Source organism: Atractosteus spatula, chromosome 7 (assembly GCF_055471065.1).
Source record: "Atractosteus spatula isolate fAtrSpa1 chromosome 7, fAtrSpa1.hap1, whole genome shotgun sequence".
Classification (NCBI taxonomy): Eukaryota; Metazoa; Chordata; class Actinopteri; order Semionotiformes; family Lepisosteidae; genus Atractosteus; species Atractosteus spatula.
In genome coordinates, this window is record NC_142712.1 from 11,309,925 (window position 1) to 11,454,103 (window position 144,179).

Here is a 144,179-nt window from a genome sequence, read left to right on the forward strand (position 1 = left end):
CATATTGTAAGACAATTCCCAAGTTTCCTTTTGTGTAAATTCTAAAGTGTGTTGACATAACTAATTTGATTAAGGGCTAAACTGGGTCAGTTGACAAAGATATACTATACTATTGTACTGTATATATTATAGCTATTCTATCCTTTTAGCTTACTGAATGTACTGTATTTAGAGGCAGAGGGATGCAGGAAGAAAATATTATTTGTTCCCTTGAGAAGGGAACTTCTCTCCAATTATTCTTGTAAATACTGTTATACCCGGTCTTCAGGTCATGATTATAAATGTAGATTAATTGATGTGTCTTAAGGGATTACGTTTGCAGTTTTAAATACTGTACTCAGTAACATACTAAATTTATTTTTGTACTAATTCAGGATTGTATTTAATTCCAATTTCTTTGAGAAACTTTAAAAAACTTAAATATTTTCTCTGAAAATTTAGGTTGCTCCGTCTAAGAGGAGCAATTATTACAAAATGATTCGAGTGGAAATGAATACTTTTCGTATTTTTTTCAAAAGCAATGAAAAAGGGGGCGTTTACATGCTGTACATTACAACGTTTTAATTGGATGAACTGACGTGTGCATGAGATATGAGAAGAAAATGTGATAGTACTCATATAAAAAAGACTTGCAATATTTCATTTGTTTGTGTTTTTATTTTATTTTACTACAAAGAATAAAGTAAGACATGGTTCTGTTTATTGGAACAGATTAGCCTGCTCAGACCTAACAGTTTATGAAACAATTCGTGCTAAGCTTCAGTTCCAAATTAATGCCTTGTTTTCGCAGATCGTTCGTGTTCCTCCTGCAACCTTCTCTTTTGTTGGGTATTCCCTTAGAAGATGCGGTGTTCTCAAGCATCATTGGATTATACGGAGGGGCTGGGACCACAGCATCGTACGATGCAGCACACTTGGCGGTCTGTGGCTGTGCGAGATCTTCCTATACCAGCGTGTCCTGTAGTAACCCCGGCTGCGACCTTTTCCCTGCTTTCCGCTCTCAGCAAAGCACAGCGCTGGTCCCGTGATCACTCCTCTGCTGTTTGACGATAGAAAGCAAGATGGCTGCCTTCAGCAAGTCTATTCCGCACAATTGCTACGAAATAGGGCATACCTGGAGTGCTTCTTGTACGCTTTCAACGCTTCAGGTCACGGCCGGAGCCCTTGAGGCGTCCTTTAAAATATATGCACCCTTATATCTCGTAAGTTAAAAGCTTTTTATCTGTCTAAACTGCTGCAGTGTACAGTGCAAGGGTATCCTTCAACACTGCACTAACTACTGTACTATGTACTTGCAAGGCCTGCATGAGCACGATTGTGCAATATAATCAATTAAAAATACCGAAGTTAGGACGACGTTTTATTTGCGGGCCTACCGAGAAATGTATTTATAAAACTTTGGATTGAACAGTTTCTTTTCACGTTTTGCCTTGAAATTTGTTTTGTACAAAAGTTTAACTTTCACTGTTAACTTTTCACTGTAGGTTGCTAATTAAAACCTGCATTTTCTGTGCAGTTTAAATAGCTAAACATGCCTTAGTAATACTAGGATAGGAAATTGTCATTATTGTATAGTACTTGAACAGTGCAACCTTATTACACTTTTCTGTTTACGTCACTGTACAGTACTTGTCACTTTAGTGCTTCATTAATGTGTACAGTAGCTTAATGCTAGAATCAAAGGAAAACCACAAAACATGGACTTCTGCTTTACAGATAAACAATTGCATATTTATGTTGAACTTAACATTTAATTCCTGAAAATTCTTTTAACTAAACGTGCCTTCATTTTGAATGAAATGTGTACAAAAGAAAATTAAGCAAATAAAAGCCTTGAGTTCACTAGTAGTTTATTAAAAGTCTTAGACCTTTTGTATTTAACCTTACTACCTTTAGTTTATTTCCTCAACAAATTGTGTGTTTTTAAAAAAAAAACATCAGGAGAGATATATTTACATTTGAAAACAAATGATCAGAATTGTTATCTAGTTAAATGTGTTCTCAGACAAACTAGACTTTGTTTAGACATTTACACTCTAACACTAAAATTGCTTCTAGGATGTCACAGATGGCAGATTAGGTAAATAAGCTTATTACTGAGGGCTGTATAATCTGTCTGTCAGTTAGGTATCGGATGTAGCCAGTGCTGAATAGTAAAGCAGATCATTGTTCTTCATCTCAAAGTCTCACTTAATTCCTTGGTTTTGGTGAGGGGAAAACAATACTTTTGTTCTGAAAATTTATTCCTTATCTGCTTTGTTTGAGCCACTGTGATATGTTATCAACTTCAGTGGCCAGTTAAAGTAAAATATGATATCGGTAAACAGCACCGTTGTTTCTGCAATATCTTCTTAAATTTGTGGGTGATTGCTAAATGAGCTCAGTACAAGGTGCTGGCCTTCTTTGGTATTCTTCTTAGCTGCTTTAATCCATATGCTTACAGTATACACCAGTACCCCTAAAGCTCTTTGTTAAAAAAAGATGCATTGAACACTGCATCAAGGAGACGATGAAATTATATTATTAAAATTAGTATTATTTCTACTTTAGTATTTTTTGTGAGCCTGTACCAGCCTTTAATGGAATATGGCCTGTTAGACATACTATTACAGTTTAAAGGTAATTTTGACCAGTGATTGAATAACACAAATCAGAAATGTCCTTCATTAGATGAGCATGCTCTAAATAGTCCTATTTTAAATGCTGTGACAATTGTAGATTAAAACAGGGTTCAGGATTTGTTGTAGTAGGGTCATTGAGAATGACAAAGGTTTCCTTCATTCGCGTTTTTCATTTCAAACTAATTGAATTAGTACAAAATGGGGTTCTAAGAAAATAGATACATTTACAGTTGTTTCACTGTTTCTTTTAACCGTATATTGTTGTTAGTGAACATGATCCTTTCATGTTTTTTTATGTTAATTCTGAATTGTTTTCTAAGTAGAAATTCTTTGTGTTCTAGATAGCTGCCATACTTAGAAGAAGGAAAAAGGACTATTACTTGAAAAAACTTCTACCTGAAATCCTGCAGTCAACCTCATTCCTGACTGCAAATGGAGGACTTTACATAGCTTTCTTCTGCATCTTGAGGTATGGGCTTATCAATATGAGGCTGATATTCAATGTTTGCAACTTTCATAGTGTTACAGAGTCATAGGCATCTATTGCACACATACTGTTGCATGACCAAATCAGCTAGAACTGCCTTTGTACCTTAAATGTTTCTTATCTCCTGAAGGTAGTGAACTTAGATGGATAGAACAGCGCGTAGACCATCTTCTACGCTGTTGTGTGCTGGGGCAGCAGCATCATGACAAGAGATGTAAATAGGCTCAATAAACTCATCAGGAAGGCTGGTTCTGTTTTGGGGCTGAGCCTTGACCCCCTGGAGGTGGTGGTGGAGAGGAGAACGCTGACCAAGCTCACAGCCATCATGAACAACGCCTCTCATCCGCTACATGGGACTGTTATTAGATAGCGGAGCACTTTTAGCAACAGACTGCTCCAGCTACGGTGTTCAAGGGAACATTTCCGCAGGTCCTTCCTCCTGACGGCTGTCAGGGTGTATAACACTGCCCTAGGCTAGAACTGTTAGCCATTCATCTGCTCATCTATGGACAGCATGTTGCACTCATGTATTTTTTGGACACTGCATTAATATACTGTTTATACTGTGACACTTTCAATCAGTATAAACCTGTGCGCATTTTGCACATATTTTATTGCTTTGCAGTGACTATTAGCATATTTTGCACACACCTAACTCTATATATTTATTTTGTATTGCTGTACTTATTTTAAGTTTTCGTCTATTCTGATGTCTGTCTTGCTTGTCTTGGGCTTGGCTGCTGTAATGCCTCAATTTCCCTTCAGGATCAATAAAGTCTTATCTATCTAACACACGCAGACATTTATTTTTTAGATTTTGTTCATCCTCAAGCAATAGATTTTATATGAAATTGTTATTTAAATACTAAATATTAAAATAAACTAATTATAATCTCTGATAATTGATCTTTCCATTTGCCTTATTTTTTGGTTTGATTTCAAAGTGGATCTGTTTATCCTCTTTTAAGGAGGAATTTACTTATGTGCTCTGCTTTGTAAAAAAACAAAATGATTGCTAGTGTAGGAGGTACTTTTAGGTTAAGTGCCTTTCCATTTTATAATAATAGTTGCTTACACCACTTTAATAATAGTTGCTTATAGCACTTTTCGCTTTTCCACTCAAAACACTTTACAGGTAATGGGGACTCCCCTCCACCACCACCAATGTGCAATCTCACCTGGATGATGCAACAACAGCCTTACTTCAACAGAACACTCACCACATATCAGCTGTCAGTGGGGAGGAGAACAGAGTGATGAAGCCAATTCATAGATGGGGATGATTAGGAGGCCATGATTGGTAAAGGCCAATGGAAAATTTGTCTAGGACACTGGGGTTACACCCCTACTCTTTTCAAGAAACACCCTGGGATTTTTACTGACCACAGACAATCAGGACCTCGGTTTAACATCTCATCCAAAGAGCAGCGCCTTTTTACAGTATAGTGTCCCCGTCACTATACTAAGGCATTAGGACCCACATAGACCACAGGGTGAGCACCCCCTGCTGGCCCCACTAACACCTCTTCCAGCAGCAACCTTAGTTTTTCCCAAGAGGTCTCCCATCCAGGTACTGACCAGGCTCACACCTGCTGAGCTATAGTGGGTTATCAAGTTGTGAGTTTCAGGGTGATATGGCTGCTGGCATTTTGCCCTTGTGAGGTTGAAAGTTAGCAGTTGTTTTTCTCAAACTGCATATAGAATGTTTTGTTTATTATTTCTTCAGGAGAATTCTGGGGAAGTTCTACTCATGGTCTGCAGGCTTTGGAGCTGCACTACCTGCCTCATATTTAGCCATTCTCATTGAGAGGAAAAGCAGGTAAGAGATTTTGCTCATTTATAATAGTGGTTAGAGTGGGTAGTGGCATCACAGGTTAGAGATGTGAGCTGGAGAGGGGCAAGAAGAGGCTAATTCCACACTGAAAAGTAACAAGAAAGGAGAAGAAGGTTCCTATGGAGCCTCTACAGTTTGGTATAGTTGACTTGGTGACAGCATCAAACTGATAATGTAGGTTTTTTTCTTTTGTTTTACTTCTCAGCATGGTATTGCCCTCAACTTTTCTTCAAGCATTATAATCCCCCTACGAATGATACTGTGCAATTCATGTTGACAGGCGAGATATCTGTAATTATGATACACATTTATATTTGATGTATCTATGTCCTTGTAAAATGTTGTCTTTCCGCATTGTATTTAACAATCAAGGAGGAAGGATTACATTTACAAATACAAATTGCCCCATTCTGATTTCTGAGAGGGTGTTTTCCCTATCTGCTGACCAGCACAAGGCAAGCTCACTGAGAGGATTGATTATTGAGTTTGGCAGTGATGCATTATAGAGATGTTTTACAGCATACCGTACAATGACATGACACTTTCTGAGTTCCAGTTTGGTTTATGGTTGATTCTTGTTTTGCATCATTTTTCCCGTTAAAGTGAAATCGTGTGTTTGAACTGTCACATGGACCAGTTTGGACACCCCTCCATTTTCCTGAAGTGTAGCAGATTTCTTTGTTGACTGTTTATTCAGGTGCAGTCACCATTCCACCACTAAACACACCCACGGATTACAATATCTTTATAAAGCATCTTTGTTATAGTAATGTCAATAACGATATTCTCCTTTTTGCATGTAAAAATAAAAAAGAGAAGGATTAAATACCTACCATATAAAATATATCCATTTACTGCACCTCTTTCACATCGTCTCTTACAGGAACAGTAGTATATTTACCATTATCATTTTTTCTAAAACGCTGTGGATTTCTTATTGTACAGTACAGTATTGTACAGTATAGGTAATTTGAAGTGCGGTGTTTCTCTGCCTTTTGTTAAATTGTGCACATTGCCTAGAGGATGTTTTTTTTTTTAAATGCGAAGACCTGATTGGACATGAAAATCAGGTGAACCACTAAAATAAACCTATTTAGAAGACAAAAGTTGATAACAAAAGGCTGACTCTAAGTGCTTTTCATATTATGGATTGACCTTCCGATTTACAGAAATGGCTTTCTTTCCATTAACAATAAAGGAGGAAAAGGAGTAACAGAAGTATTTGTATAGGAGAAGAGAAATTAAGTCAAGTGGTGTTTGTAATAATATATTCAGGAAGACTCTTTTCAATGATCTAAATATTTGGTTAGATGGCACAAAGCACCCAGAACTAACCCGATCTGTATTGTTGGGACATGTCTCCAAAGGACCCAAAACGGCTAATGCCAAACTATTTAAAAGATGTTTAAAGAACACATGTAGCTGAAAAGGTACTAATCCTTAAACCAGCACTTATTAGTTTACAGAACTTTGGTAATGATATTTTTAAATGTTTTTTTTTTAGAAAATTAAGTGCTGAGCAATTTGCTTTCTGCACCTTTATAATTTTGTCTCCAGTAAAGACTTAATAATAGTGAATTTGAAACATCTCATTGGGCCTGAACTTGAATTCATCAACACTAGGGAAAGACAGCTGGCTGAACTGTTCTTCACATTGTGAGCACAGCTGGGTGTCAAGATGTCTCCTGTTCTGGGCTGGTGCACAACATTACTCTGCACTATTGGAACACAATTCACCCAGTGCTTCCTCAGGACACTGAAATTACACAACTGGCTGCTCGTCGGGGTTATTTATCATTGTGTTGAACTTGGAAAGTTAGTTTAAGCTCTTAATTTAAGGAATTCTGTCCCCAGGGATATCAGAGAGTCACTTACACTGAGTGAATTTAAATCTAGACTTTTCAGGAAGGCTTTTACTTAATTAATGTCTGTGTCTGCTCCATTTTTAAATGGCTTTGTATCTTGTGTTGCACCTCTAACCACTTGTTTTTCTTATATGTTTATTTTTTAATGTTTTACCCTTGCAATTATTTTAAAATGTATTATTATTTTATATAATTATTATTATAAAGAATTTTGCATCAGTAGAAGTCTTCTGGATACTATAAAGCTCCTACTCTCTAGTGTTATAATTATGACCACAATGATATTGATAATGAGACAATACAATTATCATGGCACCTGGATAATGCTGGTCAAATTTATAGTGAAATGATAGACTTTTGTGTCTTTTTAGCTATTTTACTTCAGCAGAATTTTAAAGCTTATTAATGTCTTAATTTTATTTTTTTTCAATGAATTGTAAATTGCAAATGACTGTTCATAAGAATGGGGTAATAGTGTTGTGTGACTAATAATGTAAAGCTATAGAATAACAGTAACAGAGTCAAATCTCAGTTTATTGTAGCTAAGTAGCCCTTAGTAACATTTAAAAATTAAACATAGCCTTAATAATACTCTAAGATTTACTAAAAGACCAAAAACAATTAAAATAAATCAAGTCATTGTTTTTCCCAGCATGGGATGAATAATTGAGTCTACAAAAATCAGTTTCCACTTTCCTGCATGTATAAAATATTTTGGGATACCTGATCCGTTCCTTTTCTTTTTCCTCTCATTCCTCTGTTGCTTTCAGATCTGTGAGCTCCAGTGCCATTTTTACACACTTTTCAACAGATCAGCATTTGCCAGAACCCTGTGCATTAGTCTGGCTGTCAGTGAGCAACTCCTTGCTACTGGATATAGTTACAGTGTATTCATAATTATAGCTGTTGCTTTGGTGATATTAACCACTTCTTTACTTAGTTTGTGAAACTGCATTAGTATAATAAGTCTTATGTTAATATGCACACAGGGGTGGTTTAAAATATTCTTAGCCAAATGGATACAATTTATTGCTGTCCAGCCCTGTGCAGGAGGTTCATTGCTGATTGGAGATGAGGAGGGGCCCACACCAACAGCACTGCAAACCTGTAAGCGCCTAGGAGGTCACAGAGACCGATGCGTCACCATGGCTGACTAATCCCAACTCTACCGTGGAAGGCATTCAGCCAGTTGTACAGCACTGTCTGGGGAGTCCCAGTCACAGTCGACTGTAACATGACCCTGGCTTCAATCTAGAGCTCATCCTGCTCTCAAACGAGCACCTTTACTGGCTGAGCTGGGGGGAGAACTAGGTGGTTTTATTGTGAATTATCCACATTGGTTGCTTAAGTACATACTTGTTGAATTCCATTACTGTACATGTATCGCTGCGGGCAGACTAGTGCTTTATGGTAAGTCCTGCCTGTTCTTTTTAGCGCCCAAAGGCTTCTGCATTAGAGGCAGTTCTGCATTAAATAAATATCAGGTCTCTAGTTCTGTATCTGTGGTCACGTGTCCCGTGGGGGTGAGAGACATACCTTTTTGCGGGTGTGAAACATGCCAGAATTTTTGTAGAAAGTAAATCATCAAAAACAAAACTTACTTCAATGATTTTTGATAAGGATTGCAAGAACATACTTTGAGAACCAAAGTGGTGCAGGCTGCAGTAAAGGTCAAGAACTACTGCATTAGATGTTTTTACTCAACAGGAGTATATTATGAGCGTCTTTTAACAGTTTTTTTTTAACAGCTGCTTTGAGTGCTGGGATGTAGTTTTTAATTGTCGTTTTGACTGACGATCGCTACTGAGGTGTAAGTAGTATGGCTGTTTACTTAACACCTGCTGTGTTTGCTGGGACCACAATACAGGAAGATTTTTATTTTGTTTTTTATTTTTAATTGTGGGTTGACCTTTTTTTGCCCTGCACATTTGTGAAAATTCCTCTCTGTTGGGAGTCTGGTGGTCCACAGGAAGTCACTGGGTGTGAGAGATTAACTCTAACCTAAACACTGGTGGGGACTCATTTATTTTTCCAAGGGGTTTAATCAGACTTTTGGAACCCTGCTTCCCTGCACTATGTTGCCCAGGTGTGTGATTGGCATGCTCTCTTTAATAACAAAACAACTAGATAATTACAGTAGGAAAGGAGTTATCCTTGATTTATCTGCTTAATCTGTTGCTCCGTTTATATATTGTGTAAAGCACAGCCTTCCTGTTTTTACAGTTCCTAAATCCTGTGAAGATCCTGCAGTATTTAATGTTTTTTTTAGTGCTGTCATTCATAGCTGGTCAATGAATTATCTTCTTTTAGAAAAGGCACAGAAATTCCTGGCACAGTTCAGCATTATGGTAGCAGTATTTCTTAAGTGCATATTATTCATATTTAAAACATATTGGTAATAAAAAACTATGCAAGGAATTAGGGGGAAAAAAGTGAGTATTACCGACACTTTTTCTTCTGAGACAAAAGCAGTTTGGATTCCTGGAAGACTATCATAACTTATTTTTCCAGATATTCTGCAAGGAGTCAACGTAATTTATTTGCTTTGGCATTTTGTAGATTTGACTTAGCCTGTACATTGTTCTTGTCACACAGTATTTTTTCTTTAATTATGTTGCCTTTTTCTGTATTTGTAGTGCTGTAATCTGTGAACTGTGATAAGTCAGGTGCTGTGATATAGCGTGGCATGATGCAGGCCAACGTTTGTGTTTGCCAATTTGTGAATACTTTCTAATACAAATCAGTTATTTATATTTTGTGCTGTTGTACATTTGTTCATAGCAGCCGATCAGTCTTCTTAAAAAGATTTTAATATTCTTGCATGTGTCTTAAATCTACGTTGGTTTGTCAGTCATGCAGTTCTTTGACAAATGACATGGAAAATTGGCTTCTGTAATAGTGTCTGTGAAAACATTGCGGTACTTGTGATATGGTCTTTCTGCACTGCCAAGTTTCAGCGTTTTAGGATGTACGTACTAGAATCTGAAAGTTTTTAAGGTGTCAATGAGGGATATCATATCTTTTTCTGTCTTGCAGCACCTATAGACATAAAATCACTGTTGTTTTACTGGGGGAAAAAAGAAGGCTAGTGGACTATGATTCTTGAAATGAAGCATGGTACTTTACAGTATAGGGATGTGCACTTAGAATAAAGAATGTGCTCTTCTTCCAGCTGGAAACTGAATTCCTCTTGAATTTGAGGTCTTTTCCACTTCCTTTTGTATCTTAACGGTAACTTATGGGAATAGGCAGGAAGAATGTACATAATTCAGCATATAAATTTAAGATACACTTTAGGATTTCTGTCTAGTATGCCTGATCTTTTAAAGTGCAGTCTTTTGTTAAAGAAAAATACAAATGCAATGCACATTTCTTTACTATGAAATGCATAATTGTTTGCATAATTAAACTCAAAATGATAAGTTACTTTTTGTGTTCTTTAACTCAGAAAGTTAGATGTCTGATTTTCATACATCATACAGATATGAAGATATAGATTTTAATTCCACATTTATTACAACCTTGTTTTAATGCAACTTTTAAATGTCTGAAATTATTTTATGTCTTCAGCTGTGTATTAGATATTTTTAGCTTGCATTCAAAATGTAAACTGGACTTCTCGGGAGAGAATGGATTAAATGACTGAATGTGAGTAATAATCAAAATGCTAACTATAATAATGAACATATTCTAGTGTTTTCAAGGAAAGAGTTGTGATTTTGGCTGTCTCTACAAATATATCTCAATTGAACTTTGGGACATGAGTATATTGTTTTGCTGCGCACAGACTATTATATAATCTTTCTCCTGTGACCTTCCTTTGTTTGCTGGTTAGGAAATCATTTGATTAATTGATTTTTCTCCCTTTCTGAGCGGAAAAAGGCTTTCTCTCTTAAATCTAAGTTAAAGAACTCTTTCTATAGACATTGTAAATGACTTGCAGGCCAGGATGTTTTGGCTGGAAATGTAAAAACCATTCTTGTTGTTGCTAGGCTCCCTGCCCCAGTGAACTGCATATTCTGTTTTTTGTCTTCCAGGCTTTTCTGCTAAGTATCTGGCACACAATTTTATTGCTTTGTTGGGGGTGTGGTTATTTCATTTGTTAGCCCACATTAATTTTGTCAAAAGCTCTTTTGGAATGATTTGTTCACATTTTGTTGGAGTTGTAATGTGAAATTTACTGACACAAAAATATTTCTGTTACAAAACCATATATAAACAAGTCATAAAAAATAAATTAATGCTAGGGCCGCTGTCGTGTTTTACTGCTTTTGGTAACATTTTATTTAGAAGTGCTACTCTTTACTTTTTTGCAGTTTTTAGTTCATGCATCTAAACCAGAAAATACAGTATACTAGCATTTACACTATTATCCTAATAGTACAAATGAAGAAAATGTTTGTAAAGACATTCCAATGGATAACATATCTCAAGTGTAAAGGAGGGGTGCTTTTTATAGTTTAGATTTTATATATAGAGTTACTTCTTTTTTCCAGAATCTGTTCTCAGCCGTAGTCCAGTGGCATACAAGTATGTCTTGATTAGAGGAAACGCTTAATTTCCTTGGGTGGTACTGTATTGGACTTCTGTTTTCAAATTAAGAAACTTTTTAAGATCGTAATATATTTTTTTTTCAATAAGGCTTACGGTCAGGTCTAATCACATCACTAACAAGGATTAGCAAAGACCTTAATGCTGTTTCCAGAGAGACCTTGAGAGAATTTCACCCTCAATGAGCTCTGGGAGCAAAATGTCAGCAGGAGGGATGTAGAAACATGCACTTTTATCTGAAAAAGAGTTACAGCTTTTCAGCTTTTTTGTGTTGTAATGCGGTGCTTTAAGGAATTGCTCTTTCCCTGCAAACACAAAAAATAAGACCTCTTTTTCTGATTGTGATGTTGTACTGTACTGTACAGTATTTTGAATTTTTGGGTTATTTTACAGTTGTTTTGATTCACATCCTAGGTGCCCGTTAAAGCAGACATTCAGATTAAATCGGTTTACCTCTCTGAAGTTATCTAATGTGTTATAATGTTAATTCAGTTTTAAAAACAAATTTCTATGTTTTTTTCAGTGGTTAAATAAATTGATAGAAATTATACCTTTTCTGGTACTTTTCCACTAGCTCATACATAATTGTTAAACCCTTTCTTAATGTGATTTTGCTTAGATAGTGTTCAGTGAAGGGTAGCTAAATTGGGTCACATTGCCATTTGCTTAAACTTGTTAAAATGAAATAGAGTTGAAGTAGAATGAATTTGGGCACTGTAAAGGTTTATTCTATGTGATTAATGTAATTTTTGTGAAAGATGTATGCATTTGATTTTCACATAACAGAGACATTAAATATTTCCAAATCTGTTTTCTCCTTCATTCAGCTAATATAAAAAAATAAAGTACAGCACTTGAAGAAAGGGTTTGTATTTTTGTATTTTATTAACAATTCATGTTTGTTTTTGTTTGCTTTGTAGGAGAGGATTGCTAACAATATACATGGCGAACTTGGTAAGTTTTAAATGTTGTATTCATTACAACTAAACTAAAAATGCTTTTGTCCTTTTCACTGTTTCCTGCTGATAAAGTGAACAATATCATTTAACTCTTGTGCACTCCAGTAAAACCATTCTCAGCATTCCACATTTAAAATCAAGCTACTGAAATTTAGTGATAAATGCAACAGTAAGTGTTGTAATCCACAGAGGGAATGCTCCGTTATAAATTGTTTTCTTGCATTGTCTTGATACAAATCTTTGCAAATCAGGACTACTGAATACATTAATTCAAGCATTAATATGTACATGTATAAAAATGATCAAGTAACATTGTTAATGACAGTGCCATGAAAACATTTTAGAAATTAGGTTAGTGAGCTTAACTTGTACACTCATTGTATAGTGGAAAAATGTATTAAAATCATCCATTAATGGCATCACGTATTTAAAATACAAGAAATCACGACTGCATGGATTTTGTGAACTTTCTTTGTAGTTGTTGAAAAATATATAGAGTTTAGTTATATAATGTGTTGTGGTGCATCAAAGTTAGGGAAAACAAACATGGAAGACAAGTACAATCACTATCTCAATGAGCCTTTGCAGCTAACGTCATTTTTTCCTACCAGAAAGTTTGATATATAGATATATGTCTAAGCCATTGAACTTCAAATAGCTCTATGGCATATGCTAGATAACTTAATATGCTTTCTTGAGAAGACTGTGAAGAAGTCTCTTGGGAAATGTGCAGCCATATATTGAAAGGGAACATTAGATGCATAGGAAATACCTTCCACATGATTGAAATAAGTTATGACCATTTGTTTTATGTCAGGATTTGAGCAGTCCTCAAGACTTCGTTTGTTTTTCAGCAACTTATAAAAGAAAGCTCTTGAGCTGCTAGGAGTGATGTCATTAATTGTAATTAGTTAAGTTTAAGGATTAAAGGGAGTGTCCCAAGAGAATTCCAAGATATTAGACTGAAGACAGCACTAAAACGTCTGTAGGATCATGTACAGGCTCTTAAATTACAAAAAGGCTTTATTCACTTCTCTGGTGGTTAATAATCAAATAGTGTGCTCACTGTGAAAAACAATTGCTTAATTGTCAGTATATTTTATTTCAAAGGGATATTTAAGGGGTATTTTGACCACTAAGTGGAATTAAAATTCTTAAATTCAGAATTCAGAATTAGACAGAATTAGTCTAATTTTGATTGGTTTAAGTGTTTAAGATTAACATTGTATCAGATTTAATTTTATTTATTATTGTTGGTCGTATAAATATTATTCCTAGTTAATTTACAAAAGCAGTAGTTCTGAAAGTTTTATTTTTTTTACTGATGTGTTGTAAAGAACAGTTCTACTGCAGTGATCACCCATCTCATATTTAAGAAGTATTTCAGTTAAAGAGATATACCACAGCTTCTGAGTAATGTTTAATTTAGGTTAGTTTTATTACTATTTGCCAGTACAGAATAATACCCCAAACTGCCCCGGGGTGCAAGGATCATGCAAGTCTGGTATTTCTGTCATACAACTGGAGCCTGCCAACAGCTGACCTTCAGATCCAAAACACGTCATTATTAAAGACAGAAGTCCATTTTGATGTCTCAGGATTTGGATATTTATGCTCTAGCAGTGTAAACATTGAGTCCAATTAAAAATGAAACACTTTTATAACCTGGTGTTGCACATATACTAATATTGCACATTATTGTGTTGCTCTTATCAGCATAAAGGAATATACAGTATTGTATTTAATATATTGTTGAAACTAGTTGTAACAAGTATTGTAATAAATCCATGCATTTTTATAGAACTTCTTATTCCAAAGGAATCCAGAGATTTTTGAATGTACAAACGGATTTATAAAACGCATCACACCAGCAGGACCTCCATAGACTCGAAGTGAGCAAATTAGAGGAGCCTGTTTGCATATTTGACATTCCAGTTGCCAATTATGACAAATTGGTTGGGTGCTCAATAAAAAGAGCTGGGTTAAATGTTGGTGCTGTGATAGGATTGGGGTTCAAATTGCAATTATGAAAGGTCTTAACTTATTGAGTAAGTTAATATTGAATAAGTTAATTTTAAGAGGGTCTAAATTAAAGTATGGGCTTGTTCTAAGAGTACAGCTAAGGCTCATCTAGATTCAGGATTAGAAACATTTGAAACATTAGATTTGAGCTAGGTTTATGGTTAGAATTAGAGTTTGGTTTGGGGTTAAATGAAGAAAATGAGAACTGGTCTAGGGATAGTGTGATGGTTAACATTAGGAGTTGAAGTTACAGTTTGCTTTAGGGTTTTTGCATGAGATTTAGGTTAGAGGTGAAATTAGGATTTGGGCTCTATTAGTTTCAGGACATAGGATATAGGGTGAGGGCAGCATTGGCTTTGGGCTGGATTTGTTTGGGAATAGAGTTGGTATTTCAGCGAAAGGTAAAGGTTTAGGGTCTTATGTCATAAAGTAACCTCAAATGAAAGTGCCGAAATTTTAGAGAGAGGCGGTGGTCCTGAGCCCCACTTTGAGTTATGGTCAGAAATAGCTCAACCCTGCACAGGTTGGAACATAACTTACACTTCATTAAGCTGTTTTATATGGATGTGAAGTTTATGTATGAGCTGAGCACATCTTTGAAAGTCAGATATTTTTACTGGCCTCTCAACGTGTAAACAAATGTAAATCAAATTTCTTTTCTCAAGATTCAGTAATCCCCAGAACCTTGCTGAACGGAGCAAGATTTTAGAACTGCTCAAGTTATTGAAGTTCGCTCTCTGGTATTAAGTTTGTTCCTGGAAATTCTGAATGTTTTTTTTTATTTTATTGTAACTTAATTTATATTTCAGTGTACGCCAACATTCTGTTCCACTTAGTATGATTCCATGTGGATTGATTACATCATCTCAAAACTTTCCCTCTGTGGTGGTGATGTGAGGACCATACCTGTATTCTAACGCTGGGGACTGGTTGTTGCAAGAAGTAGTTAATAGGTCGAGTTGCCTTTGTCATTTGGCAATGTTTTCTCAAAATATAATTCATTTTAATTGCTCTCCTGGTGGTTGAGCCTTATAGATTTCTTGTTCTCGCAGTCTGAGCCAACTTGGAGGAACATTTTTGCGGTGGCCCCAGAGGCAGTACTCTGTACTGTAGCTCTAAGGTTATAGCTCCCCACTGAAATCCTCCAGCTTATTGGCTCAAGTCCTCCTTATTTTTTCCGCACAGCTGTGATTACAGTAGACCACTAATTTTTTTTCTCCTGTAACGATGCCTGTACAAATGCATGTCATTTTTTTGTAACATTTTATTCTTCTCATAAATGTGAATGCTTGCAAATGCACCACATTATCAGACATTCCTTATTATTATTTAAGTCAAGTACTTGTGTTGTGAAATCTTTTTACAAAAAGTATTGCAATGCAACCATAGGTTAAATGAACAAACGTCAAATCATATTAGACTGCACTGTACATTGTTCAGCACTGACCTTTACAAATATTTTGTACTGTTGCAGTATGGTGTGCCAGTTGTATGAATGTTATGTTAGAAAGGAAATGATGGCAATGATGAAATACATGTTCTTGTAAAGTTTGCTTTTCTTTTAGAAATCATTTCCTTTGTCCTCTTTCTTTGGGTAACGATAATGTGAAGTAATTCAGGTGAGTTTAATGTTGACTGACCACAATGCCTCCATGACATTAAGGGTGATGCGGTTTTGCTCTGTTTGAAGAAAATGAACTAATTTAGTAAATGTTACTCTTGGAGTTGAAATAAAGTAGTTCCATATACTGTCATTGTATTAAAATATAACTGTAAGGAGTATTTTGTCACAAAACACCTAAAATGTAGTTTGTATAATGATTTATATTAATGTGTAAGCAGAACTAATCCTCACCTGGAAGATGCACCTCCTAAATTTGAGATTAATTTAATAACTCACATGTAGAGTGAAGTATGTACATGTGGTTTTAACTCCACAAACTTCTCACCATTGTCTTCAGAGTGTGACTTAAATAGCAAGTCTAAAATGGCATTTCTAAAAGAGGGTGTTAATTCGTTTTTTACACTTCAGTTCAGTACTAAAATTTTGAATTTTGTTCTGAATTTGGAAACAGTTGCAAGAGATATAACATAAAGAATTTTTGAAAATCATTTAGAAGTAATACAGAAGAGACATCTTAAACATATGTTGGCATCTTAAACATTTTTATAGATAAAAAGCTCTGAACGTCATATTATCGAAGTATTTAGCCTACACAGACAGTAGCATGCATTAACCAATTTGAGACCCATTTATTACTCACATAATTTGTCTGTTGGTCTAAGGCATCAATTTACATTCGTATTTTGTCAGAAACGTGCCTACCTACAGTAGTAACTGACATGGTTAGAAATTTGTTGCCACATACTTTTAACAGCAATCCTCATGTAAATTTAGGTTTTGATCATTGAACAAAGTTAATTGTCTCCCTTAAATTCTGTGGAAGAAAAATGCTGCAGCTTTTCCTCTCCCACATTACAATGATTGTTCTAATTCAGAGATTATTTCTTCATCAGACAACAAGAAGTTAACTTTAATTGCTGCTGATGTTACATGGTGTCACAAACATGGCTCTTTGCCTGTAAACACAGCCATTGCCTGGAAAACGTTATTCAAATTGCACCTTATGCATTCAGATGTTGCTAAAAACACTATACTGTTCAGTTTTGGATTAATATATATGTGTATTCATTAGGAAACATTTACTCTGGGATCCCATTCCCGTTGTATGTTCTTTTGCTTTGTTGTACTGTCATTATTATTGTTCAGTGTTTTGGAATGTACTGTGCACCATTTTATTGTGTGAAAGTGTTGTCTGTCATGCTGTGCACATCCTGAGAGAACAACACAAATATGAATCCCAATATACATGTACACATGGCAAGTTAACTCCTCTCTCTCATATTTTGTGCCTGTACACATTCCATAATATAATTCAAGAGGGAACACAGTTTCTGTAGGCTGTTTATATTTGAAAGAATCTACCTTTTGTAGCTGAAGAAAATGGCTGGGGTGTTCTTGTCCATTATAAGATCCCCCCTTCTATCTAGAACAGAAAATATTGGTTTTCTGAAATCATGTTTTCACAGAACATTTTGGATGAGTCGATACCTATTACACATATATTGCTTAATATTCTGTTACTGTTTTATTTATTACATTCTTCTGTATACTGTAATTGACATTGCAGTAGGGCAATGGAGTGCACTGCAGTGATATCCTGTTATGTATTGCTTGTACTGAAGGAGTGTTATATGTTGGGTTGTGTAATTCACTAATAAAAAATGATCCTTAAGTCTTCTGTCACAAAAAAAAAGTAGAGTCATTAAGTTTCAAATTTGAACTGCTACCCTGTGCTCTTTGTGGGTTTAAATCATATAGTAATCAAGAGGGCTGAAGCTGGCAGCTGGTGTTCTTGGAACTGACATGGCTAATTGGCTTTGATGTGTTCTCACCAGGAAACCTCATCCATCACCTTCAAGCTGAAAGTTTAGTACACATTTGAGGGAAAATGTGGATAGTTTTATGCTATCGCTTGCTTCTAAGGCCCTGTTCTGGGCTGGTAGTATCCTTTATTGCACTTACTGACCCCTTCTTCTCTGAAAACAATCCCAGTCCCAAAGTGTCAGCTGTAAAGCTTCTATCTGAACTTGAATTTTGTTAAAAATAAAATGGATCGTTCCTCTAGAATTGAAGACAATCCTTTGACAGACTTATGTTCAGTGAGCTTCCAAATTAAACTTTGCCAAAATAGAGGTGAATGGTTGTTTGTACGTTAAGGCATTTTAAGGATGTGGTGCAAATTACACTATAATATATAATATTTATCTTTGTTTTATGTCTGATTGTTTTAATGTGTAATACTGCAGGGATATGTGGTGAAATGAAAGTTATCAGGTGACTAAAAGAGAAGTGTATTTTTGCCCAAGTTTTACTTTTGAGTTACCTAAGGAAAGTATCAGGATACTCTTTTCTTTTTGAGATAGGAAAGAACCAACCACTTGGTGATTTTTATATTTTCTTATTTTCTTTTAAAAGCCTTTTTAGCCTCTCAGCTATGATTATGTTCAGTCAAGGGCAAGTGCAGCACTTTTTGCATCTTCTCATCTGGTCTTAATTTCTACTGGAGATGCTTTGGCAGCTCCTGTAATGCAGTTAGTGTTGTTTGTGTATACTTGCCATCAGTTTTCAACTTTGCTCTGAGAGTGGATCTCAGTGCCCTTGTAAAGTCTTGGATTAATAAATAAGTTTGTGAATACTTCAGCATGTGTTCTGCTACTTTTAACTCCACTTTTAATGCCTCTCTCCTCTCATGAGTCATCTTTTCATAAAAATATTGCGGGCACATTAAATCTCTCTGATCCATTAACTGGGTTTTGTTTGATTCAGCACAACTGCTGGCAAATGGGTTAAGAGGTAAACTGAAAGCTTATTTTTCTAAATATCTTGCCAGAACAAATTTGTATTTACTTGAGAATCCTGATGTGTCACAGATCTGTGAAACAGTACTTCCCTTTAGTGGAAGGTTCACGTTGGAACCCAATACTGGTTTCCTGTACTTATTCCTGCAGAAGAACGAAACTTGGTGTAACTTTAAGTAACATTGCTACTGTTTCTTTTGTCTCTATTAATCTTTGAAATCCTGAGAGTTGACAGATTTAACTGAAACCTTTAAACCTTTGACAGTGCATATGTCTGATGAACTCTAAATGACAACCAAACAGGGAGGTAATGTACTGTTGGGAAATTTAGACTTAAATAGGGAACGATGCACATGCAAAAGCAAAACAAAAAACAGTGGACTAGTTTTTGGTGACACTTTTCATTTTTTTATTATTCAGTCATTTCCTTTTTGGCACTCTTAGTCTGTTCTCTAAGTTTGCAACACAGAGTTACATGCAGATCATATCTGTGGCCTCTGGATTTTCATCTATCCCCCCAAAACGACTCGACATTTACCATTGCAAAGAATAGTGATCCAGTCCAGACCTCTCTCCTTATTAATCAGTCTGGCATTGAACTAGACAGGGTTTAGCTGTGACAAGTCCAGGTGTACTTCATTAAGCTTGTTGTACAAAAGTCTGTAATAGCTCTGTTTGATATCTCATGGGAATTATATATTTTTGCCTTTGGCTTAGGGTAGCTTTCCATGGAGTTAATTGGTGGGAAATCACATTATTGTGATTTTTTAAGGGGAAAGTAGGGGACTACTTAATTAATAACATACATTATTCAAACTGCTCACTTTAAACTTTACCTACTACAGTGGTATGGTGCTTCTACTGCTGCCCCTTCCCACATTACAATGTAGTATTGTTGGTGCTTCCGATGAAACTATTTTGGTCAGCGTTATTAAAGTGAAAAGGTAGTCTGGATTTCAACACTAAGCCACAAGGGATCCTTCAGTAGGAAGATCAATTGGAAGTACCAGTGTTCTTCCTTGTGCCAAAGTGTACTATAATGCAAAAGTGTGAATGAAAACAAAATTGGCAGCCTTCATTGTTAGATAACTTGTCATAAACTACTATACCAGAGCAACAGGAGGCTTAGCACGGTTGTTTACTCCACTTAATGTATCTCTTAGTATTCAGCTTATTCTTAAGGAATTAAAGAATAAGTTGAGAAGGTCAGCTGAAAAGGACCTTAGAAGGTCGTATTCTCTGGGATTTGGACATGACAGCGTTTTGGCCAGCCATAGCTGCTTCCTCAAAGCTACAGGGTTTTAGATTTGGGTGCTGTTTTTAGCATTTAGCTTTTTGGCTTTGAGCGCTGTTCTGTAAAGAGTTTGCATTTCCCACCTCCCAAAAGCATGCTTCCAGAAACCTAACATGACTGGTTAGGTTAGGTCCACTACTCTAAATTGTCCCTTTCTAAGGTGTGTCTTGTGGCAGCTGAGTTCCAATTCCATCTAGAACTGGTTTACATTACTACAATACTTACAGAATTAATAACAATTTTAGGAATCGTAAAATACACACTTTTTCTTAAATTATTAGTTTGAAAAGGTTTTGAAAATACTAAAATATTAGTATTTTAGCTGTGTTAAAGAATGGTCATGTGGAAAAAAGGATGTTTACTAGTAGAAGAGATTTCAACCCTGTGAAATAATTCTTTGTTATGCGAGAATAGATGTAACTCACATCCGTTCAGTAGTCTTTCTCAGGGTCTCCTAATTACAGGGTCACAGGCTCATCAATCATTGGATCATTAGTGGTGTCTAATGACTGCCATTGCCCTGTGCAAGTGAAGAATATTCCACTGGTAGGGGAACCAAAATAGCCTGGGGCAGTCTGCATTTTTATGACTTCAGTGCGTAATGTCCTTTAAGTCAATGGATCCACAGTTTTAGAAAACCTATAAATCACCTGAGCAAAATGTACCCCATAGTTGTAATCCATTATTTATAGTCCAAGTTCTAATAAAATAATAGTTGTATTCATCAACTTGTGATTGCACTTGAGTTTTCGGACATTTACAGTACAGACATCATTTTTGGATGACCATGTTACCACATGGTACAAGTTGACTATCGTCCTGATTAATACCAATTAATACTGTTCTTTGTAAAATTCACATTTTACTGCATATGTAGGTTAAACAGGAGTCTTTCTTTCCAAGATATTTGGGTCTCTTTTTCAAATGTGCGGGATATGCTTTTCTTATACCTCTGATGCACACTGCTTTGCTTTTGTTGCTCTGAGTAAAATATTACGAGAGATATTACAGTTCATCAGTCTTATCATTTTCTTCAGTTACAGACATTTCTGTGCAGTGTAGTCAGGGGATTGGTATTTGACAGGGCAGGATTTTTGACACTTGTGCAGTCCCATTTGCTGTTCGTGGAGGAGGGCCTTTTACCAAAACTATAGGTCTGTAATACAGGCAGTGCTGCACTTGAATGTTATGTACCTTACTGGACTATAGTGAAATCATGCTCTATAAACTCCACAAATACCAAAGTCACTTCTTTGGCTAGAACTGAGGACAGAAAAGAAGACAAGCTTTGTTCTCGAATTTTTGTAAAATATTAACTTAAGATACTAAATAAAATACAAGCTTTTATCCTCAAATTGTTGGCAAGATTTATAAGCAGTAAGGTTTGAGACTGTAGCATGGTGTAAAAAACTGGTGTTTTATTTTAACAGGGAAGGTAGCTGTTGAGTAAATTATGGGAAATGGAAACCCATGCAATAATTTTGTAGGGAGTGTCTTCATTTTTTCTGGCATCTTCTAGATATTCTTCTTTTTTCGTGTGGGTTTCTTCGTATGTCAATTATCCATGTCTAGAAATAGACATTTTCTCTGAAGATTTTATAAAAAGTAACTTTTACATCAAGAGACCTGTGAGCTGTTAAGTTCTTGTAGTGATTCAGACTTCTGTGTTTGAATCGAGGGCAGGTCTTTAGCAGCTGAAAGACATTCTAGTTGGCAATTTGCTGATGACTTAACCTAATGAGTTCTGTAGTGTTTAGCTAAGATCATAGCCGATAAGGTTCACTACACAAAAACAAACAGTAAACCTTTAACTGGTGTTTAAAGATAGTGAAGGAGGTTTGGTAAGAATGTATGGCACCACAAAGCAAGCAGCTTGAGCAGGGACAGATTCCACTCTTACATCTTGATTACAGCCGCATGCAATTTAAATGCAAGACTTTCTTGTGATTAATCACAATCACAATCTTCTTAAAATGTAATCTAATCCAAAGTTTTACTAGTTGTTACCCTAAAAAACATATCAATGTGTTTGAACCTTTAGTGATTTTGCTATTATTAATATTCCGTCTCTTGTTTAAGCAGGTAATCCAATATCGGTAAGTGCTTACAGAAGGGAACCATGTAAAATCAGTTTGCTCGTAACTCGTGTTCAGCAGAGTCATTTTACACTTGTTGAAAATTTTCAGTTTTGTCAGTTGTCTGAAATTAAATTACATTTTTAGAAAGCTGTTATTAGGTTTTATGTCAAGTGAAAATTCATTTATTTTGAGGTATTTTATAAAGCTTTCCCTTGTGGAAGTGTTTTGTTAAAATCCAGCTTTTCCTTCCAGTAGGAAGGTTTAAAAGCCCTGAGCTGTTGCAGAGTACTGTAAATCAATGTGACATTTAACAACTCCAGAGCTATCACATGACCAAGTAATGTCGATTTATAGAGCTCAAATAATTAAACCATTGTTCCAGTCTTGTGGCTTAAGAAGGGAGATAATTCATTTTGTATGTCAGGACACTGGAATGCATTTCTTGTAGTTAAACTGGCACTTAATTGCCAAATACAGATTTTGCCGAATGAAGCATATCCTTAGTGTGAAAGTACATGGAACCCACATATTTCCCCCCTTTTTAGGAAAATAAGTAATTTGTAGTGATTAAAGAAATATAATTTATTAAAGGGGTTTTCAAGAGTATTTTTCAAGGAACACCTGTTTTACTATATTACTGTCCTCTTTTTATCAAAAGGGATATAGCAGGTACAAAAACAGAATGCCAAAGGTGTTAGAAAATAGTGGTCTTTTCATAGTATTTTAGAGACTGCTTTTTAGATGTGTGCTTAAGATATGTGGTAAATATCAAGTTAAGATTTTTTTTTTGCTGTGTCATATGTTATTGTTACTGTTAACAGTGAGCCTCTGAAAATATTAAAGCTATTTCCTCATATAATTTGTTTTTTCACTTACACTTAAATCTCTATAACATATGGCATGCATTTTCTTGAAAATGTGGAAATTATTAGGGTAGCATCTGAAGTGGCAGCACCAATAAAATATTACCATGATTAGGACAGTTCATACAAATTAGTCTATTTCCCAGGGTAGCAGTTGAACTGAATTAAAGTCACAGCAGATCTGAAGCAGCTGTATACAATAATGCACTGACATGTAATATATAAATGTAATGTTTTTTAAGAGCTCTTTTTACATAAAATATGCATGAATTTCAATTGTACTCTAAGAATGCCCTTATAATAAAATGTTTATAGTTTTTAATTTTGTAGGTCTTTAAAAAAGTAATATTATAATCTCCTTGTGGTATGTGCATTACATGATTAGTGTACAACTGAACTAGCTCTTTTTAAAATAAGTTGGTACTTCTAGGCACACCTAAATTACAGCTCAAGAGAGAACAGGACCAGCTTAGATTAAATCTGATCGTCTTCTAAAGAATTCTCCTGAAGTGTTCTTTTAATTGCACATTTTTACTTTTTCCAAGAGAATGACTTGTCTGGCTTCAGTGGCTATTTTTGACAAATCAGACTGGACAAAGGAAAGCTCTGGAGATCATGGGTAAAATAGATGAAGGTCTTTCAACCTTCACTTTAGAAGTTAAAGATACTTTTTTACATTTTGCATCAGACGAAACTTGTCACTTCATTTTTTATCTGTGTTATTTAGAAAAATAAATTTCATGAAGTTTGGGTATGAATTCAATGTTTTTGGTTTCATTTTGCTTAATTGATCATTCATGACTGTAATACACTTGAGTGCATTTCACCTTTGCATGAACATTTAATCACCTCATTATTGAGAGAGTTGATTAGGCACAGATGATGAGGTTATTTAACCCGTTGAATGTCAAGCCTGGTAAAATTAAAAAACGAAGAAAGAACTTGAATATGGAATACGGAATATGGGATATTTATTGCCAGCATTCTAATCTGGCAAAATGTTGTAGAAAAACAACAGTCCCATCAATGACAGACCACAATCAGGTAGTGTACGAGTCAAGACACCTCACTATGATTGATTGGTACTCCATAAGTGCAGTATGTCAATCATATTTATGACAGTATGGGCAGTAGTGTAAAGCTGCTTTGGAACTACTAGTTGCTGTGTGTTGTCACGTAAAGTGTGGTCGAATTCATACTGCAAATCTTTTGCAACTGGAGCTCAAATACTTTTCAGAGTCTGGGGCATTGATATAACAGTGTTTATAGACCTAATATAATATAAAACTTTTTTGCTCTGTAAGTGCAGTGAAATGTAACCATTTTGTTTATGATGAGCAGTGTAAGCAGTGGTGGTTATCCTTGAAATATAAAGTTGTATTTCATTAGCAGTCTTAAACTATGTACTGCGAAGTTGAGGTCTAGTTCTTGCAGTGTGAGTTCTTGCATATTTTTTTCCTAAACAGGATTTGTTTTCTCTTTAGGCAACAGAGAAAGTACAGTACATAATTGTTGTGCCCAAAAAAGCTGTTTTAATTGAGTTCTGTGTCTAACAAATACTTCCATATATGGTGTTTTTCTTTTCTATTCATGGGAAAAGAGTAAGCATATTTAAAATTGGTGTGCATAGCCAAGAATATACCTTTTGTTTTACTTAGCATAGTAGTCAGTGATTTAAGCACATAATCTAAAGCTTGCTTCTTGGTATCGGTAGAAAATTAATTGAAGAGGGATTAACTTTTACAATTTTGTTTTGGCTAGGTGTATTACATTATATGTGGATTTAGTTGAATGTTTAGTCTTCAGATATTTTTCAGGGTTTGTTTCTGGTCTAGACAAAATTAAATTTCTGCAGAGCATGGTGGATTTTATATAAACACGAGACAGAAAAGTCCCAAATTCTTGCGGGGTATTGATTTAGAGAAGATAATGACTGTATATTTAAGTGGTAAGTTGAGTATTACTATTTATGTTTATCTTAAGTTCTTTTAATCTTATAGAAGGTCTTATAGATCTTATAGCCTAAATGTTGTGTTTTCCCCAAACTTAATATTTTTGTTGAAGAGTCCAGCATGAATTAACCTTCTCTTTTCATTGATGTATCATTTTTATTTCCCCAGTCGGGTAAAAAAATAACTTTGACTGTCACCAACACAGTGGAATGAAGAGGACTAATGAGCTTGGAATTGTTTACCTTGAGAATCTCTCTGGGGAGGATGCAGGAAAAGTTCTTAGATTTCACATGACTCTCTGTCAAAAACATTCGCTTGCTTTTATTTTTACAAATCCCCCTGTGATTTCTCATATGGTACCCAAAGCCCGCAGAGAGGATTGAATGTGGATAAGAGGGGGTGTCATGTCTCACCTTTCACATTCGGTTGCATGTTTTGCTGTATTTTGAGGCAGTTGTGTTTTTAAAGGTACAACTGCTTCTGCCCCGAGCCTCTGCAGAGTGGCTCCTCTGTCAGCACTTTTTACGGTTTCATTCTTCCTGTTTAGATTTCCCAGTTGTTCCTCAGGTCCCCTTTTTCTGCTTCAGCATAACCCTTCACAAGAGGTGATAGCATTAAGGGCCCATTTTGTTTAATAACATATTTAAAGACTACTTTTTGTGAAATTATTAGAGGCTACTTTTTGTGTAATAATAAAATCTTAATAATTTGAATTACTATAAATAAGTATTTCATCAGGCATGCTATTGATAAGAAACTGAAAGCCAGATGCCATTAGGTGAACAATAAAGAGGTTAACAGACTAGCCAGCCTAGTCTGTAGTCTACGCTGCAATTTATAAACTACATTTAACCCAGCCGGCATGTTTTTGGAGAGGGGGAGGAATATACACCACACACAAACGCATAGAGAGCATGCAAACTCCACACGGAAGGTACTCCAGTTTGGAATTGAACCCAGGACCCAGGGGGACCCAAGCATTCCTACTCATCATGGCACAAATAAAATGTTCCCACTACATTTAGTTTAAATCAGGAAGTATCTCGGAACCAGAAAAGCTGTAATTTGAACTTAATTTAACTCCAGTCCTCAAGGTCTTAAATTCTGCTGATCTTGCAAGTGGTGTTATGTCTTGTTCAGTTAAGTGACTAAGATAGACTCTTAGACATAGAGTACATCATTGTGGTGTTCTTAGTCAGAGTGCCTAGGTATGTAGTTAGTAAATAAAATCTGCCTAGGTATATAGTTGACAGAATTTGGGTGGAATTATATACCCTTAGTAATGCAGTCAAAGAGCTTACTTAAAGCTCCACGGCCGAAACGTTTTGTTCTCAGCATGGAATAAACCTATTACTTGTTCCTTTGCAGCCTACGCATGCTGACGCAGCTACCCACCTGAACTACGTTAATCTTAATAGTTACTTTGAAAGAACGTATTTTATCAACTGTACTTAATTGTAGTTTTGGTGTTTAAATGAACAACGTGGTACAATTTCAACATGTATTGCTGAAGCAAAAATTGTTAAAAAGCATTATCTTCAAATTACTGGCAATTTTAGGAATAATTATTAAGTTTTAATACTTCAGCTTAATGCTTAATGTCTCGAATACAGTTGCACTTCCTTCCTCTTTTTACAATTGAAATTCAAATTGTGAACATAATTCGAATTGTGAATTGAAATTATAAGTGAACGTGATCTCAACATGAATTGTGAAATTATTAAGAAATAAATATTAGGGCCTGAATGCCAAGCAGAGTATATGTTTACAGGGTATTTTAATGGAGTTTTTTGAAGAAGATTGAGTGAAAAGTAGTGTTTGACTTGAAAAAGTGACAAGGTGTTGATCTACTTCATATCCCAATTTGGTTTACAAAAGGCAAGAATCAGATTTCATTTCATTTTTAAGTTTCAGCATAGGCATTAATAATATTGAATTAATCTAGGCATTCATTGCTGCTGAATTTGGTCCTTACTCATTCTATTTACAAACTAACGCACAGTGTGTATTTGTTGTAGAACAATTTCCTGTCTGTGGTTTGTTTGATATGACCTTGATACTATTGAATGCAAGAGCACATTATTAGCAGTGGCATTTACTAGCAAATTACCAGTTAATGGGCTGTTTGTAACCACTATAGATAAATGAAAATATCTCTCATTAGGGACCGTATAACTCAAGAGAGACTAAAAGTTAGAAAGTCTAGACACTATGCAGGCAATATAAAAATGAAACCGACTTCAGCAGCTTAAAGAAGGCATCCAGGCATTCTGTTTCTTATTACTTAATCTAAAAAGTCTGATGAAAACTGCCTATGTATACTGTATGCAGTAGCTGGCAAATTTAAACTACTTGTGTCACAGAATTTTGAGGGAATTGTATACCCTTATTAATGCAGTTAAAGAGCCTAATTAAATTAGTGTATATCTTAATAATATGTTACTTTAAAGTATTTTATCAAATGCAGTCAATTTTAATTTTGGTTTCCATTTTTAAACTTGGGTGTTGCCATTGATTTTAATTTTTTGGATCTTCATTTTTTACATACAGTAGACTTGTGTTTTAAGCAGTAGTTAGCACTGCTCCAGGGGCGCCGTACAATGGCAGACCCTGCGCTCTGACCCCAGGCTCTCTCCCTATCTGTGTGTCTGTGTGTCTCATGGAGAACAAGCTGGGGTATGCGAAAAGATAATTCTTAATGCAATAAATTGTAAAGGGTTAATAAAGTGATGTTATATTATTATTCCTGACATAGCATATATACCCCAGATCAGAACATCCCCTTCAGAGGCTCCTATTCCCCTGGCTTAAACAAGCAAAATCAATTGTAACTGTATTAGTATGTGTGGCTGTGTGTTTTAAAGTATTATGAAAGTGGTAATACAGTACTGTACAGTATACAAAATAGATCAAATAAAATGTAACAATAATAAAATGCAGGGAACACAAGAGATGCCTGGCTCTCACGAATAGCCTTCTCTCTATTCTCCGATAGCATGACTTGAAGATTCATTCTTGCTATGCATACAGTACGTGCCAAACTGGTCACCATTATCCGAAGCCTTTAACTTCAAAGTCTTTGCTGAAGTCAGGCTTTTCTCGACATGCCTTTCCCCTTCGTACAGTACATGTATCTTTACCTTTGTACTTATCGGTTTACGAGCCATATTGACCGTGATGCCACAAGATGAACAAACCACCCTAGGTGTGCTATAGGCTCTGAAGCTCGTTCTCAAAGTGTAGCTCAGGTGCGTGCTGCACCAGATTTGAATTTGTGAAAGTTCTTACATTATTTGAATTTGTAATTTATTTTTTCATCTCTTACCGCGTATACACAAATTTGCGTAAAAATATTTTGCATAAAATGAGGGTCTATTGTATATACTTTATAGTAAAGTGGTTTTAAATTTGTTACTCCTGATTTGTATAATCTTGTACTAATTTGTTGTATACCCTTTCCTTCAAAGCATGGGCAGTGAAAATGCAAGTGAATGTTCATGGACTAGCATTCTTACTGTGAATTTAGAAGTGTTTGTAGAAGTTTTCTTTACTTGAATCTGCATTTGCCTTACATGTGAATAAATTTATCATACAAGTGTAAGTATGCAAAATAAGAATTTAGTTTATTTTTAAAACGGTCTGTCTGAGCAAATATCAAACAGACAGCCATCTTGATTAAAGCAGTTCATTTCTGCAAGTTACAATTTTGCTTGCTTTATCATCTTTGACTTTTATTAAACTTCATCCTTCTAGATGCAGAAAGAGGCCAGTTCATATTTAGGTTGGACCACTTGGAAAGAAAACTGGCTAGTTTGCAGCAGGAACTTGGCTCTGCAGCTCCTGAAGCTTGGAGAACAAATGAGAAAGCACTGCTAACATGGAATTGATGGAGTTAATAGAGGTGTCTGCCAGAGAATGGCTTGACATTTTACCCAGAAGTGTACTTAGGTCTGCTGTCTGACTAGTTTCCTCTGTTTAATCACTTTTGGGAAAATCTTAAATCCAGCACTTGCAGTGAAGTGTGTCATTGGGGACATGTCCCTTACTAAATGACTGCTTTCCGGCCTTGTTTTTCACGATACATTGCCTTATTTTATGTGTTACCTCTCCATTGATAACAAACAAGTTTCTGTGCTGTGCAGGCAATAAAACACATGACAGATCATAAATCTAAGAGTGAGGTGGAATATTGCTGCTCCTTTTCTTTGTGCAGTGAATGCTAATACCTCACAGCTACCCCATAGTGGGACTGCTTAGGGAAATGTTTCATTTTATTGTGCATAATGAAGTCTGCTGAACACGCGTAACCTGTTGTATGTAAGTCACAAAATAGTTAATTTAAGTGTTAAAAACTCATTATGCTATACAATTGACCTAAGGGAAAACATCTTTATTGTACACAACACAAGTTCTGACTGGAATTATTTTAACCGACTTTTATTTTTGAGGATCCATGATCTTTCTCAAGTTTGGAGAAATGTTACCAATTATTGTGGATGTGAGTACCTTTATATTAGACTGTTGTTTACTTTTTAACGCAAGCAGATCAATTCCAGACTTGATTCCAGAATTGATCTTAGAAATGGTCTCAGTTCTACAATTAAGAACAAATTACTGTGCTGTTTTTTTATAGTATACACTATTGGTTCCAGATTAACAATTTGAAAGAAAAGGAGATTTCCTGCCCTAATTAGCAAGCTATTTTTGTTCTTCTTTTTTTTTTTTACTCCTTCTTAGGCAGGCCTATTAAAGCTGACGGGGGCCCTTAGCTCTTTTTGTTGTTGTGTTGTCAATGGCTGCAGGTGGCCCCCTAGTTGTCTCTTTAGAAAGGAAGCTGTGCTTGTTGTTACTAATCTTCTTAGTGACACTGAACAAGCAAGAGTGGAGTTCCTATCAAACAGTCCAAGGTACAAGTCCTTTCACAGGCTGTGAATCTGCCTTGTATCTGAATGCCTTTGACATGTGGTAGGGAACATATAAGTGCCAGTGTATTAAAAAGATCTCTTAGCCACTGGAGGAGAAAAGAAAGTTACACACCAGTGCTTCTGAATAGAAAGAAAGGAAGCTTGTACTAACAGAGAGCTTTATTTGGCTGAAACATCCTTAAAATGCTGGTGGGAAGAACGATGAAAGAACTTAATTATAAGGGACACAAAAGGTTGCGTGGTGTTCTTCTTCCCCTTTTTCATCAGATTGTGGAAGAGAAGTGGATCTCAAAGTTGCCATGGTTGTTTCTTGGTTTAGCGTGCTGCATTCTCCAGTTAGACTTCTGTTCACATGATACCAGCTTTGAAGGTTTTACTGTGAAACAAAGGTACTGAGGTACTGTATAGTACAAGTAAACGATAGCCTCTATAAAGCTGTGGGGTACCAGACTTTGAGCTGAGAGGGAAAAAAATTATTTCACAGAAATTAAATACTGACTTAAATATGACTTAATAATACAGAAGAAACAGATATCGTAAGATATACCTAAATATATTTGTATGATTGCAACACTGGAAAATAGTAAAGCACATTTAAGAAATGTACCTGTTCACTGTATGTACACCAACTTCTCAGCCCCACTTCCTCATGAAAATGGCATCTTATTATAGCAGCAATTATTATTTTTCACATCTTTATTACTCAGTGCATGCAATGGTAGGGTTATCTGGTGTTGGTCCAATTTAAAAGTAGAAACAAAATCCCACTTAGTGGAAACAATTTTAGTGCTTCTAAACTCTGTTAGTGTTTTGGCTGCTTAACAAGAACAAATTAATGCTATTTAGAAAGAGCAGTTAGCCTCAGGCCTGTGTGGAACCCTGCAGTTCTCTTATGGCAGAGATTGTATCTCAGTGGGCTTTTTTGGCTGCATTAGTGGCATCTTTTAGCTTTGCTTCAATTTTTTGCCACCTTATATTTCTTGGAAATATAATATTGTTTTATGAAAAGGCTTGAATTTTTTTGGCAGGAATTTGCTGTTACAGGAAATATGATGTTAATATACATGCATATAGTTTCCATAAAGTTCCCACACAAGTACAATCTTATAAATTGTGACATAAGACCAGTATTATGTCACAATATATAAAGTTGTACTTGTGTGGTCCAGTCTCGGTATATTAGAAGATTAATCTGTGTCAGTGCTTGTTTTTATTTGTTCTGCTTTTGGATGCCTGAAGTATGTCTTAACTGAATCTTAAATTATAGACATCCACATAACACACGTACCTGCACACAACAGTATTCACTAGGTAGTGATCATGTGATATTTTATTTTGGAATGTAACATTGATACGTTCAGTACACTTGTTGATTTTATTTATGTACAGTTTTTATAACTGACAGAATAAGAAGAGTTATAGCAAGCACTAAGACCACCTGAATTTCATAAGAAACAAAGGTTTCTAACATGCTCATGTGTGCACTAATTGAATTTTCATCCACGTATTGCAATAACTAGATGGATTATATGTGGAAAGTATTTTAAATTCATCTTTATTCACTCTTGTTTTTAGGCTTGATATCTGCAATCAGTCCTTTCAGATTTCAGATACTGTAGGAACAATTAATTAATTTGTTTCCTGTGGAGCTGATGTTTAGCAAACCTTTTTTATCTCAGCACATTCCTGCACACATTTAATTCAGTCAGACTGGACTGACATGAGTCATTGATGTTTGAACTGTTGGTGGCTACAGAATTAGGAATTCCTCCTCTTTATAGACAGACAGTTCAGCATAAAATGCAGACATATTAAAATATTCCCTTGTCAGCTCTGGAATGGCTTTCAAGGATAATGCAAGAACCATTTAAATCTTGCAGACTGTCACAGCCTATGAAGGAAATAGTGGAATTTAGTTTATTCTGATCAATATTGACATGTTTATGGCTTTATGACAACAGTTGTTGTCAATTGTTACATGTACAATGACAGCCCGTCTTTTCCTGGGGTATAAAACTGGTGTTCCTAATGGGCTGAATAAAGGTAATTTACCATTTTAATACGAGATATGTAGGCATTGTGGTGTTTCACACACGTATTTTGTCTGTACGATGACAAATATGTACAAATATTAAGTTCTAAATTTGCTTTCTGTTACAAGTTGTAGTTATTTTAGATGACTGATTATTGCTTGAAACCAATTAATTATTTGAATTTATAAGGCTGTTATCTACGATTCCAATTGTTACCCACCTTCCAAAATCCTCTCACATTAAAGGCTTGCGGTGATTGAAACATGACTACCTTTGTCATGCTGTGTAATACGAATTAAAAGATTAAGTGAAGTGTCACAAGTAACTGGAAAGACACTAGTTCAAGAAAACCATTGAGTTCACAGAGCTGTGGATTTAAATGTTAATCCTCTCTTTAGCAAATGTGCTTCATCCTCCAAAGTCTCCTTGAAATAAACACTTTTTCAAAAATGTTAATTTACCAAGCTCTGTGGTAATTTACTTTCTTTTTTTCCAGGCTACAGAGACGATATTCAGAATGGGAGTTGCAAGGGGAGTCATTAAACCCATCAGGCATGGAGAGGTAAACTCAGAGCATGATTAACACTTAAACCTTTCCCATAACAAAATGTTTCTGTAAAGAAACAGGGGCTCTTTGTTGCCAGCTGATTGAGAATTTGTTAGCGGTGTGATTGAGTTGATGTTTAGAAAAAAGAACAAAAGAACCAAAAAGAAAAAAAGAAAATCTGATATCGTAGCTTGCACAAGAACATAAAATAGGAACCATTTTTGCCAAATAAGGATTATTTTTCAGCTGTTTCATTTCATGAGTTGCAAGTATTTATAAAGTATTGAATGCAGATTTCACTTAAAACTCATAATTGATGATTATGTGAATTATTGCAGTTTAGATTGATAATTGAATTAATTGGGATCTGTATTTTTGGAAAAAAGCTCATTTCTTTTCCTTTTTTAGTTTTTAATTGTAATGTAAATAGTGATTAGCTAGTATGAAATTAATAATTTTAGAGTAATATCAGTTTTGAACTTTGGATCATTTCTAATATTACATAATAGCATTTCAAAAATTGAAACGCATCACCAATGCATTTGCTACCCACACCTGGCAAAATATCAAAACATCCTTTGTTGTATGGGAGAGGTAATGCACTGTAAATGTAAATGCTTTTGACTGCTAAGCACTTCTTCCAGTGTGAGCACTGTATAGCAAATGACTATTAATGGGTGATTTAATAGCTGAAAATCATTTTCTTTAGTACAGTTTATCTATGCAGCTGTCAAGTTCTTTGTCATAATTATCTGAGGCCTATACAGCGGGTTCTCTTGATATAGTGTTCATGTTTTTTTAATTTAAATTTGTTTTGTTTTCCTCACACCAATCTGGACTAGACAATTGTAGATTTTCAGTTGTAGTTGTATGATTGTGTAATTTTATATTTTCACATCTTGGTTTTCCACTATGAGCCCTGTAACTGCACACAGGGGAGAATGAAGAAGTGTAGGCAGACTCCACCGAGCTACCCACATTCATGCTGTTTGTCTTTTAACACGTAAACATCACCACAGCCTTATACCAGAGGTTGGTTAGCACCAGTCGGAGGAGATTCACGGGAGGCTGCAGGGGTCAGTATCGCTGAGATTGAAGGCCAACCAATCCCATCCTGCCATTGGTGGAGCTCAGCTATTTGTGCATCAACGTTTGGGGAATTCTGAACATCGCAGCTCGAACCCGTGATCACAGAGCTCATCCTATGCTTGGCCAAGTGCCTTTATCAGATGAGCCCCTAAAGCAGCCCCTTACTGTTCATATTTGTATGCAATACTAGTTCCCTTTGATAAAATTGTACCATTTAGTAGAAGCTGATCAAAAGAAACAATGGTGTGCAGTTTGAGGTTTAAAATTATTTTTCAGTTAATAACCATTAACCATTACATGCAGTTTATATTACAATGTTAACTTTCAATGATCCATATTCTTTAATCTAATTTAAAGTTGGATTGGATGGGAGAAAGCTGTTCTATCTCGAGAAACAGTTATTTATATTATGGCAGGAAAAGGGGATCTGTTTTACTTTTAAAAGATGTGCACTTATTTCAAAAGAGAACTACTCTAGGGTGGTTTGTGCTCTGAGAGCTTGTACAGAGAGCTGCTTCTTGTTCTGACTTGAAGTACAGTATATGTGTAGTGGTTGCGTATTAATAACTGGATTTTCATTTAGCGTGAAAATATGAAGAATTACAAGCTTTGTTGTGCATGGTTATTGCAGTTGTCATGCAAATTTCCCTGCAGATATAGCTAACATTTAAATACTTCAAAAAATGTCTGGACAAGAGTTTATAGTTTTCAATACCTATAAGCAGCAAAAATGTTGTTAGTAACCCATAAAATGAAAAACCAAATCTTGATAAAAGGAGCTACATGCCATTTTACCATCAACACGGAGTATCTCTTCTTGGCAGTTGTGATCCTCTTGTTATCCTTTACATTTTCTCTTGTAGAGATGGCCAAGTGACATTTAGGTTTCTGTGCAGTTTTATTTCATGTCCATAATATTTATTTCATTATCATGGGGAAGCTAATTCCTATTTTGAATTAAAGTATGTTTTCAAATCACTGTATAAAAGTTGTAAAGTAATTTCGAAATGATTAAACATGCAGCAAGATTCTGGTTCTTAACTTGAAGCCATTACTGTCCTGTGAAATATCCGATACAGAGAAAGCTGATTGAAAATGATGCTGTAATCTACATTGGTTTTCTGCCATATCTGGAAATCCACAGTTTTTTCTTCGTATGTTGAGATTCAATAAACCAGAAACCACAAATATTTGTGTTGTATAGTGCTGGTACTGACTGAAATCAGGTCACCCCCCCCCCTTAGTATCTTAGAGATTAGATTAGAACCAAGAAGAAAGCTTCTTGGACTTTATTTTCCAACTTTGCAGAGGAGGTAAACTTTGTCAGCTGTAGGTAGCCAGCCTTACTTTTTGTTTAAACAGCTTGGCACCATTTTTCATTCGGTCACGCTCTTGTTTGTTTTTGCGTGACACCCATTTTTTCTTACTTTTCAATCTGTATTGACTCCTTTAGTGAGTTTGATGGCCTGATTGATGAGGTAGTAGGTAAAGGTACTAGTGTAATGTTTTTTTTTAATCTCTATGAGGACCTGTCAGTCAAATTAAACATTGTCTGCCAAGTTCTCACGTTTTTCGTAAATATTTATTGTGATCCCCACAAGTAGAGGAAGATCACTTTGGCTGCTGGTTTCAGACTTTGTACTGATTTTAGAGAAGCAGTCTGATTTATTTTTGCTGTATTCCTTAATATGTTATCTTAATTACTGTTTACCTAAGCCTAGTTTCCGTGTATTTGTAAAAGCCTTGTTAACAGTATGTATGAAGTTTTACAATTGCCAGGTATCATTCCCAATTACAAGTTCATATTTTCATAGTCCATTAGTTGAGTCCTAACAACATTAGTCCTAAGTTGAGGATTAGACATTGAAATTAAATTTGTTCTACAAGTGAAGCCCAGTGTGTATGCACAAAGTTTATATTGTATCACAAGAAAAGATGATGTGTGACAGGTTGAAACATAAAACAGGTGCTGTAACAAAATCCAAATCTTTTTTAGATTGTCTTGAAAATGGATACTTGGACAAAAATTGTTTCTCCTAAAGACTTAAACATGGATCCTCATAAATATTTGAAATTCTTAATATGTTTGTTAAATGATATAAACCATTTTAAAGGGTTAAAAAAACAATTAAATAAAACTAGCTTGCATACTTTCATTTTACCAGGCATACAGAATCTCTGTAAAATTTTTGGTTGTAAAAGGCAAAAAATAGGTTGACTCTCAGCTGGATGAGGGATTTTTTATGTACTCCTAGGATGAAAATCATAAATCTTAATTGAAGAATGTAAATGCTACCCATTGCTGTGTATGGAAAACTGTACTGTTGTCTGGTCACACGGTTAAGAAAGGCATTTTTCCAAATTTAGCTATATCCACGTCAGGAGCTCTGGGGAAATTCTATATTTTTTGTTTCATATTTTTTATTTAGTATCAATGCCATGGAGTTTTTATTTGATTCCTCTCTTTTGTATTCTTGTCAAAGCAGGCAAAATAATAACTACTCTATAAATATAAATAGTTGAAGCCTTGCTATAGTGACTATTGGTATCTTGCAAATAACTTTACACTATAAAGAATTTAAAAGACAGTATGAGTTCCTTGAGAAAGTTTGTCTCAGGCAAAAATAAAGTATTCCCTGAGTAGTTATCTTAAGGTTTCCAAACTAGAAATCAAAATAAAGTCAAAGAAAATCTAAATTAAATCACAGTGGTGCTACCAGGAACCTGACAGGTCTTTGCTTTCTAGATATAATGTATTTGTGTTTTTCTTAATGACTGTGATTCTCTTCCCTTTTGTTTAAATACATGTGTAATTTACAGGGGTACAGTGAAAGGCATTTTCAAGGATTTCTTGTTGAACACTATTTCAAACTTTATTTCTTTTGGAGATAGTTTACTGGCAGGAGCTGGTCACTGGGGTTCCCAAGTATGATTTTGAAGGCAAAAGGAAGATGTGCGTTAATGGAAAATTGTTTTGGGGTTCAAGTTGGGCGTTTGAATGCTCAGCCATGGAAGAATTCTTTTCCTGTCAATCAGACACTACGTTTTGGTAAAAGTATTCAGATCTGATACCAAAATAGCAAGTTAGAAAGATTTCTGAGTAGTATTATTTTAAAGAAATGTTTGTTTGCCATGATAAGACTTAATCACCTTACTCAACAGGCAAATTATGTTTGATTTCCAAAGAAGAAGCAGATATTTTATGACATGTACTGTATGTACAGGAACGTGTGGGATATCCAGAGTCAAAATAAAAACAGATGTGGAGACAACCACTTTCAAATTTATATTAAAGGGTCAAATTGGCTTGGGTGCCAATACACTGCCCGAGGGCTGTACAAATTAATTATAGTTTTTATAAAATTACAATTTTTTTAAATTAAATATTTTCACCTTTAGCTTTGTCTAAACTACCACCATAACAGTCCTGAACATTTTGTTTCTTTGAAAAATAGTTTATTGATTACTGTGGAAGGAAAAGCCAAACCCTTAAAGTGAGATTTTATTCTGAGTGCTGGTTTATACACCTAATACTTGGCTCACTCAGTGACCTCTTATGTTGCGATTGTGGCAGCAATGCTTAGCTGGGTGTGTCTGGAACAATCATTGTCTGCATTCTGTAGACTCTTTGGCCTTGCAGTGAACTGAAAAAAAGAGAATGGTTATCAAGGTCTTGGGCGGCTGTTTTCCATGAAAAAAAACCAACAACAAATAAAGGTCCCGTTCTTTCGCAAAAGTTTAATTGGGAGAATTTTTCTCCAGTATGTGTTTAGCTGCCTATTCTACAGTATATGTGTTCCATCTTTGCAGCTGCGTATTTTAGCCTCGAGATGACCTTTGACTTTTCTACACAGTGTCCCCTCTATATGTCAGCTAGTGCACATTAATACAGACCATTCATGACTCCCAGGGAGCATGAGAAAATGTCAGCTACTATACGGCTCGAAGTACAATTACATGTTTTAGCCTTTTTTTTTCTTTCTCTTGTTTTCGTTAAAGAGGGTGAAAGGGCATCCTGAAAATGCTGCAGTCCCCCAAGTGTAGCTCTGTTTCAATTCCTGGCATTTTGGACAACATTACTTTCCTGTGATTTAAGGTGCTGCCAGACATATTTACTCCAGAGAGGTGGGTTAGAAAGGCAACTGCGATGTGATACCAGGCCTGTCTGCTTTCCCTTGTCGTAGAATTACAAAGAATGGCGTTCTTGGGGGGAAAAAAGGATCAGATAGTCTTATTCAGTTTTGTTGAAGGGGCTTCTACTGTTTCAAACGCTATCAGTGTTCAAGGTTTCTTTTAGGCTATTTCATGGTGTACTTCCCTGATTATACATAATGTCCACTTATTCATATTCATGTATGACACAAAACATGAAAGCACTATCTCCGGTTTAACAACAAAAGGTTAGGTTACTGTTACTTTTAATTCCTTTGAACACATTGAATAGATGCATCTCCTAAAAAAAAGTCTTTTAGGGAATTAGTTATGAAGAAAATCAGGAAACATTGCCTTTTCACAGAAGCCTTTCAAAGAAGCATTTTAAAATTTTTGCTTGTTCGCCTTTTGTTGTTAATTGTGTGGCATGTGTTACAATATACAGCATAACGTATATTTGTTTTTTTTTATTAACAACATTGATAATATGAAGATCTGTAAGGATAAAACCTATTATAATAATTTAATGCATTTGTAAAGTGCTTTTTCATCCCTGACCACTTTAAAATGGACACTAAAGTACAGACACTCTGCGGTGGCTTTCCATTAGGTGCCAGCTGCTACACTAAACAGCTGGAAAGCAACTAATAGATACTTAATGAATTTAATAGCATTTATGAAATTCTAAATGACCCTTTTTCTCTTTTAAAAATGTTGGCAAATGTTTGCAATTTTCTTTCCCACAACGTTTGATTTAGAAAAAACTATTTGTAAAATGAATCTTCATATATTCTGGAGCTTCACTGTTCTGGTGTGGTACAAGACCTTTGCTCTGTGACAAGGTGTATGAAGAAGGTTTTCATATCTTTGCACCACAAATGCTGCAGCATATAGACTATTAATGATGAACTGCATCCTGTCGCGCTGCATGTGATGGATAGAAGGTGTTTCCAATGTACTGTATGTTATACAGACTGCAGAGAGCCTGTATTGTTTCAGGATAGAGAATACAATAAGAGGATGTAAATGTGACACAGAGAGACCTCAGAGGAGACAAACTCTTTTATTCTTAATGATTCTCAGTTTTCCCACTATCAAACTCAGAGAGTTAGATCTTGAGTGTTTTGTATCACAAATATAATACAAAGTGCTTGTAGGAAAATTAGTTCATGTTGATTCACTCTTCAAGAACAAACATAAATGAGTAATAAATATAATTTAAATAGAACTAGCTCTGCAAATGTGTTAATGTTTTACAGTATAGTAGAACTTTGGTTCTACTTGATTAATAAGGTTTTGTGCTAAAACCAGTTTTAACTGCTGAATAAATTTAATAGCTGGACTCTAAATAGTTTCCAGCGTCAGAAGATGAAATTATACTTTCCACTTCCAGCTGTTCTGGCTCCTGCTGACGGCACAACCTGCCAGGTCACATCCAGCCATGTAATGACTGTTGTATGATTTGCAGCACAATTGCCTAATCAAGGTTGGCCAGTTAAGACAGGATGTCATTATATGGCTGTATTTTTAGTTTCCCTCCCTTGAATATGAAGCAAACATTAATTATAGCCGATACCAGAACAGAATGCTTGAAGCTGACCAATTGGTCATTATTGCAGTAGGATTTATCCCTGAAATAGTTTGACCATGGGCTCTGCAGAAGGTTGTGTAAATGTGCTGCAGAGACAGCTGGAGCTCTGGTACTGTCACTTTTCCACTAAAATTAGTAAGACATCAGGTTTAATCCTTTTGCCTTTCAGTTCTGCGCAGCGTTTGTATAGTTTTCACTGTACACCTTGGGCTTCTAGGAAGAGTGCACTGGAACTAATGACTTGTTTCCACAAGCCTCGTCTTACAAGGATAGCTCATAATTGAAGAACAAAACGCTGCCTGTCATTAGGCATCAGCTCACTTGTTGTAGTATGGAGTGCACAGCAGGGGCACCTGCTATGGTATTTAAACTATCACAGGCCATAGATGAAATCCCTTGACACCTCACTTACACTGTCAGAAATTCACATGTAGCTCTTCGAACAAATGTAATTAAGATTTTTTATAACTAATGGTTAAATCTGAAGGAAGAACACTGGCAAAAGAGAATAAAGGAAAACAAGTCAGTTAACTGAATTCAGTATTTGCTAGTCTTATGGTGTAATAATACAGCTAAAATCAAAACCATAAAGCCAAGTAATGAAACCGCCATTAACAGTGCCTGGAAATAGTGTTTACATAGTGTATCATGACTGAGGCTCCTGTTGCAATGTGTTTTATGTGACAGGATACTTGGCACAAGTTCTGAAGGAGATTCACAAGAGTACATTAATCACTTGACAGAAAGTATTGTTGTGTATTCATTGTTCACACTAACATTATGACAGATAACCTAGCCAAAGAATAATCTCAATCCCAATTCTTCAGTCTGTTCCTTTTTTTTTTCCAAACAGCAGAAGCAGGCCTCTGCTTTTATTGTAGTTTTCTGCTCATTTATTATGTAAGTTTTCTGCAATCAGAAGCCCGGATAACAACATTTAAGTATAATTTTTTTGGCCATAACATTTCATTGAAACTGTATGCTTTCTTTTTATGTAGTTTATTAATGCATATTTCAGTCACGACTCTCATCAGGACAAACAGATTGTAAATGTGTGGATAGTTTAGTCTTTCTTCAACCAAAATAAATTTAAGTTGAAATAACTTTAATTTTTTCTAAGCTTCTGAGTGACAGAGTAAACAGTGCATTTTTTGAGCTTTTAATCCCTAACAAATTGTGCCCAGCTGGATCTAATAGCACACTTGAATTATGAGATAAAATCAGACTGTTGCTTTGTGCATCTGATATTAATTAAGCTGGCGGCTCGTTGAATGGCTAATTGTCAGGAGCTTCATATTAACCCCTTGGTAGCCCTCTGATTCCTCTTATACCAGCTTTGATTTATTTCTTATATTTTTAGCAATTTTAAATTATTTCTTAGTAGCTGTTTTGAATAGTTGTATAAGTAACATCTGAATAAAGTGCAATTATGTAAGAATGTGAGTTTCAGTGAGACTGCAAACCCTACATCTAACATTTTAAATTATGTTACACAAGGTATGCTTATACCTAAAGACTAAAAATTCTTTTTGAATACAGTAAATTTGTTTAACTTAGCCAACAAGAAAAAAAATTAGTTTAAGCAATACTGTTGGTCAATTTGATACTGTGGACCTATGATACTTATTATCCAAATGATCACTGAAATACTCAGTTGGGAATTGTGACTTTTACATGCTGTGCCTTGCATATTGCAGTGTTTAATAAAAAAATGAAATGAGCATTTTGTTTTTGGCTTAGCTGTTTTTTTTACAAGGGGCCAATGGTGAAGAGAAGATGTGTGCTCTTTCTGTAGAAGACCACCCCAGTTTCATTGACCTCTGCCCTGAGATCTGTTAAATGGCACTTTTCCCGGCAAAGCAAGTGTTGTGATGTAGTGATGGTTTGGGATTTGTGGAATTCAGGGCAGTGAGACGTATCTTTTTCTTATCAGGGGCAACATTTTTTTAAGGTAAACATCAGAAAAGGCTGGAAACAGCAAGCAGCAGGAAAAGATAGAACTATTCTTGAAAACCCTGCAGAAAGCCATTTGTAGGCAGTTACACTTCATGTCTCTGTTGTGGAATAATAATAATAATTCCTTACACTTACAGTATATAGCTTTTCAGGACACTCCACTCAAAGCGCTTTACAGATAATAGGGACTCCGCTCCACCACCAGCAATGTGCAGCATCCAGCTGGATGATGTGACGGTAGCCATAGTGCGCCAGGACACTCAGCACACATTAGCTGTTAGTGGGGAGGAGAATAGAGTGATGAAGCCGATTCATAGATGGGGATTATTAGGAGGCCATGATTGGCGAGGGCCAGGACACCAGGGTTATACCCCTACTCTTTTGGAGAAACACCCTAGGATTTTTAATGACCACGAAGAGTCAGGACCTTGGTTTTACGTCTCATGTGAAGGACGGCGCCTTTTTACAATATAGTGTCCCCATCACTATACTGGGACATTAGGACCCACACAGACTCCAGGGTGAGCGCCCCTGCTGGCCCCACTAACACCTCTTCCAGCAGCAATTTTTATTTTTTCCCAGGAGGTCTCTCATCCAGGTACTGACCAGGCTCACGCCTGCTTAGCTTCAGTGGGTTGTCAATTGTGAGTTACAGGGTAATATATAGTTGCTGGCATGTAAGTTTCAGTAAGTTTTCTTTCCCAAGTACCCTAGAGATTTTAGTGTCTGTAGTGCATATTGAAATAGTTATGTTCATTCCAAAGTATTAAAAGATCTTTTCTCCCCCGTTTCTGATTCCTTTTGGAAAAGGGGAGAATAAACTGAAAGCACTGTCATCCACTGTAACATCCATCATTGTTTTGTCATAGCTTATCTCAAGTGTCATTTACCCTGCTGTGATTTTGAGTGCTTTATCAGTAACAGATGGGCTGCTGGGAAGGGCTGGTCCTAGCTGGTGGACCCTGAGTTACCTGTGCCATTGTTATTTTGAGTGAAAAGGTGGTATGGGGTTCAAAGGGTCACAGTGAGGCGGTGGAGCCCCAGGCAGGGAGGTAATGAGGGTAAAATGTAACCTTTATGTTAGCCTGCTGTGGAGGTCCCTGTGTTTGTTGACAGAAGCAGGCTAGGTCAGGGGTATTTCAAAGGACACCAGTGTTTCCATTTGGTATTACCTATGTTTAGCACAGCGACAGAAAAAAGAAACACCCATAGCAACCCTCTCTGTCTGTTTCTACTGTAGAATGGTGCCAGACTTTTGTAAGCCTCCATTTTTTTCATAAAACATCACCCTAAGGTATTTCTTGCTTAAAGAATGCTTAGAGATATTTTCAATCACTTATCATTATAAGAAGTATTGAATTGCAGTGGGCCGGAAGGGCTCCAGTCTGGGTTACCCTGGTTAAAACAGTGCAAGGCCTCTTAACAGTTTTTGAAAATGACGAGGGACCATGTCATTACTTTGATTGTTTTTAGTGACAGTTTTGAAATGTGGAATCCCATAGGATTCATTAACCACCCTTAGCTTGTTGTGTTAGTGGCTTCCAGCATCTGGAATAGATGTGGATAGACGACCATACGGTATGTAGCAAAATATAAGCTATAAATACAAAATGGGAAACATTGAGCTTGAAAAGACTACGTAAGAGAGTTAGGTGTTTATGTTGACAGATCATTTATACTTAGACAATGTGGGGAAGCAATAAAAAATGCAAACAAAATGTAAAAGTATAGGATATTTAGTTAAAAAAGGCATAATTTAAATTGAAGAATGTTATGTTAAAATGGTGAAATGCATTATTAAACCCTTATTTAGAAGATGGTGTACAATTTTGGTTACCATGTTATAACAAAGGTATTGCTGCTCTGCAATCACTCCGGAGAGCATACAGGTACATTCCAGGGCAGAAGGGAATGTCCAGCACTGACAGGCTATAGGAACCGTTTTAGTCTGGATCAGGGAAAACTGCTAGAAGACCTGATCCAGATAGCCTTGTTAAAGGCATTGACGAAATCATCGCTGTGGAATTCTTCAAAATAAACCAAAGACCAGAACTGAAAGCTACGTGGAAGTGCATTTAAAACTGAGATCAGAAGGCTCTTCCTTGTGCAAACTGTAGTTGCAGAAAGATTGTGAGAGTGTGGAACGTGCTACCCAGCTGAAGATGATATTCAGCTGTTCTTTTAATTAAAAACAAGGTTGTGATCCTTGGATGAACTACTAAATGGGCTGAATGCTCTGTACCCGTTCTTATGTTCTTAACTCATATCCAACAGAAATCAAGATCAAAACATAATTTTATCTGTCAGATATTAAACTAGTATTTGCCATATTAACAAATTGTAAGTAAAACAGACATGTTTCTTCCACATTTTTGTGTAGTGTTCTCTTTTCTTTGCTTTCAATTTGCGATATCTTTTTCCATTATACTTAACCCACTTGTCTGGTTAAACTATTACTCTGTCTTGTCCTTCATTAAAGCCAGTATGGCCAAAGCTTTTCATATGTAAATCAATATAATTTGTAGCTCTTCCCCTGTTAGTAAGCCATGATCAAAGCTGTGCAAGACAAGAATGGCTATCTGCACAAATGCAATTTTTTTTGTTGGAACACAGGTGTCTAATTATCTTTTCTTGTATTTCACACTTTTTTCTCAACTCAGTATGCGTACCTCAAGGTGCTTTCTAATGATTTAATGAGCACCATTTTATATGTAGAGAGGACGTATTAATATATATTTTGCTGGTTTATCACTTCAGAGTGTATACAATAAAGAGTTGTTGTTTCTTTGTAGGCTATATATGAAGAGAAACATCTGCTCACATGGTTTGTGGTATGTTCTTTCATGTACATTGCAGCTTTTCAGTTTGGGTTTTACTTCTGGTGCACATTGAACCATGAGGACACTCCTGAATGAAAGGCAGTCACAGGATTCAGGATTCAAGACATTCCCAAAGCCTGTTGAGCATTAAAATAAAATATAACAGAGATTCACCTTGGAAACAGTGGCCTTTTATGGATTAAAAAAACTTGTTTATTTGTCAGAAATGTTAAGAACTGCTGTACATAAATGAGAATGTGTAGATTGGAAAGAAGAGATTTACAGTGACCCCCAGTGGTAAGTGGGAAAATTGATAGTCACGTACTTGAATATATATGAAAATATGAAAAAATAAAATTAGGTGGCAATACGATGTATTTGCCATATTTAAAACATTTTTTATGTTTGAAAAATTGGTAGATTGTGCTGCGTTTTTTTTTTGTATTTTCGTTCAACTTCCTCTCTTTGGTCATCGTTCCTTTTGTTTCTTCACTCTCCAGCCAAAGCAAAACAGATTCTTGTCAGTTTTGAGTGTCAAACCCTGGAAATATTGTCTGGGTTTCCTTTTTGGAACTGACTTTGTTTGCTAAAGCTGTTGTGCAGCTCAGATACTGTACAATTATTAATTTATTCTCAGATAAAATCTTCATATCTGAAGAAAAAAAGCAAAAGATGTCATAATTACCTCCACTAGAAAAAAATAAATATTTGAGTAACCTCTGAATAAATGGTTATAATAAAGTCTGATCTATCAGCACCTGAACTTAAGCCCTTAAGCCTTTCTGTTGTTAATGCTGGGATCCTGTCAGCCTGTGACTCCAACATGTTAATTTTTCTGAGCCTGCATTACCCTGAGGGCTCATTCTATTGAATGATGACAGCTCATGTCAGCTGTACATTACAGTGGCTCCTGTCTTGGGAAATGTGAGATCCTACTCGTTTGTTACCCAACTGGCCCTTTTTGTTTCTTTCACATTCTCAGTAAACTGATATTGCATTTCCACAATGTATTTGGGACTTTTTTAACATCCTGTATCATTATTTGCTATTAAGAAGATGGTTCTTTGTAATACAGTAATTAAAGTTAAATTGCATTATTTTTTTTTTATTCATAAGCCATAGCTTTGTGTAAGTTCAAGCAGGAAACTTGATGAGTTTGAGTAATTCTGGATACTTTCTTTGTATCAGGATGTTTCTGATCTATATCCTGTATTGAAGTTTAACCATATTATAATTATTCATAATTATGAATGTATGTAACCAAAACTTTTAACAGATTATAGATTGGTTGTGGTAATAAAGGGTTTTTAGTTCTATAAACAGAGACATTTCGTATTTCTGGTAAAACTAAAGCTGGAATGTTTTATCATTGCCTTGTTGGATTCACCCACATTCATATTTGGACAGACCGCCAGTCTTTACTACAAGGACCTTTTAACATTGTTTTGCCTTATCTAATCTGACAGATAAAATAAACACTGGGGAAAATAGGACATGACTGTTGCTCTCTTGGTATCTCTTTTTTTCTCCTTTTTCTGTAGAAACAATGCAGATTGGAAAGGTCGTGCAACCAGTCATAGAGGAATTTGGTTTCTGTGCAAACTTTTCCTTTTTTTGCAAAGGGGGGGATCTCAGAGATTTGCTTTGTTTGTTGCACTAGCATAACAGCATTGTAGGGTGACTGGTTGCAGAAAAAATCGATCTCATGCTTCAGTCCACCAGCTTTGTCTTTCTGAAAGAGGCATGGCATGACTCATTTGTAGAGTGTTATCCTTGACATTCGTTTTTAATTTTATACGAAGGGAAAAAAAATGCGTTTGTCAGCATTGTAAAGGACACATCATTACAGCGTGTAAAAGCAGAAACGAACTAATGCACCCCTTAATGAAGCTCTTAACAGGAGATGACTTCAAAGGAAGTGTGTATCTGATACTTGGTTTTGGAGTCTGCAATCCATCTGCAGGTTGGAAAGCAGTTTATACAGTGCATAGATTGTTTGTTCGGAGCCTTCATGTCCTAAACATTAAACAAATAAAACTCTTCATTGCTGCATTGATTAGCGACAGTACAGATGGAAATGTCATTCTTATTTTATAAATAATCTCTGACATTTGCGGAAATTAAAAGCCACAAAGAAACAAACAAGAACTGTAATAATGTGTAATGTAATTATAAAGCCTGCTTTCAAACCAGTGAATTTGCTTAAATATTTGACTTCCTGTGTGTTTACCTTTGGCCTCTTTTTTTTTAAAAGTTTGGCCTTCACATTGTTAAAACCTTTTCTCTCAGTTTAGCAACAGAATTGAAACCTCTGCTGGAAACATTCCAAACTCTGTTATTTGTTTACTGTTGACACAGAAGTCAGAGGATTTGATTTCAGTTACAGAGTGGCGATCATAACATGAATTGGCTGCTAATGTCTGAAACAAATACTGCTTTTTTATGTCATTTTGCTATGAAGAACTTAGTGGTCGTGCATAAACAGATCTCCATTTCAACTTGTACTTATTGCAAGAAAATAAGTTAGAATGGATGTAAGCCAAATCTACACCCAGACTCTAGTATGTTCTTTTTTGTACCTTATTTTTTTAAATTGTAAAATGATTCATTCCGTTAATTTCAGAAAACAAATTCTTAATGTACTGTATAATGTTCACAGAAACATTTAGTTTGTGATAGTTAAGTTCTATTTCTATTTACCAAACACTTAAAGCAAAGGTTTTTATATTAATGTTATATACCTGTATTACTGTATATATCAATGTATTTTGTATATAAATCTTTATTTTCAAAGAATACAAGACCAGCTTGATAGACTGCCACAATAAACACTGAAGAATCATTCTTTTTCTCATCTATCTTTTACTCTTATCTACACATGATTTACAATCATGGGGAATATGTATATTGTTTTAAGGTATCAAAAAATGCTTTTGCATGAGTAATGAGTTTCACTTAGTGTGTGAAGAGGTCGAAAGTGGTCAAGCGGCTATAGGACGGCCGCTCTCGGCATGAATCTTGTCCTTCTGGCTGTGTGACTAATTTTTCTTGAAAGGCCTAGTGAGGAAAGGCTGGAGGGAAAGTGTCCAAATTGCTGGGAGTTGAGGGATTGCAGCTGACTGCGTGACTCCACTTCATTTCCAATCACTCTCACAGTGGGAAGTTGTTTGGTTGTTCTGCTAAGCTGAGTTCTGCCTTGTCCTCTTTTTTTTTCACTTGTGAGGGAGGAGACAGCCCTGGTATTTACACAGCAAGTGTGACCTTTCCTTAATGACAGATGCTCGTTCATTTCATTTCTGCTTGGTTCTGTAATTTCCGATTAATGTGCTGACACAAAACACTATTTCAAAATGTCTGTTTTTTATTAAAAAATAATAAAAAAACAATTTCTATGTATAACATAGTCTGCAGATCTTTTTATTTATGCCATTTATAGATTAAGGAATGTGGTGTGATTGTCTATCTCAATTCAACTGAAATGCACAAAGGCATATCTTTAAAATATCAGACTTTTATTAGGCAGAATGGTTTACCAACTTGGATACTGTCTCTTAAAATGAGATAAATATAAATACAAGTTGAAGTGGAAATGATAAAACTGCAAATATTATTGCTAAGGCGACCACTGACTTAAATGACACAGGGTCATCTTCCATAATGATGCCTTATTTACATGATTATACACACAGAGTATACAGATATGTATACAAAGTAACATACAATAATCAGCTGGGACTGCAACCTTCACTGTAGTGACTGGGAATATTATAGTAACAGAATTCTAATTGACCTGCTATTGTGTTACTTAATATAGCAGCTCTTTGTGTCACAGAATGACATTGACACAATTTAAATCTGGGTCATTGTATTACCCATTTGCAAATTCACAAATCATAATTTGATTTTGTAAAATCAAAAAGAATACTGTTTTGCAGCATGACCTGAAATGTATTCATGAAGACAATGTTAATAGAGCATAAAATATAGTACATTCCTTGGTATAAGTAAGCAATTGGTGATTCCACAATACAGTACATTGTTGTTTAAACATATTTGACATATGTCAGATGTAATCACTGTCCTGGTCATTGAAAATTACAAAAATTTGTGTCAGAATAATTGCCTGTTTTCTCCTAACTTGTTTTTTGGAACGATTTTGATCCTGTCTGTTAGTGGTGCCTGTGGGGCTTATTGGCAATGAAGTGTTAATGGTATGTATGGCATTTAACAGCTGTTGAGGTTTAGGTGTGAGCACTATGGCACATGGCCAGGTGATATCTGGAAAAAATATAGCTTTTTTTAGTATGATAACATCACATTTTGTAGAGGAGAAAAATGTATTTATAACAAACTATGATGTTGTGCAATACTAGTATGTAGTTCAATGTAATTTGGGGTATATCTTTACAGCAGTCCACAGTCATTGTGTAAGACCAACACCTTATATATATACTGTATTTGTGTGTATTGTTTGCATGTATAATATTAATGCATTAACATTTTTTGTGTTCCATAACACTGAGGGGGGAAAATATTTCTTATTCTGCCTTTTAATTTAGCTAATTCATAGTGGCTGGAGGTTTTTTAAAACACACCATAAACCTGAAAGATGTTCCTTATATACAGTATTTACATACCTATAATTCCTCCTATCATACAGTTAGAGAATGCCCGTTATAGAGAGCTTGTCTTGATGCTGTCAAAATAGACACATTGGCCAGGTATTATGTTGCCTCAAGCAACATACAGTAGCAGGGGAACATATACTATACCAACTGTCATGACTCTTAGGGGTCCCTGGCATTAGGCATCTGTTGCATAACACAGTACACTGAGAAGACCTGGCTGCACTGTTGTAATCTCTGTGGCTAAATCTTGTGAAGTATTTTGGAGAGTTTGATTTACTATTACTAAACATACCATTGTGTAGTATTTTGCTTGAGCCGTGCACAGTATATACACATTAAATATAATATATATTTAAGTTATTTAAGTGTGTGGGTAAAAACATATTTCCCCAGCTGTGGCAAAACATCAGTTCCCTAATGTACTGTAGGGGAATTTAATGCCGGTCCGGGGGCGTAATGTCCCTTTGAGATTCATTTTTCACCACAGTGAATACACAGTGAATGAAAATCTGATTATTTCAGCAATTGTTGTGAATTATGTGTGACACTATGTATAACATTTCAGCTTTCTTCATGTATGTTTTTTTTTCTTTTTTATGTATGCACAGGTGCTGTTGTTTTGCCTGACTGCCTCTCTGTACATGTTTTTCTTCCGGTAAGTGGAATCATTACCTTTGCATGATGGGAATATTTACATGGCGCAGAGACTCTTTATCTCATTAAACTCCCTCCACATATTTCTAATTAAAAAGGAATCTGGAGTCCAGTGACCTAAACTTCAGTTGTAAAATTAGGGGCTCTTTGACAGGGAAAGAGCTGTTATTGTTAGTAATTCCTAAGTTTTTTTCCTCCAATTTTTTATATTGAACAAAAAATGTTGACGTCATTTGATGTTAATGTTGAACGAAGCCATTTGAAAGGATACTGAGTACACGTATATCTGAAAGCAGTTCACTCAAAGTTTGAGAAGCCTTCTTCCACTTAAAGTGCCCTCTAAATATTTATACAGTTTCAGAGTGATTTACAAATTTACATTGGCTAATATCCCAGTGGTAGTCAAAGCAGTTTTTTTCTTTTCTGTTACTGAAGTGCAGTAATGAACATTAATCTTCTCAGAGGTAAAAAACAAACAAACAAATCAACAAGACAAATAGAAGATCAGATTCTTTTCCTCAAAATGTACATAACTACATGTTTGGAATCTGTTGTCCAGTCAGGAATGAGGATTTGTTTAAATAAAAGTAAATGTCATCGTCTGGTGTTGCTATGCTAAACTTCACAGAATAATCAATAGAAGTAGGCAAGTTCACTTTCTTCACAACTGATAAGCCTAGCCCAGTCATCTGAAACCAAGTTAAAGAAAACATTACTTCCATCCTCCCCTTTTAAAATAGTGATAGTGATCTTGAGAAACACGGACTCAAGAATGAGAATTCATGGCTTACTTTGTTGTACCTTTCAGGTCACTGATTGATTGAGTTTTGAGTATGATTATAGGAAGAGATTTGGGCAGAGCCTTCACAGATTGAATGGCACCCCTGGGTCAGCCAGTTTTTGTATTTTATTTCTCTGTGAACAAAGCCGTCTGCATGAAAGCATTGTGTTGAATGAGACAGACTCCTTTTGAGATACATGTCATGGTTCATTGGGGAATGCAGAGAGCATGTAGCTGAGGAAAGGGGGAGTTGGTGGGGGAGCATGAAGTTTAAATGAAGAACACAAGGTGGGCTGGATCACCTTTGACAGTTCATGAATTAGCCCTCCAATTATTTCTGGGGCAAGCAATTAGGCTGGTATCGTAGCTAAAAGAATTTGCTTACACTTCCTCTTTAAAAGCCAGGGCTCTGGCATCTGTTACTGGACTCTGTCTGAATTTGCTAGCAACTTTCTCACTAAATTATGTCTTTCACTCAGCAATCTGTATCAACAGCTGTGTTAAGAAAAAAACATAGATCCATAGATAGACATTATTGTATAATGTTGTATTAGGATGCTTGTGCGCCACCAAATTCTATTCATAAACTGAAACGTCTTGTTGTGACTGTGCACCTCGTAGTTTGATAGTTACAAAGAAGCAGGTGCACTAAGTTGTAAAAACATAAAACATTCTGTATTTTTATACTTGTTGGTGTTTTGTAATGGTCATTGAGCTCTGTAATAAATGTGGACTCTTTAAAAATAGTTACATGATGAAGAATACATTGCCAGCATTTTTGGCTTAATACTTTGTGACAAGAATGGCATTCATGTGTCAGAATCTTATATACTTAAAGTCCCTTCTTGTTTCTGTACCTAAATACTGTGCATCACATACTAAAAAATAATGGTGAATACATTACCATAAAGTCTGTACTTAATGCTAAAAGGAAAAAGACATTACTTTTGTGATCACAAAGTAATTTCTTGAACAAAAAAAAAAACCTTAGTTCCACGATGATCAAGTGTTCAGTAATTTCTTCAAAAGTAGATATAACAGTATCAGGCTTTTTGTGTATACAGTATGTGCAACATGCAAAGATGTGTGGGGAAAAAAACAACCTATATCTGGTTGTCAAGGCAGTTTGTTCCTTAATCTTTATCACACAAGTTTAAGCTGGACGCCTCTTTGCTGGGCCATCCATTACTGGATTGGCAGGGAAGCTGTACTTTAAAGGGCAGAGCTAGTGTAAACAGAAAGAGCCTTGAGTGCATTGATTCACTTTTTTTTCTGATTTCAGTGTTTTATTTACACACCAAATCACAGCCCTTTGTTTTTCAAAATCACAGAATGCCATTGAATTCTGAACAATACACGAATGGTGCATTTAGTAAATGTTAATTTGGTTAATTTTAATTTTTGATATGTAAGGGAATATTTATGACGAAAGAGAAACTATATAATATTTTTCTTTTATTCTGACTTTTTTTATTATGAGATTTTAAAAATATTTTCTTAAGTTGTAGTCTATTATCTAGTACTTGTTTCGTGTAGAAACAGGTAGGACTTGTATATGTCTTAGTCTATGTTTATAATTACACTGAGAAGATCAGTGTTCCTTGCACCTGTTTTCTACCTGCTATTATTACTGATTGTCATGTTGAGGCAATAAAAGAGCTTAGAATACTGTCAAGGAAGCAGTAAACATGACTCCTCGTGGCTTCATAGATCTATAAAGCCTCACTTGTGATGGACAATATCTATATTAATCGTTTTTGCTACTTTAACGCCTCATATATTGTTGATGTTGTTTTTTCTGTCTCTTTCTTTTTACTTGAGCCTGCCTTTGTATCCTTTTTAACTTAAAAAAATGAAAATAAATAAAAAAAAATCAGTAACAGAGCCACACCGGTATTATATGTGTATAGAACTGTTTAGTTCGCAAAAAAAGAGAAAATTGTCATGTTGTGGAAGTTTGCGTGTTTTCTTTTATTTGTATGAGAGAGAGGTTAAAGAGAAAAAAGTTTTGGTTTACCCTGATGATGTTGATGTTGTTTTTTCTTGATGAACAATGTCATAGTGAAGGATTTAATACCATTCTTTCTGAATTTTAACTGCTGTATTAATAACCAGGGACTTTGACTAGATAGGCATAGTCAGGCCAGTTTTGAAATGGATCTGCAGTGTATAAACCTGTTTTGTAAAAGTAGTAGGTTTTTAATATGAAAGTATTATTAAGTCATGTTTATCAAAATGTTATTTTTTTAACTTTTTTGAAAGGAATGCTTAAAGGTGTGAATTAATAAAACCCTTGTGCTTTCTGGAACAACAGCCTTCTAAATCAGTTCCATTTAACTACACTTGTAATACAGCTACAATGCTGTTGACTGTACATATTTTTATGTTTTGAAGTTCTGGGCTTTAGCTTGGCCCAGTCCAAAACTTTGTGGAATCACTCGAGAATTTTTTGTAATCTTGCAAAAAAAAAAATTTATGATTGCTCTTTCTTAAGCAAGTTTTATTTCAGTAGTATCACAGGATACACAATGACAGCCCTGCCTTGATATTGTCTATTTAATATACGTTTCATTATTCCACAACCAGCAGGTGCTGAGAGTTTTCCCAGCCCTGTTATTCAACCAGTTCAGCTTCTTTGCTCATGTGGGGGAGGGGGTATTTGTATCAAGCTATTTGGTTTCTGTTAATTACGGTTCTCTTTGTGGTGGTGTGCATGAGTTGGGGCTATCAAAAAAATCGAGACGGTGTATGATTTTCTTTCTCCATGCTTCTCACCTTTCTTCCAAAGATCAAAGCTTACTCCCTTTATTCTTGTATTTTTGTGGGCTCCTATTGCAGATGCATAGTGCTGAGTGTTCATCATTCAAATGGAAATTTTGTTACTTAAAATTATGGGGAGGGGGTTCGTTTTCTCAGCACAGAGATGAATCAGCACCAAAGCAAAAAGTAATACATTATTTTCTATACTTTAGAGGGCCTTAATGTGTGAGCATGCATATCCTGTTTTCCTTGGAATAATGTATATTCTCCTTTTCGTAGCTAAAAACTGAAACACAACAGTAAAACACAAACCAGAGAACGTAACTATAACTTGAAACTATAAACGACTGCATTTATTACATGAGAACAGTGGATAGGTTTTTACACAAACAGTTGTGATAGTGTGAAACAACATTCTCTGTCATTTTGTGGAAGCCAATAACCTGGCTTTTTTCAAGAAACAGCTGGATGAAATCTGCACATCAATTAACTTCTAGCAACCAGACAAACTAGATGAGCCCAATGCTCTCTCTTGTTTGTAATCTTCCTTTTGTTCTTACAACAGTTATGAAGAGCATTGTTAGTGCCTTTGGTGTTTTTTACTTTATCTCTACTTTTAAGGCTGATTTAATTTTTGCATTATAATTTGGCTTGCCATAAATTTATATCTGTCTTTATTATAATATCAAGGGTATTTCAAATATGACTTCATTGAATCATGGATGTGCCGCAGGGTTGAATCAAAACTCTCCCGAACAATGAAAGAAGTAAAAGTAGAACTGTGGAAAATGCCTCTTAATGCAGTTAGGAGCTGTCAGTAAATAGAAATACAATCAGTTTAAAGTAACCACATCACAATCACTGCATTTATACTTAGATCAGTGTGATGAAGCAAGAACAGCTTCTTTAAACCCTTTAAAGCTCACAATGAATCATGTTTGTTTGAATTAAGAAACATTTTGTCATGTGGCAATAAGATGATCTCATGAAGTCACACTGAAGATCTGCAGTTTAAAGCTTTGTAATTGTAAGACCATTCTTATCTCAAATATTTTCTTAATTTACAGCTCTTTATTCAGAAAAAAAAATTCTGTGTCATCCTCGGATGCTAATCAGACAAAAACGTTTAATTTACATGTTGAGCTGAAACTACAAACTTAAAAAACCCTTTGTAGCAATTGGCAGCTTCTGAGGGAAATTATAAAATGCAGCATATTGTTTGTTTTGTTTTCAAGATTTAATAAAAATAAGTAGGCAGTTATTTTGTATGTTTTTTATGTAATTTTGTTATGAAAAAAAGCCCCTCACCTCAAACTCCATTTTCCAATTGGACATGAAGACACTGCTAAGACAACAATGACATCTTGCTCTTGGAGATGAAGTTTCAGGGTTGGTTAAATAATGATATGCCTTATTAAAAAAGATCACAAGGCTTGGATTCTACATTTTAAATGCCAGAAATAAGCTAAATGAGCCATGTTTTCTTCCCTCTTTGCAACATGTCTGTGAAATCAAATTTTCATGGTATAACAAGCCAAATCTATGCCCTATCTTGTGACAGAGTAATAAAAAATAATCCAGAAGGCTGAGGTTCATTTAAGTGTGACTCTGGTTTTAGTCATCATGAGAATTAGGGTTATACTGTAATGTCATTTAGGTAGTAAATAAAATTACTTCAAAGTAACTTATAAATATCAGCCATCACTTGTGTTCTATTGTAATAAACTATTCTGTAAAAACGAAGACATCCGAGATCATTCTGCTGTATCAACGCGCCACACAACCAGATACTCACTATAATTGTGACTGATGGGACTTTCCTTTGGTACCCCCTGGTGGTCATATGTTTAATTGACGCTTTTCTAATATCTTTTTGGTGCTTCTAAGAGGTCTGTTTGCAATTGATTTCAGTCTCTTTACTCTTCCAGCTCAAATCAGAAAGATATGGATATAAAAATGTCTGGCACTCGATGAAAGCTCCAGGAAACAGAAAAAAATGTTCAGTAGTCAGTCTGTCTTTACTGAATAATAAAACAAGGGTCGCTGGCTGGCGAATGGAGATGAAGTTTAAACAAATCTGACTGGACTATCCAGTCCCAGACCTGCTCCCACCACATAAATTACATCAGCCCAGCTGAGCTTTATGTGCATTTTCCACTATGATCAGCTTACACTGTGGGTATTAGTTTCAGATCTCTGTATGGCAGCCGAGCAGGAAGGTGTTTACCTGCTAGGTGTTCAGGTCTGTAATGGGAGATGCTTTTAAAGTCTAAGGTTTCATCCCTCTTGTCCAGAGACATCCCAAAGAGGAAGGAAAGGGGGTCTCTTCCCTTTGAGTGGAACCAGCTGTCAATCACAATGCCTCTTTTGTCAGAAACCCATTGAAGTGCTGGAGGTTTGGCTGTTTATCATGTTCCTGTCATCTAGAAACACGATGCAAAAAAGAAAAAAGGAAAAAGAGAAGTGGGGTAAGACAGAAAGTGGCTTCTGGTTCTCAGGCCTGGGAGAATAAGGCACTTGTCCGTTGTTGGGGAAGGAGGCGGGGGCTGTTCATATCCCAGCTGCCATGAAATGCTTTCTGTAAGGGGATTTGATCTCTTCACAATGTACTACATTACTCTTACAGTTTTAGGCTCTTTAGGTAGGGCTTCAGTTGGGGGCTGATATTACAAGTGAGATAATGGGAGAGCAATTGAGCTTCACAGAGCTCTTTTGGCTTTGATCTTCAGGGAGACAAAAAACACAGTTTGAAACGCAGCTTCTCAACTCCCATGCATACTACTGTACTGCTCATTTTTCCAGTAATGCAACCTATTCAGTCAGAAAGTGCCAGAAAGAGGTCACTCAGTAGCATTTTGCTTTTACCCAGTGAGATTGAGTAGTGCTAGACAAGTCGAAGATGGACTTTAATAAGGCTACCATTAACTGGTCTCTTGTATACAAAGCTTTTTTGTCACCTTTTTTATCTAGTTTTCTTAGAGATAGCATTCAACACCAATTTTTTAACCAGCTAATACTGATTTATTATTATATTATATTACATATAGAAAGTTAAGTCTTTAAGTTATACAAATTTAAATAATAGCTGTAGTAATGTTATTTTTTTTTCCACCATAAACAACTAAAATAAAATAAAAAATGCAGCCCTCTGTAGCCACCATGCTACAGAGCAAGACCATCGTAATAGCCCAACAGGAAAATGGGTCAAAATTTAGTGAGACCAGGGTTTTCTACATTTGTTCTTCACAGTGAGTTAAGAACTCCTGCTGTAGTTTTTTTTTAAAGTTTCCTCAGGTCACTATCCCTTCCAATTCTGTGCTTACCATTTCAAAAGTCAAAAAGACGAATGTTGCGGGTTAATTTGCAAATATAAAAGCTTATACCTTTCATCTTAAAGAATATTATATGGAACTTTTCACAAATATCAAAAAGCAATTAATGTTGGTACTGTATGTGAGAAAACTGTCATCTGCAGTTAAAACAGAAACAAAATTGGAAGTTATGTCTATTTTTGTAGAAGACCTGAAGTCCTGGATAAAAATCCAACTAATTGTTTGACCATTGCTGAAAACAGTGTGGAGAAAGTTTGCTTTAAATGAGAAGTATCCAACTCTTCTGTGCTAGAGGCATAATTATATTTGGCAGGTTTCAAACTCCATTGCAAATATAAAGAATGTTCCATCTGCAAACATTCACCAATGAACTCGGTTGCTAGTCTGCTATCTCTGAGATACACGGTAGACATACATTAAAAATAATAACTACTGCGTTTTAAATAGCTTGCTGTTCTTTGTCACTATCTATCCTTGCCATGCATAAACATTCTATCCATCGTTGTTATGAATAAAATGTCAGCATTCATCAGAGCTGTAAAAGTAAGAAGAGTTAAGAACAACAATAAACCATATGCAGGCCCATATGCAGAAATTCTTTCATTGTTTAATTTAATCTAAACAACTTCAGATAATTCAGGATTTTTAATAAGCTTCACAAATGATTAAACATGGACATGTGGTGATGAAGCCAAGTGTTTTAGGAGAAACGTACCTACCTTCCAATGCCAAAAAGTTCATGTTTAAAAAAAGATTGAAGAAAATGACCATAGGCAAAAATACAGCCGTCTTATTTTTCATGTAATTACATGTTGTATTACCCAAACAAGTATGTGGTTCCTAAAATAATCAGAAATGCAACTGATAGCACATAGCTGAAAGGAGTTTTGACTGCATAGGATAACAACTGTATAATGATCCCAGATGTCTGGGGGTATATTAGTCCATCCAATGAAAGTGTGACTCAGCATGGAAACAGGATCACTGCTGTCTCCATTTTGGTTTTAAGTGTTGGAATAAAAAAGTTCTAGTGTCTGGATGGATTCCAGCGACAGCTTAGTCATGGATTCAGATCCATCGTTAATAAAAAAATGTCTTTTCAGAATAAAAAATAATAGGCTCAAGCTGATTTCTTGTACTTCTAAAGGAGATTACTTCAAAAGTCTGACTGAAGATGAGTACTTTACTTCTAAGGAGATGACAGAGTGCTTCTGAGTCTGAGACCAAGTTTGAAATATTACCTGAACTGAAAAAGACAACCATATTAGAATTATATATTATCAGTGCATCTACTGTACTGTATTTATCTCCTAAGAGACATTTTTACACATTTTGTAAGATCTGTCAATGGTAATCTTTTATGCAAAGTATTTTATACTAGTTTAGATACTAGTTTTATTTATAACCTAGCTGGCTGACAGTTTTATGGAAAAAGGAGTTAGCATTTGTATCCATGTGTACAGCAGGGCACTCTGCTAGAGCAATCTTGAGTTAAGTACCTTGCTCAAGGGTACAGCACATTCTCTCAGGATTTAAACCCTCAACCTTTCAGTTATAAATCAAGAGCCTTAGCCTATGGAACTGCAATGCTATTTTTATATTTAGGTGTTAGAAAGCTTCTGCATTGATGAATGCATTTCAAACCTCAATGAAAAATGTACATAGTAACGTGTAAAACCCCCCAATGTACATCACAGAATAGACTAAATTTCCAGGTACTGTATGCACAGTGCCATATTCTGCAATTTAGAACAAGTTAACAAAACTTCGAGAGACATGAATTGGCCTTATTACATTGTAAACAAGCAGGGTTATGAATACTTCTTTTTTAATCCAATAGCAATATTGCTCTTGACTTTGAGACAGTTTTGCAGACAAATACAACTTCTTGGTATCTCTGCATGCAGATCAACATTTATGTGGTGAAACGTCTGCAGCACAATGTGTACTTACTCACTCACAGTGAGCAGGAAGGGATGCTTCACATCACAATTTGTGTGAACTCTTGCTCTTGCCCACGACGAGACCAGAGGTATGCGACCACAACGGCAAGCGTCCAGTACTTTCACAAAGTTCACGATTTTGTGCTTAGTTTAGAATTTGTAAAATTTTGCAATACCGTCATTTAATTTAATTGGTTTCAGAGGTTTAATAACTGCTCTGAGAAATTGGGACTGTAGTTCCACTTTAGCCTGTACTGCAACCCATTCTTATTCAGTGAGAAATTATTTTGGACTGTCAAGTTTTTGACAGCATGTGTACAGCATGTCTATTATCATGTTCTGGTAATATTTCTAGCATGGGTGTAAATACACAAAACTATTTTCCCAGTGTAACAGCGTTCCAGAATGCATATTGGCTGGAAAGATTTTGATTTTATATTCTGGTATGGAACATTTAATTGTTGTCTTGGCAGATTCCAAGGTATGTCCAAATCTGAGGCTATGAGTGATTGTTTCTTTTAAAAAAAACATGGCACATCATCATCAATTATATCTTCAGATATCAGAGCTGACATTAAAGTTTGAAATTTAGTGTATAGCTGTCCAATGCTGCCTGTCTGCATTGGCGATGCTTCAGAGATGATGACAGAAATTAAACTTGTAATTGGTTATATAGTTGGCACTATTTGTCTGTCTTTCAAATGTTCATTTCTGGAATTATTTGTATAATTAGGTTATAATTATTATACCTTTCACTGTGGATGCCCTGAACTGGAAGCAAGCTCTGGAATTTCTGGAGTGTTGCTCCAGAATGTCTTTTCACATTACTGTTAGATATGTTTTATGTTGTGTGTTCTAAACTCATGAACTCTTTTGTAAACAGTTAAGAGGTGTCTTGGTGCACTTTGCATGTACCCGACGTGATTTTACAGTATTAGTATATATTGTAATTGTCTTATATTCATCAAACATTAAATCTGTGTGGCAGAATTTGATGATTTGTTACTATCTGTGTTGCTGTTATTCTTTATTTTTGGATAAATACCCATGTAACCGATTCCTCACTTTGTTGGTGCTGACTGTAGATTGTGAAACAAATTCTGTGTTGGAGAACCAAGCGCAAGAACTCTTTCCAGCTTTAGTAACTCACAGATTACTCAACAGAATGTCTTGTGGCTGAGCCTTAAATTTCAAGAAAATTACAGACCAAAGGAAATATATGTCAGCATAACCAGCTTCTGTTGTGAAAATGGGAATCTGGGCTTTCTCTATTTGGAACAGCAGAGTATCATTTGCGTTCAAGCATTAATTGATTTTCATTTTCCTTTAGGTCATCTGTAACTAAAGATATTGCATTCTAAATCTACTACTACTTGTAAAGCACATGACACATGTAAGGTGTGTGATATGTTTAGATTAAGATAAGGCGGAGCATTGCTCAGATTAAGATTCGAGGTCAAATAAAACCCCAAACCAGGCAATGTAACATGAGAATGAGAAGGTTCGAAATGACCCATCTAGCCTACCTTGATAATTAGTAGTAAATGATCCTCTCAACCCACTGTTACTAAAAAGTGGCCAGAGTATTAACTTCAACAACATGGCTAGGTCTTGCTGGGAATTACCTACTGTGAAGACATTTAGGGTCACTACACTAAAATGTGTTAATTCTAGTTGTCATCAGTTGCAGGAAGCACATTTGTTTGCTGTGTGTTCTGCTAGTTCTCTATTCCAGTAAGCGTTTCAGAATTTTTCAACTATTATTCTTGGCTGTATTCATTCGCTACTTGTGCTGGCAGGTACAATTATTTCAAAACTTTGGATTTTTAACATTGTAATGTTTAGGAGGTTGCATTAACTATGCACATATATAGTGTGTGCTCTTTTTACTTTTAAAATTTTACTTTACCATATGTCACCATTTCTCTATATATGGAAATAAGTAACAGTATAATATGACTTAAGCATGTGAAATATAGAAAAGCAGAAATGTTTTCCAACCTAAGCAGTCACTAAGGGCAAGAAAAGTTTTTCTCTTAATGAATTTTCCACCCATTTGCTAGTTAAAATTAGGTACTTGTAAGACTTTTGCCTCCCCATTACTTAACCGGCACTAATCAACATTGGAAAGATTAACAGTTCCAAGAAAACTGATGGTTCAGTAAGATAAATTAAAATCCTGCTGATCTGGGAAGCATTTGTCCAGCTTTTGTACAATTTTATCAAGTTTTCTTGGAATGTTATAAAATGAAAAAATGAAGTTGGTGAGAACAAACCTATATTTTATTCCTCTCAGAGGAAGCCTATGTGAAGATAAACCTCTGGAAAATGGAAACAAAAAGTTATTTGAGTGTTGAAGCATGAAGCATTCCCAACACAATTCTTGGAATCTTAAGCACAGGCTCCAGCCCTTCTGTTGTTGTTTCATGAAATAGCTTTTGAAACCAGTGACATAAATCAATTTTTTTAGAAATTCAATTGAAGAAGCCCAGTGCAGTGTATGACTTTTTTGGTTTTTAATTTAATATCGATCAGTAAAATGATGCTTTTCTGTAAAGAGGCATTGCAGTTTCATGTACATTTCTAATTGACGTTGCTGTTATAGCACAATAATGTTCGAGTTTAAGGCAGCAATAATATGTGTTGAGTAAGTCTTTGTGCCACAGAGGAGGATGATTAGATCTGGTATTTGATATGGTGTTTGTGTGGAAAAGTAAGCAGTGGGAATGGGTGTACAATAAGGAGATTACAGGGTGGGTCCTAGCAGAGTCTGGATTTAATCCTTGAACATTTTGGCTGGACAAATTTAAACACAATGTCACAATAACTTATTATTGTACTTAAGAGGATAGACATGTCAATTAATCATAGAAATTGCTCTTTCTTTGTGGGGTAGTTTGGCATAGCCTGTAATGATAGTATAATCTTCATTCCAAATTTCAAGAGGGTGGATCTCAAATGTCTGGCTTGTATCCTTTATGAACTGGCATTGATAAAGTCTTATGTTTTGAGTAAATCTATTCCTTTTGTTCTGGATACAGTAGAAGTTAATTATTTTTGTAGTGAAAGTGTTAAGGGTTTTGTTCTTCAAATACATAGACCTATACAAGTGCATATGTGTGGCCAGCAGTGCATAGGCATACATAAAGATTTAAAATTAATTTAATTAATATCAGTTTATTTCACTTTTAAATTAACTACTTTCAAAAGATATTTTTCCCCAAAAAGTCCAACGTCCGACTTCTCAGTGTGTGGCTCTGACTTCCATGGGGCCAAAATGTATCCTTTAGTACAGTACCTTCAGAACTAAAAACAATGAATTGTCCTTATTTCAAAGTTTAGCAAACACTGCAGAAGCAGCAAATGAAATTCTATGTGATGTAATTCAAAACTGAGTAAACACTGGAAAAATGACAAATGTCATTAACGTAGACAAGGTTTTTGCACCTAAGTTGCAAAAACAAAATACACAGTGGAAAGCAGGAAGGGGCTACTTATGAGCAAGACTTCAGTGTTGATGTTCAGTGTTTAGTTCTTCTAGACAACGTGGGGATTGTGGGAGTAAGGAACAAGCTATCCAGCTATGTTGTTAAAGCTGATAACCCTGGACTCTGTCTAGAAATGTTTGGATGAGATCCTTGTATGAATTCACTACTACCAGATGGGCTAGATGAGATGAATGGCCTCCTCTCAGTTTGTAACTTATCATGTTCAGTGCATGTAACATAATACAGTACATGGATATTTATTACACATTGAAAAATGAAGTTGTTAACATGAAAATTCAGTGCATGAATGAATATATATGTAATGAAATAAGTCACATACTGTAATTAGTCTTCCATGTCATGAGCTTTACAGTTACAGTAAACCATAGTTAAATAAGAAATGGAGGATTTAAATATACTGAAACTGCAAAATTCTACAGTATATGTTTGAAATTACACTTAGGGAAATTGGTTATGCATCTTCAGATTAGGCAATATGTCTGATACTGCTGTTAGCAAGCCAACACTTTTCTCTCTTTTAAATCCAGCTGGCTTTTGGGTTTTGCTGATAGTCTAAATATATAATTCATCCTCTCAGTTTATATAGTTCACATACAGCCACTAGGACCCAGAAGTGTACAGGAGCTTTTCCTTTTAGGTATAAGGAATTTTAGGAATAAGGCATTGGGTGAGTGTTTTAGATTTTAACTTTTGGTTTGGGTGACACATGGTTCCCGACACCCAATCCAGAGAGGATGGACTTCCCTATGTTTTCATTTTATTAAATAGCTTTAACTAAGTATCCTAGCATTCAGTGTACCAAAAAGGTACTTATATCAAGAAACATTTGTTTTCCATTACAGCTGCATGTTTTGGCCCCAATATTGAAATAAATGGTCCAGAATAATAATGAAATTGAAGTCTCCCCTGTGTAGGTATTGTTAAATCTTGGAAATGTTTCAGGGCTGTTCACGGCTATTTAAAATAGTTGCCTTTTCTTGTTAACTTCTATATTTTTAACCCCTAATTTACAGCTTTCTTAATATCCCTTGGCTATTTTTTGGTGTATGAAAATTCTGCTTTTTTATATATTACAGCATAATGTGATTTTTTCTTTTCGTAGTATTGGACTGTTTTAAGGCTCAAGCAGTCAGCTTTTATTGTTAGGGAAAATTAAGATTAAGATATGGACATTTTTCCAAGTGTAACAAGAAAATATGTTAATAAAAGACTTGAAAACATCCCACGTTTATCGATTTCCAAACAAGCTACTTGGTTTTTAGTTTTGCGAAGTAGAACTACACCTTGTAGGAGAAAGCACAATAAGGTGGAAGGTAGTTATAATAATAAAAGGAGGTGTGGAACATCTCCATTTTTATGATCAGACACTCTGTAAGTTTTAATGACCGAGTAGTTAGGACCTCTGTTTTATGTCTAATTCTAAAGATGGCACCTCCTACCGTACCTTGTCAGGACATTGGTTTCGGAAACTCTTGTTCAGAGGGAATTATGGCCCACCAGCACCACTTACTGTAGCAACTAGGAGGTCTCCCATTTCACAACTGACTAGATCCAGGTGTTCTACAGTTGCTGCAGGTTCTCACCTCCTCTCAAAGACACAGGGTAGGTTCGATTGGGTGCTCTAAAGTGTCTCTAAAGAGGGGGGTTTCAAGGAAACCTGGAGGGTGTTGTCCCCCCCAGAAACAAATGAGTACGATGGGCCAAAAGGAGTGCTTTAATTTGTGTTCTTGATTTCCTAATGTAACTCTAGCCTACACTTGTTCTCTCAGTGTTTGCCTTGTAACGTGTAAACCCGCAGGCATTTTCTATTAAGTACAGTATCTGCATGGATATGTTTTAATACTCTGTGAAATATAGCCTCGTCGATTTTCCTTGCTTCTGCTGTGGTTATTTTTTTTACCATCACCCTGACAGTTCTGTTAAATATTATAGTAAACGTCAGGAGCTGAAAATCCCTTTCACAGTTCGCTGAACAAGAGAACAGTGCTGTCATGGAGACATCTGCTGCCAGCGCTCATGCAGGTGATCTGCAGATGTTTGTCATCATTGAATCCAGAGGGTTATTTATCCTGACAGGCACTAACTAACACCCTGCCTTCTTCAGACAAATTTCACGTATCACAACTTATTTCGACTGACACCAGTATGAGGGTTATTTGCTTTGTTTTAAAGGTTTTACCAGATTAGTGTGTTTTAGATGCAAACATCAAACAGTTAAAAGCTGTATTCATTTAAGTTGCTGTGGTGAGCTTGCCCTTCCTTTTTTTGAGGCCAAAAAAGTGCTAAAAAGCTTGTAAGACACTGATTTTTATAATCTAAACAGTCAGGGGTTTTCAGAATAAACTTCTTTTACCGAGTAAAATTAAAAGAAAAGGACAAACAATATTTTGACTCCTCTTTGCAATCATTGTTTACAGGTTTTTTGTATAACAGGTATGCTTTATCTTGAGTGTCTATTATGCTTGTTTTTGTTTTAATATTACATGATAACAAATGTAAATACACTGAAGGTATCCTTTTAGCTTTATGGATTTGTAGTGAGGACATTAAATGAAATACTTCTAAGTAACCAACATAATTTTCTTCTTACCCAAACTGAACTGTAGTAATAACATAGTTGACATAATATGTATATCACATAATATACATTTAGTTGTTGGAATATTAATGTGTCTAATTTATCCAAAAACTTTGTATGGAAGTGTATAATGAGGGGAAATTGTGATACTCTGTCAAAGATGATGATGTGGAACAGTTAGTTAAAATGTAAGTAAGGCAATAATAATTAAGGTTTTAAACATAAAACTACTTTTAAATGTGTTTCACAATATTTGTATCTATATATTTTTTTAAATATTGATATATATATTACCTTGTGCTAAATTAAGACTGAGTGCCAATTTCAAATTGGCAAATTAAAAGAAAGTGTTTCTTATTCTTTTTATAAACCTGTGCTGTCTAATAGTCATGGTTCATATAATGTGATGGATTGTGTATGAAGGCAGTCCAAGTCTCTGGCAAAGTATAAACATAATTTTCCCCAGTCATTCCTGTGTGAGGGATCCTGATATTTCCAGAAGATTGTTTTCACCTTATTTGGATGTTGGTTCAAACATGTACAAGAAAAAAATGTTTATTCTGATGTCTTTCCAGAGGAGGAAAGCTAGTTGATTCATATAAATCACTGTCTTTTCCTCTTAAATCATTTAGATGAGTTACTGTCCTTATCCAAAACAAAACAAATTTTTCATTTGCAGTTGGAAATGTGAGTTTATAGTAATTGTGTATTATTTATGAGAGTGCTTCAGCTTACTCAAGACTAAAATGTTCTGGCAGTGTTTTTGAGAATTAATTGCATTGCTCAGGCACAAAAGTGGTTTGTGAGTAGTTCATGTAGAATTAAAACAAAATGAAGTTCTTATATATACAAGCACCTAATTCATTGTATTAGATTTTTCAACCTTTGTGAATGTTTATTTAATAATCCTTTTCTTTTTCCTTTAAAGCGCTCTGAAGAGTAGTGAGCCTTGTGAGTCAGGCGGTGTATGTTTGGGTTCTGCCTGATAGTAAACAATCTGATTTAACCAGAGGCAGGGCAAAGGAACATTCCTGGAGCAAGACAAGCATGACAGATGGGAAGATATCAGATGGCAGGGTTAAAGGTCCCTTGTGGATACTTGCACACCATCAATGTGTGACACAAAAGCCCTAGGTTCTTATCTCCCTTCCTTTTTTATTTCAGGTCTCCCACCTGTTTAAGAACATAGATGTTCAGGGTGTGCATGACACAGATTTTGTTGCAAGTTATAAACCTCATCACCCATTTAATTTTCACTGCACCTGCTATGCATTGGAAGTCTGAAAGCTAAAGGCCTCAGAGTGAGATTAGTTAGGAGTTCGCTCACCCTGTCCACTCATAAACATAAGCATGGGTCTCATAAACCAAAGAAAAAGTTTGGCGACATTAATATCTTCAGAGTACCTGCTAATATGTAAGGGTTCAGGAAGGCTCTGTTGGCTGACTGCAAGAGAACCCTTTTAGTATTCCCACATTTTATCAGCAGCAACATTTTCTAATCAAACATAGCTTAATGCAGACTTATAAAATAACTGTTTCAAATAGTATCATTTACATTTTTTAATTGAGATTGCTGTGTTGAAGCAGATACAGTGGCTGAAAACAGCACAGCATGTATGGCAGGATAACCTAATCATGTATTTAAAGTAGCGAAAGCTTGCCCTATGTTATGTACTCTGCAAAGTAGAACAGGGTATAGTGTGCAGAAAGATCATTAATTGAATTTATGTCCTATCTTTTCTATTTTTGAAGGTGTTGGTAAAATGATCAAAGCTTCCTGATTGGTGTCAGCAATTTCCAAATGATCTGAAGGGTTTCAGGTATCAGTCTTGTTGGCTGGCTTGCATTCATCTGTCAGACCCCTGGTGATAAGTTTCTTCTCGTTAAATGTTGTATACTGTAGCAATTCACAGACGCCCGCTGTATAAGTCTGGTTTGAAGATGAATTGCTGAACTGACTTTATTTTTGTTTGCATAAGTATATACAAATATAGTTCGTATTAATTTCCCAGCAGTCAGGTTTTAAGTTACTGGCCCAAAGAGGCGATGAAAATTAAAGATGAGTGTCACTTACGTAAATCAGAATCCCAGAAGCCTTTCTCTGAGCCTTGAAATTTACTCTCATCTTATGTTTCAAGGTTGTGCTATTTCCTTCTTACCCCACCCCAGTCAGGAAGCTGTAAAAAAGCTGGACAAGGAGCCTGTAAATTGTACTTCATTTTTTAGATGCAGTTGTTTGGGCTGATGTTAGAAAAACCCTACACAAATTATGTGATATTAGCATTCTCTGATTACTCTCTAATACATTTTTCTCTAACACATCTTATTTTTGTGATGTATATTTTTTAACAGAAATTAGTCAACATAAGGAAATAGTCATTTTCCTTTTGGTTTATGTTCATTAAATGTTTTAAGAGCCTGTGCAGTAGCAACAATACATTCAGTCATAATCATGTACCATTTTTAATTGTTAGCGAACTGTTTCTAATGTTGAGTGTAATTAGAAATTGAGTGTAATTGAAAGTTATTTCCTCATTAATTTATTGTATATGGTGGTTTTGCTTAAGAAACAAGGTGGCATAAAAATAAAGAAGAGAGTTCTTTTAACAGACAGAAAAAATACAGTATTAAAATACAGCAAATAATGATCAGTTGGGTTTGGATTATAGCTCAGGCAGTCCTGTGGGATGATTCTTAGCAGATGGTTATTCTGCTTACCTAAAGTACATGTAGGTCTCTTGCTTCCTGGCAGTTGGAATTAAATAATCTGTAATATTGATTGGTATATTAGTCCCCAAAGTGTTTTTCATAATGATTTAAAAGGTTATTTCCATACTTCCATAAACCTTGTTGACTCACGTAGCTACTTTTTTCCTGCTGCAAGCCCTGCTATTCTTATTTGTTTTAGCTTTTTTGTCACTGTTATTCTTTATACTGATTTGAAAAGCACTTCCTGAGCCTCCTTTGGTATTAACTTGAATTACATATTTTTTTCCATTTTATTTAGCAAAAGAATGGCTTCCTTTTGCAGATGTGAGCATGCTCATAAACTTAGTCCACCACTGATACGATTAGTGAGACTGAATTAGCTGTTTGGATTTATTCATACTATACACAGTAATTCTCATCCATCCATTCATTTTTCAGGAGCTGGACTGGGGCTAATGCTAATGTTTGTTATGTATCATTTTCTTTTCTGTATACTTCAGAAAAGTAATGAGAAAGGCAAACAGAATACGAGGACAAATCATTAAAAGCACAGAATTTAAATCAAGGGATGTTATAATAAGAGTGTATACTATACTAAGAAAACCTACTTTATAACATGAAGTTAATTTGATCACCATATTACAAAAATATATCTGCACTGAAGGAAGAGCAATTAGATAACATTCCCAGGCTTAAAGGAATGTCTTCCACTAAAAGGCTGAAAGAACTGAAATTTTTTCGTCTTGAACAGAACAGACTGCAAGGGAACCTGATTCACGTATTCCAAATTCTCAAAGGCTCTGATCCACAGAATCAACAGTGAAACACAAACCAGAAGACAGAAGTGGAAACTGCATGGAAGTGCAAATATATCTGAGGCTATGGGAGTCTGGATCAAGCTGCACAGCCATGTTTTTGAAGCTGATACCCTGCCTTCTTTCAACAAACAACTGGATGAGATTCTTGCATAATTTAGCTACTAGCAGGCAAACAAGGACCAAATAGTCTCCCCTTTTTGTAACTTTTCTCATATTAAATGCTTATATTTCTTCCCTACATATTTTTTCTATCTTTCCTCGCATTGTGACCTTCAAAATAATAGTCTTGTTTTTTAACAATTTTGTCAGAGGTGTCCGTTTAACACTAAATTGCATTTCTACTAGTGTTAATATGCAGTTGGGAATTGTAATTTAATCGGGTGATTTTGTGACTGTAACAACTTAAAAAATAATAAAAATTACACATTATTTAAAAATTAATAATAAAAACACACATTTTGACCAGAAGTAGAAATTTTGGTCAAAATACTGATAGAACTTTAGACAAATAGAGTTTGACAAAATGTGTTTCCCTGTCTGTTTAATTAGTGTTTAAAAGTAAAAAAAGATGTATTTGTGCATAAAAGTAAGTGTGTGCTTTGCATTAAATGTTGTAGTACCTCTCTATTATTATTATTATTATTATTAAAACTGAAGACCAGAATAAGGGCTATGTTTGGCCCTTATATGAACAGTATTTACTGTATGTAGGGAGTGTCAAATCAAATGAAACAGGCTATTGTAAAGTACATGCCTTTTAGGGAATGTAGGGATTCCAAAAAACTTTACATGAAATAAAGATCAGAAGTGTAAGACAGCTCTTACTTTTACTTTTGAAATAAGGCAGTCTTGTTTGGAATGCCAGTCTCCTTGTGGTATTTTCTTCAAAGCGTTTTTCACTGCTGATGCACAAGAAGCTGGTTAATTTACCCTGGGTTTCTATAGAAGTGGACATATGTTGCACATCTACCTTGATTAGCAGATATTAATCTCTGCTTTGTTTATTTGGATAAGGGAAGAAGAAGAATTGAATTCCTGCTGTCCACTTTATCTTACATGTTGGGGTTATTTAATGTAAACAGACTGGATGGGGGAGAGCAATTCAAGATTAATTGAAGAGGTGGAGCTTGTTCTGTGCTGTCATGCGTTACTGACTTTGGCTGGGCTTGGGAATTTGTTGGATGTTAAGTGGTGTTAAACAGAAAGTTCTGAATTCTCTTTTAAATATAAATAGTAGTATTCAATCCTGCCATGAAGCCAGTTTCCATTTTGTTCAGTATATGTCTCATACCACCGCCAAACACAAATACAGATGTGAACTTAAAAGCAATAATTAAAAAAAAAGTTGTGCTTAATTTGGAACTTTGAATTTTTTAACAAGTGCGTTGCTTACTCTGGTTTTATTTTAAAAAAATCATGAATGCATTACAAATGATTAAACTTTTTCTTGTATTATCTACTAGATAAATATATGACTTAAAAGTATGTATAAAAACAATGCTAAAGTAAAATTAATATTTATGTTGCTGTTCTGCTTTGAAAATCAAAGTTTTATAGCGCCATCTGCTGGTGTATATTTTAACTCCTTCATATTATATGAACCAAAAAAAGACAGCTTTAATAACATATTAATATAAAACAAATTTGGAGTGCCTACTTTATTCTTAAGATAAAAAAAACAGCAGAAACGACTTTTTGAAGTTCCATAAAGTAAACCTGGAATGTAAAAGCTGTTTCTGTGTTGATAGTACTGTTAGTACTATACTGATAGTGATAGTAGATCATTCATATAAATTGATGTTTTTTAAAATATTGTGAATGGGTAAACAGCAATTATCTTACTGCATTATAATGTAACATACTTTCTAATTGCATTAAATTAATAAAAACTGTTTGCTGTTGCACTTTAAAATCAGGGACTGAGCGATTTAACAGATTTTTTGGGGGTTGATAGGGGTTAATACAGCATTACATTACACCACAATTTTTGTATTTGTCATCAAACTACTTTTTTTCTTATGTTTTTAGGTGCAAAGATGGCCTCAAAGGTTTTACATTCTCAGCACTCAAGTAAGTGTTCAGCTTTTATAAATAGTGTTTGTTTATACCACAGGCTGCCACTTCTTGCAACACAGCCTTTATATAAACTCAGAATTAAAATAAACTGTAGTACTGTATGTGTATGTAAAATGATAGGCAGTGTTTTATTCTAAAAAAACAACCTCTGATATTTCTCCTCCTACACTTAAAGACACGTTATTATTAAATATCATTCAGAAGTGTAGGCATTACATGTCAGTTGATAAATACTGTATCCTGATTTTGCTGAAAATTGTTTTGTTCTAAAACAAGTTGTTCAGTCTTTGGATCTAATGGAATTGTGATTGCATATTTTACCAGAACCTTACTGAAGACCAGAAACTGTAGACATTATCAAAGCCATGTCTCAGAATGCTAAATGGAAAAAAAAGCTGGTGTTATTTTTCTGTTATTGGTAACATTGGACCATTTTTGAAAAATATTTTAGGTTTATAGTGGGAAAAGAAGAGATTCCAACACATTCAATGCTGGCAGAGAGTGTCCACGCGAGAGGTCCTGAGAGGACATATCGGGATGAAGAGAGACCTGGAACACAACAGAACAAAAGCAGAAGTTCACTTATGGCACTGACAAGGAAACTCTTAGACTCAGTGTAAGACAAACTAGTGTGCACTACCGCTTAGTTTAAACATTTTTATTTAAATATTTTGTTTTACACAGTGGGCCGACGTGCCAACCTGTCAGAACCAAGCATCTTTTGACAGGCCGCAAGTTCCAGAGTGCCTGGCAGGAGAAGGAACGCTGCCTGAAGGAGGAGCACAACTGTGGCTGATGTCACTGCAAGTCTCCAGGCACCCAGGAGAATCGCAGGAGTTGCTGTTTCGGCAAAAGCCGAGAAAGCTGTGGCAGGCTGCCCCCAGCAATGGCTGTTGTGTGTGCTGGTACTTGAGGAATCTTGCTCACAGCTGTCAAGTGACGTCACTTGCGACATCTGGAAAAGTTCTGTTTTACAAAACCATCCCATTGACGGACTTCCCTGACTGTTGTTACATATCCAACTGATACACTGCAAACAGTCATTTTGTTCTTATGAAATTATTTATTGGAATTGTGATCAAAGCTGTTCTTAAGATTTCATTATAGCCTATTGTTCGATAGCCTTTAATATTCACATTCCTTAGGAAGCAAATAATTCCTTACGAAGAAAATCAGAACTGGTATGCTCTCATTTATTTTTAAAGTCCTTTTGGCTTGTGCTTTTTAAATATTAGATTAGATTGCTAAGGAATGCACAATTTAAGCCTTGTAAGAAATTCCATTCCTATAATTTTGTCTGTCAAATGTGATGTATGTTAAGTGTAAGTTAATTGCCAAGAAAAAAAAAAGCTAACAGTGGTTTTCTTCATGGATTCCAGATGCAAGCGAGGGCCGAGGCACAGGTGTTGCAAACACTATGAAGACAACTGCATCTCCTATTGTGTTAAAGTAAGCTTTTTAACGAGTACAGAAAACTTATTTTCAAATGGGTTTCTTTACAGTTTTAAATGGCCAAACCAATGTTTTGTTTTTATAGATCACTTAGGGATGCAGAAGCTAAAAACCAAATTGGTGAAAGCTTTTTTTTTGTTTCAGCATTGAATCCATAAGAGAATGAAGGGGCAATGTTGTTATCATTTGGAAACTTGTAGTTTCTTGCTCACAGTGTTTTGATTTTAATTGATCTCTGTGATATACTCTAAAGATGAAGTGTTTTTATGGAGTGCTCACGTTCTTTTTTTTCCAGCAAACTATTACTCTAGTTACTTCAGTTTTCTCACTGGAAAAACTCTTACAGCTGTTGTGAATAAAAATAAGTAGTGGATAAAGTTGGCCTGTTATTGTCTCTGCATTGGAATGATGAACTGGAGAATACTTTGTTCAGCCAGAAACACTGCAAACATTCTTTACAAAAATATTAAATTGTACATTTTGTGTCAAGTATCTTTCAAAGTAAGTTAGTTTGAAAATGTACAGACATACCTGGAAAGCTCATTTGTACAATGAGAGTGTCTTGTTTTGGCCACATACGTAGTTTTAGCTGTGTGCATGTGTTTATGTCATTGCAGGGGTTTATTCGGATGTTCAGTGTTGGTTACTTAATTCAGTGCTGCCTGAGAATCCCATCAGCATTCCGCCACCTCTTCACAAAACCTTCCCGGCTTCTCTCTCTGCTCTACAATAAAGAAAACTTTCAGCTGGGTGCATTTTTAGGCTCATTTGTCAGCATATATAAGGTAACCTTCTGAAATCTCTTAAAAATCAACACATGACACACCCTTGATAAGTGAGATACAATAAGCTTATTTAACGTCACTCTAGAAAGCACATATTTGCTTTTACTTTTTCTCTCCATGTCTTCTATATGCAAAACTCTGTATGCTCTCTTGGGTTTCATACATATGTTCCTTGATGACCTTCTTATTAAACAGGAAATTACTTATGAGACTAGAAATACTGTGCTGCGGTTTGAGTTATCATGCTTGCCAAGATTATTTGAAGACGTCAGTGGTAGTTCAGATGCAATGACCTTTTGTGCAGACCATGGTTTCTCAGCCTTTTCCATCCCACAGCACACTTGAATAAATATAAAAATGTTGTGGTATACCGCCTCACTACTCATACATACATATCACCGGCTCAAGCATGTGATTATAATTAGTTTTATTATAATAATAAAAACACTGATTTCAATGTTTAATCTGAGTGAGCATTGAAGTGCACAGCCACCTTATTCTGGCAGGACCTGCTGACACATACAGAGTCTTTCTCAGACACTCTCTAACTTTTTCAGTTAGATTTGAAAAACTTAACACACATCACATGCAATTCCCACATGAACAGCCTCGCAGCAAGAGCTCTGTCTTGTTAATGCACGTGCAACACATTGGTTACGCCCCAAAATATCTGTAAACCATACTTAATCTATTCATTTTTTATTGTACGTTTGCGGCACATGCATTTACATCTGAAGGTGTACCACTGTGCTGGGGCCCACAACTTGAGAAACACTGTCTTAGACATTACCACTAATGAAAAACTAGTTATCGACAAAGTTGTCTATTAAGAGCTATTGTCCTTGATCCAATTCGAGTTATCCTCATACCTGCCACAAATTTGAACTTTGGAGTTCTTCCCTGAACTTGAACCCAACTATCATTTTATTGCCTCTGCTCTAAAAAAAATAATAATAATAAGGAGCAGAATAGCTCCCATATTTGTTACTTCATTTGTTGTCTGATGTTCTCATTCTTTTCCCCAGAAAATAAAGATTCCAGTATGCTTGTGGGCCTTTAGGGATCCACTATCATCTGTGGAGCTATCTAGATTGGTGAATAAATGTCTCTTGTGTCTCTTGTAGGGCACAAGCTGCTTCCTACGTTGGGTGAGAAATCTGGATGATGAGCTTCATGCTCTTATTGCTGGTAAGGAATGCCCAACTTTATTTCCAGCTGACTCACAGACATTATTGATACAGTTCACAAAGACATGATTATTTCTGAACTTTAAGTTTGTTTTCCCTTTTATCTATATTCTCGTGCTGGATACATGATGTTTTCACTCACACCTGGATGTCTTTCTCACAGGTTTCCTTGCAGGTGTCTCCATGATGTTTTACAAGAGCACCACTATCTCCATGTACCTGGCTTCCAAACTGGTGGAGGTAAAAAAATGTAGCAGATTTGTTTTTTTTAAGTACAAAACCCTGCTGATGCTTTAACGTGCTATTTAAGAAATCATTCTTAAAGAATAGCTCTAAAGATCATCTCTAAAGATCTGCATATTACAGGTGATCTTGTCTTCAACAGACCATGTATTTCAAAGGCATCGAAGCTGGAAGGTTTCCGTATTTTCCTCATGCTGATACCTTGATCTATGCAGTTTCTACAGCAATCTGCTTTCAAGCGGTAAGATTTCTTCTTCTTTATGGTGTAGACAGTTTTTAATAAGGTTGTTTGCAGATAAAAAAATGTTACATTAAATACCTTTTTAAATACCTTTTTGTTATGTATCTTATTCCTGATCCCTTTTCTTTAAATGACTGCTCTTCACAGCTGTATTTTAGCTGCAAGCCAGTAAACATTTCCTGTAAAGGACCAATCATTCATATCATGTAGGAGTTCTGGGAAGAATCAACCAAAATATGTATCAGATTGGGCTAAAACCTAACCTAACTTCACTAGGTGTCAGTACTGTAGCACTGAATACAAACAATTGAATACAATAAAAACGATCAGTAATTGTGTCAGTTTAGTCACGATTTCAGAGAAAAGGACAATGCTATCTCTGTCTCTGTACATCCAGATGCACTTTTGACATATCTGGAAACAGTCTTTTCTGCTAAATGGTTTGTTCTGCTAAAAATAAAATGTTTTTTGTCTTCTCTTTGTTGTGTTTAAATTCTTCTGTAGGATACAGCACATCAAAGTATACAAAAGTATACAGAATGTGGTTATTAATTAAATGTTTTGACATCATTTTGATTAATTGATCATTCATATTTGACCAGGTTAAATAAATTGTGAAATAACTTCATTAAATTGAGAGTTGATTCAGCACAGTTGATAAGGTGATTTAATTTGTTGAATGTCAACCGTGGTGAAAATCAATAATGAAATACACAGAAAGGAACCAATATGTCTGCTTATCAAGAGAAGATCTCTTTCCTGTCATAAGTAGTTGGAGACTGAACTATTGTGAGTCACCAGGAGTGTAGCCAGGTCCTCTTGAGTGATAAACCAAGGTTTTGTTTTCACCACCCTTTTTGGTGTTTCCTTACAAATGTCTTTGTATTGGAGCATACATGCAAATATGCTTTTCATTGCACTTGTGCATATGACAATAAACTGAACTGACAGCAGTGAGTTTAGGACAGCTGTGTGGAATGATGTTAATTGATGTGCAAAACAGATCAGTAAATAGTAAAGGTAACTGTTGTCAACCTGAATACACAAAACTACAGTAATAGCCCAATCTGTAACAAAAATCTTCAAGAAAGAGATTGTTGTGATATAAAGAAGATAAAGTGCAAAATAATTTTAACTGGCTGTCCCCAAGCAGCCAAGTTGTAGTGTTAAAGACAGTATACAGTATATCTTCTCTTAATGCGCAAATCTTAAACAATCATCAGGGAGACCAGCTTACTGTACATTGATTACATCCTGAGGCTTGCTACAGTACATGTACCCTACAGGCTTTTCCTGATGTGATAAGTAATGCTGCTTGTGTAGAAACAGCCTTCTTGCAAGATGAGAATGTGGCAGTTATCCTGGGGATACCCTGTTCGCCAAACCTGAGTCCCACTGCACATTTATGGGATAATTTGTGACATGTAGGGCTCAGACACCAGTGAACCCAGTCTTTATGAGAGTAATAGGGCAGGCTCCCACAACCCAGCTGCTGTCGGTATAGCCTGTATTTCTGCCAACATTAGGAATACAAACTATTGTCCCATTACTTTTACTATAGACTCCCAGTTGATCTGCTTCAATGATGAGAAATGTTAATCCACATACTGACTTTATGTACTGTACTCCGCAGTAGGTTATGTCTGTTCACTAAAATGTCAGTGTATTCGCTATAATAAATTGTATTTAACTACTTCAGTTTTAAGTGATAAAATTATTTTGAAGCTTAGTATTTTGAGAAATTCATTTACAATGCATTTGACACATTATTACAATATCATATTTGAATCAACTGTGTCTGAGTAATGGAAAGCAGCTTATTCAGAATATCAGCTTTCAGTCAGTGCATTTAGACTTGTCATTTGTATAACATGCTATGAAAAGGAATCTTTAAATGGAAACTTTTACTGGAAGTCTTTTTAGATCTATCTTTGAAATGGGATATTGAAACCATTTATTTTACTGTCATTTTTTAAATACATATTTTAAAAGCAGAAGATCAGTTTCTCTTGTGGCCAGAAAAAAAGCTATTCCCCTGCATGCAAGCATGCATTAAATTGTGCTGAGAAAGTGGTAGCAGCAGGCCTTAAGTCTAACTTAGAGCAAAACCGCCACTCATACATTGGTTTGAATGTTCTAATGTTAAGGAATGGCTGTTGTGTAGGAAGATAATGCACTTTTTGAGGGTGAATACTTTTTTCCTTTATTTAGTGCTATTTTAACTGGTTCTTTTCCATTTTAGGCTGTGATGGAAGTGCATAATCTGAGGCCTTCTTACTGGAAATTTCTTCTGAGGTTGACAAAGGGCAGGTGGGTGAAGGCTGCATAAAGGTGTTTAGGCATAGAATGTATATATTGTTAATAATGTAACAGTAACATGTACTGTATATATTATATGATAGCAAGTTTAGACACAGATTAATAAAATAATTTTTAGAGTGCAAACAGTTCAAACTTGATTTAAACTAAAGTCACTGGAGGAGAATCACAGGAGCCTAGATTTTTGTGTTATGTTTTCCAAATGTATATTAAATGAGTGTTTCAGACATTTCAAAGGTAAATATTGCTTTTGGCTCATATGTCCTCAATCCTACTGTGCTCTGACACCTCATTCATTATTTTATTGTTTGAAAGAACAGTATACAAGTGTAATGTGTAATGACTACGATATATTTTTACATTTCAACACATATAAAACCAGATACCTTGTGTTTTTCTTACAATACACATAATGTTGTAAATACCCTTAAAGCCTATTCTTAGTGACCACTTACTTCTGTACCAAAGTTCATAACTACTTCAGTAGGCTTCATAGATCATTACTCCAGTAGTTTTTTTCTGTTATGGATTTCAAAAGCATACAAAGTTAAAATGTTCTAATCATTTGCAGTTTAACAGTTGGTTGGTCATTTTAAATATAATGAGGTATTAAAAATCCAACAAATGCATATTGGAACCATGATTTTTTATTGCATTTTAATGCCTTTCGCTATATATAGTGTAAGAAAAGACATGTTTTTACAACTTTAGCACACTCTTTCTTTGTGTTGCTAGGTTTGCTCTGATGAACAGAAAAGTACTGGATGTATTTGGAACCAAAGCATCACAGGATTTCAAGGCTTTTGTACCCAAGCTGGACCCCAGATACACTGTAGCCAAACCTGAAATTGAGATTCACCTGGACTCTTGAGCTGTGGGCCAACAATGCTGGTGAGAGAGGCACCCACAACAGGCTGTTGTCCATGGTATTCGCGGGAGCACAAGTCTTTTATATTGTGTTAATTCAATGTGAAATTTTTTTCTGATTCCAGGAATGCAGGAGAGTGAGGTGCAATGTTTTTGGTTTCATTCTACTCTCTTCCAGCTGATTGGCAGATAAAGCTGCAGTAATAGAAACATTGATCAGTATAAGTGATATTTTAGGCCAGTAATACTTAATTTGGAAAACTAACATGAGTCATAATAGAAATTAAATTAAACATGCTTGTAAAAGGAAAGTATAATTAGGGTCCTTCCTAAATTGCAGCAAAAAATTGAAAAAAATAGCAGCTTGATTGCAGGAAGTGTTGGGAAATAATAGAGAAATATTTTCCATATTTTATGATTTTTATATACATGTATAATTATTAGATATGTCCCCCATATTTTAGTTATAACTTCTAATTGGATGTCATGCAAAAAGGATCATTTTGAATTCTTTGATGCAGTACAGTATAAATCAATGCCTAGATGTATCAGTACTGTAGCTGTGAGATGCAAACTTGACACTTGCTGCTTCAGTTTCAGAGAGAGGTCAGGGAAAACAGGGCATAGTGCAGTCCATAAAGTAAATGTCAAGTCCTGAGATTATGTAACATGCAGCAGTTCCAGTACACTAACACGTTTATGGAGCATAACATAGGTAGGAGGTAGGAGCCAAGTCTACAATTTCCGTGATACTGCAAAAGTAAGTAGAGAGCTATTCATAATGCAATAAATTCAGTTGGTACAAAATATGTATTAGACCATATAGCTGCCTTCAGTTAAAATGTTTTATTGAATTCCAGTAAATATCTCTTAATGTGTCCTTCATTCGTAGTTAACTTCCTTGACTACCCTAATTTAATTGTAGTTAAAGCCCACACTTGAGATAGTTGACTGTTTCAAGTGAATAACAGCATGAGAGAGGAGATGCTGAGGTTATCCAGCAAAATGGAACCTTAAAGTGTTTCATTGTCATTGTCATTATGTGATTGTACTTGAAGTATAGATAAATAACAATATAACTGTGAATAAGTTGTAGCAGAAGTAGAGGAGATTCCAGCAAAAACATGTACACAGCAAGTTGGATCCAAGATGTCTTCTGTGAGGCATGATTGCTGGATTTTGTTGCTAGTAGAGTATATGTATGACATATCAATTTCCTTACAACAGTAACACTGTATAACAAGGTTCAGTATATCAACTGTTAATAGACACCTTGCAGATATGTGCAAACTTTAGTAAGTATTAACAACAGAAGAGAGTGTATGCAGCATAATCTAAGAATTGTTTTTACTCTGTTATACTTTCAAGACAAAACATGACAACAATGTTGTCAAGACAAGGCAACGTTCTCAATTAACTCAGAGCACATACTGTTTTAAACTGTACTGCAATACATTATTTGAAGGCTACATGGGAATATGTACTGTAAAAACCTTATAAAAAGTCTATTAACAGTTTTTATGCTACAGTGTATGTACTGTACATAATTTGCAAAGGTTAGTTTAGCATTCCAATTATTGAATTCTTGTTATAAATTTTTACAATGCAACATACTGGGTAATGTGAAAACTGAAAAACACATCAGTAGAATCAGAATGGATCTGTACTAGTTAAATCCGGAAATTCACTTCTATTCAGGTGTCTTTTCCATCTTCTACAAAACTGCTCTGTACTTTAACAAACTAAGTTATTCCATTGAGGTAAAATTTTCTTTACCTTTTTTCTGTGATTGTGGAAGATTAATGGTGAAAATCTACCAAGACAAATTATAGTATATCTATTGGTAGACATGGATATGGAAAACAATTTGGTGTTCATTCAGAATTTAAAACAAAAGTCAAGCTGATTGTGAACTGGAATAAAAGCTATGGACATTTCTTATTCTAAAAAAAGTTTTTTTTGTGTTTGAATCACTTCTACGGACAGGGTTAAAACAGAAAATCAGATTAATTGTTCTCTTGTGAATGTGGTCCCCCTGTTTCAAATATCAGAGTGTTTTCTGCTTTCTGCTGGACTGTGTTTTTGCTGAATTATGCAATGGTGTATAAAATATATACTTTTAAAATTATATACCTTATTTGAATATAAAAATGTTGTTAATGTACTCAATGTATACAGGGTAATTTGGTCAAACACATTGCCAAGTATTTAAGGGTTTCATGCTCTTTTGGGCACTTTTTACTGTACAAAACAAAACAAGACCTCCAAGTAGATTTCCAGAAATGAATTTATATGCTTTGTGAGCTGTCAGTCTAACCGTTGAAACCACATAGTAGTTATTTATTAAGGCCAGTTCTACAGCAAAATAAGATATTTTAAAAACTGAGTTTCTAAACTCTGTTCAGAAAAATGTGTACAGTAATAGGAAAAATGAATTTCAATAATACGTATTATTTTATCCATGTGCAATAAATAAAATGGACATTTTAAATAAAATGTCCTGCATCTACAATACATACCAATGAATGGGTAGTAGTACATTTCACTACATTTACAATGCATTACTAATGAACAGGTAGTAGTACAGTTTTTAATTGCCAGCTGTTGCCAAACCATGGAAAAATGTAAAATCTGCACCCTAAAACTTCATAAACTATCTGTACTTATTAACTATAAAAAAATAACCTTGTAGCTGCCTCCTCTGTCAATTACTTTTAATGGCAATGATTAATATTAATAATGCTTATCTGTCCTTGTGATGAAGGCTCATCAGGCTTAATTTTAATGTGTGGTTTTTGGTTTTGGCAAGTACTGTATGTTATTGAGAATAACCTAATTTTAGAATTCCATTTGTAAAGTTACCTATGGATCTTCTGCAGCTTTCTTGTATAGGCTTGTCAATAAACTAAATAAAGACCTTGAATATCCTACAGTAGGTCTGGGAGGACAGGTTCTTTCCAGTATTTTACAGGAATAATTTATCCATGAAGCACAGGATGCATGTAGGTGCCCGAATTGCGCATGTTACATTTCAAACTGACTGCTTAGTAATGTACCTAAGGATTTGTTAAAGCTCACAGTTAATCAGTTTTGTCTTCAAAAAAGGATTTTGAATCTAACAGGAGATGTACAACAGTATTAAATTTAGGCACAATTTTTAAGACCTGAGGAATCTGGCATTTTAAAGATACTGTACTTGATTGTCAAATGTTAATATAATTATAATTTCTTTTAATGAATGTAAGAAAAATACATCAAACCCTTCTGAACTGATATTCATCAATTCATGGATTAGACACCACCCACTATTTCAAGAAGAATAATTTTTGTAAAAAGTAAATATTGTAGATAATGTAACTTTTTAATTTACAAGGTACTATATACAGTTATCTTTGTACAACTGAAGCTCATGTTGTATTAAATTGTATTTACAAATAAATATCTAATGCAATATACTAAACATTGTACTGTTGGTTACTGCTTGGAATTTAAGGTTTTATTAATATTTATTTGATTACTATTTGTGCTTTGTGATAATGAAGTCTCGTCTTTTTTCCTATTATTACATTTTGTTGGAGACAAAGATACAGGAAGGAAACTCTTTCTGCTCCAGCCGTTACTGATACTGGCTAATATGGACACTGTTAATATAGTAATAAATGAAATTCTATTACTCTCTAAGGATATCTCAGAACTGTTTGTGGCAAAATATTGCAATGAAATGGAAAGTCATGTAATAGATTACATATCGACTGTTGATTTTGGTGCACATCAGTATTTTTGGCAGTTGTTTTGCACTTACAGTACTCTTGAAATGACCTGTACTTGGGTGGCAATGTGGCATAGTGGTTACCTGCCACCTATCCGTTACTGCCTTGCAACATTGGGGCCCTGGGTTCAAATCCTAACCTGGGCTGCTACCTACTGTACGTGGAGTTTTTATGTTCTCCCTGTTTCCAAGGCTTCCTCTGGGTGCTTCAGTTTCCTCCTATAGAACAAAAACATAGGTAGGTTAAGTGGTTTCTGGAAAAATTGTCCCTAGGTGTGTGTGTCTGTGTTTGCCTCTGTGTGTCTGCCCTGTGATGAACTGGCATCCTATCCAGGGTGTACCCTGTCTTGTGCCCATTGCCTGCCAGGGTAGGCTTCGTCTCCCCCGTGACCCAGAATTGGAAGAAGCTGTTAGAAAATGGATGGATGGGTTCCCTGTCCTTGAAGAGATTTGGGCTGCATGGGAAATGGCAAGGGATTTGCATGAACCCTGGTAAATACAGTAGGTCTTTGTGATTGCATGTTTGAAATGGAAATTCTTCGGCTACTAACTTCAAATGGAATTAATTATATTTTCTATTTGCTAGGTGCTATGCTTTTCCATATCAAACAAATTCTGGAAAAAAAAACCAAAATGTAATGGGGAGAATCCATTTTCTTAGTGTCAATGAGTGTACAAATTCACTTTGATCATCAAGTCTTTCAATTGCTGGTTCAATTAAAGCAAAATGAATACCCTTTAGAGTTAGTAACAAAACTGTTTACAATGCCTTATTTCTTTAAAGTAGTGTTTTGCATTTCATTTCAATAATGAAGCATTTATGCATATTAAGTGTTACTTTCCATGTACAGTATATTTCCCCAATAAGATGAGCTATTGTTGTTGAAAGGACAAAACTGTTTATGGTTGGAAGTTGTACTGTAAGTTTAGTGCTGGAATTATAATACTAAAACATCCAGTGTAAACTGTAGATTGGAGAACATGCCCTGATGATAATGGATAGTCATCATAGACAGTCTTTTTACGCTAAGTATGGTGTTTTTTGTTTATACGTGTAAAAACAGGCTTCATTGAATGAGCATATTAGGTTGTACTTGGCTAGATATCCATAAATCCCATAAATGTAATACCATTTGCTGCCAACCTCTTATTATTTTCTCTTTTTAAAATATACAATGCCAAAATGTATGTTTACTAATTGTATCTGTTTTGAAAAACATAAATTTAATATTTTTAATGTGCTAAATAATTGATGCATCAAGAAATCATGGGACAAGCACTTTCCCGTGTGTGAAGACAGTCCCATCTGGTTCCTATGACTGAAAAGAGTCTTATAATGCCCAATTTTTTTGTTATTTACAATACAGAATTTTAAAGCACATAGTTTACAACCAGACCCATTCGAAAATGATAGTTGGTACAAAAATACTTTGAACTCTGAAAATAACAGAATGTTCAGAAATGATAAAATACCCCAAAAGTGGTTTAAACATCCTATATATGATCCCACTCTATAATTACTACAGTGCTGGATAATTAACAAATCCAGGTTTGACTCCAGACTGGGGAGATGTTTGCATTTTTTCATGGGCTTACAATGGTTTTCACTGGATGCTTTGGTTTCCTCTCATCCTCCACATGCGGGCTAGGTTTGGTCAGTTTCTGTATTGTCCCTGTGTGCTTATGTGTGTGCCCAGCAATGAACTGGCATCCCATCCACATATCCCCCTTTCACTCTGTGCTTGGAGATAGGCATCTGGTTTCCATAACCCTTTTCCAGGAATAAGAAGCCTGCTGTTTGTAAGAGCTTCAGAAAGAATGAATAGCCTCCTCTCACTTGCAACCTGTCTAGCTTATAGGGTTGTTAGTAGCCAATTGATCAAACAATCTCATTCCACCTTTTCTCGAACGAAGCCAGGCCATTTGCTTTTACAACATGGTTGGCCAGCTTGTTTCAGATACCCTCAAACCCTTACAGAAGATGTCCATTGGGTTAACTTTGTCAGTGTCTTTGAGATTTTTGAATCAGACCCCAGATAGTCTTCTCTTTTAAGGACTAAACAGATTTTAGTCTTTTTAGGATTTTAGGTATTTTAGCCAGACAGAATATTATAAACCTTTGAGCATGGGAATGTATCTGGTTGACTTTACCACTTTTAGAATGGCAACATTTGGTTTCCAAACATGCAAAACAAACTGAATGGCTTGGACAACCAACTGGACATGGTTCCTAAAATTGTAACATAGGATTTTACAATTTACAATTTTAACATAACATTCCCTGATTTTATTTAAAGTCAGGTGGTCTAGAATGATATTCATTCCTTGTCTTGTGGGGCTACAGTCCACCACCATTATTTATTGAGAAATGTATATTTCTCAAAGAGTAAAGACCTTCAAGAAGAGGTAATAGAGACCAGCAAAGTGAATATTTGATTCAAATGATGTCATTATGAATCCAGGTTGGAGTGAACATCAGAAGACAGTTTGGCCCCCAAGGACCAAAAAGGAATCCAATATCTATCGGTGGTCAAGAAGTAGTAAAAATAATTGGGGGATAAAAGCAGTCTGTTTCAAGTTTTGTCCACTAGATGCTGCTGTTAGTTCAGTGCTGTACACATGGATTTGCATTGTTAATAGGAACCACATTAGTAAGCCTAACAATTAATTAACAGTGATGGGGGGGGAAATATTAAACATTAGGGGTTTCAGAAAGGTATGAATCCTGCTTACAATGTACCACATTTTGAATTGAATGCTATGACTAAAGAAACAGACTGGAACAACATATTTTATTTCTGACAGTCAACAGCTGTTAAAGTATATCTTGTCCTTCTGCTTTAGAAAATGTGAGCTTTATAGAGATTTATGTAAATAGAAGCCCAGACCAGCTGTATCATATTTAATAGACATTAGGGAACAGAGTGTGTCACAATTGATAATATAATATCAAACTGTGTGCTGAAAATATGCATTCTTTCCATGTGAGTGAGTGACTGACTGCTTTAAATACTCTCCCTTGGTCACTTGCAACATCATATGAATGTCTGTGTTGACTAAGAACCTATGGGTCTTTCTATTCAAGTCTATTCAAGCCATTTAATAACATGAATCTCACATGGATATGCTGCATTGCTGTATTACACAGATTTATTTATCTGACAGAATAGGAAAAATACTTTAAAGACAATTTATAGTGTGGTTATATTACAAATACCAGTCACTTACTGTCACTCAGGCAGCGGTAGGAAATATATTTCAGAATTGTCTTTTCAACACATTTAATGCCGAGCTAAAAGCTGCATTGAACTGAATATCTGTTTAGCTGTATGAAAAGTTTGATTACTTTTTTTTTGGAAGAAGGAGTTGAATTACCTGAAAGTCTAAATATAACCACACGTATTGGGAGTGTTCCAAGTTTCAAAGCCCCCTTAGCTTAATGTACAGTATACAGTACTTGTATCACAACATAATGGGCACTCAACTGAGAGCCCAGCGGAATGAGAAAATCTCCAAAAGGTTTATAATTGTCTGGTATGTCTGGCAGTCAGACTGCAGTAGGGGAACCCTTTTTTAAAGTACCCAATACAGCTTAATGACCCCTCCACTTAGAAAATGATTGATTGGGAAGATCAGAGGTTCATGGTTTGTTGCATGTTAGAAGAGGAAAATCTATAGTTGACCTCAGAGTAAAAGGGTCTGCTGCATTCTTGCTATTTCTGAGTGTCAAGTGTAGAAATCAAGTGTATTCTAGCTTGAGGTCTTTTTTGAAGTGCTTAGATAAAAATGACTCATTCTTTATAATTGTAATTAACAGTTAAATAGCTGACCAAAAGCTTTAGCTGGTTAATTGTAAGTGGTGTAATTAAAGGACAAGCAATATTCTGTATTAGATGTGGCACAACCTCATCTGCACTTCCCTGTAGGGGTGAAAATTTAGCATCATTTCCTTAAAAGGTTAGAGGGCAGTTTAGTCACAGAACATTTCACAAATTTGATTGGAAATGTTCTGATTTAAAGTTTCAGATCATTAAGACGTTCATTGCATTAGTAGATAATGACTTGGAGTGGTGTCCTTACTTTCCATTTGTTTCCTTTTTAAAAGAATTTACACATTGGCCAAAATCTTCAGAACGCTCTAGTTAAAGGAACAGACTCTCAGGGCCAGGGAAATCTCTTAAGAGGCTTCCATCACCTTCCTACCTGGGAAAATTCCAGGATCTCAGGACTACTGAAAACTGGTGGGACTGGTGGAATGTCCTAAGTATCTCACAAGCCATTATTCTCATTACAACCTCAACTGAAATTGACCCTGATAAAATAATGGGTTACAATTTAGCTGCAAATAGTCTAAAACTTTTGGAATATACAGTACCAGTCAAATGTTTGAGTACACCTGCTTGAAACCAGGTGTTTCATGCTTATGTGTGCTTTAAACTGTATAAACTTGTCCATAAACACTTAATATTTAATTACATGATATTTGTACTTATAATCTTAAGTGAACTGCACTGAAAATGTTATTTTTTTCATTTTCAATAAAATGAACACCCAAATCAAGCAAATTTCTGTCTGAAGCTCAGGTTAATTAAAACGATATGTAGAAACTGGCACTCATGAGGACTGAAAAAGTTCAGGCAGGCCAAAGATGACCTCAGAATATATAGTATATATTGTATAGAATGTATAGTATAACGTTTGTGGCAGTATTTGTGATTTATCGTAAATGAGATTGATATACATTTATTTCAGGAACAACTAATAGGTGAAACAAGCCTCAGACACTAATTTTCTATCTTGGAAGTAAATAAACTTAGGCTAATGTGTGTTCAGTTACTCAAAACACTTTTGTCCTCTCAAAACACCTGTATGATAACTACATTATGAATATAAATAAATATTTGTGCTACAGTATATACTTGTAAACCCTAAACTTGTAAATGTAAACAAAAATAGGTCAATCAAACATTTTGATTGAAAAGGCTTTTACTCTTTTTCAATTATTGATCAAATTCGTAAACTGTACTGGATGGGTTCTTATAAATGCAGTATTTTAAGACTGGGTTTCAGGTTTAATTTATAAAAATGTACAGAAAATATGTAACAGTTAAGCTCTTTGGGTACTATAGTTTTCTGATTAATCTTGATAAAACTTTATCTTTGCTTGTTTTTATCAGTATATTTTCTCTTTTTAAAGCCCACCTTTCAATGCTACCATACAATAGATATTATTACATTATATACAGTATGCTAACCGTGGATAAACTCTTTCATTCCCCAGTGAAAGAACTGTGCGCCATCCAATTTTTTAACTGCTTTGTATAGAAAAAAACAAAATGCTCCAGGTGTCCAAATTTCAATATGCCCAAATAATTCTTGAAAATATTTGCAATGATTACAGTAATTGAAAATGTGTTTGACCAGAGGTTCTCTTACAGTTGAAAGTACTGTTAGGGTAATTTAATTCCTGCTCTGTCAAGAGATGATAATGGCCATTTAGAATCTGTGAATCCAATTTATTTTCAGTATTTGACTACGCATATGTAATGGGTAGGATTTTCCCTCTTTTCTTCTCATTTGATTTCAGCTGAACACAAAAAGGTTCTTGTACCATGGGGGAAACATTTAACCAGCAAGAGATGTTTTTCCAGAAAAAAAAGCTATATAAGGCATTGTACACCAAAATAAACACATTTTTGGAACAAAATTCACATTTGTCACCATTTTATGTTTTCTGTATCTTGGAAAACAATACCACTGAGAGGATTTTTTTTAATGCTACACTAAAAAAATGAACATTTAAACTATACAACCCTAATTTTGGTGTCCTCTTGTAAAATGACATTATACTGTTGAAAATATAAAATGTGGTGTGGTGCATTTATATTAAAATTTCCAAAGAAAGTATAGCAATCTTGACATCCTAATGGATGGTTACTTATTTTATCCCGTATAGCAACCTACTGTATTCACTGTCCACAATCGCAGTATACATAATTGTGCATTAGGAGACATGCAAAATTCTAAAGCACTCGCATATGTCTGTTGGATCTGTTTAAAATATTTTACATATATAAGAAAACCATTATCAAGAACACTCTAGTACTCTCTTACCTCTAATAATAACAACTATAACATTGTAAAAGTTAATAAAATATAAATAACACTAGATTTTCAGATTAACCTTCACAGAAACTGTGAAGCTTATGCCGAGCTTTTTCCCCAACATTTGATGAAATTTGCCATAATTGTAATATTAAAACACTACATGCTTCACAAGTATTAGTTACATGCAGTACTCATTAGGATTCTGAAGTGTTATGAATGAATAATGGAGCAGAAGCACAACATTAAGTATAGCTACAAAATAAGTAAGTTAAGTAAAAACTCTAAAATGTTTACTTTTCTTCACACACCTGAAGAAGGCTCCACAGTTGAAACGTGTTTTCTTTCTTTTGTTTTCAGCATGGAATAAACCTATTATTTGTTCCTTTGCAGCCTACGCATGCTGACGCAGCTACCCACCTGAACTCTAAATTATGCTGCTTTTCCCAGCCAGTAACGTTCAGATGAACAATAGCTCTTTCCTTTTAATGGCTTAAAATCCATTGCATTAAGTGTCCAGAAGGAAATAATGGCACTGATTGGTATAAGATTATTTTTTTCATCCAAATGCTTCCATGTACTGTATATTGACATTTTGGGAGGAGCAACTGCTTTCAATTAAAACGTTGCTTAAAATCAACAACTTGATTCAACATAATATTACTCCTGCAAAGCCATGAAACCAAAGTATGCCATCAGCAGGCCTACAGGTGGCCTCGAGTAGATATTATGCCCCTTTAAAGATTGAACATTTGTTGACAGGTGATGAGATGAAAACGTTCACTAAGGAACCATTTTGAGAATCCACTCAGTGTCAGCTGTAAACTCAAATTGTGCTGCTGATTTTACGACGCGTCTCACTGAAGATGCTTCACAGGCATCACAGAAAAAGGGAGAAATGAAAATTAGAGAGTGTGTAAGAATAGGCTTTTCAAGATTTTAATGGTCAAAGTATTCCAATGTACTTCTCCTCTCCAGACTGCCAAAGAGTGAGAACTCTTTCTTCAGGCCCTTTTTGATTAATTCTGAGGTTTAAAAAATGCTGCAGTCACATCATGATGACGAATATGCTGTTGGTCACCTCACCTTACAGGAAAGGACAGTATATTTGTAGTTTTTGTTTTGTGTTTTTCCTCCATTGGGTGTAGGGTAAGTGGGCCGGGATTGCTTGTTTTACTTCTTATTACACACTCCTGTGAGCGTGTACTTGAGAGAAAGAAGAGCATGAGTTGTTATAACAACTAATTTAAATGTAATTACTATTCCTAATTATTTTGGTGTTTTGCTAGGCTATGTTCACAACCTGGTCTCTAAAGCAAAAATTAAAATGTTTTACAGAAAAATGAATAAGCTAATTGCAACGTATCATCACTCAATCTCAATCAAATAGAAGTAGTTTTGATAAAATTCTGTTATATCTGCGACATTGCAAAGCACCCCACAAGTGTAGTATATGGTTTAGGAAAAAAGCATGACAAGGAACAGAAAATGGCGCAGTCTAAATTGTCTCTAAGATTAGGGTTACCACTTTACATGTACATCTATGCTTCAAAATTAGTTTTTTATAGTCTGCGTCCTTAATGTCAGCTGTTCAGAATTACTATAACTATATATATTGTGCCATGCATATATCAAAGTACAGCAAAAGACAGCATTTTTAAGTCTCAAAAGGAAAATTATCTGAGGTCCAACTTAATACCTACCTTTTAAGACAGGCCTTATACAGTATATCCCTCAAACCACTTGACCATCTGAAAGCAAATGCTTGTGAATATGTGTTATATATTTAATTTTGTTGTCCTAGTACACATCTAGAATGTTTTAACAGCATTAAGCAGTTTTAGGCTTAATTTGTGCAGAAATCTGCCTAGTCTAAAATACAAATTAGCTGACATACACCAGTACTGTGTGTATCACACTTTTAAACACCACAGGGTAATTACATTTAAATAAATGAGCAAAAATGTTTAAATACATTTGGATACATCAACATTGTGTAACCCTAATTATATGTGGGGTTTTACCAATGCATACAGTACAAACTCAAACTTCCTTCAAACACAAAATAGATTATTACTGTATGCCATATTCATTACACTTTATGGTATGCACACTTTGGGTGAATTTAATACAGTACAGTAAATAGAAGCAGGCAGTGCTGTAGGAGAATATGCTTTTTTAACATGGTGACTGTTTAAAGTGTGAAAACACAATGCCCTACATTTTATCCATCCATCTTCTAACCGCCTCTAACTAAGATAGGGTCATGGGGACGCTAGTCCTTCACAGGGCACCACCTACTGTACTCTTTAGCATTGTAAAAAAGCAAAGGTCTGTCTTCCATCCACTTAATGGCCATCTGGAACAGAGAAAGGCCCATTGGGTAGCCAGAGGCTTATAGCCCTCTAAGCAGTCTTTTCATTTCACTAGTATACAGTATATCGATTTTCCAAAAACTGGTCCTGTATGCCACATTTTGCTCTTTAGCAATTTCTTGCTTTTATATACTGTAGTGCTTTTATATTCCTAAGGGATCTCATAGCGGTTTTATATATTGTAGGGTATCCATGCCATACTCCACTGACTATGATTAAAAATACCATAGTTGGTGTCATATTTGCTTGGATAATTACTGTTATATTAAACACCATTGCTTCAGATACAGAGGCCAAACACTTTCACCTGTATTAAAAATGAACCTTATAGTCACTATATGTGAAGGCTGCTCCTCGAAAGGAAAAAAGGTATGATTTTCCCCAGTGGACAAACTGCCTACTGTATATAATTCATTTTCTATGGAAAGCACTTGTTGCCCTCTGTGTTTCCCCAGTGTAAAAGCAGAGATAAAAGGTACAGTATTTCAGTTTCTGAAATTCAGGTGCAAACATATTTAAAGGAAAGATTTAAGTTAAGGGTGGGTATCTAGAAAATAACACTTGTGAGTAATGATATATAATTCTTTGTACTTTTATAATAAGAGTCAAAACTTAGTATTGTACATTTAAATCCAGATAGATAAGTTACGTTATTATATATATTTAAAGAAATATCATTCTTAAGGAATTAAATAATTTACACATTCTGTTGAAACCCACTAATAACTTTACAAAATCCTTAATATTAGAAGACATTATTCTAATGAACCAAAATTAAAACTTATAAAAGTGCAAAACCTTACTCTCAGACTTAGCTTTTTGCTGCATGCGTGGAAAAAATAAAAGCATACAGTTCTATTACATGCTCAGTCTTTATTGAATCTGAATGTTCCTTATGTCACTTCAAAATTATATTTACTTCAGCAACTAAAATGCATGTCTACTGTAATACATCTCAAGAGTACTAAAAGTATAATATGTAAAAACAGAAACGTTTCTTCAAATGAATTTGAATGCTTAAATTTCAAAATTAACACTCCATCCTGCCAGCTGTATTTTGTAACAGCTGAATAAAATACCCGTAGCTATGAAACAAATCTATTACAAATAAGCACAGCGAAAATGTTTATAAAAGACTCTTCTTATAATACAATTTTCTAGTGGGCCAACTATCCATGAGACAATAAAAGTTTTCTATAATGATATAATATAATGCTGGCAGTTATTTAGAAGGAAATAGACCCCCTGGCATTGGTTTGAAATATTTTAGTTTTTTTGGAATTGAGTACAAAAATCTGTATGAAACAGCACATAGGAGATAGATTGTGGTATCTTTACAGTTGCATGCATGTCAAATGATCGAATTGTGGTTAGTGTGTGTGATGCAAAAGAGACACTCGAGGCATTTTGCAACCAGAGATAACAATGAATACAGAGAAATGCCTAAGGGGCCAGGGGAATATTTTAGAATGGGCGGCAGATAATGCAGAGAATGCTGTGAGGATAAATAATTGTTCATGTGATTAGAAGCATGACTCACTGTAAGGCAATTTCTTCACAGTAAGGCTCAAGATGATCCTTTATTCCTTCGGTTCAGGGTCTTGTTAGAGTAGAGTTCTTATTCAGCCTCTGCAGGTTTCTTTCAGCTTCCTTCATTTACATAATGCGAAAGTGTACAGTAGTTAAGGCCATATCATCAAACTCCTAATCTGAATTGTACTATTGCCACACAGTCTTTTATTTGGTAAAACCATGACAATCTTTTTGATAGTATTTTCTCGTTTCTGCAAGCACCCTAGTCCCAGTAAACCTGCTTGTTAGTGGCAACCTGATGCTGGGTATCTGAACATTTCTCTACAATGTCCAAATTTCAGCTTCACACTCGCCACCCATAAAGACACCACATACCCGGAGATACTGAGAAGGTTTACATAATACTTTAAAAAAAAATCTCTTTTTCTCACTGTCATTATTCTAATGTATTTGACTTAGTTATTCCTGAACCTAAATCTCAATAAAATTGTAATCCAATTAATTTTGGAATAAAAAGGCAGACCTCTTCTCAGAAAACTGGATGATACAATTTATGGATAATAATAATAATAACAATAATAACATCACTTTATTAACCCTTTACAATTTCTTGCATTAGGAATTGTCTTTTCGCATACCCCATCTTGCTCTCCATGAGACACACAGATAGGGAGAGAGCCTGGGGTCAGAGCGCAGGGTCTGCCATTGTACGGCGCCCCTGGAGCAGTTGGGGTTAAGGGCCTTGCTCAGGAGCCCAACGGAGTAGGATTCCTCTGCCAGCTGCGGGATTTGAACCGGCAACCTTCCAGCCACAGGCGCAGATCCTTAGCCACAGAGCCACTACTCCGTCCCATATAATATAATCTGTTTGGATTCTTGCGTGACCAGTGGGATAACAATTATCCAAAGGCTTTAAAAAGTACTATAATTGTGTATTGTTAAAAAGACTTGCATACAAATATGTGCATTAAACATATTATTAAACATAACATACTACTGAGATGAAATAATTATGTGGCATTTCAGGTAATAAGTAAAGTGAAGACCCCTGTATACCAAAGCTTTCTTATTCCTTCTTAAAGCACTTGAAGACTTTAGAATTTTGAAGACTTTAATTATGAAGTGTTGCTATTTAAAAATATCCACCTACTCTCTGGCAGCACATCGTTTCCATCTCAAGAAGCTCCAGAGTTTTCATATACCTGAGGCAAGGCTTTGTTCTTTAAAACAATTATGACACTACACTAGACACTAGAGTGTTCTGCAAAGAATGAGGAATTAACTTGCTTATTGTACAGCACAAATGCCATTATTATCTGTATTTAAGATGAGTTACAAGCTGCAAGAGAGAAATGTTGCAGTGCTCTTAAAAATGCAATAACAATGATTAATAAGAAGCATATACATCTGTAGTTTAATTACAGATTAATAAATGGTGTTTCAAATACAGTATGCATCACTCAATCTTGGACTGTATGCAGCAAATTAAAATGCATTGTTTTTGTTGTATTGTTACTATTTAGCTACCTAAATAATGGAAAAACTACAAAAGACACACCAAATGCATCATCCTACAGTACATCACACCACCACACAAAACTACAAATGGGACTGGTATGATTTGGCAGTCTCAGTATGTGGTTTCCCAGTATTTAAATGCAGTGGGCGTTCAGGGGCAAGACTGCACAATGCTCTTTCATTGTACTTGCCAAAAATCTGCCTTGTAATATCTAGTACTCCTTTTCTTCATGTTTTATAGTATACTCTCCAATAAACTGATATACAGTACAGACTATTAAACTGATGCAAAAAAACACAAATATTACCAGTTATTGTAAATGTTCAGGATTCATATCTCAATTGGCTTATCTATAATAAAAAGGACTTGTTTGTATTTATGCATAACATTTCTCTAACTTTCATATACTGTTAAATTTGTTTATGCGCAATGTAATTTGCTTAGTCAAAAATTAAAAAGAAGAAAAAACAGGCCACAGTTTGCCCTCTTTTTCATAGTATTCTCCTAAGTACTCAGACAAACAACTCATGTAGAAAACAAAAACAATGTCAAAATTTTGTTGATTTAGATTAATATATTGTTGCTTTTCTGGAAATTTAAACAATTTGAAATAGGATATTTTATTTCTCGGTGTCCTTGTTGACGAGCACCCACTGGGATCAAATTGTTTAAACAGTAATTCATTTCTGTCTGATCTACAGATTTGTATTTAGGACACTTTTGACTATTTACTACTTGAGAATGCTCAGTTCGAATTGGAATGTACACTTCCGATATATAAGCTTGTTTTAGCTCTTTGGAAGAAGTGTTGCAGTAGGTCAGAAAAACTGCCATTTTTTTCAGAATGTTTCCATTTCATCTTCCCACTGGCCCTACAGAACACACTGTAATACAGAAGCTTGTGAACACTTGTACTGCATTAACACCCACGTCTATTTGAAAAACTGTGACCTTCTTTACTCAACCTCAGGCTCTTCTGTCATCTTTGAAATATTCACTCTTAAGAGAAGAACTGCAGGCAGTGACTACCCACACTCTGGTCAACACATTGACTGTGAACCTGCATTCCAGCACATGAAATGGGATGATCACAGCCCCTTGAGAATGTTGTAAATCCTGAAAATATCAGCTGGTTATATAAAAGTAGGCAGGAAACTCATGGGATCCAGTGAACAGGGCTTTTTTTCCCCAATATTCTGATAGAAGCATTGATTTCAGGCTTTACATGAGTCCTGGGAATCACTAGATGCTAATGTTAAAGCCTTTGAGTCATATTATCTGCTGTAAACTTTTAGTGATTAGTTTTTTTGCACTTCTACTGTACCTTCAACATTTGAATGGATTTAATCAAAGCAAGAAATGATTAACATATTGTTAACAACCCATGAAAAATAAACTTGAAATAATGTTCACAGTATAGCAGTTTTTCCAAGGATTACTCAAAGTTTTAATGACCATACGACACTGTATTTGAACTTGATCAAAAGTGGTGTATATATATACAATCAAATGTACTGTAATTAAAGCAAGGTTTCATCATTTGTATTTACTGTTGCTACTGTCTTATCTACTCTAGTTTTATGGAAATCAGATACATTTAAAGAATCATCAGTAATTGGCTAATCAAAATGCAAAACAGGTCACAGCAATGTTGAGTTATAAGCACGATGCAGAATGCATATTCAAAATTTACTTTTTAGGAGTGCCTTTATGTAACACGCTTTTGAGATAAAATAAGAAAATCTGGCAGGTAAATGACAATGTTCCAATGTTACAGTTATGCAAAACAAATACAGTTATGCAAAATTAATATTGCCTTTATATATACCTTTATAGTAACCATAATGTCCAAGTGGTTGTACAGATATAGGCACTGTACAAGTAGAGGATAATTTCAAAATGAAAAAATAAAAGATTAAAATACAACATTTCAGCTATGGATCTTGTACTAGACCTGCTTCAGAGTACAAATTTTTGTTTTTCTTTTTACTTAGCAGCATGGAATTAACCTCTACTTGTTCCTTTGTAGCTCACACTGTGATACAGCTCCCCATTCTAAAACAGATAGATTTGACATACAGACAGAAAGGAGACAGATGCTGTTCAAATCTTTGTGCGATATTTAGGCATAAACCTCTCTGCAGTAAGACCTTCAAACATGGTCTGGTGAACCTTTCCAGTTTAAACAACTGTGTGGTGTAACTATTGGTTCCACTTGCCTGTTCCACTACAGATCTCATTGTCCTCCTACATAAAACCTGTCAGCAAAATGTGCGCGTGTCATTGTGATTGGGTGCACTCACTCAATCTGACCTGCCTCAGCTCTCAACATGATTAAACTCTTCCAATTTCTACCCTGCTTATATGGGAATCAAGAAAAAAAAAGACAATTACTTTCTTAGCAGGAATTTGTTGCATGTTCAAATACTGTAAGACCTGTAGCAGGACTATAACAGCAGACGTGAATACAGCCATGGGATAAACAATATGTTTTCATCATATCCTCCATTGCCTGGATACGTTTAGCTCTGCTAATTCCTGCTTTTGATGTGATGTCAAGTTTAGTATTTAAAAATTGTAGATTGGGATGGACATTTATGCAAACAAATGTAATTTTAATTGAATAGGACTTTTATATAAAGTATTCCTATCAGTATAATTATTTGATGAATAATTGAAAAACAAATTCTACAGTTCTTGAAAATTCAGAATTCAGGACTTTTTATTTGATGGTTTGTTCTTCTCTCAGCAAGTTATTTTGCTGGTGGATGCTGCACATTGCACATTTTTCCTTAATTATGCAAACATGCTGTACAACATGACCAGTGATGTGACATTCATTATTACTCAGAATGATGAAACTTCCTTGAAGGTCATACATTTTCTACAAGATTTACTTGATTTAGTGATTAAAATACAAAATAATTTCATCAGGAAGAGGTCCCTCAGTTTCAGAATAAGGTGTCAAAAGGCCACAAATAGCTTACACTAATTCAGACAATCAATTTAAAAAAATCAATATTATAGATTATACAATTAATATATCTAAAAATGTTTTTGGGGGTTATATTTAAGATTTGGCTATTTTTATGTAGTGAGGTAATCCATACACCCAGTCTTTTGTTGCTGTCTAATTCAAGAGAGAAAGTGCATTGCCACTAGATGGCAGTCTGGACTAAAACTATGCTATTATTTTTCATTAGGGCTCCATGTGTCCTCGACAGGAAATTCTACTGTTTATCTGAGCTTCTCTCTATGAGAGAGGACATCTTATCATTAATTGAACGGCGACAACAAAATGAAGTCAAGAGAGATCACACTGTTCATTTTCTGATTTCTGTGGTGTTTCATTTGTAAATAAACAAAAACCATCATAGTAAACTTTTCTGGTTTGCAAACATACTGTAACACCCATGTAAAAAAGGGTTGCTGATACACATTATGATAAATCAATAAAGGCTTACAGTGAAAGAGAAGGTTTATGAGCTAGAGATGATTGTATATGGATTGTTCCACAAGACAACAGGAAGATTGTGATATATAAGTTAGTTCTATCTATCTTGTTTTAAAAGATTTAACTTACCTTACAAGGAAGCAAAGGCGTAATAATGGAATAGATTTATTTTACCCTAAAGATTAAAATAGATGGTGATCTTGAAAAGACACAGAAGGAAAGAATATGCAAGTGATGCAGCCTCTTTCAAAAGACTTTTTTTTCTTTCCTCATCACATGGCTCTTCACATGAGTGAACTTTCATGCTAAACATTCTGCAGTGTCATACAAGGAGCAGAAACCTCCATAATCAGTTAAGTCATACGGTCTTCTTCACAAGTAGGCCAGCTGTGTGGGGTACAAGTGATAAATGCTGCTGAACGCCTTTGTCAGAAAGTTCCAGTTGCCACCTTACATTACTGTACTAATTACATTTGAGTGAATCGCTCATAACCTTTGCTTGATACGTAAGTACATAACTGAATCCCAGTGAAATCCTGGAGGATTATTTTAAGTTGCTATATTTGTCATCTCGGGTCATGAAAATGCCAGTAAGTAAAAGAAAAGGTGTAATGTTTCAACAGAACACACAGTATGCTGCGCAGGAACACCTGGCAGAGAAAGTCTCCAATGCTTTATTGATCTGGCATTTGAGGGTCTGCTGGAAAACCTGAAGGTTATTGTCATTTTATACTTTTTATAATTACAGTACTATCTAGCCACGCACAGGACATTATGAGATCTGCCTTATTACCATGGACTCACCATTATGTTCTTATGTTCATTAAGCTGCCCGTCAATGTGTATTTCCTGAGGCAAAATCTCATTACTGTTATTAAAGGTCTAAACAGAAGTCAAATACAAGATGCTGAAAAGATGTCTCAATGTGCTTTTTTGTCTTTTTAACTGTGAAATAGAAAGGCCTAGATACTGTTAAGGAGGGAACCATATTGAAAAACTACTGTAAGAATATGTTTAAGTCTGACAACCTTCAGACTTCCATTGGATGGTTGAAAATATTATACAGTACATAACCAAACAATGGAGTTGTTCTCTTGGCTTGGCCTCAACAGCAAACTTGTTATATCAGCTTTGGAAAAACTGGCTGGTTAAGGGTAAACTGTAGTTTTTTTCAATAGTTCAGAAATTGGAAGGTCTGAAGTGTTTTTTTTTAACAGGTAAAATAGGATTTGATAGTAATGTATTGCATTCAAGACTCTTTCCAATACTGCTCTATTGCAGTTCCTCTTTGCTTTGGCAAAGGAACACCAACAACATGATTTAACAATTTACAGATTTCTATTGCAAAACTGTTTTAAAGTATTGGAGATATAAAGTTCAAATGTTCCAGTCAAATTAAACGGCCTCAGTAAGAGTGCATTGGAAAACATTAGTTAATGTGAGACTTATTAGTTATAACTTTAACATTCTCAGTTTTTTAACTATATCTATAAAATAACATGACTGGACACTGATACTTGGATATTAGTATAACGATTGATTACTATAAAAATAATATGTACTGTACTGTATACAGTATATTATATGCCTGATAAATTTATATAATTTACTATACAGTTTATAGTGGAGATTAAGTCCATTTTAACTTACTTTTGGGGGATAATGACCTCTGCGGTGTTCTGGCGTCCTGTCCAGGGTTACACTACCTTGTGCCCGTTGTTGGCCAGGATAGGCTCTCCAGATCCCCTGTGACCCAGAATCAGAAGAAGTATTTAGAAAATGGATGGACGATTAAGGACGGTTAAAGAATTTAAGATGTAGAATTTGATTCAGTATTTGGCATTGTGCAAAAATGGATGTACACCTCTGGTCTGTACTCTAAATGTTGTGAAGTGTTTGTTACAGTATGTCCCTGTAGCTTCCTGGATGAAAACTACACAATCGAGAGGAGTATGGTTGTCAATGTCAAAATGTAATGAATCAGAAAAGTAGCACTTTTCAATTATCAACCATTGACGTCCCACAGATGCTTTTCAATCTGTTCATCCAGAAGACACCTTCTTAACTTTACAGTTCTGAACATTTAGCTGTTAAATGTTCACACTACCCAGCTCTGTCTGGAAAAGGAAGAAATGCCCTGTTTGGGAGTCAATTAGGCATCACCGTTTTTAATGTAAGACCTCATTAAAGATTCATGTATGAAATCATCACTTGTGTTCCCAGATGCATAAATTGCTGAGATTATGAAGGTATTCATTCCCTAGTTACCCAAAATAATTAGAAAAGGCTGATTTAATCTACATTTCATTTTACCTCTCTTCCTTAGCTAGCATGTTTCATCAGATTCCTTTCCACACAGAGACCCTTTGTTTAGCCATTTTAATGTATATTTTATTTATTACTTAAAGTGTGGTATTTTAATTAAAACAAAAACAAATGTATTTTCAAAATTCTCTCCCCTGCAAAATATATGAGTAATAGAATTGTCTTGGCACTGCTGTTCTATTTATGCCCATCTTCCTTCTATTTATATTATAAACTATGGTACACCTGTATTATCCAGGAATTTAATATAACAGATGTACAGTCAATGAAACTTATGAGACAATGTTACAGAAAGAACTTTTTTAGTTCCAAGTATTTATTTGTAAAAAAAGCAATCTTTAGATCAAACCTAGGCTTTCAATCCTCATTACACTTGGCTTCCTTGCTCTGAAAATGACTGTACCCCTCTGTAAAAAGGGTGACAAAACGAAAATGAACTAAACAATTACTGACTGATAAGTCGTATTTCTGTCATATATAATAAGGTCATTATATGGTAATAATTAGAAAAAAATATTAGAATGAAATTAAAGGACTATCTGTAATGGAAATAGGATTCTGCAGGACAGTCATCATGAATTTTACAATTCTGTGAACAAACAACAGCAGTAATGGATACATATTATTAAGGGAGTATCACAGGTATCTATATTAGGACCACTGCACTTCCTAATTTTCACTAATGATCTAGATTGTTTATTCTGACATAGTAAACAAATCACATTCACTTATAATCAATTAGCCTCTAGGACCCAAAACTATGTAGAAGGGCAAAATATTTATACTGCAAAAAATTGAAATATGCTTTAGTAGTACTACAAGTGTACTATATATATAACATTCTAAAACATTATTAATTTTATGTTATGCATTTTTGCAAAATGACTAAGCTCATAATTTGGTGTCAACACCTCCTCCCTGATTCTGGCTTTCTTACATGCCCAAACATATTTGATAGTTACCACGTATACTCTGTATGATTTAAGGCAATACGTAATTAAATAATGGAGAAAAGATTTTCAGTAACCACCATCACAATCGTAATCATTAAATCTCGCACTTAATAATAACTGTAACCATTTCCTATGGTATGGTTACAGTAAAATAAAAACAAAAAACAATGTTGAGAAGCGGCCTTAATCACAAATATAAATCTTGCAAATAAAAATTAAAAGGGAATAGAGGAGCATCCCAACAATGCAGAATGTTGGACAGACAGTTTCAAAACAGCGATGGTACCTGGCCCAGGAGTTCCGATTTAAAATTCCAATAGTACAGGTGTCGATGAGTGTGGCATTGCTCTGGGGCACGGTGGTGGTATTTACAAGTCCACTGAATTGTAATATAAAATGGCTTTTCCACAGGTTAGAACAGCACAGAGTTACAGATTTTACAGATTTTCTATGGAGAAATCATTTTTCCTCTAACTTTGTGTGGAGGCTCAGACTTGACCTGACATAAATCTGCTTTAAGTGTGCTGGCAAGGTGTGACTGCATGTACATATTCCGTGGCTCATCAGCGTACTGCTGGATAATTGAAATTAAAACCATTGAATTTTTAATGTTGGAAACACTAACCCGGTTAAAGAATTCATGGCCAGTACAATTTGACACACGTTTGACTGCAAGTAAATGGTTTTAGGGTTTTAAGATTTTTAATTATGTTCATCATCTATGATCAAGACCCCTTGTTTAATTTCTGTAATTTCAAACCCAAGACCATTACTTTTCAATTCGTGCATTTTGTATTTATCTCTGCTTCTTTGGATCAATAACAGCTTTCTCCAATATTATATTAATATTATTATTAGTAGTAGTAGTATTATATTATATTGAATAATATATTGATGATGGTTAACTGAATACCTAAACAGTGCCCATCTTAGATGCGGTAAATAAAATAAGAGAAAAGAGTGTTTTTTTTCCCCAGCAACAGTACACATTGTGATTTTTATACAATTGCATGACTTTTATCTTATAGTAGATGCAGACAGTTGTAAAGTATTTTTAACCCTTATGTCCATTTTTCCTTAAACCAGTTCAAAACCCAGGGGTACTTCCTTCACTTATTTATACCTCTTAACAAATATCATGGCACTATATTAAATGGTTTTCTGTAATGCATCCAATTGGCTGGCTAACTATAACCACCCTTAATAAAAGATTGAGCTCTTCCAGAGCCATAATGTGATGCCTGGTGTTAAAGGCTTAATCATACAGTAAGGTGACACTGATTTTGACAGCTATGTATTATTGGTGACTGTTTCGTGCATTAAATAGCTGGTTCTAGGTTCTGCATGTCTGATTAATGGTAGCATATGGAACACTGTAATTACACCTTCTTTCGTATTCATAGTCGCCTGGATAGTCAATACATGCATGTGCAGAGAGGTTCACTGTTCCAAAAAGTTGGCAAACAATAACCAGTCCTGCTGTATCTCTAGCCTTAATGGGTCATGAGTCCAAACTGTCATGTCATACGAAACGAGAAGAATTACATTGCACAGTAGTATGTCACTCAGTCAAGCACAATTTAGGGCAAATGAGGAAAATATTGCATTTTACTAATGTGATGATACTGGATATTGTTCTATTTTTCTTTTATTTTGTATTTGTATGTTTATTATCAGATCACAATGAGAATCATTTCAGAATCTGATAACTGTGTGATATACTATATTACAATAGGGGGTGTCAGGAATTGCAGAATGTATGCTTAAACTGGATGATTGAAAAACTATTTTCCTTTTTTTTTTGCCTTTTCATCATTGGTTGTAAAGATTTTGCATGTGAAATTTACAGATTGAAATTCTACCACTGTGAACATTTTGCACTTGAGCCTCTGCTGCTGTCTGAGTGTCAGGAATTGAATAGATGTGCTGAAAGCAAAGAAAAAGACCGCACATGAAAAATGATTATGCATATTTTCAGATAATCATGATCATATCTATATTGTAAAGTGGTGAGAATGATGTGAACTATGCAACATTCTGCTTATACAGTCGAGCCTGAAGCATTAGTTATCTCTCTGTCATGTACTGCATATCCTTTTTAAAATTAATTATGCAACCTCAATCAAAAATGTTTTCAGGAAAACAGCCTGTTTAGAGTCTAGTATAGAGGTCGGTAAAGGAGACTCTAGATGTACAGTAGGTATTCCCATGTACATAAGTATTATTAATAATTTGGGATTAAAACCTTACAATGGAATCCACATTAAAAATACACATTTCCTAACCTCTGGACCATAACATTAAAAAGGAACAAGACAATATATTATCAGCTGAAGTGATCAATTTATTTACCATTTTAAGGAAAATGTCTGTAGACATCTTTGAAGGCTAGTCTGTGTACTTTAAGCAACCCACTGTGTTTACTGTATGTCAGGCACAGCAAATTAGAACATTAGACAGGTTACAAACAAGGGACGGCTTTTGGCCCATCTAGTTGTAGTAACTAAATGATTGCAGAATCATCCAGCAGATTCTTGAAAGAAGCCAAGGTATTGGCTGCAACGACATGGCTTAGTAACTTGCTACATTGGTCCACAACTATTTATTGTGTAAAGTGCCTCCTATTCTCAAATTGAAATGTACTTATACACTGTTTTTACTTGTGGCCTATATAGTAGTTCATGTTTCAAGTGGATACTGATAGTCCTCTAGGTTAACTTTTAGACACTTAGATCAGAGGCACTGGTACTGTACTGTAAATAGGTCAAGAGAGGACCCAAGTGTTTCCTGTTCAGTTTATCTAGTATATTACTGCATTTGCAGATGTGGCAGTAATATTTTATACACACTTGTCCTTTAGGCAAAGTGGTACAGTTCATTTACACTGGCTTCAGAGGCTTCAGAAATGCTTGTATTAAATTCTAGAAGCCTAAGGAAAAAACTGGGTTTTGAATGACTGTGATAAAATGAGAAAACAAATGGAGTGCAGAGATAAATCAGCTTGCAGCCTTGCAAACCGTACTTATCTCCTAAAGAAGATTTGACATCACACCTTCTCTCTCCGGTTGAAATCCCTCCACTCATTTACACTTACATGCAGGATATTTCAGAAATTTAAGTAGATGCCATTACTGTGAATTGCAAAGACATTTGGTTATAGGAAGAGGGGAACTCAACTTGTTTAACCCATCCAGACTGACAACAGTGGTGAACAACTTCCCTTGAATGGCATGAATTGTCTGCCATTCATTTTACAGCTGTTTTCCACTAGGGGAAAGAGGAGGAGATGAAGTGTGAATTTTCTGATAAGCAGTGAGTCACTCAGAGTTATTATGCGTTTCATGTGAGATCTGCTACATCTACTGTATGTGCTATAAAAGCACATTGTACATCACGATTGTTTTCCTTTTTTGCCTGAACAAAACCTCAGCAAGGCTGAGAATTTTACATGGGCAAGAAATGCATACTCTATTATGACAACTACCATTAGTGATTTCTCTCTCTTCTCTTCAAAAGTCAAATTCTATATTTGAACAGCAAACGTCTTACTCACAGCCCCATCCCCATCTTGCCCAGCACTTCAATTTATCAGGTAGATAGCAAGAACATAAGGATTTTTTACAAACAAAAGAGGGCCATATGGCACTTCTAGCTCATTTGAGTTTAGTACCTAATTGATCCAAGGATCCAATCCAGGAGAAACATATTTTGTAATGTAAGAATCTCAAGAACACAACGGAAAAATAAGAATGACCCACTGAATAAGAATGATGACACTGCACTGTACAGCAGGCAATCTGGTGACACTTTTTTAGAAAATGCAATGATGTAAACTTCTGCACAAAGTTTACATCGAAATACAAAAACTGGAAAATAATTGTGTTGTACTGTATATCTAAGGCCTCTGAATCCTCCAATGTTCAGATTGCATCAAGCAGGGCTCATCTATAGTATATAAGTTACAGGTATCAAAGTAATTGCAGTGACAGTCTTAGGAATGATTTAATACTGGAATTCAGTGTCAAAAAGCAGCTTGGCAAAATGGGCAATAAAACTAAATGGGGGAAAGTCAGACAGACGTAATGTCTTCAAGGTGTCTACAATTTCTTAAGACGTTTGAGCACAGCAGCAAGGTGGAAAGCTGTTTTCCAGAAAACAAGATCCAGTACAACAGAGTAGAAAAGGGGCTTCATTAGGAACAACACAAAACAGTCACTTTTTTATAAAACATTGTTGTGGGAGTATGCTATCCAGCCATGTTGTTAAAGCCAATTATCTGGCTTTTTTTCTAGAAATGGCTGGATGAGATTCTCTGATCAATTAACTACAAAATAAAGAAACAAGCAAGATAGACCAAATGTTTATAAATATTTGTCAGTTCTGCGTTTTAGAAGGTCATTTACATCAACACCAAAATGCAAGAAAATATTACCCATAGGGAAACATCAGCAAATGAAAGAAATCTCATAGGATGACATTACTGAGGAAATATATTTTTTTCTCTTGCAGTATTTGGCAAGTTGTGATAATGGAACTGTCAGCTAAAAAAGTAGAGAAAAGCTCGTACTGTGGATACACTCTCTCACCCACCCACATACCGCATTGTATGCATTCTGTTGTATACCATCTGTTTTTAACCTACAAAATCAGCACCCGAAAGATTTAATGCAGTTGCTAAAGAAGATTACTAAAAATACCAAACATTATTGATTACTGTGCACTAATGGAAGTTTTTAAATATTAGAATGGGTATATCAGAGTTGATTTTTACCAATATACTTCAAGTCTTATGTAATGAAGTATGAAATGAATTAAATATGAAATGATAACAGCATGTTTATTTTTCATTCACAAATAAAAATGGTTTTATGCACAGTGACCCTGCTGCAATATCTAAACTTTCTAAACTGATTTCTTGGAAAACAGAATTGTATTTTACTCAAGGAATGAAAGCAACTTTAGTGAAGGTCATAGAGCTGTGATGTAAATGATTTCTTCTAGGACAGATGACAGGAAGAAAAAAGTACCAATCAGAAAGGCAACAAAGCTTTGAAACTGAAAACAGTTCAACAGTAAAATGCTCCTCTCAGAACCACTGTAATGTTTTCAATGGGATCAAGCAACTCAAAGCTCAGTTCTATGATCAAAGTTATGAACACTAAAACATTTATCGATGATGTCAAGCAGGGTCTTCTCTAACTTTTGTAACTTTGTGTGGTTATAGAATTTATGTACTGTACACCATGATTGATGTACAGTATTACTGAAGGAACAGGTAAAGGTTCATTCCAAGCTGAAAGGAAAAGAAAAGAGACACAACCTTTTGGCTGTGGAACCTTAGTCAGGTGTCGCAGATTCACACCTGAAGAAGGCTCCACAGCAGAAACGCTGTGTCTCTTTTCCTTTCAGCTTGGAATGAACCTTTACCTGTTCCTTTGCAGCCTATACATGCTGACGCAGCTACCTACTTGAACTTCTTCAGTTTTGCTGAACAATGTGATCCCTCCTGAAAGCAAAGTAAAAAAATATATATTTTTAAACACAATGATTATATATAAGCAATCCGACATGATGTGAGTAGTATTTAGGTCCAGTCCTAGTAGAACCCTTACACTCAGTGGCTCTGCAAGATCCAGATGGGAAACCTCTGCTGTACATGAAGTTATCATCCTGTAATGAATGTATATGAAACTGAAAAGTAAAATGTACTGTATGAACATTCTGTAGCCAATGTGTAGATTTGAAATTAAAGGCTTTTGTAACCCAGTGAGTGCCCTGTGTAATTAGCTAAACTTAGAGAGGTGTATTGAAATGATCTAGGTCTGAAAAATTGATAAAAAGGCGCCATTTCTGAGAAACCACGTACTGTACAGTTTATTTTTTAAAAAAAGAACATACAGTGGTCTTCTAACCAGCTTTTAATGTACCCGTGTTACATACTGAGGGTCAGAATTCACGATGGTGTATTTCCATATGCAAATCTTGTTCTTTTATGTTATTGGGCTTCCAGCCAGTGACTGAAAGCTTATACAGGAGTTATTGTAAGGATTTTAATTTTTTTTCCTACTTCAAACTGATGACGTTCAGAGGTCACATAGTCTGAGACCCACATTCCACACAGACACAGTATACTGGGGCAGAGAAAAACTAACATTTTTGTCACAGATTTGTCCGTCAACTACGATACCAGCCCTGTATTCAAAACCCCTTTACCAAACGATATAAAGTTAGCATATAAAAATGAATGTTGCAACTTGTATATGACATGTATAAAATTATATTTTATCTATAACAATGAATGTTGCACAATCATAACAGTTCAGAAACCATTTTGGTCACAGGTAAAGTCATTTGAGATATAGAAAGGAAAATAATTAGGGATCTGTGACTATAATATGGTTTGTTTTGAAGCATATTTTGAAGCTACAGGTGTATTACAAAATTGTTTTACAATTCTAGGAATATAGGCAATGAAGGATTGAGCTAGAACATAAGAGAAGTACAATGGGATAAAAGTATATAAAACAACTGCAAAATTAATAGCAACAACATTAACATTACGGTGTACTTCATGAAGCAGGGAATAGATTCAATCTAATCAAAATAGATCAATAAGGAAAATTATTAAAGGAAAGCACTTAATTTTGGGATTGAGAACTGCTAAATGGATAGAAAACAAAGTACAGTTGGGGAGTGAATGGAGTAGCTCAGGGTTTTGTATTTGGAACCCTGCTCTTCTTAATTTCTATGGGTGATCTGGATTCTGATACGGTTAGTAAACTAGCCATCATACCAGGATTAGCAAACACCTAATAAATGGCTTTTAAATTTGGACAAATTCAGATTGTAAGAAAGCCTACAACTGAGTGACCTTTTTTTAATTTGCATAGTTTGGCGTTATCTGGGATACTTGACTATTTTCTTAACTATGCAAAGTTATATTTCTGCTTTCTTCATCGCCACCAAAACATGTTTTCACCTTTTTCTTTACAGTGAGAAATTAACCTCTTCTTGCTTCTTTTTAGCTCATATGCAGACAGCCTTCCCTTCAAATTCCGTCACTATAGTGCATGCTGTATAACTCTAGTTCTAAGGAGTGGAACATTAACTGGTACAAAGAGTGGAAGATTTGTTCATTCAAAGTAGAGAATGCATCACTGTTCTCAGTGACCTGTGTGCATTTTTTGCTGACTGATTATCACTTCATCATACAGATTTTATCAGTTTATTGATAGAACTGCCCATGCAGAGAGAACTGGGTTCACTTCCATTTATACAGTATCATGTGGGTAGCTGACAATGAAATTACTTTCAGAGCTATACATAATTAAAAGTGAGAATAAACTAAATTATATAGTGCTGCTACTAAAATAAATATTCTATTACAGTCTGACTTATTGTTATTTATTTCTTACTGTATTCCTAACAGAATTAAGAATTTAAGATTTTTGTAATCTATATTTGAGTTAATGATAGCATCTAACACTGCTCATGAAAACAAGTTATTACTTAATACCTAAATGATAATAATGATTAAAAATGCTTAAAGTACAAGTAAATCCAAGTATTTTTTAAAAAAAATTGCTGGTAAGAACATATACTTTTACTTCTGATAAATTCACTGTTCATTTATTTATCAGTATGTGATATTTCATATAGAAATAATGATCTCTTAATGTTCTGAATATGCCAAATCAAAAACTAGCAAACAGGAAAATGAAAAGGCAGTATTGTCAATGCATGTCTGGATACATGCATTGACAATACTGGATATAAACACCATACCAACTTTCAAAATGTTGTACTGCACATGTGACAGAAAAAACAAAAAGTAAAAAGTAGGATCACAGCAATAGAGGACAAGCAGTAATAAAAAAATAACTAGTGATATAGAATCATTGAAACAGCTAAAAAAAAGAAAACAAGGCCTTTAAAAACAACCAAACAACTGTAAAAAGCAACTTTACTACAGGATTTCTCTAATATAATGTGCAATTGCTTTGGACCAAGAGAGAAAATGCTGTTGATGAGGTCTCTGCAATGCCTGCAGTTACAAAAACTGTTAAGAAAGCATAGTATTCCCCACTTTAAACCTGCTGGGATAAAGGATAACATCTTTTTGGTGAAGCAATAAAACGAGCCTGAACTAGCTGACAGGCAATAAATGGACTTCATGCAAAGGCAGGGAATATTGGAGAGCTTATACTAAGGCTCTTTATGATCATCTGACTTTCAATGGGTTACAGAAAGGCTATAGGGATAGTAGAGTTGGTTGGAGACAAACAGCATAAATCTCTTAAAGGCACTTTTAAAAGGGAAGAATTGTGTGACCTCAATTCCCACATGACAGTCATTTCTTATTCCACTATTTTAGCTTGCTATAGCATTCTTACCTGGAGCAGATAATTTGATTTTTCTTCCTCTCTGGAAAGAGGGTTTTTAAAAATTCTGAATTATGAGCATAATTAAACATGCTGAAGAGTTGAAACACAAAACATAACCCTTCAGATGCCTATTAAACTACAGTACATACAGGTTCTGAAAATAAGCACTAGTTCCATGGGGAGTTTATGAGGGATTAACTGAGAAGTCAGGATAGCAAAATGTAGTAAAAAAAATAAGTACAATAAAATCAACCGGGCTCTGGAGCACTATATGTTCAACCAGAAACAAAGCATGTTTTGTCTGCTTTTCTGCATTTCATTTATTGTGGTGAAATAAATATTGACAATAAGTCTTCCTTGACCCACTTTGTGTCTGTTGCAAAAAAGAGACAACAAGCAGCTCAATGAAGAGAGTAGTCAAGAGGATAGGGTTGTATCTGAAATCAATTGTAGCACACACACGCACACACACCACAGAGGTTGCTTTAGACTTTTCACTTGAAAAATGTTCAGTAATTGGCTGCAAAGCTGCCATCAAATAGGAGTGTTCTGCAGCCTTTTAGTATTTTGTTTTCTTTAACCCTTATAATTAGAAGAACTCTAATTGCATTTTTAGTCCATTGTATTGGCAGTCACAACAACTTTACAAATTGCTAAAAAATGTCCATATTAATACGAAACACACAGCCTAAACAGGCTGGGGAATATGAGGATGAGTAAAAAAGCAAAAGTAATGATTTGTCCATACATTGATGTAAGTTTGTACAAAACAAATGTTTGCACGTTCATGTGTAAATATGTGTAAACAAAAATATTCCTATTCTGTATAGTTTAAAGACACTCTGGTGCCACAATTTCAACGTTAAAATGGTATGTACACCTCAGCCTACACAAATGTGATGGAATTAGCTTATCTTCTTCAAACATTGGGAATCTCAATATGTCAAAAAGCTTCAGTCAGTCCCTTTATATGTTCCCTCAGCCTTGACAATCGGTTTAAAAGTCTCCAGGATACATCAGGTACTGTTCACTCATGTCAGCAAGCAACGGTCTGTGACAGAAGGGGTGTTCAATAATACTTTATATACAGAGAAACAGCGTTAAAGACGACCTACATTTCTCGGAGGAAACAGAAAAGGACATTACAAAAATCTTTAAAAATATAAAAGTAGTGTTAGGCATGGTATTTATGTTACAATGTTTTAGCACGTTTAGCAAAGGAAGTGGAAACGGAAGCAACTGTGATTGGAAGTATATTAATACCACTAAGCCACAAATAAAAGGATTTTAATTTTAAAAATAACACTGATAAAACATCCAAATTTTCTGAGATAGTGTACATGTAACTTCTTTTACATACAGTACAGTTTATGAATAATCAATACTCCTATCCGTCCTATCCGGTCAGCTGTCTACAATTATAAGACAGTTTCAAATGTTAGAAATAATCAAAAGACATTGTTGTCTTATAATTGTAACTTGGGAATTAATATTTGGCACTTAAGTGGTGCCTGTTTGTTCTTTTCTTAGTAGTATGTTCTTTTCTTCTCTCTTCTTTCTTTGACCATTTCTGCTTTAAAACAATTTTTCTTACAGGGCATTTTCTGCTACAATGACATGCATTTTTCAACACAAACTCAACAGTAACTCTTGCACAGTTTTCACACATTATATACACATACTACTTTAAATATATAAAGCAAAAAACACAAAAAGGAAGAAGTAAATAGATAATATGGAAAAAATGGAAAGGTCATGATTGCATACCTTTTCAAATGCAATTCATTGAGCGGCCCTTGTTTCAAGGAAAGATTTAAACATGAAGATCAAGGAGCTTTCAAAACTATTGGTGATAAAGTTTTATTAAGGCATAGATCAGTACAATGGTATAAAATCAAAAGACCCTTAATATCTTTTTGAAGACCATCAAAAGAAGTGGAATGCACACAGACACTGCGTAGATCAGGCTGTCCCTACAAATCGAGTTGCTGGGCAAGGAGGAAACTGGTTAGGGATTCTATCGGAAGGCCAAAAGCAACTACTTAATCCTTTGCGGTGTGCCAGTGTGTAGTCGTCTGCAGAGGTTTCTGTTCTCTAGTATAGGAGAGAATCCTTTCTTAGTTTGTATTAATTGTTTGTGTTGCCGGTGAAGGGAACACATTCGGTCCTAAACTGAACGCCGTCTGCGGGCGTGTGGGGATCTTAAAGCGCAGCCCTGATTAGTTTCAGGTGTTGAAGCTGTGCATTCCCACCTGCCGCGGAGTGGGGAGTGCAGTGGGAGGTGTGTTCCACTGTCACAGTAGAAAGACATGAAAACTTCTGTCCATATGTGATCCCCAAGCAACTTAAGAGAGGTTGAACATAAATTGTACCAAGCCAGTGTATAAAGTCAACAGAGACTTTACAAAAGACTTGTGGCTCTATATGCTACCAAAGGTGTTTCCTTCAAATACTGAGTTTACAGATTTAAATACTCATGTAATCACCATACCTACTGACATCTTACCCTTCGAAGTCTTTTGCAAAACACTGTATATTTATTCTGTCAAAAGATGCCACCAGCTGTAAGAACAAAATGTATTGATAGTTAAACATTGGTGACATGTACAGTAATTACATTGCTATTGGCACTTTACAATCAGGCAGTTCTTTATTAAACTTTAGAGTTCTGCATTGGACTTGGAACAATGGTAATGCATGATGATGTATTTGAATATGATAGCAATAAGAAGCTGATTACTCTGGACATTCACATTATATGAACTCCCACTTCATTGCATAGACGTTCAATAGATGTTAATTTTGGTTGATATTAAATGTCAAACAGCCCACCCTGAGTCTTGCTAAAACAAAATGGTAGAAATCTGAAAGTGCTACACAACTCTTTCTTGGGCCAAAAATGACCAGTAGTTAATAACACATATACAGTATGTATAAAATACACACGCGGTACTACACCATGTTAATAGACTTTCTCTTTCAAAATAGCATACTTGACTGTCAGCATGAGAAGAATGTAAAATTGTTTTGCTGTGTGCTGTTTACGTGGTTATGTTTGATATCTGCGTGCTTCACTCTTCCTTGTATCTTTGGAAACAAGTGGATTCTGCAAAGCGAAACAAGAGCAATGCTGTGAATTACACATTAGCTTTTAAATTACCCTAGGGAAACCACCAGCAAGCCTAAAATTGTATGATCGAATCTTTAATTCATTTCTGTTTTCATCATGCAAGATTATTAAGAAAATACAAGTAAAATTGTTAGACATATGATACAAAAACAAAATAATTTGTTCATTAAAAGAAGGAAAAAATTCCATTCTCACAATATGTAGTAATGATCTCATTTTCCTCGGGAGAAAGCAGTAAAAAATGGATTGAAACAAAATACCGGTAACATGTTGTTTGACATTCTTCAAATGGGTAAAGTGAAAGTTGAAATTCAGATGTTTTAATCCACAAAGCAGAATTGGTAAACTGGATTTGGTGGGAATTATTTGCATTCCTTTTCTAAAATGTCGGTGTAGTGTTTATGTGAAACACTTCAATAAAACATATTCAAAATAAAGAAAACAAGCATGTCTAAATTCTTTGAAATCAAAGTTCTGCTGAAGTACTTTCCTCTTGACTTGCTGTCATATCTGAATAAAAGTTAGTCTAGTACTGGAATGATACTGCAGTCCTCCCTGGTATCATTGGCATGGATGTATTAAAAACTCCAAAATTTCCAGTACACAGGACCCATTATGTACTACTTCAGAAACTGCAGAAAGGACCAGGATTTCTGTTAGAAAAACATATCTAACATTAATTTGCCACTTATTGAAGAAAGCTTGAATAACAGATCACATTTGAAAAATAATCAACTTTATTCTTAATCACATCCCTATGTGCATTCATCTCATCTGCCAGCCGCAGGGAGCAAAATGAAAGGGATTGATATCAAATGTGACAGCTAGATTGCAAAGAGGTTTATCCACTTCCCACGTGCAACATTAGAGTTACAGCTGTAGAAGAGGTGTTTCAAAGCTTATGCAACACATCTCAAGCAAAACAAATGGAGTAACATAAGTGAGGACTTGAATAGTTCTTCTCATGTACGTCATGGCCTGTTCACATGGGAAACAAACACATATTGCGGCTGTTGCTTTAAATAGAAGAATACTGTACTTCTGAGAGTTTCGGAATTTTCCGGAAATTCCAGTTCAGTAATAATCCAGAATTCAAAATTCCAGAAACCAAGGATTTTATAACAACTTTGCCAATTCACCATGCCATCCTTTACTGCAGACGAATGTAGTTGCACACCTACAAATTCATTTTAAGCTAATTTAAACTGTAACAGATGTCACAAAGATGACACTGAACTAAGGTTTTGAAAGGATCTAACCAAATTTCGATCCTCACCTCTACACAATACTGTATATTCCTAGAGATGTTGTGCCAGCATAGTCAATTTCTATTTGTTCTGGAGCACTGTGCCTTGGTGTTTTTCATTGTGACCATCAGCGAACAAAAGTCACATTAAACCCACTTATTTTCACACTAAGGAAAACCGTAACATTCAGATCCTCTACTTTGATGCCAACAATGCTAAAAGATTACATTTTCAGTTTATAGAATCTGATCAAACAAGTTGCATAAACACGCAAGAATTGCACATGCAAACTATCTAATTTATTACCATCAGTTCTATTCAGATAAAGAGAGAGAAGAGTAATCAGATGGGATTTTTACATTAGCACTTCTGCAACGTCAATACTGTATATCAATCACTTCAATAATTTCACAGATAACATTGCACAACAATGAAATACAATCTAATATCATGAGCCCATAGTTCATTATTTTTATCCGCACAGAAACTGCAGTTTCATTAAACTATCTACAAACGTTTTAGATTAGACCCCCCAGTCTCACCTAAACTACTGTGCTCAGTGTGAACTGACTGACCCTGAGTTTCCCTGTCTTTCATAACAGTGTTTAATTACAAACCAAAAGTAAAAGGGAACAGTTCATTTAAAATACGTACCGGAGAATCTGTAGTAAAAACCATTACCTAAAGGTATCAGGGTAATGTGTAGAGCAATTAAAAGATAGATTTTCCTAAAGCAAAAATATTACATTTTTCAATGTACTAGGTACGTATATTGGATGAAATGGCATTGCATCACAAGGACTACAGAAGACATTAATCTTCCCTCTGCTCTGCCTAACCTATCCCATAATATCTTCATCAATCTCAAAAAGGTGCTGCCAGCACACCATCTAGCAGCTTTCACTGGCACACTGCATTATTCAGGGCATACAAGACTCTGGGAGGGGGCCCCGAGTGGAATCTCTAAAGAGCTAAGAAAAACAAAAAAAAGTCATTAGAGCTGGCGATAACGGGGCAGTAATAACCTTCTTAATTTAATCCATGACAAGGAGGGTCTCCATTTTTCAATTCCTGTTTTCTCACCCTGCTCATTGTTGCTGACAAATGGCCTACAGTGTATTGCAGGCAGGAGAAAGCTAATAGATTCGTTGCCTAAGTCCCGTTGGAAAACTATTCTTGAAATGAATGTGGATTTGCATTGGAGTCTATAGCATCTGATAATTAAGAATGCATTTCATTTTGTCTCCTGTTCAATTTTATTAAACCAGCATTTTGTATTTTACGATAATTGTGCATCGTCTGCTGTAGCTGTACGGCTGCTTCTAACATGATTAATACTTATTACTATAAACATTAAATTAATCAGTACCTGAATACCATTTTTTCCAGAGTTAGTCTTAAAAAAATGAAATGATTTCAAATAATCCATCATTTTATCTTACAACTTATACTGTATTTTATTAAGCTCAGTTCTGTAAAGATACTGTATCGTCTTTTTTGTTGGTAAAATAAGAGTGTACGATATAACCAAACATTAGGTAAATTGGTATGTGCAAAAAACATTTGGATATATCTTTTGGGGGATTGTCATGAAAGATGCAGGGTGAATCATTTTTTTTTCAATTTTTTTCAATTTTTGTTTACAGTTATTCCTTAAGAATTACATTCTGGTTGAAGGAACAAATGACTGGAGTTAGAAAGTGGGTTATTTATTTTTACAGCTATTAAAAATGTTTGACCTTGTGTTTCAAGGATGACTAAAGAGTTTCTATATGAAACAATGGCTCCTATTGAAATAACCCATTCTACCATGCTGTTCACATCATTGGCCTCTTATTAAATGCACGAACATCATGGAAGTGGCAGGTCTTATTAATCTTTTTGCATTTAGCCTTGGTCTCCATGGCACACCATGATGAAGTCCTTCAGATGACATGCAATGTCTAAGTGAAAAACATTTTCAGTGCACCTCTTATCATATGGCTGTGATAAAATTTAAATATGCAAAGTCTGAATTGAATTCCATAATTAAAGTTTTTGACCAAAACAAAAATGCTACAAGAGCTAATTAAATTACCCGCTCCCGGTGAATTAATATTGGAATGAAAAAATGCAGCTTCACCTAATCAATCAATAATCAGTTATGACCCCATGTAGTCTGCTAAGTATCTTTGCCTCCGTCACCCTCATTAATCCTTTAATGATAATGTCTCCATGATTGGATGAAAGGTAGGAAGAGATAAAAGCAAAAAAGAACGCAGATGCTAGTCTTAAAAAAGCAGTTAATTATGCATATCACAATCTGCCCTTCTGTATCATTAAATATCAAATAAGAAACCCTGTCAAAAACCCATATGGTCCCTACAGTGTGCTGTGACCACTGCAAACTACATTTGAACATTGCAGCTGCTGTTATCAATGAATAAAAGGACACAAAGCGGAATCTAGATATAAACCAAGGTAGAGATCAATAAAACCTTGCCTAAATTAAATCCGAAAGCTGAATTAATGAGTTACTGGCACACTTGAATTACGAGTGAATTCAGTTATAAGGATTTACGAATTGCTCCTTCACTGTAGGGGTGACTGCTAGTGACTGTGTATGCCGATTGAATTGCAATCAGCCTCCCTGTCAAAGCAGTGTGGGTGTCATGGAGTCTTTCATCTATTGCTGGATATGCTAGCTAAATAAAAACTGACAACAGTTTTAGACTTCAGTAATGATTTAAACCCTACTTTCTAAAACTAGAACAACCATGTTCAAGCACAATTACTGTGCAAGTCTTCAAGAAAATGCAAGGATTATTTAAATGTAACCCATTAAACACAGACTAGTAGCGGACAGTGTGGAATATCAAATTTAAGATGGGCCACTATTCAAAATGAGTCATGCTTTATAGGCTTATAGAACAGTACATTTGTGTAGTATATACTTGTTGTGATTACTCAAAAAACATAATTGAATACAGTGTTTCATCTTTATTGAAAAGGAAATGTGAAAGGATTGAAGATTGGTTTTCAATTTCAGATTAAATAGTTGAAACATTTTGTCATATATTTTCTGGAGAATACAAAACATTTTCAACAACACGAAATTAAAATTATGAGGTTCACTTAGCACCATTCAGCAAATGAGTTGTGGAATATAATTTGAAATAGTCTAACTGAGCGTCTCATTAATGCACTGATTGACTGCAAAGGCATGAAACAAATGTGATATCTTCGGATACCCATGACACCAAAGCATTCTTAATTCAGATGAATAAGCCTCATTTACCTGAATTACAGTAATTGCTTTTATCTGTTATCTGTGATTCAATGAAGGAATTGAGTCAAGATGCCATAATATTTGCAGGATAATGTGTATAACATGGTAATAACTACAGAACAGAAACATAAGGAAAAGGCCCTTTTTTTGTGTTTACAGGGATTATTGTTTTCAAATACCTTCACAATCATCAACCAACAAGGAAAACAAAAACATTCTAAAAACATGTAGCAACTAAAAGCAATTCTTTCTACAAGACAGAAATATATACAGTATATACTACTGTGAAGGTTTCTTTTATCAATTTAATGATACATTTGTAAATTGGCCTCAAGTCCTGAGAGCACATAAGACTTTAATTTATCACTGCATGTGCTCTTTCACCCCACGACTGAAAAAGTGGCGATGTACACCTCACAACATTGTGCACTACATTCTCAATTTGATGCAATGTGTAATGTAATGCCAAATGTGATTTATTGCATTGTCTAAGGAAACAGAAGCCATTCTAACTACTGTAGATAATCGACATTTAAATACTCTAATTTATTTCTTCTTTGCCACAGTGATATGTAACATTTATTGTACCTTACCCCAATCAACAATCAGCAATATCCATTACAGTTGCATTATCACTTACTTATTTAATATTAACACACTGTAACTATGGTATAACATACAGTACTGCAGAATGAGCAGAATGAACCTCAAATAAAGAATACGTGGTTTTTATTACCCAGGGATTTTAAACTTGAAGAAAATAATTTCTAAATAACTAATGTTTAGAAGATGTTTTCTGAACTGTTTTTTATATACCAAAAACATAAATATGTGCCAAGTTCTGAAACATTAATGGACTACTATTCTGCTTGGAAGATAATTCCTCCCTATGTAAAATTCAGTAATTCTGAGCTGAGACAGTTTTTAAATCTGGGTGTTTTCTTTCTTGGACAAACAAATTAAGCAGTACACAATATAGAGCAGGAACTAGTCTTTGTTGGATTAGTCATTGCTAAATTATTTACATGGATGACAAGTTACAAGGACTCACACTCATGTTTACATATACTGTACGATGTGTGTTGTAAGAACAACATTAGTAAGACAAACATCACAGATTGGAATTAAATGTTAATTAAATCACAAATTGTTCTTTAACTGCTGAATAGTCACTAATGCAATTATGAATGGCTTACAGCTTGAGAAATGAGATCTAACATTTAGCTGTACAGATCCTAACTTAGTCCCAGTTATTGGTGACTATAATGAAAGATAATGAAGTGTAACCTACTTAAGATGCCTTACAGGGATCTCACTGCAGTTATTGTTGTAGAGAAATAAAAATGATCAGAAAGTCATTCAAAATGCTCACTCAAGATGCTCAAATTAGTGGCATGTAAATGTGTATGTTGAGAATAGAAACTCAAAATATAGAAATCCAGAATTGTTCCAGACATATGGCTTAAAATATTCTATTATGGCCCCAAACAATTTGAATATAAAAAGTAACAAAACTTCACAGTTTCTTATCAAAATCATCAAACATTTCGTATTTTTACAGAATATATTCTTGCATTGTGTTGGAACTGACTTCTGTAATATTATAATTATGGCACTGGATTACTAGATACTAAAACATGTCTAAAAATAAATCTTTCAAAATTCTGTTGAACTAAAAGTAAATTCATGTTTGCCTCAAGTCCTTATATCATGGTGAAAACACAGTATTAACAGATTAGTAATACACAGAATACCAAATGTATTTGGCTTTAATCAGTGTTATAGTGCTATAAATCTATATATCTATAAATAAATTTAATCTTCCTTTATAAATTTCTACTACCTTCCACTACCCTTCTCTTTAGCATATTTCACACTCCTTTATTCTGTTTCCTTGTTAACTGTCTGTATTGGTCTTCAATGCAGAAGAAGGGTAATCTTATCTTTCCTAATTTTCCTGAAATGCAATGACCTTCCCAGTCTGCCTATTTATCTAGGGCATTTCAGGCCTCAGACAGTGCTGTGAATGCTAATGAATGTTCTCACTAAAGAGAGAATAGCCCATTTCCCCCCAAAAAAACTGTTCTCCCAACATACAAGGTGCAAAGCATGCATTCATTTTTCTTCTCTTCCTAATTAAAATCTTTTTCAATTAGTTCTGTCAAGACAGCAGAGGCTTATGGGTCCATGAAGGTTTGCTAAAGGACAAAAACAATCACTGAAGGCTGCTTAGCAGGTATGTCTGAGGCAGTGGCAAAAGCACAAGGCTACTGAGTAGAAAGAAAAGATAACTTTAACATCTAAATTGCTGCATTGCAAATAATGGCTGGCTACTTTCTAATCACAGAAAGTTGCCATTCAGGGATTCAATTTCTGGTTGGAGGCATAGTTTATTTCCTAACTCCTTATAAAAAAACATTAGCTGATTAGTTGTGTTCATGGTTTGTAGCACTTACTGCATCTGTAAATAGCTTTTCAGTTGATTCATTCTTCCTAGAAGTGTGGGATTCTGCTTAGTTATTGTTGAGTGCTATATTTTAAATTTACTCAAAATGATTGGTCCTGGTAATTTAGCGTCCTAAGTAACCCACTCAAACTTGACAAAAGATTTTAACTTGCTAATTGCAAACAAAATTGAAGTTTCTGTTCAGACATATTGTTAAGGTTCATTTACGATATACAAATTGGAGAGGTCATTGTTTTTCACTTGTAGAATATTCAGCTTGCGATTAAAATTGAATTATTTTTTTTCCTTATTTAGAGTTGAATCCTTTTGAGTCTCAATACTACCTTTATTGCCGTCTTTCTGAGTCCAATAGACTAAACCAGTAAGCTTTATTAGATGGGATTTGATGTGAAGCCATGTTATGCAATGTAATTCTGTACTGGCAAGACATTTACCTGTTTAATTTATGTTGATGAATTGTAAAAAAAAAAAAATCTCACCCCAGTGCTTCTCAAACACGATATTAATATCTCTGTCTAAAAAGATCACAGCAGGTGTGGAAAACAAAAAAAACAAACTCCTTTTTCCAGTCAGTGAAGCAGATGCATTTATTGAATATTTATGTGGTTTAACTGCCAGGGTATCCACATATCTTCTGCTGAGTGCCAAAAAGAGCACTTTGCATTGAGAATGAAGCAAAAATGCTTAAGCTGTATCACTGCCTATACACACGAGAGCATGCAAAGTAGAAGTAACCATATCTGATAATGACAGCAGTGTCCCTGTCTTCAACAGCTGACTAACTGTCACTGTACCCGGTGACTTGTACCTCAAGATAAATGGTTGTTTAACTGACCAGGGTAGTAGAATTTCCTTATCAAAACATCTATAACATAAACAGACCGTCAGGAAAGCAAAGTATTCAATCCACTCCCATCATCATTCCATCAGACATTTTTTTTAAAAAAGTGAAGATCTTCTACACTTCTCTGTAATTGGAAATCCTAAATTGGTACCTGGCAGGTGATGTGGATGTATTCCATATTTGAAATTGAAATAGGATTATCGGGCTTTATCTCAAATTGGAGATGTATAATAAAAAAAGTATTCCTTAAACCCTAATATATTTTACTTCAGTTAAGGGGAACTGCTGTCCCAATTTCTCAGTCTGGTTATAAAATCTCAGTAACAAAATAAATTCATTGACGGTACAGAATAGTTTTGATTTAAACATAAAATCGTGAACTTCGTGAAAGTACTGTAAGTTGCCATGTTGCTGATGTATGAGTGAATTAAGTAGAGATTGTGAAGCAGATATTTCACCACAGAAAGTTTCCAACGTGATCTGCATGCAGAGTTAACAAGTAAGTTCCATTTATCAGCAAAACCATCTTGAAGTCGAGAGCAATATTTCTATTGGGTTAAAAGAGATGTTTTCAGAAGCCTGCTTGTTTACAATGTCATTGGGCTGCTTCACATCATCAGAAGTTTTGTTGCCTTGTTGCAGAATATGGTGCTGTACATGCCGTACCTGGAAATTTAGCCTATTTTCTTATGTAAATTGGAGTTGGAGTTACTGTGTAACTTTTATTGTGGTTTGAAATGTACTCATCAATGCTGATTCTTTCTAACCCCGATATATAACAATAGCACTGCAGTTCCCTTTTAACATAGGAGAATCTCTCTGAAATTCTCACCCAATACTGCTCACACCACAAAAATACATTGTAGCACTGGGATGATGATCAAGATCTGATAATATCGGCATGGAATTTAAACCCTATTTAAAGATAATGAAATACAGAGTTTCTTTGCTATGATGATTGAGCTGCTTATGACTAGGAACAAGAGAACTGACAAAACTTCGGGATTACAGCTAGGTCATATTGTTTTTAGGAAAGGGCTAAGCATTCACTTAAATGTTCTGATGCTCTCTGCCAACTCCATGCCTACTAGAAAACCCCTTCCCCACCAGAATCAATCACTTTCATCAAGTCCCATACTGTACCATTTAAACAGGACCTACAGTAGGAGAAAGTAATGCAAAAAAGTGACAGTAATGTCACTCTGTTCATAGTAATGCAATGAGTTTGAAAGACCAGCTGCCTTCCTCATGGGAAATCCTGGGAGGGCAAATCAAAGTGTCATTTAACTCTGGTTTTCATGTCTTTGGGATATGGGAGGAAAATATTGGTCTTGGTAAATGCTTATTCAAATATGGGGAGAGCATTAGATTAGCTAATTCCAGATAACATGCCCAGAGGAAAAAAAACAATCTACTACTTTTTATAGTAGCTTTAGACCTGTGCAGGCTGCTTAAAAATTGTATGGAAAGGATCAAAAAGCAGAAATCATAGCTACTTAAAAAATATGGGATTACAATAAGAGGAATATTTTGGTCCACTATATTTAGTTTTAATCCAACACCTCATGCTTTACCTTTTAAGCCACTGTCCCTGCTAAAATAGTGATTTATTAAATAATAAAATAGAATATTTTCTATCACCCCACCACAGATAAAATATTTAATTAAGTTCTGCATTATGTGCTATAGCAGAAACGTGCTTCGTCTGGTTCCATGCCCCTGTGGGAAAGCTTACGCTGGTAAAACATCATGAAAACTAAAGATCTGGATGAGGGAACATAAAAGTATTAGATAAAAAGATGACACCTCTTTTGCCACTAAACATTTCAGTAAAAGATTTAATAACATACAGTACCTGATTTAAGGCACAATGGTATTGAAAAAACAGATTTGAATCAAAGAAGTGAAGAACTAAAGTTACTTCAACAGGACTCTTTCACCTTTTTACGTTAAATGCATCAGCTTCAACCAGAATAAATGAAGAAAATTGCATGTAACATTTCTTATTTGCATTTAAATACAAATTTCTCTTTTGATATCGGAGTTGCTTGGAATGTAGGATGTGTTCTTTGTTGTAATTTGTATCCGAGTTAAGAGATGAGGTAAAATACTGGGAAAGGTGGAATTGAATAGTGTAACAAACCTATTTACACACTTTTTGTATGATTGCTTTGCTTGCTAAAACATGTCCAAATTGACCTAAAATCAATCTTTCTATTTTTTTTTTTAATTATTGTAGCCTACCCTGGATAAAATGAAGGAATCTCCAAATAAATTATACTTTAAATGCAGACATTTGTATTTAAAGAAAATAAATAAATAATCCTGCTATTCACAATAGCTATCACCAGAAAAAGCAAACTGATTTCTGAAATCAAAGTCCTTTTGTACTATAGGTACTATGTACTAAATTCAACTATAGAATTTATAGTTGAACATTAATTTTAAGAAAAACAAACTTGCTTTATGTGGAGTACTATCACCAAAGACAGTCCCTATACAGAGGTCTTCATAAGAACATAAGAAAGGCAACAAATAAAAAGAGGCCATTGGGACATCCATTTCATTTGTTTTTAAAAAGCTAATTGATTTAAGATCCTCCCGAGACATTTCTTGGGGGAAGACAGGACACAAGCTTATATACCTTGGCTGACTATTTTGTTACAGACTCCCACAACTTAGTGTAAGAGGGGTGCCTCCTGCTTTTTTAAGAGGTCCACTGGGTTGTCAATGCTTTTGAGAATTTTGAACATTTGAATCAGCTCCCCTTGTAATCTTGCCTGTTCAAAGCTAAAAAAGATTCAGTTCTTTCAGCCTTTGTAAGACGTTCCTTTAAACCAGTGGTTCCCAATCTTGGTCCTGGTGACCTAAACACGTATTGGTTTGTTCCAGCCGAGCCCTCAGTCACACAATCAAACCCTTCACTGACTTAATAATAATAAGATTAATTTGAACTGCTTGTTCCTGACACTTAAACATGTTAGAGCTTTAACCATTGCATTTTGTAAGTAAAATAACATCCCAAACTTGTGACTAGAAACAAAAAAATGTAAATATTCAATGGAAGCCACTGCTTAGATCAAGTAAAGCTTATATCATGTAATTAAGTTGAGATGGAATGAAAACCATGAGGTTATGGGTCATTGGGACCAGGATTGGAAAGCACTTCTTTATGTCCAGTAGCGCAGTTGGCATACCTTAGGATTAATTCCAGAGCAGCAGTAGCATTTAAAACATGGTGATAAAAATTGTACAAATATTCCAAATGTTGTCTGACAGATGGATTGTCCAATTTTTATATCATATCCCTTTAAAGTCTTCTAAATATTTCTGCTAGAAGAAGAAAATGATGTGTCAACATAAACATCTACACTACACTGTCTTTTTCATACAGTAGGTAGTGTCTTTAAAACATAATATCAAACACAAGATATATAAAAGCACCTGATTATCAAGGTAACACGGAGGCAGAAAAGAAAATCAAACCTCTGTTAGCTGTGAAGTTTGTTTCACTCTCTTTATATGAACACGTATTGACCTTTGACTCACATTTGTGGCTTAATAACAAATTATAAAATACAGGTATGTGAAGAATATGGGGTAATACCAGTATTTTACACTTTACATTACACACACTGAAAGTCAAAAGGAAAAGAGAAAGTCTGGAGACAGTATAAATAATGAATAAAATACTCAGTAACACCTAATGAGAGGTTATTACACTTCTTGAATGTTAATGAGAATATTTATATATAAAATATTTTTGTTATTTTATAGATATCAGAAAGTCAATCATATAAAGTTTTCAGTCACAATGAATGAATGCAAGTAAATGTTTGAGAAGATACAATACAGTATACAGTATATAAATAGACGAAAAAGAGATTTGAGTTAATTTTTTCCTGGCTGCTCAGTCCTGACTCATCCGCATTTTTAATTATTCTTTCCACCTGCTGTCATTATTATTACAGATCCACATTTCTCCTGAATCCAGCAGAGAAACGTTTTGGATCCCCTCCAGTATCACTGTCATTTTTGTATCCTTTAAAAGTTTTCTCTCCAATTTTGATTTCTTTAATTCAGATAACCTTCACAAAGTCTTAAACTCAATCTCATTACTAGCTGAAAACATGTCAAGCTTGAATGGTCTTTTTAAAAAAACTGCCAGCCTCACTTCAAATTTGGTTTGGGAATATACTGTCAAAACCGTATTTACAAAGGCTTCAAGTATCTGATGATATGCTATACAATTACTAAGTAATTCAGAATATGTTTAAGAATTAGACATTTTACATTTAATCAGTTTGTTGATCTTTCTATACCTGCCTTCATCTATGCTTTAATAACTAATCTGTAAGAAAAAAACGTGTAAGACATATCATCTTTCCGTAATAAAATTCTGTATTTTTTAATTTAGTAGAAAATAAATCAAAACAATAGACTGAACGAGTGAACCTTTTTTAATGAAATTCTCTCAATAATTGTATACATACAATGACTTCTATTCTATGAATTCAGTCCCATGCTTCAGGTTGTGTGTAATTTAATCCATTTTAAAATATGATAATCCAAATTAAAATTTGGTGTTATTTCAGGGAAGTTTTAATCACAACAAAGCTGATTCATTTTTTAACATTAGAATAAATTAGTCCTTCTTCCTTTCAGTTCAGAATCCATATAAATTGTTATATTACTAATGACCTACATAACCAGATGAATGAATTAAAATGACTTACAGTACACTATCACGAAATATGGGTACACTGCTTAAATGATTATCTCCCAATGGAATTTTCTAATGGATGTAGGAATACTGTATTCTAAGCCAGTTGTAGGTGTCTACTGTCTGAACTAGTTATTTTAGTTGATTTTATTGGACCATGTTTGTTAATAGGTTAAATACATACATACATATATTATAACTTAGCTAAATAAAACCAACCTATTAAACTGATAACTATTGAATATAAACAAACTCATTTTCCATTTCAGTTGTTTTATTTTAATTTAATGCAAAATATATTATTGCAACTTTAAAACTCAGACAAAAAAAGCCAAATGGATCTATTAACATCTGTATGAAAAAAGCTGAGATTATCTAGGAAATATTAGAATATAATGAATTCTCATCAAGAAAGTCTGTCTCTTTGGAAAGTGAGTAAAAACTCAAAAGTGACGTGTTGTTTACTATCTTAAGGTAAAAATCACTCACATGAGAATTAGCAAGAAGAGCTATTTTCTCAAAATTTAAATATATTGAGTGAAATAATGTCAATTCAGAATCCCTATACTAATTTTTGATGAATGGGTAAACAGAAATTGGAATAGTTTGTATAGAGATTAATTAAGATAAATACACTTCCCAATTATCAATTGAAAGCAAAAAGGACAATAAATTATTGACTGTTAGCCTTTGTATCTTTTAAAAAAAAATCAATATGCAGTGCTCACAAATTAACTTTTTGATTCAGCCAACATTTTAATTATATATCTTACCTGTTGTGGCACTCCAGCCTCTAACATCCTCATGAAACAGAAGGATTATTTTTTTAATAACAAAGGCATATTGACTCCTTTCTGTGTTTTTCTTTGGTTTTTAGAAGGCTTGACATTCAAAAAGCTAAACCATCTCGTCATATGTGACAAATCTGGGCCCAATCAGGTTTCTTAATAATGAGGTGATTTAGGCAACAGTCAAAGTCACTCAGGTCTATCATGGTCAGTCATGCTAAATTAATATCCAAAATGAATGTAATCTATTTTTCTGAAAACATGCAAACATAAATTGTATATTTTGCAGCCTATTAGTTAGAAAACATGCTCATTAATTATTACAGTTAATTTATTTAACAAACTATTCCGTTTATCAAAAGCACTTATTAACATTGGTATTTATAATGTATTTACAGAATGCAAAAGTTCACTTCTTTGAAAATCAAACAACTAATACCAAGACATAATTGATCTTATTTTAGAACATGACACACTAAATAGCTCGGTGACAGACAAGCTGCTGATGTTTTTTTTATAAAAAAGATATATACTGTACATGTGTTTCAGTGCTGTTTTTTTAGTTTAATATCCATAGTGTAGCAACTAAAATAAGAATTATGTTAACACATCTGAATCCACTTATCATCCCTCTTAATCTTAATATATTGTATGTACAAAATAAGAGAGTCCATATAGACATACTGTAGATAAATACCTTTTGTGCTCCATATCCAATTAATCATTTTAGAACTTAAAGTCCCAAGATCTAGCAAGTGTTTTCAGGCAATTAATGTAAAGAGTCTCTTGTGACAGTAAATATCCTTCAGGTAGAGCCAGTTACTCTAAGCTCCCTGAATCACAGATCAGTAAACACAGTCTTAACACAGACACACCAGCCATGTGAATAACATTGAAAAAGAATGAAATGGCAGTTACCATTTTAGGTTTGATGGCATGTTATTTACTTATCTTCATACAGCAAATACAATATCATAGTAAAAGGGTAAAGGTAAGGTTGCTCTTTCAATTAATACATCTACCCCCTCCAGCAACATGTCTTGGTTCATACAGTACTGTATATAAACATATTATACATTCAGAAATCATTGAGCTACTGTACAGTACAGTATATTGGTGAAGTGACTTACTGTTGAATAGAATATGCTTCCAAAATAAGTCAACATTAAAAGGGGTTAAAAACGATTTTTCTGAAGTTGTTTAGAATCAAGTATCCATTTTAGTAATTAAAAAAAACTTTATAAAATAAAACATGTTTCAACTTATAATTGCTATGTGTTTTTACTATAAAGTACAATACTATATAAGAGTTGCAAACAAACACTTGTTAGAAGAAGCAGTGTTTCGAATGCTTCTAATTCAAAATTAACTCACTTTTTGCCCCAGTGCCTTGGGATTATTTATCAGTATTAGCATTAGTAGTAGCAGTAATTTATCTAATATCTTTATTCAAGGAAGCTTACATTCAAAATGATTGCCTTCTCTTTCTAATGTGCACAAATAAATTCTGCTGAAATAAATGAAGAAACTTCAAGAACTTGATCTCTAAACCAATGACCCATAGTGAAGGAGAATATAATAGTAAAATAATTATGATGCTTGAGTTGGGTAATTCTTTTTCTTAACTGGATGATCTGAGCATCTAGAGCTAATTGCGTTTGAAGTAATTGTAGGAGGTGACCTGAAACTATACCATCTTGTAGTCTGAGCTGATGAAACAATTAGTACGGTAAAAGCTACTTTAATTAATATCCAAATGGAAGTTTCTAGACATGCACAAAAAGACAATACCGAAAATAAATTGGATAACAGAGACGATCTGAAGCATTGAGTAACTTGGGGATTGTAGCTTTGTGATTTATGCAAGTGATTAACTTGTTTGAAACTATTGCTTAAATCAGGTATTTTAAATATAAAGTCCAGACACTTCCAGGAAATTCCTCTTCAGCCAGGAAACCAACATATTCATAGGAAGAATGTGTTCTTAACAGTAACACTACATCATGACAAGGCCCAGGTATGAAAAGTATAATGTAATTAGCAATAATTCCTATGGACCTATAAAAAGCAAACATGCATACTGCTTATCGCTAATGACACTAAAGATTAAAAGTCCTATTCAAAGGCTTGATCATTCTTGATGCAGACTTGTTCATACTTTTAACTTCTTACTAGCAACATTAGTAGCAAAAGGTAAAGTATGATGATATCATTGAAATAAAAAGTATTTCTGCATTAGGCCCTTAACAGCTGTGATGTGGTATTTGTACATACGTATCTTTTTTAATCATTTGTTTTATGAACTAAAACATTACTGCTTTAATTCTTTAACATAACAATTGCCCTGTGAGCAAACTGCAGGCAAAGTCTCCACTCCATAGTAGATTAATTAATTGTCAAATATGCCCACAAATTGCTTTGAGGGAAAAATGGGCACAATATTTTCTTATTATGTATGTTTTTCAGTGCTCTGTCACCTTCACAATTGCGTCCTCAAAGCTATTCCTGATAACCTTGGTTACCATCTAGCCTTGCCTGGAGAAAATACACAGTGCAGCTTAATCAACAGTTACCAGTTCCTTGTTCAATTTTATGGTTTGCATTATGGACAACAGTTCATACAGAGGTCACTTCGTAAAGATTTTAACTAAATGAATGTATCAAAACAATAGGTATGCTTTCCATTTCAATTTCTTACACCAACATGTCAATCTAATATGGCCTAATTAGCTTGATATTTTTAATTAGATGGATTCTCATTGACTAAATATATAATTCCACATGAATTAGTTGACTACAACTTCTACTGCTATTAATAATAATCATTCATACTGTATATACTGTAGTACCTTTAACTGCATGAAGACATGTATCTAAATTAAACAGAATAAAAGTGCTAGGGCATAAGTATAAGTTCTAAACACCGCTTGAAAGTGCTGAATGACCACTAAGATCTTTTGTGGGTCGAGAGTTCATTTGAGAGTTTGTGGCCTTAAAGCCAAAAGAACAGTAAGTACAGACTCACAGGATTCAGGGCCTCGTTTTGGAAACCGAAAGAAGGCCAAAGTGCCAAAAGCACATATGATGTAAAGGGAGTTAATAGCTCACTGATGTAATCAGGAGCCAAATCATTCAAGCCCTTAAAGGTAAGCAGCGGTATTTTTAATTTTACTGGGGGTCACGTGTATAGTACCTACCATCAGTTGTCATTCTCAATATACTGCTAACATTCATACACACTGTTTCTCAAACTATATATTTTGCACAGCCTTTACTTATACATTGCCTTGTTATTCTAAGAATGCTCTCTACTTTTTTTTTAATTCCCCTGGCACCTCCAGTTAAAAAAATGGTACAGGGCAACTCTCACCAGGGACTGTGATTCATTTGAAATAAACAGTCTAATTTTCCACTTCACTGAGTCCATTTTTCATCATTAGTTCACCCCATATAAGCTTATGGAAAACTTTTTTGGAAAATGCAATATGATTCAAATGATACAATGTACAGGTACTGTATGTGAGATTTTTTTAAGGTTTATGCTTTGACCCAAGCCTGTCCATGTAATGTATTTGGTAAGTTTTAAAACCTAGCTCTCTTGTTCATTATGTAAGTTATAAAGTCAAACTTACTGTATGTAATTGTGCATTCCCAATTATTACACATTTATGACAATTAATTAAACTCAAAATTTACTCAATTTTAAAAATATATTTAAGAAATTCACAATTGCAAATAGAGGAAACTCAAAAATAGTATCGATTTCACTAAATTAGTTAAAAAGACATTAGCTAGGAGTACAGTGCTTTGGTTACAATACTATTCAGTTGAATTTAAAATATATTAAAATAAAGATTTGAGGTTAAGCATTATTCTCACATTTACAGAAGAGCTGTTCGGATATTTAATTTTTCATCTCCCTGCTGTTCTTATTTGGTTTATGCACAAACAAGTTAGATAGAAACCTGTCGCGGAAACCTAAGCATGAAACCTTTTGGCAATGTTTTTTAATGAAAACTGAAGTTTAGATGACAGATCCAAAACAAGTAGCTGGCCAAATTACCCAGCTGTCTGCTGAACTGCACAGATGTTCTTCTTTCCTTTTCATTGTGTACATTTGGCACCTCTTACTTTACCATCTCCACCCTTCCAGATGAGGTACAGTAGGAATTATTCACAGGTTCCCAACATTGGTTTAACTGAAATATGCAGTACATTACAGAGATCGGCACATGTAAATGTTTTGGGGTGTAATTTTAAGTGAAAAGGGTGCTTTCATGAATCTTTTCATCCACACCCGCTAACAGATAAACAGTTCAGCACCCCACTGTACACTGCCCAAAATGTAACTTTAGCTAAGCAGACAATTAAAGTTTTTAGGATTAAGGGAATGGCTTGCTTAGCTGACTAAATGTTAATTGCTTCTATTCCCACAATTAATGGCAAAGGAGACACAACAGAGAAAAGTGGGCATGAGTATACAAGGCTGATACATACTGAAGATGTATTCACGGGAAGATATGAACCTACAGTACATGAGACCACAGCAAGATCAGTTTGTCCACTGAACCTGCTAAAGCATCCGTTCAATTGTGAAGTGGAACATGTGTCATCTTTAATTCGTAAGGGTTGTGAACCAGAAAAAGGGAAGTTAAATGAATCCAAACAATAAAAGGCAATGGATGGTAGTAAAAAATAAAGACCTCAAAAGTAATAGTTTAGCTGGTCAACTGGTGTTGTCTGAAAATAAATGACATTTAAATATATAGATACAGTATTTGAAAACAGTAGACAATTTCCAATAGACTCATCACCCCCCACAGCAGGGAAAGATCTAGGTTTTGGTTGAGTGACAGGTCAAATTTGAAAATGATTTAGATTAATTTCAAGAAGCTTTCTTTATTAATAATATACAACAGACTATTTTAATAGATGCTTCATGGAGTGGATTTACAGTGATCATGCACCACCAGTTCTTTCAAAAGCATCATACATTATATCATCATATATTTTACCTTTGCCTGTTTAATCCAATCAAAAATATTTCTTATTGTGTTCTGTGCTTCTAATAGCTAGAAAAAAAACAGTCACATACAGTGGAGATCAAGAAAAACCACACAAGTCTGGGAAGTAAATCAGGTATTAAAACAAGGCAATGTGTGTATTAAAGCAACAAAACAACGCAACCTACCAGTGTTGTAGGTGCATCTTTTTTTAAAGTTTATTATTGAACAATAAACATAGCACCTTCTTTCGCCTTCAAATTTATATTCCCTTCAACACCCTTTCAAATTTGTAGTTGCCTGCAGTGCAGCAAGAGTCATTTCAAATGGTATTATCAGAATAATTGCTTTTCCAAGCTCTTCAGTTATCTTCCCACTATAGCAGACTTCATTTTATTCTCCATGGGGGAGTTTATAAGTATAATTGTGGGGACACTGTAGCCAACCAGTCCCCAAGGGCCCCCTTTTCTCAGAAAGGTGAGTGGAAGAAAATCCACATTGCCTGTGGTTAGATTTTTCAGCAGCTGTAAAGGTATATTTGTGTAGATGAATGGAAAACTAGAGAAAAGACACATTTTAAGATGTGTCTACTGTAGGCAGTTTATTACACATTAGGAATTAGTAATGAGAAGTCTCTTTTTCACTTCAGAATAAGACATTGGAGTTCAAGGCACTAAAACTGATGAAAGTGGGTGCACTGTATAATTCATTTTTAATAAGTAACAATGGTAATTAAAATCATTTTTGAGACATTTATAATGCTGCTTTTAAAAAAAATAAAACTCAAAGTTAAATATTTTCTAATTTTTTCACACGTTTTATTTCCAGCCTAAGTATCACAAACTATCACAGCTTATGACATTGTCTGACTGCTAAAAATTAAATAATACATTATACAGTACATACACAATATTCCTGCTAAGGTTTGTATCTTAAGAATCTGTGAGCTTGTGTACCTACAGTATTTAACTACTGTACACAAATGGCTTTTATCTGTACAAAAGAGGGTATGTTAACCATACCTTCAACCCATTAACCTCAAAATATCTAAATCGTATGCTTGTCTGAACTTCACTGCTGTAATAGAGCCTTTTAAAGTTTCTTTTAAGATCAATTCAACAAGAATGGCTTAATTTAATATGGTTTTGTACATCTTGTTCCAGGCTTTGTGCATTATGTGGTAAAATGTACAGTACTTTAAGGCTAAACCTTTTTAGACAGAAGCAGTTCCAATCATAATGTAGTATTACAGAGCACTTTGTGGTCCCATGCTCACAACTGACCTGAAACGTATCCTTGAAGCTTGAACACAAAGCTTGAACTAACAAAACAATCTTTCCAGTTCAAAATAAACTTTTTTTAGATGAAACCTTTAAGACTCAAAAATTGTTCCGACTTGTAATGTCAGTATTCATTTTGAATATCGATTTTGTATTTTAAAAAATAAGATGCCATCTATTGAGGTATTTTATTCAACACTGACCAACCTTTTTCTGAAATGGACTCCTGCTTTATCAAAAATAATTTTACACTGGCATACAGTTTACTGTATGAGAAAGTCAAAACAACAAATATGGAATTTATTTCCATATACTGTAGTTGTACAGTATATTCATTTAGAACATAACATATAAGTATACATAGAGAGTAGGTTAAGTAGGTCTCTTTATGCTAACACCTGGTGCTCCACACCTGAAGAAGGCTCCACAGCCGAAACGTGTTTCTTTTCTTCTTTTCAGGATAGAATAAACCTTTACTTGTTCCTTTACATAGAAAGTAAGGTATTAGATAAAACAGTTTAGGGGAGCTAAGCTAATATCAAGCTTTGAAAATGGCTCTTTCAGAACCCCTGGAGACAGGGAGCTACAGTACTGTATGTGCCCAACAAATGGACCCAGATTTCCAATGCCTGTCATCTGACTCCATGAGGACTTGAGGGGGATAGTACAACATGTAACCAAGAGGGCCATGTGACAGGGGTTTCAAAGCTAGACCCAAGCCAGTGATATTTTTATTGCTTCTGGCTACTTCTGCTCCAGTTTTATTTTTAATGGCGGTTGTGGCATTGATGAGGTATTGAATATAATTCAGGGAGGTATGTATAACCAGGAACGGTTTGCAATTAAATTCCCTGGGTGTTTGTTTAAAAACCTGTCTGTTGCCAATTTAAAATTCTATTACAGCAGTCAATTACATCTTTTAAACTTACAAATAATGGGTAATTCAATGAAAAATATCCAATGTGTAATGAAAACACCTGACTAATAGTCTAGAAAACTACAATTAATGGCCTAGGAACACATTAAGAAGTATTTCCATAAAACAGCTGCCTTAAATATGCAATTACAGACACACTGAATTTGAAAATGCAAGATTGTGGTTTTCTTAATAATGGTCACACATAAACTCTTCTCCTAATTCCACTAAATAGCTCCTGATTTGTGAGAAGTACTTTCTAAGGTACTGTTAAATTTGAAAGGTGATTTTAACAATGATAAAATGACCTTATCTCTATTTGAAAAGCTTCATACTGTATGTTCTAGCATAAGCAAAAGCCTATGTGGTCGTGGAAAATGTACTAGTTTACAATCTTCATATAAGAAGGCACCGGTCTCTATGTATTTCAATAAATAATTGTCTTACTGTTTGTAAGAGATTTATATACTGTACTACAGTTCAATTTTTTGTGTGGAGAAAGACAGTTTTCTTTTCAAAGTATTTGCTCCCCTTTGTGTTACAGGCAGCACATAATTGACTAAGGAATTGGAGATGAATCTATACTTCCAATTACAGAGACAGGGGAGGAAAATTGCAAAGAGAAGACTTAACACAGTCTTCGAAACTATTGATCTCTTTTTTGTGATAGTTAAAAGGTCAGAGTAAATTTTAAGGAAAAAATATTTTTAATTTAAAAGCTATCAAGCATTTTACCCCCTTCAAATGTTAGTGAATGCAATAATCAGCAATACCAAGCAGGCTGCATACTGCTCTTTCTGAACATTGTTCTACTTCATGTGACCATAACAGCATGGTAATGTACTCACAGAATACAGCGATGGACAGTAAGCGACAGTATAAAAGAATATAAAACCTTTTCGAAGAAAGTTATTGCTTTCTCTTTCTGAAAAGAAAAACATATGTCAGAAATTATATTACTACTTTTAAGAAAATTAGTGTATTGGAAGCTCCTTCTATCCGTCTCCTTGACATCACTGAATTTTAACAAATGTTTTAAGCAGCATCAAAAGCAACTCATCTCTGCTGTCAGAGCTTTTGTACAAAAACAACAGCAGTGTATTGACCGTTTATCTAATGTGCAACTTCAATTAAAGTTTTTAATACACTGCTGTACACCAACTTTTGTGTTCCTGGTACATGCATGTTCTATGAAAGTTAATTAGCTATAATGAGTTTTCCCTGTCTTTCTTGATTTTTGAGCTGGTAAGCCATAACTGCATAAAGTACAGTTCTAGTTGATATACAGTATATTGCTGCTCTGTAAATTGTATACAGTCACTACTTAATAAGAATAACTCAAGTTATTCTGCAAGTCTAGGAACAAAATCCAATACATTTTTCCCATCTTTCCAGAAATAGTTCAGTTGTTTTTGGAACCAACAGGAGGTCTAGGTCAACCAATAATTTAAAGAAACATTCAAGACTGCAGACTGTAAAGGTCATGAGTGATGAACAGTCTGGAACAGTCTTGTTTGCTAGTTGGATGAATTACCTGTGTTTTGGTAAGTTTACTGTGTTAGATAAGGTAAACATGGCACACTTTTAAGACTAAGTGTTTCAAGACTTCAATATGTACTAGCAAAACAAAACTCCAATGGCACATACTCAGGAGTCACAAGAGAACTAAGGACTGAAATTGTGCCAGAATACAAAGTTGCTATGACAACAGTTCCATGTGACTGCTCACAAATACGTGCGGCATGTGTTTCTGCAAACATGTGTAGAACTTGTATTTCTTTTGTTACTTTAAAATCTGCAACTCAGTACTGAAATGAGAATCTTGTAGTTAGTAAGCATAACTGCTGCACTGTGAGCCCATAATGAAAATATTTCACTTGGGAACGGATTCCGACAGTTATTAAATTGCATGACTAACGACCTTCATTTTGTTTCTAATCTTGAATTTAAATGAACAAATGTGAGAAATACATTTGTGATATTTGTTGTTAAATTGTGTTTGACTCATGGTACAAGTTGATTTCTTTGCATTACACTGAGGAAAAATATTGAAAAAGATCTTTGGTAACTTTATAGTGTTTTGATTCTTACATAAGGTGAGATTGGTTCCAGAGTTATTGTAGCAACTATTCAGTATTTATACTAGACATGGACAGAGAGGAATAAAAAAACAACATCTCAAGTTAAGATTAAATTGAAAAAAGAATAATGTTTAGTGCTCATTGCATAAAATAGATGGTGGTGCCAAAGGACTTTCAGAAAGATGGTCTCACTGCTTGTAGTAACAGCTGGGAGTAGGAAGAGGGAGCCACAGGAACAGCTTGATGGATTGAGAGCATCTGAATCAAAAGAGCATGCCAACTACTCTGAAGGTTTGCCAGATAAAGGAAACTGAAGCAGTTATTCCAATTTACTGCCCATGCAAAAATCTTGTAACAGATATTGATTTTTCTATCATGTTGATACAGTATGAACCTTTGCAGTGGGGGATTATCTTGATTCAATCCTGTTTGTTCGACAGCCATTATAAAAGAAGTGTACAATGCTAGAAATCTATTAATATGAAAATCATTCCATCACAGCTCTGTGAACTTGCTTTGAGAAATAAAATGTCTTAAAAGATCACTGTTTTGGAGGCTTGGTGTATTGCTACCGATGTGGACAAAGCCTTGTTGTGTTTGGGGTCCATTGCAGTGGTTTGGCACAATTTATGGAGTTTATAACGAATGCTTGGGAGGGGTGACAACAGTCAAATCGAATCAACCTCAGCTGTCAGTAATTTGTATTCATTTCTGACATCATTTCCTCACACACTAACTATAAATACTATACATCAGTCCTGTCTCTCCCTCATACACTGTTTGTTGCTTCCCTCCTCCACCCAATCTCCACCTCTGCAGCTGTCCCTCAGTCAGTCTTCACACCACAAGGGGGTCCCAGCCTCCTTGTCCTGTGGCCAGCGGGTTTAAGCCAAATTTACTGTGACTAAAACACTATAATAACCTTTCAATACACTAAACTCCTGGGTGTTATTTCTAGTGAATAACTGTTTGGGAGAGGAATCTTTTTTTTTTTTTATTGTGTTTATGAAGTTTAAAATATACTATATATGTTCACAAAGGAAATGTTTTTTTTTTCAGTACTACAGATTGCTCTGGCCTGAGGATCAAATGTATAATTCCCATTCTTTGAATCTTATTGCTTGAGTTTGGCTTCAGGCCCACCACTAAATCAAACCAATGTTCTCAAGCATAACATTATCGCTTAACATCATTGATGTGAAAGAATGTATTAAAAAAATGTAGTCTTGAACATTTTTAAATGCACCATTTTACCAAAGCAGAGACATAAAATATTTATTGCCTTTTTTTTAAAGAAAAAGATCATGTAGTTATCTCCATCAACTTAGAAGAGCTGCAGAGAAGTATGTAGGAACAGCATTTCTCAGATTGACTTCTCCAGAACCATAGTGTTTTCTAATTGTCATTCCACACAAGCTAATAACAGGTTATCCACTTAATCCATTTCAATGTTGTAAAGGAGGTTATAAAGGAGGTCCAGTAACTTCACTGCTTGAAAGGTCCTGGATGAACTGAACTAGGAAACACTGTAATAGGGTGAACGTTTGTTTTGCAAAATAAGGTCAAATGGACCTCTGATGTGTACCTTGCAGTGCCTCTAACTCCTTCTGTGAAGTAATTGCACTGCAGAGCTGACATAAGGAAATACAGTAGTGAAGGGGGAAGGACCAGAATGCTGTCTAGGGAAAGTTACATACAGTGCAGCAGAATCTCAAATTATTCTGTCGGTACTCATAAGCTACTTATTTATACTAACAAAATGCTTTTGTTCCAGGAAAGTGTTTTCCAGAGTTTTAAATAGGTCTATTCTAAGTGCGAACCTTGACAAATTCTTTTAATTTTCATTGTGAATCTACTGTATTTAACTAGAAGAGGTGTCTCCAACTCTGCCCAGGAGAGCCCCCCTCTGGTAGGTTTTATATTTAAGGATTATATGGTCAATTTCCAAAGGCTCCAGACAATTTAATTCTGAACAATTGCTGGCGATTTGTTAAATCATGCTATTTAGAGATCACTTGAAACAGAACTGTCAGCCCTCAGGGACAACCATTCTGTTAATTGACAACTGCACTTGCTTACTAGTTCCCAATCTTTAGAAAGATGCTTTAGAGTGACCTTTAAACTTTGCTAGACTGGAGCTCTTGGGGACCACAATTTTATCAATTAAAAAAATATTGAAAAAAATGCCCCTCTTTTACTCAAGAACAATAGATCAGCTGCTATTATTTAAAGATATGTCAGTCCTAGAACAAGATAATCCCATTTTGAATTTTCTTCAACTTTTCAAAACAGTAAATGCTGATAATGTGAGAAGCAATGTTGGGCAATCGATTTTACTACACTAACGTTGTGCTGTTGTGTTCTTCATAGTCAGTCATCTTCCAAAAGCCTAACTTGAAATGACAACTGATTGTTTAGCTCAGAAAAACACATTTTAAGATTTACTGTCCTTGGATATTTGTGAATATTCAAGTGATTGGCTATGTCATTGAAATTATTTTATGGATTGGATGTTTTAATGTAACCAGCTATATTACAAAGCAAGGAAGTAATAAAGCACATGAGATCAAAGACTGGACTAGATTACACTCACTATAATACTGAAGGCACACTTCCAACTGCAATATTAATATCAGAGTTTAAACCTGAATCTTGGACAAAAAGCAGGGAAAATGAAAAGGTGAATAATATTCAAACTTGTGTGAATGTATTTTTGTATGTAAATGTATTCTCATAACTGCACAATAAAACACCTATACTGCATTTTCCTCTGTTGTTTGTGTCTATGGATAAGAATGAAATTGAGATGCTGCAAAAATAACATGGCAAATATTTAGCATATAATCATAAAAGCTACATTATTCACTTTGAGAATTTTACCATCACTTGCTATGTTCACCACACATTTAAACAATTTAGAGTCTTATGTGATTTGTATAGATCCCTTTAATATTGTATGTTTATAAATGAACACTTCTTACACAATGGTGTGAAAAAAATAATTAGGTGTTACAGAAAAGCTTTCAAATGTATTCACCGGTACAATATACCTTATTACTTATTTCCCTACCCTAGTCTGTGACTACGTACTCCTTTGCATATCAAAATATTCCTCTCTAGTGTAGAATCACAGAAAAATCAATTCTCTTTTCTTCATCAACTACTACCCTTGAGATAGAAATGGTTCAATTCTTGGTACTGAATATAAAACGCCAATTCTGTTTCCTGCAGGAAACACAGTTAACGTTTTCTAGATATAAGCCTTTCATCATGGACACCATGAACCCGTTACTTTGATTTTAGAAAACAATGAAAATATCTCAACAAAGAATGACAAACATTGCTTTTTATTTCACTTTTGTCACTCAAAGCAACCACTATGTCACATTATAATGACTACTGCTAGGGTTTAAATTCAGCATATTCTGAATCCATAGTGTTCCTAATGAAATACCATCTTCTGGTTTTAAGATTGCTGTCCTTACTTTTCCCTAATGACGATTTCAATGACATAGTAGCCTAATTAAAATCTTTATACTGGTCTGAAATCCTCAATAACACATCAGAAACATGATTTGCAGTAGTAATCTTTATTGCAACTGAAGTGCTAATATCCTAGATTTTACTTTACTTCCATTATGCACTGCATGAAATGTACTTAGTGTAATCAGTCACATGAGGTTTATTTATGCATTAGTCCATTATTTAGTTCATATTATCTTAATTCGAGAGCACCCCTAGCTAAATTTTGCTCAAAAGTCCGAAGGATGTACAGTTAATTCTGTATTCTTGCTTCACTGTTCAGTTAATACATATGAAATATAAATATTATTTATGGTGAAAATGCTCAACTTCACTTACCACTTGGGAAAAAAAAAACATTAGTTTTTGCCACATTCCACAATCCCACAGTACCATGAACACAAATCCTTTTGTGGTGTCTACTGTGATTGCTCTTCACTTATGGTAAATGCTTTGTAAACTAATTTAACTAGGCCTTGAAGTCTATAGCAAACTAAAAAAAAAATTAATGGAAAATCAGTATTTCTGAAAGCATCACACAAATGAATAAAAAACAGCTATTACAATTGCATTACAGTATATTCCATTGTTACAATCACTTGCAGTTCCTGGACGTAGTTTTGCTGAAACCTAGTCTTTGACTTGTAATACAAGAACACAACATACTTTCAATCCATTGTGGGCCAAAGATTAGCGGTAGAAGACATGAATACCTAGATTTCCATATAAAGAACTGTTAAACCTGCACTTAATTGTAAAATAATCAATCAGGAGACCCCAAATCTCTTTTAGTGTAACAAATGATGATCACCTCTGTGGATTGTTGCTGGACATACGGGTTTGACAAAATTCTGAATTGGATATGACCAAAATGCCAGAGACTAGAATGTAAAAATCTCTCTCCAGCTGATGGAAAGCATTATGCTCTGCGCATATGAAGTTTTATACATCCAAGTCAAGAGGCTTCAGCTCTGTGTTGAAGCACTTTGAATTTTGTATGTAAATACAATTGCCTTAGTTTTTCACAGCACTGCTCCCAGCTATTGCTAAAGCTACAGTATCATTCCATTTAAAAAAATGTTAAGAATCGATTTTGCCCACAGGTCAGAGAATACTTGAAATCAATGCATCTCGGAGAGAATTATTCTGAAAGATTTACACCAATACAATACCTAGGAAAGTGAGATAAACTAAATATAGATGGAAACGGAACACATCATGTTGACTGTTCCCTCTGACCAGAAGAGCACATTATCTAAAGGGGAAACTGTTTAAGATTTGTAATTTGTCGGACCGTAAACGCCTTGGGGGAACACTATACGGTATGGGAGGTTTACATTTGTTTTCTGGGCACAGTTTCTATGCAAGAATAAAGGCAGTGTGTACAGTATGTACAAGAGTAAGTAATGTGATGTTTTACACATTAAGACATCAAAGAACAGGCAGAAATGCAGCAGTGTTTCCAATTGAAACATGAAATCGTGGAGCATGTAATCAGAACACCAACTGCAAAACTCAGAAGAATATTTCTTGACCAAGCCCTAATTATGCAGCAATGTACTGTATAAACATTTCATATTTCTGAATAGAAATAAAGCAGAAACTAACTTCTAAGAAAAAGAGAATGCCACAGATCTTCACATAACTTAGTGCTATCCTGGTAGCCACACTCACTCCACTGGCCCGGAGGAAAAAAAGATTAGTGAAAGAAAATGAATCTCTCTCATTCTCCCTCACACCCAAAGAAGGTTCAATCAAAATGTGGTTTTCTTTCTTTCTACTTTTCAGCATTGAACTAACTTGTTAAATTACTTTTTTATTCATTCTCCAAGAAGACCACTAGAGTTGAATGGGGAGGATTGTGTTCTGACTGGTATGAGGCAAGACATTGAAGTGATACCTGTGAAAAGTTCCTGCAATATGGAAACACTAGCAATATGGAGGGAAGTGCTTGTTGAACACAAATTCTGTTACACACACCTCGCTGCTCATTAAGGGCATGAAATACCTCTTAAAGAAAGATAAATAAATGGTAAAAAAAATAGTGGTTACAAAGCAAAATTGCTCATTCAGAGTGTCAGCCAAGCTCTGCAGTTCAGACAGCACTGGTTAGCTGAAGTTAGCTATGATTTCAGCAGGTTGGGATTCCCAAAGTGGACTGAGTGGACTCTAGTAGTCAGACAATGAATCTCTTCCCACTTTCTTATAATCTGTACCTAAAACCCCAGACGTCCCTGTAAATTTGTGAGAACAAAATCATAAGGGATAGATATCTTTCAGCTCCCAACAGAGCATCTTGCATAAGCAGCAAGTGAAAAGTGTTTATTGAATTTGGCGGAGTAATAAGACTACACTCCATATAGTTAAAATGCTTTCACAACTCATTTTATCTACACTCAAGTACTGAAATGACCTTTTTACCTCCCTCTCAAAAATGCTTCACACTTCAGTGCCGTAATTCACAAACAATTGCTGAACTGCTAGCAATTGCTAAACTGTTTGTGCCAAATAAGGAAAAGCTGTATGTTGTAGAGATAAAAAGCTTATGACTCTAAATCAGGTTTTTTTCTTAATACAGTACAGTAAAAACAAACTAATTGTAATTCTAAAAATAAAACTACAAGCTGAATTTAAAAAGATAATATAGTCACACGTAGGCACAATTCAGAAAATAATCCTGCTCCAGAATTTATAATAATGTGAACTCATATGTTAATTAATGGATTTAGACTACTAATTTTAAACTGGCATTATTCTGAAGTATATTTTCAAGTTTGATTTTCATAACCCTTCTTGTGGTTGTGTAAATGCATGCTATAGTACAGTTAAAAGTAGCTGTAAACTGAGAAAACAGATGAAATATTTCACATTTTAGAGACATTTACAGAAACTTGACAACTTTAACAACAATGCAAAAGCTTTTAAGAACAATTTAATAGGTTTATCACAAAAAATGTTTCCATTATTACACTCTTTACACAACTTCATAGCCTTACTGGAATTTGGCACGATATTCAAGTTTAAAGAGATGGTAGGTAACTACCATTTAAAAATGTGTCTAAAAACCCATATAACTTTGACAAACTCACTGGCTAACCTCCAGAATGATGTTGGAGATAAAAAGAGTTTTTGTTTCTTAATTTCAATTTACCTCTCGGCAAATAATCACTATACTGAAGTACCAATTCAGTTCTATTCAATAAAGGGCTGTAGGTTTGACTCCTTAAAGCTGTAGAAAAACAAGGCACTACAATGTGCAGTATGTCACTGAATATAGTGTAACAGGAGAGTAACAGATTTTTTAAAATGGGCAAAAAATAAAAAAGTAAAACATATTTCCTAGAATTATAATTTCTGTACAGTACATTAAAATAGCCAGTGCATTGCAGATATAATCTGTTGCCCTAACATTGATTAACATGGCTCATTTACTCAGTAAATGTTTTATTCCATGCATGTACTTTAATATAGATTTTTATGTGGTAAACAACTTTCTCTAAAACCACCATTTTGAACACAATTTAAAAAATATTTTTTTTCAGAGGTAACAAAGATCTTCTGGCTGACCAAAATACTTTGGGTTAACCTTGAGTAAGAGAATTCAGTCATTTAATCTGTTCTGGCAGCGTCAAGAAATGAGTTTCCTCTTATGCTTGATTGGAGATGAGAATAATTTTCTGCAGCAGTGCAATACCCTTCTACAAATTGATTAACATTTAAACTCTCTGAGGAGGTGTTTCATATTAATTCTGCACTTGGTTTACACAGGTAGCATTCTACTGAAAATCTGCAAATTCCCCAAAACGACTCCTACTTGTAGATCCTTATCTTCAGCTTTCCACCGTTTTTACCCATCAGAGGGAACTAGATTAGGGAACTCATAGGCTGTGCTGGAAGCATGCCAGCATGTTAAACTAAAATCTTCTGTTACTCTTCAGTGCTTCCCTAACAATTCCAGATTCTGCATCATTTTGAAGTATTTTAAGTGCTGAGTAGCCCTGCTTTAGGAACAAGTAAAATGATTATTCCACGCTGAAAAGAGAAGAAAGGAAACAGTGTTTTGGCTGTGGAGCCTTCTTTAGGTGTGGCTCTACAACCAAAATGTTGCATTTCCTTTCTCTCTTTTCAGCATGGAATAAACCTTTACTTGTTCCTTTGCAGCCTATGCATGCTGACACAGCAACCTACTTTAACTACTTTGGCCCTGCTTTAGATTGGTAATACTGAAAGCTACAGCCAACGTGCATCACAATCGAATTGAATGGTGGGGGGTGGGAAGAGTGAAGTGAAATGCAAGGTTTGGCCTTCTAGCATGATTCTCGCAGTGCTGGGGCCCTGGGTTCAATTCTGGAGCTGGTGTTCTATTGGTGTGGGGTTTGTATGTTCTCCTCTAATTCATGTGGGTTTCCTCCCACAGACCAAAGACATACTGCTAGGTAAATTGGTTTCTGGGAAAACAGGCCCAAGGTGTGAATGTGTGCATGTCTGTGTTTGTGTCTGTTCATATACCCTACCCTGCAATGGACTGACATCTCGTCCAGGGTCTACCATGCCTTGAGGCCATTGCATGCTTGGACAGGCTCTGCATCCCCCATAGGATAGCCCTGAACTGGAAGAAACCTTAGAAAATAGAAGGATAAATGCTGCTTAACTTGATAAACATTTTTTTTCATGTAACACGAGACTTTCAATGCCAAGTCTCCTGTCAATGCTGAGGGCGTGCTGCAGCACAAAACAAAGTACTGTATTGCAGCTATTGAAATTAGAAGTAACTTAGAAATAAAAATAAGTGTTTATAATGTTGCTACTTTATCTGTGTATTTGCCTTAATTACAGTATATATGCTTATAAGGATTCCTAAAAAACGTGATTTTCTTATTTGACAAATTCTAAGGTCAAAGCTTTTAGCCATAGCATGTAGTAAAGGAGTTTAGAAAATGGCAGCAAAGCAGCAACGACAATTCCAAGTTCATTGAATTTGTTACCCTCAACCTAATTTTTCAAGTTGACAAGAACATCACTTATCAACAGAGGCAGAGCAAACTATTAATGCCAAGTCACGATTGTGATCCGAGATGCTTCTACAGCATCAGCATGCAGTACATGGCCTTAACTTATGCAACAGGTACAGTACATGTTCTTTGAAACTGTTTTTTTTCTTAATATAACAGGCTACTTACAATGGAATTTTTAAAGATATTTGAAAAGTCCAAAAGCATAAAGTAAATACAGAGCTCTTTTTCACTTTCACTCCCACTTTACAAAATGATTATTTAATTTCAGTGGTTCTCAGTTTTAAAATTCAGGCACATAGATTAATTCAGTATCATGTAGAAACCTGGCTCTATCCTGAAGACCTATTCACATATAAGCACAGTACTAACTGTTGTAAAAAAAATAATGAAACTAAAAAGAAAGTTTCAGGAAAAAATATTGTTTTACAAAGCAGAGGAGACCATTCTTAACGTACTTACCCAATGGTATAACAGCAATGTAGCAGTCCATACATGTCATTCCAGTCTCGTTAAGTTCAAGCATTGCTGGTCGTCAACAGTATTCCGCTTCACAGCTCTTCGAGACACTCGTCTTTTCTTCATGCTATGCGGTGTAATACACTTTTACTATTGGTAGACAAAAAAACAACACCACAAATCCATCGTTTATTGTCCGTGGTATCCTCAACATAAGAACATAGAGCTAAAAGTATAATAGAATGCTTCAATGTATAATATTTAAAACGTGAAACTTTACTGCATGCGATATAAATGGGGATTCCAATACTGGAAAGAAACAAGGTATTGTGATACCTTTCTTACCTACAGGGTACGCCTTCAGACACCTGAACACGTTGCAGGCACTCGTTGCAACTTGGAGTTCATTACAATATCACATTTTACTTTGAGACACGTAACACATATCAAATCTTTTCCAGCAAACTAACAAACACGTACAGTGTTCCAGCTTATCGATGTCATTTTTCATATCCTGCTTTCAATTATCCTCTACAATAAGTACAGTATCATTTTTATAAAACAGCAGCGTTTATCATGAGTCTTTTCTTACACCGTTTTCAACAACAAAGGTTTGCACCGAGTTTGAGGATTTAGTACGCATCCGCGTATAGCGTGGTATGGTACTATCTAGGGATAGTTACTGTAGTACGCTACTTTCAGTTCGTTGCAATTGATCTGATATTACTCCCAAACAGCAATTTTCCTGATTAAATACCTTTTTATTTTAGTCGTGTGTACCCAATCCTCGTGCTCAGGGCCCCGTCATTGCGTTTTTTTTTAAACTGGGCTCTCAGTTACCCAGCTGAGTATTTAATTGAACCACAAGTTCTGTCATTTGAACTCCTTAATCGGTTTAAGCTCTTAAAGGTAGATTTAAATTAGCAATTACATTTTCTAAGGGGAAATATGGTATTCTTTAGCCCTAACAACGACATATTCCTATTTAAGTAAACTAGTTCGTTTAAATTCAGTTTAATACTTTTCCCAGGTGAATAGCTCTTTAAAAATAAAGCAGGATGAGAAAACCTGCTGGATTCCATGCACTCCACACGTAATGTTTCATCCTGACACTGCCAACAAGTTCTTGTGTTCATTATTTATGCTCTGCCTGGTGAGCAATTCATGGTATACAGTATATCAACTATGCTAAATCACTAAATTTGCAAGGAATTAAATAAATTCATTCCTCTACAAAAAGTTATTTAACGTTTTTCCTGAAAATGACAGAATTATATGATATGGTACTGTATGTGACATAGAGCAGTAAATCTTACCTGTGATGAATTCACCTGCCACATGGTTGCTTTTTGTGTAGGTGTATTTGCAGCATTATTTTCCATGATGTTCCGTGCTTTTATATAGTTTCTTCTATATAACGTCTGATCTATTTTATTTTTAATTCATGAGGAGGAAATTAGCAGGTGTCTTCAAACCATAAAGGTTAATTGTGAAAGGACCATTCTGCTCAGGGCAATTCACAGGATTATAATTTTCAAGATTGCTGGTAATTGATTGCAAAGCCCTAGTGAAGAGTGAGAAAAAAGGCCACAATTTTAGGAGAAGAAACATAAACACATTTAAGCAGGCTTTATAGATTTAGTACTAACTCCTCCCTCCTTTACATTTATCTCATTATCTCAGTCTAGCCAAAATGGAGACAAAGGGGTGACACTTTTCAGGTTTCATTTCTGGTTTTCTTCTTTGCTCTTCCACCTGTCTCCGAGTTATAATCTAACAATTATAAGCACATAACAATCAGAAAAATGTATAAATACTACATTATCTATGACACTGCCCCCAAAAGATATGTACACATATATATATATACATGAATTGTTTTCTGATTATTCTGGAATGATTATATTTTCTAGTCTAATTAGAATATAGGATAGGCTGCTGCCCCAGACAGAAAGCCTTCTGTCCAACCTAATGCACATCATATGATCTTGTAAGTGAAATTAGACTTAAGTGTTCTCTTGCAACCAACAGAGATCGCAGCAGAAACAAATCAGATTCTTGAGGAGAGATGTGCAATCGC

At 35.0% G+C, this 144,179-nt stretch overlaps 1 protein-coding gene across 1 annotated transcript; it reads left to right on the plus strand.

Annotated features, from left to right (window-relative positions):
- Nucleotides 1-835: 835 nt before the first annotated feature.
- On the plus strand, nt 836-80,393 carry tmem135 (transmembrane protein 135). The gene is made up of 15 exons (XM_088920397.1): nt 836-1,202; nt 2,963-3,090; nt 4,835-4,927; nt 12,279-12,312; nt 32,403-32,468; nt 49,297-49,343; nt 69,801-69,842; nt 70,300-70,464; nt 71,228-71,297; nt 71,918-72,085; nt 73,210-73,273; nt 73,436-73,512; nt 73,658-73,756; nt 75,999-76,066; nt 76,811-80,393. Exons 1-15 carry the CDS (start codon nt 1,062-1,064, stop codon nt 76,944-76,946), a joined length of 1,398 nt encoding a protein of 465 aa, XP_088776523.1. The 5' UTR covers nt 836-1,061; the 3' UTR covers nt 76,947-80,393.
- Nucleotides 80,394-144,179: the final 63,786 nt, after the last annotated feature.

Bases quoted from the DNA above. Each gene is read 5' to 3' on its own strand.
- tmem135 (XM_088920397.1), top strand. From the start codon at position 1,062: ATGGCTGCCTTCAGCAAGTCTATTCCGCACAATTGCTACGAAATAGGG. The intron at 69,843-70,299 runs GTAAGTGTTCAG...AAAATATTTTAG, and splicing joins TTTACATTCTCAGCACTCAA to GTTTATAGTGGGAAAAGAAG. The intron at 73,513-73,657 runs GTAAAAAAATGT...TGTCTTCAACAG, and splicing joins TGGCTTCCAAACTGGTGGAG to ACCATGTATTTCAAAGGCAT.